The sequence below is a fragment of the Ochotona curzoniae genome, unplaced genomic scaffold, assembly GCF_017591425.1.
Source record: "Ochotona curzoniae isolate NIBS_2020 unplaced genomic scaffold, NIBS_Ocur_1.0 contig_4514, whole genome shotgun sequence".
Classification (NCBI taxonomy): Eukaryota; Metazoa; Chordata; class Mammalia; order Lagomorpha; family Ochotonidae; genus Ochotona; species Ochotona curzoniae.
In genome coordinates this window covers 6,136,142-6,258,752 of record NW_024466312.1, presented here as the reverse complement: position 1 = coordinate 6,258,752, position 122,611 = coordinate 6,136,142, and the positions used below count along the sequence as shown (strand labels likewise).

General features: G+C 55.0%; 4 protein-coding genes across 17 annotated transcripts in view; 1 reads left to right on the top strand and 3 right to left on the bottom strand.

Annotated features, from left to right (window-relative positions):
• Nucleotides 1–4,471: 4,471 nt before the first annotated feature.
• Nucleotides 4,472–11,097, bottom strand: GMPPA (GDP-mannose pyrophosphorylase A). 4 transcript variants are annotated; one of them, XM_040986570.1, is made up of 14 exons: nt 10,666–10,818; nt 10,281–10,337; nt 9,913–10,010; nt 8,611–8,714; nt 8,248–8,434; nt 7,884–7,943; nt 7,046–7,176; nt 6,398–6,412; nt 5,987–6,121; nt 5,771–5,868; nt 5,540–5,586; nt 5,284–5,376; nt 4,985–5,153; nt 4,472–4,766 (listed from the first exon to the last, which is right to left on the bottom strand). In XM_040986570.1, the coding sequence occupies exons 1-14, from the start codon at nt 10,733–10,735 to the stop codon at nt 4,666–4,668; spliced, it is 1,365 nt and encodes a 454-aa protein (XP_040842504.1). In that variant the 5' UTR covers nt 10,736–10,818; the 3' UTR covers nt 4,472–4,665. The 4 variants fall into 4 exon arrangements, with proteins under 4 accessions (XP_040842504.1, XP_040842505.1, XP_040842503.1 ...); XM_040986571.1 differs by lacking the exons at nt 6,398–6,412; nt 10,666–10,818 and adding an exon at nt 10,833–11,097; XM_040986569.1 differs by lacking the exon at nt 6,398–6,412 and having other exon boundaries at nt 10,666–10,817.
• Nucleotides 11,098–16,336: 5,239 nt separating this feature from the next.
• On the bottom strand, nt 16,337–68,795 carry SPEG (striated muscle enriched protein kinase). Of its 2 annotated transcripts, XM_040986427.1 has the most exons (42): nt 62,399–62,431; nt 61,453–61,495; nt 59,902–59,991; nt 59,454–59,790; nt 55,538–56,841; nt 52,303–52,446; nt 51,877–52,059; nt 42,668–42,843; nt 42,474–42,562; nt 41,630–41,805; nt 39,064–39,324; nt 38,044–38,202; nt 37,769–37,958; nt 37,427–37,650; nt 34,437–34,556; nt 34,108–34,212; nt 33,420–33,626; nt 33,000–33,123; nt 32,714–32,889; nt 30,878–30,990; nt 30,449–30,617; nt 30,158–30,254; nt 29,839–30,039; nt 28,463–28,520; nt 27,793–27,870; nt 27,522–27,700; nt 27,112–27,138; nt 26,654–26,806; nt 26,475–26,517; nt 25,611–25,679; nt 23,361–25,368; nt 23,026–23,157; nt 20,525–20,641; nt 20,230–20,397; nt 19,989–20,111; nt 19,664–19,831; nt 18,941–19,529; nt 17,944–18,183; nt 17,619–17,842; nt 17,151–17,226; nt 16,861–17,010; nt 16,337–16,606 (listed from the first exon to the last, which is right to left on the bottom strand). In XM_040986427.1, exons 1-42 carry the CDS (start codon nt 62,429–62,431, stop codon nt 16,414–16,416), a joined length of 9,516 nt encoding a protein of 3,171 aa, XP_040842361.1. In that variant the 3' UTR covers nt 16,337–16,413. The 2 variants fall into 2 exon arrangements, with proteins under 2 accessions (XP_040842361.1, XP_040842360.1); XM_040986426.1 differs by lacking the exons at nt 61,453–61,495; nt 62,399–62,431 and adding an exon at nt 68,423–68,795.
• Nucleotides 68,796–85,473: 16,678 nt separating this feature from the next.
• DES (desmin) lies at nt 85,474–92,046 on the bottom strand. 6 transcript variants are annotated; one of them, XM_040986419.1, is made up of 9 exons: nt 91,378–92,046; nt 90,474–90,534; nt 90,245–90,340; nt 89,937–90,098; nt 89,633–89,758; nt 89,091–89,311; nt 87,864–87,907; nt 86,429–86,511; nt 85,474–86,229 (listed from the first exon to the last, which is right to left on the bottom strand). In XM_040986419.1, exons 1-9 carry the CDS (start codon nt 91,950–91,952, stop codon nt 86,188–86,190), a joined length of 1,410 nt encoding a protein of 469 aa, XP_040842353.1. In that variant the 5' UTR covers nt 91,953–92,046; the 3' UTR covers nt 85,474–86,187. The 6 variants fall into 6 exon arrangements, with proteins under 6 accessions (XP_040842353.1, XP_040842355.1, XP_040842357.1 ...); XM_040986421.1 differs by having other exon boundaries at nt 89,091–89,290; nt 91,378–91,984; XM_040986423.1 differs by having other exon boundaries at nt 89,091–89,242; nt 91,378–91,984.
• A 30,103-nt stretch (nt 92,047–122,149) lies between these two features.
• The window catches only part of LOC121160609 (aspartyl aminopeptidase), an 8,274-nt gene continuing 7,812 nt past the window's right edge, over nt 122,150–122,611 (top strand). For 2 of the 5 annotated variants that reach the window (XM_040986564.1, XM_040986563.1), the window contains exon 1: nt 122,150–122,367. The gene's annotated coding sequence lies outside the window, so the exon portion shown is untranslated. The remainder of the gene's footprint in view (nt 122,368–122,611) is intronic. The other 3 variants (XM_040986568.1, XM_040986567.1, XM_040986566.1) reach the window with 2 other exon arrangements.

Below are 122,611 nucleotides of genomic sequence, written 5' to 3'. Positions count from 1 at the left end.
GCTGGCTTTGAGCAAAGAGAGGTGGGCTGCTAGAGCCCGGGGAGTTGGGGGGAGCGGCTGGTGCACAGAGAGGAGGGGAGTTGTGGTGGTGAGGTCAGGATGCGGAGCTTCGGCTGAGGCATCCTTGTCCTCCAACTGTCCCCATTGCTCGGATTTGTCCCCAATCCAATCCCTCCCCTCAGGATGAGGCACGCTTCTTGATGGTGAGAAAGGATGGGAGATGGACTGAGGGTTAGATGAGAGTAACACCTGCACAGCTGACATGGCAGGGCTAGGAGTGGGGGCCAGCAAAGGTAACATGGCACAGTATCCTAAAAGGAGACCTAGAGCTCACCCAGGCACCCCAAGTTGGGGGATGCCCAGATACCCTCCGTGGAGCAACAGGAACCCCTTCCCATCATGTGGGGGGGCTGAACTGATGCCCAGCTGGTACCACTCACAACCCTCAAACTTCTAGATAGTGTTCTCCACCCAGACAGGCTCCTACCCCAGGAGACACCCGCTTGTCAGCCCTGAAGGACCAATCACCTGACACTGGTGTGGACCAGCAGAAGAGCCAGTGTGGGACAGATGTGGGTGGGAAGGGACAAGGATGGGGGAGAGGAGGGCTGGGGCCAGGCCGGGTCTGGCTGGTGAGCGAGCAGCGGTGACAAACGGGCTGTGCGGGGGCCGAGGGGCGGGGGGCGGACGGCGGCTGATTTATCTGGGTTATTTATGCCGCGGACGAGGCAGCAGAAGCGGTTAATGAGAGTCCTGGTGAAGGGGGGTAGGGAGGCCTGGACGTGATCTGAGGCGATTGAAGAGGGTTAGCATCCCATCACCAAGCCCTGCCCCCACGGTCCATGGGCACTTTTTGTACCCCCCTAAGTCCCAGTCATCCCAGGGCAAGCTCAACCCAGCACTCCCAGTGTTGCCGAGGCAATGGGTCACCCGTGTGGAAAGGGACTGTTCTAGGATGGGTGGAATCTGGAGGGACCAGAAAAGAGAGGGAAGAAGAAAGATGATACCTCTACCTCCTGCTGGCCAGAAACTGACCTGTGGCCTGCCAGGAGGGCTGGGAGGGGAGAGACCCGCATGGAAGCAGGTGGGCACCCCACAAGCTTGGAGCTTAGGCTGAGCACAGGGCATGGGGGTGGGGTGGGTGCCAGATCTGGTGCCAGCCAGGAGCCACGGAGGGGGGACCTGGGTGGCAGTGGTGGGCTGGGAGGGAGAGGCTGGTCAGAGAGCAGAGAGCCTGGAAGGAGGGAGAGAAGATTCAGAGGAGGAGGGGGAGAGGGCTCTGCAGCAGCGAAAGCTGCTGGGAGCAGATAAGGCAGCACAGTAGCCGGAGGGATTAAAGCTCGGAGGGGCATGGGGGGGGGCTGCGTGGGATGGGGTGGGGAGCAGGGAGGACAGGGTTGAGGGCAAGACATCAGGGCCAAGGAAATGAGTGGGAAAAATAAGAGCCATGATGGGGTGGCAGCTAGTCAGGTGGCTGTGGACTGGGAGAGAAGGACCCCTCTTCATCCTCTGTCCTGGGGAAAAGGACCCCTCTGGCCTTGATGGAGAACCCCTCTGAACTCCACGCAGGTCCCGGGTCATAGGGCTAAGGGACAGCCACACTGTGGAGCACAGGGGCTGGCGGGTGGAGTGACCAGGACCAGCTGGCTCTGGGGGTCACAGAGAAGAGGGCACACAGCGCCTCCCTGAGGTGGCCCCCGGGAGCCACCACCCAGGCTTGCAGACCCTGCCAGGCTGTGCGGCAGGACCAGCTTTTCTGCAGGGGTGTCTGTGGGAAGGGGTGTGGGCTTGGAAGCATGGCAGCTGGCTTTTCCAGGGGCTGCATGCCCCTAAACCACCTTTCTGTTCTCCCAGAAGGGTGAGCATGGGACAGGCAGAGTTCCAGCTCCCTCCAGATTTCAGCCCAGGGCAGCTTAGGGGTGGAGGAGAGAAAGTCAGAGGAGGAGGGGAGCGAGGAGGAGGGGCTGGAGGAGGGGAGCGGGGGTGGCAGGCGGGGCTGGGTAATTGCGTGTTTGCCAGTTCTCCCGTCTTTGCGCGCGAGGGAGCGTGTGTTGGTGGGTGTAACTTTGCTTGAAGAGTGTGTGTCTGTTGGCAGAGGTGTCAGTGTGTCTGTCTCAGGGGTCTGGGCTCTTCTTGTCCCCCCCACCTCTCCGCTTTATGTTTTGGGGAGCGCAGCTCTAGGCACACCCAGCTGTGCTCTGCGCTGATGCAGCAGATGTAGCGGGGCCCCAGCTGTGCCTGCTTCCCAGAGAGGGGGAGGGGGCTACAATCTGCTCCCCCATAATGGCTGCTAAGTGTCAGGGGGGTTGGGAATCAAAGCAGAGCTGGGTCCCTGGGCCTGTGGCAGCCCCCATGAAGGGACATCGGGGAGGTGAGGGTCTTACCACCCTCACCTTGCCCCATCCCACCCTGGCTTGGCCACCCTTTCCCACCAACCCCCAATCTATGTTCTTGGCTCAGCCTCTCCTCCTTTCCTGAAGCCCATCCAAATTTCTCTCCACCCTCAGTCCCTGTCCCTGTCCCCAGCTTTCCTCCTGTCGTCCCAGCCAGCATGGTGTCAGGGACCCGCCCCCACACTCCCCCTAAAGCCCCGGCCCCCAGCTAGCTCCCCCTCACTGATCTTACAGAATAATCTTTTTATGGAAACCGAAAAAAGCGCTAATGGCAGGAGCACACCCCTCCCCCGCATTCCTCCCCCTGCACATCCCCCACTTCCCACCCCAGTTCCCTCTTGGTTCTCCCTTCTTACCCTCTCCCTAGGGCCGAGGAAGGTTGGATGCAGGAAGAGCCCAGAGGTGGTTGGGAAGGGGGCTCCCCTGCATCATGGGGCTGACCCCTCAGAGATGGATGGGCAAGAGCTTCTCCCAGCACAGCAGAGGGCTGACGAGGGGAGGGGTAGGCACTGGGTCCTCTATCCTTCGACACTCCCACCCAGCAGAAGCTGCCTCAGCCTAGGTAAGGGGCTGTGAACAAAGATCTCAGGTGCACCCCCTCCAAATACTGACCCTTTCCCCCTTCAGTGCCTCTCCCCAGCCTGTCCCCACCCCCACTAGGTCTAGGAGGGGGTGTCCCGGGGGCCAGGGCCTGACACAGACTTATTGGATTTCACGCTGTTTTGCTGAGAAAATAATTAAATTATCATATTTATGATGGAGCTGCCATGGCCTCTGCCAACCACTTGGAACAGAAGGGTCAGGACTGGGGGAGGGGAGGGGACGGATGGCACTCTGGCCCTGCCCACCCACCCACCACAGCCCCTTCCTCCAGGAGGAGATGTCCCCAGGCCAAGTGGGCACCTGCAGCCTCCTTCTGGCCCCAAGATGGCAGCAGGGCTGGGCTGAAGGCAGGGACCGTGGAACAGGAGAGCGGTTGAACAGAGGCGGGTCAGGGTCAGGACTGTTAAAATCTGGGTCACTTCCCACAGGCTCTGCTGAGCATGCAGGGTCTGAGGGACCTAGGGGTCACGTCCAGCCCAGTGCTGGGCATCTGCCAGCCAAAGACCTCAGCCTGGCACTGGAGAACACATCTTCCTAACTGTCTGCCTGTGAAGTGATGAGATGTGGGGCCCATCCCAGCCCTTGTGCCAAGCACAAGGACCCGGCCCCCTACCGCCTGCCAGCCTAGCCTGCTGCCAGGACCCCCTCCTCCGGTGCACCCACGCCCTGCTCCCCCCATTCTCTTCGGGTAATTAGATTCCTCTCAATTAGCAGATTACGATCATTACCAGCTCATCTGGCAACTCAGCTTTGCACCCACAGCTGGGGAAAGAGGGGACCAAAAGGGACACACAAGGGTCACAGGGCAACAGGAGAGGGTGGGAGCTTGAGCCACAGGGCAACACCACAGTGATGGGAGGGGGCAAGCGTGCCCCCCACTGTGCTTCCAGATAGATTGCAGAGTTCATGCCTACCCTGCCTGCCAGGGGAGTAGAAGAGAGACACACATACACATGAGGCCTTGGGCGGAGGCGAAACCCCCAGCCTGCTGAAAGCCAGGCTGGGAGCAGATGGAGCTGGCAAAGCAGGGACCAGGCCAGGGCTAGGCAGGAACTGACAGCCAACGGCTGCGGGTGATCAGCTCCGGGCCCAAGGCTCCCAGTCGGTCCCTGTGCCCACGGGAGAAGGATGGAAACCCTAAATCCTTCACCCTTCCTTTAGAACCTTGATGCTTAGGAGCTGAGTCAATAAGGAACAACTGGGAGGTGAGCAAGCTGGGGCAAAGGTGGGGGGTCCACAGCGTAGGCCAGGAGGCCTGGGGGTAGGGTGATGGTGGGGGTGAGGGGGTTGCTCAGAGCTGTGCGGGAGGCTGAGGCAGCAGGAGGGGGAGGTTTACCAGGACTCTAGATTCATTATTCATGAGCCTGCAGCAATGACTCCAATTTAAATGCTAATGTGGGGGGGCCTGACTCAGCCATCACCCTCCTCAGGCCCCCACCCCACCAGGCCAGGAACAAACAGGAGTCCGTACTGGCTCCAGGTTCACAGGGGTTTATTAGGGAGTGAGGACAGAGGCCAGGAGCCCTGGCCACCCATACAGCTCCCCTTCTGGGAAGATCCTGCCTAGCTCCCTCACATCAGTCTTCTAGAAGGACACAGGCCAAGCAGGCAGTATCCTCAAAGCAGGGGTCCTCCTGGCAGCCTGCCCCCCCCACCTCCCGCCCGGCACTCAGAGGATGATCTGGTTGGTGAAGCTGCGGCTCAGTTCCTTGTGTGGCAGGACGATGGAGTTCAGGATGAGCACCTCGGCAGGGATCCGGACACGGCAGCCTGCAGTGTGGACAGGGACCAGGAGACTTGGGGAGGCCCTGGGGGGGCAGGGCTTCCTGCCCTAGGGGCCTCCCCCAGGGTCCCACCCACAGGAGGAGCAGGGTCAATGTACCAGATAACACACACCCACCCACCCACAGGAACCTGTGCTCCCAGCAGGCTGTGGGTCCCCATGTGCAGCAGATTCTCCCAGCCCTCAATGTCCCCGGGGGCTGTACCCAGGATGGTGATGGCGGGCAGCAGCTTGCCATCCTTGAAGAGGCTCTCGCTGTCCATTCGGGCTCTGGGGTCATTGGGGTTGGGATCATTGGGGGTTCCCTCCACACGGGCCCAACGCCCCACGGTGCTCCCCCAGCCGACGATGCTGTGCAGCACACATGTGTGCTCCTGCCAACCGGACAGGGGCGAGATGAAGGACAGGAAGGTGATGGCTAGAGCAGAGTGGCCTTCACCCTGCTCTGTTCTGAGGCGGGAGGTGGGATGGCTGGACCCTCCCTCCCAGCTCCAGGGTGCACACCTGCAACGTGGCTCCATGCAAGACGATGCTCTCCCGGAGCCGCACGCCCTCGCCCACGGTCACCCCCTTCCCGATGGAAACATTGGGGCCCAGCTGTGGAGAAGAGTACATGCCAGGAGCCTGGGACATGCCCACATGCAACCCTCCTCCCGGAAGAGATAGGACAGAGGCCCAAGCTGCACAGCCAGCCCTGTGCCACCCACCAGTCTGGACAGCCCCCATTTCTCTCCCCAGGCTGGGCTTGCCTACTGCTTACCACAGCTGATGGGGCCACCTTAGCTGTGGGGTGGATGTAAACATTTCCTAGAAGCAGAAAAGAGGATCTAGTCCAGGGACCCCAAGCTCTGCCTGGATTGGGGGTTGGGTGGGACAGAAATGGACCCCTCCTTTGGACCTCAGCTCAGGGCTGGGGCATCAAGGCTCAGAGGGTGGGGAGTGGGAGCATTTGGCAAGGAGACCAAGGTTAAGAAATGGGACGGGTGGGTACCTCGGATTCGTGGTCCCCCTGGGCTGTGCTTGGCTAGCCTTTCTGGGTGCGTGATTTGGTAGCGGCCCAGATAGAGGCGGGAGGCATACAGAGCTGAGCTGGGGGCCAAGGGGGATAGAGGGCTCAGAGTCATGCACGGAGGACCTGTGCCCTTACCCCAAGGTCTCAGTCCCTCATCCCCAGCTGCCCGCCTCTCTTTACCACTCCCCTACCCACCCTGCAGACTTGATCTGGCTCCAGATGCCCTCCGTGAGGTGCACGTAGATCTGGCCCTGCCCGGCCAGGGCTGAGAATACGTCCTGCTCCAGGCGGATGGTGCCGGCTCCCGGCCACGAGCCTGGGGAGTCCTCCCTGTGGAGCATCAGGGTGCCTGCTATCAGATACCCAGCAGAGCTGCAACTCCCAGGGCCAGGAGGCTGAGGGTAGCCCCCAGCTGTACAAGGGGGTCACTCCAGAGGGCTGCTCACATCCCTGGCACCCCACCCCTCATCCCCAGCTTGGAGAGGTAGGCTTTCCCAGGGATACCCCAAGTTAGACCAACTTCCCATTCTGGCCTCCAATTCCACACATTCCCACCACCTCCAGCCACCCTCCTCTGCTTGGATGGAATGAAACACACAGACTCACCCCAAAGCAAGGCAGCTGGTGAGGGCAGAGACAGTCACAGAAAGAGAGGGTGAGAGAAGGAAAGAGAGAGGGTAGAGATGCCAGCTCAGCAGAAACAGAAAAGCCAGGAGAGATGGAGAGAGCAGAGACGGGTGGAGTGAGATGTGTCTATGAGTGAATGAGGCATGAGATAGGAGGGCGGGGGCTCCAGGGAAGGGACTGAGCAGGGTTCTAGGACTCTGCCTTGCATGGACACCTTAGCCCAAGGTGTGTGTGTGTGTGTGTGTGTGTGTGTGTGTGTGTGTGTGTGTGTGTGTGTGTGTGTCAGCATGCACATGTGTGTGTCTGCACTCGGGAGTGTGTGCATCCAAGTATGTGCAGTCGTCTGCTCTGCAAGACATCTCTGGGCGGCACAGGGCTTGGGAGAAATGGACCAGAAGGGGAGTGGGCAGGCGGTGGCAGAAGAGGAACTGGGCTGGATAAAGAAGAGGGACAGAATGAGGTTAGAAGGGGAGGGGCATTGGAGGCTGGGCTGGAGATGCTGAGGAGAGGGGGAAGGGAGCAGGGTGGGAGAAGGTTGGGATGGAGCCTGCAGGGATGGGGCAGGTGGAGGGGAGATGGTTTGTGCCTGGGGCTTCTGGGGTTACAGGGCCATGCGGCCTGCCTCACAGTTGCCCATCCTGCTGATTACGCTGGAACACATCCCCAAGCGGCTTCAGGGCTTCCGGGGAGAAGAGATAGATGCCACAGTTGATGATGTCACTAATAAATGTGCTGGGTTTCTCCACATAGTGAAGTACCTGAGGACAGAACAGGCCGACCGGCCAGGGTGGACTTCCTAACCTACCACAGCCTGGCTCTGACCCCTCAGCCAACTGCCCTTCACCTTCACCTTCAAGACTAAAACTTCACGCCTTGCCATGCTCCCCACCTCCTGGCATACCCAGGGCTCACCTGCTGCATGCCTGTGTCCATTTCTGTGCCCAGAAAACCCAGCTGACAATGTCAATTCCCTGTGGGTCCTCTCCTGCGCCCCTGGCCTCTGGCCACACCTTGTCCATGGCAACGTCATTTGTAAGGCTGAACTTTGGATGTGGTCTCTCCCACTCAACCGAGGGCTCCTGGGAGACAGGACTTGTTCCTTGGTCCTGTCTACCTCCATAGCTGAGGCTACATTATGTCACTTCCTGCTCTATACCATGGTACATGCTGTCTCCTCTTTCTAACTCAGCTCAGACCTGGCTTTCCTGAGGAAGCCCTCCCCATCCCCACGTGGGCAAGGCTGGTTGGCCCCCCTCCAGTGTCCCTATAGACCCTCCCTGCCATGTATGAGAGCCTCACATCTGCATACATGGTCTCTTCCCCTAGCCCATCTCTTAAAGAGACATGACAAATGGGGGCCAGCTGGGGCCCATCTCTCCTGTATAGTTGCAGTCTGCTCTAGAGGCAGGGGGTGAGGGAGTGACAATACCCAGAGAAGGCCCACCCAGCCCCTCTCTGCCCCTACCTCATGTGTCTGTGGGTTCTCAACGATGCAGCCGTAGTTGAGGGACTGTGTCCTGTTAGCCTGAAAGACAGACACGGTGGAGACTGTGACCCACCCGCTCCAGGGCAGCCAGGTTTTGTCTGTTCTGTCTCTCTCCGCATCTCAGCCACTGACAGGGCTCGGTGGGGCTGAGAACTGACAGCTGCCCTCCCCCTCTTAGCTCCAGAGCTGCCGAGGCACTGGGCTCACCAGCAACACCTTTCTGTCTGCCTGCCAGTGCCACTCTTCCCGCCTCCACGGCCAAGACAACTCCTCCCTGCCTGGCACCTGTATCCCAGAAACCACTCCAGATCGCATTTACTCCTACCTCACCCTGACCCCTCACCGTGGTGCCAAGGAGTAGGAAAGGGGGGCGCTGGCGTCTGTGGGCTTCCAACATAGCATTCAAGGGGAAGTCGGAGCAGACATCGGCATTGAGCACGAAGAACGCCTCAGGGCCTCCAGCCAGGATCTGGTCCCGGAAGTGGTAGAGACCACCCCCGGTGCCCAGGGGTGCAAATTCCTGCAGGTACCTGTCCCCAAAGACCCCAGCTTAGCGAGGTTCCAGCACAAGGTTGCAGGAGTCAGGAGTCAGGCCCACCCTTCCCCCCAAGAACCCAAGGGATCAGTCCATGGAAGAATCCTCCCAGTCCAGCTCTGGCCAGTGTTGGCTCAATCACTTTTGGGAGCTCAGGGCATATTTGCGCACCTGACTGGAAGGTGAAACTCCTGCTGGGCAGCTTCGAGGAACTGGGTCAGGGCCTCATCAGGCTGGTAGAAGCCAATGAGTAGGATCTCTTGCATTCCAGGGACCTGGGGCCAAGGGAAGAAGTGGAGGGGAGGGATCGCTGGGGCGACCCCTGGGGGAGACCACAGTACCAACTGAGGGGTCTCTGGGCACACTTTGGCCCCCTGACCCATTTCCTCCTCTGGACAATGAGGCTGCCTGAGGAAGTTCTGGCCCTGATTTTTCAAGCTTTCATTATTCCCACCACTTACCCCAATCCATTGGGATTCAATGTAGGAAAGACCTTGCCTACTAAACTGCATTCAAAGATGATCCATTTCTTTTTTCCTCCCATTTTCATGACTTGCCAGTCTAGCCTTGAGACGGTGAGCTAAGGGGGCACCCTTTATCAGGGTCACTGAACGTGAGCTGTCGGGGACTAGGGTCCAGGAAGGACTTTGCTAACAGCATCTCTAGCATCGCCTAACCTGCACACACACCCATTTCACAGATAAGCAAACCAAGGCTCGAAGTGGATGTGAAATCTGCCCCAGGGTTCACAGCGGAGATTGGCTTCAAAGCAAAACATGCTTGTCCCAACAGCAATGGGCAATAAATAAATGAGCAAGAGTGTGAATTCTGCACTTTGTTATCACAAATTATCCCCTTTAGGAGGGTTTCATTTATTTTTTTAACTTAATATTTATTATTTTCCATTCCATCTTTAAACAAGGTCACTAACAGCTGGCGGGAGGCAGCTAGGTCATCAGTTGGGAGGCCTGAATCCTGTACTAGAGTGCCTGGTTTGAGTCCTGGCTCTGTTTCTGATCCAGCTTCCTGCTCATGCGTACCCTGGGTGGCAGTAGGTGCTGGTGGCACCCATGTGGGAGGTCTAAGTTCTAGACTTCTGGCTTCATCCTAGGCCAGCCCTGGCTATTGTAGACATGTGATGGTGGTAGGGTGGAGGGGTGTGCGCAGATGAAAGAGCTGTCTCTCTATATTCCTGCCTTTTAAAGGAATATGAAAATAAACAGAATTGTAAAAAATGATCTCTATGATTCTTGTCTGATCTCACATTGCATGCTTTAAGAGTTTAAAAAGGAGGAAGAAGGGGCCAGAGTGCCTGGGTAAGGACAACTGCACCGCACAACTTGAGGGGGTGACACAAGCACCGATGCGGAGCAGCCCTTGGAGTTCCACGCGCTGTTGGCCAAAGGGGAAACACAGCAGGAAGGAGCTGTGAGGGAGGGAAGCCAGGTCAGCAAGGGGCGCTGGCAGTGTTACCTGGGCACAGGCTTCAATGTGGTGCTGAATCATAGGGACCCCAGCCACAGGAAACAGCGGCTTGGGCACCTCAAATGACAAAGGCCGGAAACGAGTCCCTATGGGAGGAGAGAGGAACACAGCTGAGCCTCCTGCAGCCTGCCACCCTAGCCAACCTCCTCCTCCGGGCCCAGGCCCCAGCCCACCTCCTCCTCCAGGCCCAGGGTCCAGCCCACCTCCTCCTCCAGGCCCAGGGTCCAGCCCACCTCCTCCTCCAGGCCCAGGCCCCAGCCCACCTCCTCCTCCAGGCCCAGGCCCCAGCCCACCTCCTTAGGCTCCATCCACAAGTCCCAGCCCACCTCCTCAGCCTCCACCCCCAAGCCCCTCACCCTTCTGCGGGCCTCCAATCAGGATCACGGCTTTGAGCATGGTGTGCTTGCTGCTACCTAAATTTCAAGTCCCAACAGAGAACTCAGCCTCAAATGGCATACCCCGCCCAAACCCTGATCCCCAAAAGCTAAGGCTAGCCCTTCCCTAAGATGTGATCCGGGATAGCCTCCCACACCCTACACCCTTCCCACCAGCTTCCGCTAACCTTTCAGACTTCCTGAAAGCCACACTCTGCAAAGTGGCCTCTAAAAGCTTTCCACAAACTCAGGAACTCAGCAGACTCCCCCAACTGGGACTCCAAACCTTAAACCCACAAATGACCAAATGTTCCACCTTCCTTCTAAGTAGGAACCCCTGAACCCCAGTGAACTGTGAATACTGAACCACAAACGCGGAGTCCCAGACACTTCAACTTCAAAGCGAACCGTAAATCCTGAGGAACGCAGATCAGCATTCGAGGAGCCCCCTATCCTAGCAAAACGTCTCTTCACCCTCCCACGCCGAATCCAAAATCCAGAAGGTGCCCCAGGCATCCCAGACACGGGACCTACCAACCCCTCGCGTGCCAACACTGACGCCCGATGCGCGATCCCTGTGCCCCTCTGAACCCCACAGCTGACTGTCAGTAAACTTGAGTCTGTCGTAGCGAAGTTTTGGGGGGAGGAACACAGGAGCGGAGGCGCAGAGAACCAGGCGGGACCTCCGAGCGAGCCCGTCCTCCTCTTGGGGGGCCGTCGGCTGGTCCCCTCCCCTCCCACTGCCCCTCGGCAGCTGCCTTTACCCGCTAGCACACCCGTAACCAGCTCGCCGCCAGCTACAGCTGGCTCCTTCCGCGCACGTGTCTTCTCGCTCCTCGCGAGACTTCCTCCGCAGGGTCTGCCGGGAATTGTGGTTCTGAAGCTACTTCCCAGCCCCGTCTCACTTTATAAGAGAGCATCTCTTGTAGGAGGAAACCGGGGCCAAGGGATAGAGGGAGTTGAGTCTGAATGAGAAAGGCGGAGCCTGAGAAGTGGAGACTAGAATCCTAAAACTGGGATGCTAGGGATCCAAGAATGGGCCCGGGATGGCAACCGACGGACACTCGATGCAGGACAAATCCGACTACAGGGGGCGTGGCTAGACAAGGAGGGCGGGACCACAGTGGGTGTGGCCAGGCGTAAAGGGCGGGGCTCCAGGGGAGAGGCTTCAGGTGTCGAAGTGGAAACGACAGGAGGCGTGGCCTCTGGGGCGTGGCCTCCGGGGGCGGGGCTTGCGGGCAGCAGGCGGAGTCACAGGTGCCCGGGCCCAGCCCTCTTAGAAAACGCGTGTCCCACAAAGCGAGAAGGATCTGCGAAATGCCGCCCTGGCCTGGGCGGTCTCCAGACGTCCCTCTGATCCAGCATTCAGGGACTTCTGTATGACCCGCAATAAGAGTGCTGGTCGCACCCGCCACTGAGTGTGGGGTCAGGACAAAGCAGGTTCCTTTCAGGCCTCGTCCCTACAGGCAAAATGCTGGTCCGTGGCCAAGCTGTGCTCCATGTGCACCTCGTACTGGCAGGCTAGACCCAGCGGACGCTCAGCGTCCTGGTGCCGCAGCCGACCTCGAAGAGCTCCCCGGAGGGCAGGGGCGCTCGCCGGGCAGCCGCGTCCCCGCGACCCCCAGCGCCCAGCCAACCTTCGTGCAGTTCCTGGGCCCGGGCCTGCGCCCCGCCCCGGCCGCAGAGCCCAACGCTCCGCTGTGGTCCTTCTCCGTGTCCTCCCTGTTCTTGGTCCAGGCCGGGTCCGGCGCCCGCTGCCCCTTGTTCTCCGCATAGTTGTCCCCACCGTGCCTTTGCGTGCCCTAACATTGCCGGGGCTGTTTGCTGGGACTAGAGGAAGAGGAGGGAAACGCGACGCAGGGAGGGATCGGAGGCGAAGTGGAGCAGGACTTTCACCCTACCAGCTGGGGTTCGACCCTGCGGAGGGTGTGGCTCTGGGCAAGTCCTTCGAATCTGGTTTCATCTTACCATTTACGCCGGCTTTGCGCTGGCAGGGAGGGAGGATCCAAGGGGTGGGGCAGCGGACTGGGCCAGAGGCCCCAGCTGATTTCTCCAGCTAAGTGGGGCCGGATGACGTGGTCGGGAGGGAGGAACGCGCCGGGCCAGTGTGCCTGTGTGCCCCAGGCAGCTCTGTGGTTGAGATTGCGGGGGGTCCAGTTCCCACTGGCTGTGCCCAGTAACGATTGCCCGGGACTGACTAGGGCCATCCACACTCAGGGTATTCTGCAGCTGATTTGCGCCCTGCACTAGCGAGGGGAGTCGGTATCCTCTACAAGGGCGGAGGGCTGGCCAAATGGGTTGGTGACATCGATGCTGCCCAGGCCTAGGTTTGCCCTCTCGCCATCCCGTGCCACTTGAGCCTCCACATCAGGGTCCTGGAAGACATTTGCAGTATACTTCTGGGTCCATCGCTACCTTTACTTCAGCCAATGAACTGAGCCAAAAAACCCAGACAGCAGCATGCCAGTGTGGCCGTTCTGCCATGGACCAGCGAGGCATTGGGCCCGACCATCACATCTTGGATGTGGACGTGGTCAGGAACCGTTACCCTAACGAAAGACAAGCATGGCGGTTCCACCCCTGGTCCCGTGGGAGGTCTGGATGCAAGTGGCCACACCCAGTACCTGGGGATGGGTGATGCCCAAGACACATCCTGAAGGTAGAATGGCTGTTTTTGTTTCTTCGTTTTTTTGGCAGGGGCTGCTTTGGACAGCAAACAGGATGGAGGGCACACTGGGGTCAGGTGGGTGGGGTCCGGGCTGTGCCAGGAGCTCCTGCTTTTCCCTGTCAGGACCTCCCAGGGGATATAGACAAGGCCAGAATTTCTTTGAGGATGGTACACACCTTGGACAGGGCGACCAGGGTGGCAGGTGGCACAGGCCCCAGTAACACAGCAGGGGCGTGGCTAGGTGTATGGTTTTAATACATCTCTTTCCCTACAAGCCCCATGAGACCCAGCCACATACCACACTCCCCACCCCCTGACCCAAGTGAACTGATTTATGTAGTCTGAGAATGGTTGGGATGCTGGCTCAGCCTCAGGGGCTGGCTCAGTGAGTGTCCAAACGCTCGTTGGTCAGCTCACATCAGTGCCTGGACAGCTGGCTGAGGCCTGGTCCCCTCCCAGGTCAGGTGGTATCCATAACCCCAGACTTCAAGATCCTTAAGGCCAATACCTCTAGCGTGCACAGCCTAGCCTGGCAAGTTTCCTCCCCACTCCCAGCTTTACTCCACCTAGGATTGCCAGTTCTGCACTGTGCCCCCTGGCGGTCAAACGGAGATAAACCAAGAAGAAAACGAATGGATCACTGGAGCAGCAGCCCTTCCATCCTGACTCGTGTCTTCTCCAGCCATGGAGAGGGGCTGGTCTGCATTGCCCTCAGAGGTGATCAGACCAGGGGATCCCCCAGACAATCCTGGATCTGCTCTGAGCACTTATGGGGACATAAACTGGCACGTAGCAGATACAGACTGCTTGGGGTGAGGGTTGCTTCAGGGCACCCTCTGGTCCATGCTTGGCGTCCCCGGCTCCCTAGCCCAGACACTGGAGGGGACGGGAAAGGAAGAGGTGTCTGCAGTACTGTGCCTCCCCGCCCGCCCGGTGTGAGGCACTGTCACCTTTTGATCGGAGCAATTGTGACACAGCACTGCTGCCATAAATTACCTTTGCTGCTGCAGCTTTGGAACAAGCAGTTCACATGCCATTTCCAATGGAGATGGGAAGGGAGCTCAAGACAGAGCAGGGTGGTGGAGGGGGAGCAGGAGAGGAACTTTACCATTTATCAAGATATGAGTTCAGGCAACTCGTTTTTATACGAAAACACTGGCAGGGTGTAGAGCCTTGGAGATGCATGCAGGCACACTGTAGATCTTCATCACTAAAATGACAGGTGGGCAAGGTGTCTCCCTCATCCCTCCCAGCTGGCTGTAGCATCCTGTTAACTTTATGATGATAGGAAATGCTTCCCCACTGGCATTTGGAGAAGCCAGAGAGGCTGGGCTGGGCTGGGCTGGGCTAAAGGTTGTTTAAGCTGGAGACCAGGGACCCTCTGTCTAAGCTGGCAGCCTTATGGTTTCCGGTCTGAGGTTTTGTTGGCAGGGAGCGTGTCATGTGTGGAGCAGCCAGTGCCCCTGGACTTACCCTGGCCCTTGCCCCAGCCACCCTAGGGCACAATAGTTCAAATCTATGACTTCAGGGACCATTTGGTGGCACTACAGGAGAGTGAGCAAAGTTAGGATGCCTCAGTATACCGCACACTCTGTGGGGACAAGAAGATCCAGGGCCCAGTGTGATGGCTCAATTATCCAACCCTCCACTCGGAAGTGCCAACATCCCATATGGGCACCGGTTCATGTCCTGGCTGTTTCACTTCCAATCCAGCTCCATGCTTATGGCCTGGGAAAGCAGTTGAGGATGGCCCAAAGCCTTGGGAACCTATATCCATGTGTGAGAGCTAGAAGAAGCTCCTGGCTCCTGGCTTCAGATCAGCTCATCTCTGGCCATTATGAGCCATTTGGGGAGTGAAGATTTTTCTTTCTCTTTCTCCTTCTCTCCATAAATATTCCAAATAAATAATTGAATAAATCTTAAGAAAAAGTGGAGCCCAGCATGATAATGTAGCAGTTAAACTCCTCGCCTTGAACATGCCAGGATCCCAAATGGGCGCTGGTTCTAATCTCGGCGGCTCCACTTCCCATCCAGCTCCCTGCTTGTGGCCTGGGAAAGCAGTGGAGGATGGCCCAAAGCTTTGGGACCCTGCACCCATGTGAGGGACCTGGGAGAGGCGCCTGGCTTTGGATTGGCTTAGCTCCAGCCGTTGCGGCCACTTGTGCAGTGAACCATCGGACTGATCTTCCTCTGTGTCTCTCCCCTCTGTACATCTGCCTTTTCAATAAAAATAAATAAATCTTTTTTAAAAAATGTGGCCTTCAGCCCTGTAACACACCAGATGCAATTGGCCTGGGCACACACAGCCCCTTCTCTGGTGGGCTTGGACCAGTGCTGGGGCTCCAAGGGGTTGAGGCTCAGCTCGTCCTGGCTTCTCTCGCAGCTCTCTGCCCCACCAGAGGTCTTTGGCTGCTGTGTCTGACTGTGTGTTCAAAGGCTCTCAGGTTCTTACCAGCTCAGAGAGGACTGAATGATCTTTGGCCGGGGCTCACTGCCAATCACTATTCCCCCACTCCACCACGGTCCCTCCACCCACTCCAGGCCGCCAGAGATCACTCAGGACCTGCTGCTTGCTGTTTTTATTTTCCTGGTGACAGACAGACAGAGAGCTGCACAAACAGCTGGATGGCAGGGGTTGAGGGGGGTGGTGGGGATGGGCAGAACAACATGGGCCACAGGGGCTGGATGGATGGAAAGGAAAACTTCACAAAAGTCAATAAATAAATAAATATGATTGGGAAGATGGGCAAAGGCCATAGACAGATGGTGGGGGCATCCTTGGGCTGGCAGAAGGCCCAGAGCTGTATCCAATGGCCCACAAGGTGGGATCAGCTGGAGGGGTGGGGCTTGACTTCTGGGATGCCTGCCACAGGCCCATCTAGATCCCACTTCGCCGCGAGTCCCCATCTTCTCTCATGTTCTGGTTCTGGCGTCCTGTCGCCATCTTTGTGTCCTGTTCCTACTTTACCCACATTTGCTGCCAGTCTGCTGTGCTGCTACCTAAGCTTCTTCCTCTTACTGCTTCCCCCCCAACCTCACCCACCCTCCTCGACCCTCCCTGAGCTGCACCACCGGCCTCTTCACCCGCAAAAACTATCCTAGAGTCTCCCTCCCTCTTCCTCAGTTGTCTTTCTCTTCACTTGCCCATTTCCTTCTTGTTCTTCTTCCTGATTCTGCCCTTGCCCCACCTGGCCAGTGAGTGGCCTGCGATGGCTCTGGCCAGGGGTGGTGGCATCAGGCCAGAGCCCTGAGGCCTGTGTCTGCTCCCTTCCCTTCCCTCCCCCCCGCAGGCCCGTGAGGTATGACCCTAGCCACAGGTTGTTGCTGGTGGTAACCAGAGCCCCAGACCACCCAGCTCGCCGTGGGCCCTGGAACATCCCACTGCGTGGGTGGAGAAGTCCGGAGAGGAAGCCCCAGGCTGGGCTGTGGTCCGTGCCCACTCACTCGCTAGGGGCTGCCAGGGTAGGAGCGGAGCAGCACCTTGTGGCGGGTGGCAGCCTCGGCCCTGCGGCGCCTCTGCTCGCCCAGGAACTCCTTGAGCCGGTTGGTGGTGAAGGTGAGCGTCTGGCGGCGCAGCTTCATCAGGTAGGCATCCTGAAGCCACGGGTGGGCCAGGCAGTCCTGCAAGGAGGGCCGACTCCTGCCAGAGTACAGCCAGGACAGTGAGCCTGGAGCAGGTGGGCTCCTGTTGCCCAGTCCACCCCTGCAATGTCATCTTGGGCAACATGCTTTCTGTGGCAGGAAGCAGGGCCAACCAAGCAGAAGTGGCAGCAATCTTATGACTAGGGTCAGGGGAGGAGTTGGGGACTACTTGGCACAGATCCAGGCTGTGTCAGCCAGGGGCAAGGTCATGCTGGGAGGTTGGCTGGTGGGGTGTGGGTGGAGGACACTCACCAGGGATGTACTGAGAGGACCTTTCGCAGGAAGAGAGTGGCACTCTGGGATGTATTGGGGTACAACTGGAAGGCATCAAAACGCCCCCCTACAATCCGAGCCTCTGTTTCCTGGGGGTCTAGCTCATAGAATGGCGAGTGTCCACTGAGCCTGTGGTGCACAAGACAGTTCAGGCAGCTGAAACTTCATCTCCAAGCATGGGGGGACATCAGCGTGGGGGGTTCCATGGGATAGTGCTGCCCAGGAAGGGGGTGGAGGCAGGTAGGGAGGCAAGGTCACAGGGTACTCACATGATGTAGGTGAGCACACCTGCTCCCCAGATATCTGTGGCAGAGCCGATGGGGTCTCCCTTCACCATCTCAGGAGCTGATGAGAGACAGGGCTGTGTTGATCCACCGGGGCATGGGGAGAGGCAGGGAATTCCCCAGGAGGTTTTGGGGGCATCAGACCAAGGATAGAGCACACAGTAGGCCCTGGGGGCCAGCAGGCCGGACAGAGAAGGAGGAAGTGCTCAGGAGACATGCAAGGCACCAGAGGGATGAACTATGTAGTGGGGAGTGCCTGGAGCTCCTGAGGGGCTGAGAGCCTGGGGGCACCAGCTCCTATTCACAAAAGCTGCAGCCAACCAAGACAGACTTAGTCCATGCCTTGTATTCAGTAGGCACTCAAAGTGACGTGGACCCTGGGTGCTGATTCTCTGGCTGTGCCTCACCTCCACTCCTCCTTTCCCCACTATGGCTGGCAGCTGGCTATCTCACCCATGAATTCCAGTGTGCCCGTGCGGTGACCGAGGGGCCGTAGAGCCTGCGGATTGTAGGGTTGGGCGCTGCCAAAGTCCACAATCTTGAGGGCGTTGTCAGGGGCCAGCAGCAGGTTGTCCGGCTTGATGTCCAGGTGGAGCACATGACGGCCATGTAGGTAGTCCAGGCCTTGCAGCAGCTGTACCACATAGGTGGCCACATCATCTTCTGAATACCGGAACCTGTTGTGGGATGAGGTGGGGGAACAGGGTAGGTGAAGCCCAGAGCCAGCCCAGCCCTCTCCGCCCTCACTTTCTGCTTGCCCTGGGTTCCCTGCTACTACCTGTCGCTGAGGCCACACAGCAGTTCCCGGTTGCCACAGCTCTCTGCAATGAGCACAAGGTACCGAGGGGTGATGTAGGCCTCGTGCAGGGCCATGAGCCGCTCGTGGTGCAGTGTCCGCAGCACCTCGTACTCCTGCAGGACCCGCCGCTTGCCCTCAGCTGCGTAGGGCACAATCTTGGCCACGAACGTCCGGCCCGTGGCATTCTCTCGGCAGGCTCGCACAACGCCAAAGCGACCCCTGAGCGTGGGTGGGGTAGCGGGGAAGGAACACAGCACAGACTCAGAGGAAATAGGGGGACACTCCCATTGTGAAGGCTAGTGGGGATGTAGAGACCTCTAGGGGCAAAAACATAATGGTTTACTGGGGGCAGTGGTGTGGTGTAGTGAGTAAAGCCTTTGGTGCCAGCCACACCTCCCATAGAGGTACAGGTTTGATTTTTGGCTGCTCCACTTCCAATCCAGCTCCCTGTTAATGTGTCTGGAAAATCAGCAGCAATAGCGCAGGTGCTTGGGCCCCTGTATCCACATGGGACACCCAAAAGTTCCTAGTTTTGAACTGGCTCAGTTCTGGCCATTGTGGCCATTTGGAAAATGTAATAGTGGATGGAATTCTCTCTCCCTTTCCCTCTCTATCCCTCTGTAAGTTTGCTTATACCTTAAAATTCTAGTATGGGCTCCAGAATGCAATACTGGGAGCCAGGGTTCAAGTCTCCCCTCTGCACCTTAGGCCAACCCATTACTTTTACTGTCTTCCCATTTACAAAACGGTGGTGATGATGAAGGGTCCCCCTCTCAGGGTCACTGAGCTGGGATCCTGTGGCTGTCAAGTTCAGGGCAGTGTTGACCATGTCCAAGCTTGTTCTTCCTGAGGCCCACAGCTCAGATCCCTCCCCATAGTCTGGCCATGACAGTGTATGTGAGGGGTTTTCCTTTCATCCTCTGAGTGCCTCCATTCCCCTGCCTCCCCCCCTCCCCCGTTCCCAGTCCCTGCTTGCCTGGCCTTCTCCTCCAGAAAGGTGTAAGGCTTCTGGGGGAGGCCCTGTCGGAGGGTGGTGGTCTCCAGCCTGGGAGAGCTGGGCGGACCTCCCCCTGAGGAGCCCACCACCTCCTTGGCCGGGCTGAGGCTTTGCATGGTCACCTTGGTAGACTCGGGAGGGGGTTCGGGGGCTGGAGGCTGGGGAGCTGGGGGTGCAGACACGAAGGAAGTCACCATATAGAGTGGAGTAGGGGAAGACATTGGCTTAGCCCCTTGAAGAGTGGGGACTGGGGTGGGGGTCCCAGTGGCGGGAACGAAAGACTTGGGCTCACTGGGGGTGACCTGGATGCTGGGTGAGGTGGGCTCTGCTTGCTGTGTGGCCTGCAGGCCTCTGTGCTTGCGTGGAGGGGTTTGGGGAGGTGGACCCACAGCCTTGAGGGAGGACAAGGTCTGGTTGGCAGGGTTGGGGACAAATGAGGGGCTGAGAGGGGCAGATGGGGGTGCTGGGGTAGGGGCCAGTGAGGTAGGAGAGTCAGGAGGTGGGGCCCTGGCTGGCCCTGAGGTAACAGGGGCATCTTGATGGACGGCAGATTGCGGAGCTGAAGAATCTAGGAGGAAATAAAATGGTCATCAAGAAGGCCTGGGGGCAAAGCCACAGCATGCCCGGTACAGGGTGGTCCTGGGCTTGGTCAGGGTCACCTTCCTCCTCCTCCTTCCCCTGCTGCCTTGTTAGCCCACTGACCTTGAGTACCCCTGATGAAGACCTTCTCAGAAGGGTTGCTGAAGGGCCCCTGCCCTGCACGGTTGGCACAGGCCACACGGAACCTCACGGTCATGCCGATGGGCAGGTGAGTCACATTGTAGTAACAGTCAGGGATGCCCGAACTCACGGGGTGCCAGACAGACTCCCCTGCAGGCAGCACAGGGCAAGGGGCTAAAGCCACAGAAGCTAAAGAAGCGGGTGACCCAAGCCCTTAGAAGCTAGCTGGGGCAGGGGCCCTTGCCTTCCCATGTGCCTCTCCTGCCACCTGCTAGTCATGCCTCCCCAATCTTGCCCTGTCTCTCACCATCTACCCGCCGCTCCAATGTGTATGTGCAAGGGGCCCCACTGTCTCCTGGCTTCCACAGCACCAGTGCTGTATCCTCATAGGTCTGGGGTACCTCTGGAGGGGCTAGCTTCCCTGGGATACCTGCCAAGAGAAGAACAGTTCCAACTGAGTACACCCTGCCCCCAGCTCCAGTCAAGGCCTACCACACCCTGTCCCATCTCCACACCGCTAGCTGGGGCCCTTCTCCAGGCTCACTCACGGGCCACAGTGATGGTGCAAGAGCTGGTGATGCTGCCGAGGACGTTGGTGGCCGAGCACTCGTAGAGCCCTGCATGCCACTTGCCCGCCCGAGGGATGCTCAGCAGCTGACGCCCGTCTTTGCAGGACACGATGACCACCGAGGGCTCCGACTTTAGGGACTGCTTGTCTGTGGGTGGTAAAAGTGCCAGAGAGGCTGCTGGACAAGGTGGTGCTCTTGAGGTACCCTCATTGGCCTTCCATCCCAGCAGCCCTTCCCATGCCCTGGGTCTGGGTCTGCTGCCCAGTTGCCTTACCCTTCATCCAGGAGATGCGGGGTGCAGGGCAGGCAGCCGGTAGGCAGAGCAGGGTGGCTGCCTCCCCCTCCAGCAGCACCTGGTCCTTGAGTTTGATGTGGAAGACTGGGGGGAAGTCTGGAAGGAGAGTAATGACTGTCATGTGTCTGTAGGGACCCTGGCTCACCTGCAGGGACTCTTGGCTCCCTGAGGCCCACCCACTGGTGGGGGGTGGGCAGGATGCAGGTGCACACTGGTGCAACTGGTAGGGAGCAGGGGCTGGGCTCCTCCCAGCCACATGCGGGATATGGAACCCCACGGCATGTCTTCGAGAACTTTCTTTGGTGCAAGCATAGCCTTCCTCTAAGCCCTCACCATGGGTAGAAGTTTCTTTCTTTTTCTTTTTTTTTTCCCTTGCACCATCAAGGTTGCCTGGTAACTGTCTCACCTGTTCGTAAACCACCTAGGGCAGAGCGTGGCATTCAGTAAGCGCTCTGTAAGTATTTGCTACATAAACTAGATACTAATCTCCAATGCCAAAAATGGTTAGGATCCTGCAGTGTCTATTCCCACTGGCGCACCATTGGGCAAGGAAAGAGAAGAGCTGGAAGCTTTGAGCTCCCACCCCAGTCTAGGCAGGGTCTCCCAGACCTCCCACATATTCCTTTAGGTCCACTAGGTGGCACAAGTTCTCTACATGGTGGCTGGAGGCAGTACCTGTGTGACCTTGGGCAAGTCATCCACAGTCCTCATTGAGGACAGTAACAATCATCCCAAGCTCAGAGGGTTGTGCTTAGCACCTGTCTGACACCTAGTAGCTGCTCATAAACATAAGCATGTATCGTTTATCTTAATGTTGCTAACATGGTCTGCAGGCAAAGCCAGGAGCGGACCCCAGAGACGCATGCTGTTCAGGAAGGCAGAGAAGGGGTCTCTAGAGCTGGGGACATGGTGGGGCCCAGCATAGGACTCCTCAGCACCATGAACAGTGGAGCTTGTGACCCTGGAGACTGTGCTTCAGGAAAAGCCCAGCAGGAATCTGGCCACTTTAGGGTGGCAGTTGGGGTGGGAAATGATTTTCATCCAGAGAGATCCCACAGAATGGAATGAGAGTGGGGTGAGCCAGCCAGGATAGGAACACTTGGTAGGAGTGGGGAGCCAGGGCAGTAACATGTCCCCTCCCCCCGCCCTCTGTGGTCCATTGCTCCCCAAGGAGGAGTTCCCCACTGAGACTCTGCGCATAGACCACGTGAGCCATGGCTACTTCCAGAAGGAGTGACACTCCAGGTTGGAGGACAGGGAGGGAAGCCAGAGGGAGAGGGGAAGGGTTGGCAGAGCCAGCTCCACCAGCCTTAGCGCTGCTTGTGCAGGGCTGGTCCCAGCTGGTCAAGTGGCCTCCTGGGGTAGGGGCAGGAGGGAAGTCAGGAGCCACTGTTCTGGCAGGGAATCAGCTGCACAAGCAAAATGGAGCTGGGCGGGAGGCCCCAGGTGGGAAGGGAACAGCTGTTCCAGGCCTCTCTGCAGGCTGCCTCCTCTTCCCCGCCCCCATCAGCCGGTCTCCCCTCTCCCCTCTGCTCCCCCCTCCATGACTGGCCACGGACACCCTCAAGTCCAGCTGGGCACAGCTGGAGCCCTTCTGAGGAGTTTCAGCAGCAGACTGTAGAAGATCGGCCAGTGAGGAGGAAGGTGGCATCTGTAGTCTGGCAGGGTGGCCCAATTCACAGCTTTTGCATAGGGTCCTTTCCAGGTTGGAGGGGCAGAGGGTGGTCCAAGACATTTGGATAAGAAGTAGACTAAGGCATATCTCCTCTCCCCACCCAAGCCTTCCTAGCAATTCGTCTTGAAGGCTGTTTTTTTTTTTTTTTTCCATGCTGATGTGCCTCCACAGGGAAAAGGAGCCTGGGAGTGGTGGCTGGTGGTCCGCTCTACAGAGCCATGAAGAACTGAAGCCACAGTCCACACTGGTTACTGCAGGCTGGGAGAGAGAGTGGGGAGGGAAGGGGTTTGGGGTATACACACACACAAGGGGCAGGGATCCCCACCCTAAACCCTTCCAAAACCGAGCCCAGTTGCACAAACCAGCTGGGGCATTCCGCCAAAGAGGAGGTCAGACAAAGACAGGCTCAGGTATGGTGCCCTGAAGCACCCCGGGCCCAGGCTGCAGCGACTCTCACTCGTTCCAGCCCAGCTGTTCTACTTCCTAGCTCTGGAGGCTTGGACAAGTGCCTCAGTATCTTATCACTTCACCTGTTTCCTCACCTGGAAAATAGGAATGATGATAATAATGGGCCCTAAACAAGGCTGCAGAATTGTATGCGGCTGTGATTGGACAGTGCTTAATGGAACCCTTGGCTTTGCTAATGAATGGCAGCGGCTGCTATTATTCGCCACCGTGTTGACTGCCTGACTCCAGGCCCTTTCCAAGGCTGCCCAGGCGCCTCAAGGCGGCCCATCTCCACTCAGCCATGACTGCTCCGTGGTGACTGGAGGGGGAGGCGCTTGCCCAGCCGCAGGCCTCTTACCTGACTCACTGCGCACGTACTGGTGGCCCAAGTCCTCCTGGACACTGTCGGACAGGTTAGGCTGGGAGGAGCCTTTGTCCTTCCGCAGCCGAGAGAGGCCCCAGCGGCGCCTGCTGCGGCTTTCCCCCGGAGCTGCAAAGACCCATTGCCCACCCAAAATCAGCAAAACGGAACTGTCCTGCTCCCAGCCCAGCCTTGGCACCTTCAGAGCCTCTACCCGCATCGTTCTGGTGGGTGTCCCCAGCCTCCACTCTCCCGCCCCGCAACCCCTTCCTGGAAGCTCCCTCCATCACCGCAACCAGTGCCCCCTCCCTATACCTGCCAATTCACGTCACCTGAGGAGCCCGATGTGGCGCTGGCCTCGGAGCCCAGAGACTCTGCTGAAGGTGTGGTGGCCCCAGCCTGGGCGGCGAGTTGGTTGTGCGGCAGACCCAGGCGCCGCAGACTCTCGCCCTCGGACGTGGCCCTACGCAGCCGTCCGAAGAGCGGCGTGCTGCGGCCGGACGTGCCTCCAGAGTCCTCGCTGCTGCCGCTGCGCTGCAGGCGGCTCGATAGCCGCTCCAGCGTGGAGCTCAGCCTCCGGCGCATCGCCAGCACCGGGGAGCCCCGCGCCGAGCTACCACCCTCGGAGCTTTCTCCATCCCCGCCGCGGGCCTCCCAGGCCGGGTGGCGCTGCGCAGGCGGAGTCCGCCGCAACCGCTGCGACAGAGACAGCGACAGGCGACGCACGAGGCCCGGTTCCCCGACAGCCCTGAGGTCCTGCACGGAGCGCGAGCGCTCGGGCCGTCGCACCAGCTCCAGCGGAGTGCCCGCTGGACTGGGCCGGTAGATGCCATCTTCCTCCTCGCCCCCGCGGAAGGGGCCGCGCTCCTCGGAGCGCGAGCGGCTCAGCAACCGCAGCCCCCTTGACAGGGGTGACTCACGGCTGCGCTTGAACTTGGCCTCGAACACAGCCTCTGACTCCAGGTTCTCGATACTGCTGCCGAGGCTGCTGCCCGGTCTTGGGGGCACCTTGGTGACCCGTGCTTTCTCAGCAAGTACCTGGGGAGCCCCGACAGGAGGCACACGCTTCTCGATGGCTCCCGGGGGCGGGGAGGCCACCCTGGCGAACACAGCTGGGTGCGGCTTGGACTCAGCCAATGCCGATGACGGCTGCGGGGCCGGGTCCTGCGGGAGAGCCTTCTCGTGGCCAGACAGTTGGAGCGACTGCATGATCTGGGCATAGGGCGTGAGGGGTGGCGCTGGGATTTGTGGGGCCACCGTGGGCTGTGCTGGTTTGGAAGCCCGGGCTGGTTCAGGCTTGGGTTCTGGGGCCTTCTGTGTAGGGTGGGGTGCTGAGGGCTCTGGCGCATCCTTGGGCAAGGAGGCAGGAAGTTCTGCAGTCTTGGGGACACTGGACTTAGGGGTACTGGGCCGCGCAGGGCTGGACGGCTGAGCCTCGCTGAGGGCAGACAGGGAGGGGGACTCTTGCAGTTTGCGGGCCCCGAGCCTTGCCACGGGGATTTCAAGTGGCGCACCAGCGCGGCGGTGCCGACCTCGGGGCTCTGCCTCTCCCTGCGAGAAGCTGCTACTCTTTTGCAAGCCCCGGGTCTCGGGCGGGGGCTGGTGGTGGGGCGCTGCTTCGCTGGAGGCGGCTCGCGCCATCCGCGGGTCCCGGGCACGGGTCCCCAAGCTCTCCAGCAGGGGCCCACGGAGGCCGCTGACCTTGCCGTCCTCGGGGCCTCCGCGCAGCAGCCGCTGGCGCAGAGCCTGCAGCCTCTGGGCGTACTCGCCCTCGCCCAGGCCGACCCGGGCCAGACGGGTGGCCCCCGGACTGGGGCTGCGGCGCTGGGGCAACTCCACAGACGCTGCCTTGTGCAAGCCCCGGCCCGGCTCCCGCGGCCCGGCCCGGGGCAGGGCGCTCTCAGCCGAGCTGCCCCTGCGGAGCTCTCCCCGCCTGGGGCTGGACCCCGCAGCAGCGGCTGTGGCGGCGACAGGGGGCTCTTGGCCTGGGGAGGGAAGGGCCTCGGGGCTGCAGGCCTCCTGGTCCTGAGAGGGAGCCCTTCCCTGTTCTTGCCAGTCCATGGGGGTGGCAGTCACCCCGGCCTCCGGGGTCCCCAAGACCTCATCCTCAGTAGGAATGTCGGTGAGGGACACCCGTGAGCCCGAGAACTCGGGCTGCAGGGGGCGGGGTACCGAGGGCAGTTCTTCCAGATCCTCCTCTTCCGAGTCGGAGGAGGAGGACAGGCCGCCGCTGGGGGGCGCCCTTCGCGGCATGGCCACCCACACGCGCTCGGGGGGCGCCCGCAGCAGCTCCGGGATGGGGCGCAGCACCAGGTGGCACTTGTAGCTGATCTGCGAGCGCTGGAGACAGAGAACTAGAGTCAGATCCCAGGAGCGCCCAGACCCACAGCAGAACAGCTTGGGGAGGGGAAGAGAAAGAGGCTGGGGGAAGGCCAGGGGTCAGGGCGGAAGCTAGGAATTCAGCGAAACCCCACAGGAAGATGGACGTGCAGCATGGGGTAAAGGCATAGCCTGGGATAGGCGAGGTTAGAGAGAGGGAGAAGGTGGGAAGGTCGGGGCACGGGCGGCCGAGCCCTACTCACCTGCCACCTGCGGCGGGAGAGGAAGAGCTTTAGGTGGTCTGTGCTCACCTCAGCACCCTTTGCCTGGGTCTGCACCCCAGAGTCGGGGAGGGAGGAAGGAAGAAGGAAATAGTCACCCTAGGAAAGCTTGGCAATGGAGAGACAGGGCCCAGAGGACACAGCAGGCAGAGCTGGTTCCTGGTAGCATCTCCTTCCCCTGGACACAGTCCTGGCCAGCATATTGACCCTCTGCAGAGACACCAGAGCTGGTGGCTTCCAAGGGTACCATTGCCTTGGCCCCAGCTCATCCCCTGGCTCCTCTCTGCAGGACAATGCCCCTTTGCACTTTGGTAGTCTGGACTGAGTCAGATGTGGCTCTCAGCCACCTGCCCAGGCTGTCTGGCTTTGAACTTGTTCTGGATGGGGAGGCAGGAGCAGGGCACTTCAAGGACAGACCCCAGAAGGAGCTCAACCTCTGCCAACCCAGCATGGTGGTCAACGGGTACTTCATCTGCAAGCTGTCTTTCTGGGCTTGCTTGCTGACCACCCCTCTCACCTCCATCCTGTGCCTGACATTGTGCTCCTGAGGTGCCCAGGTTAGAATCCTGCCCACAAGGAATGCCTAAGTGAGGGTCTAAGTCAGCCAGCCCACCCCAACCTAGACACCAGTGTGTCAGACTGGGCTGGGCTGCAGGACCGGGACCACCCTGGGAGGGTGCTTGGTGGGATCACGGATTTGAGCTTGGTCTTCTGGGAGTAAGAGGGCTCTCCTCTGTCGAGCCATTGGACAGAGCTGACAGCTCTCCATCTACAAAATGCCCAAGGCATGTAAGTCCTCATTAACGGGGTCCTGTAGCTACGCCTTGCAGGGAGGGTAGGACTCACTTTAAACCAGGGATGGTCCAGGGTTTCCTCTGCAGTAGGTCTCCTGGAAAGGATAAAGAAGCAATTATCGTTCATTCGTTCATTCAGTGCTTCAGGAAATGGGACCTCTTTGGAGTTAGGGCTTGTGTGTCTGAGGGCAGAGGCAGGCTGGGGGGAGGGGAGGCAAGGCTTGCACTCACAGCCGGTCCTGCACCAGCACTTTGATGAGAAAGCCCCGGGCCTCCCGGCTCAGGCTCAAGAACGTGTTCTCCTCGAAGGCCACATTGTAGTTCCGGATATTCATCAGGGTTGTGCGGTCATTTTCGCCCACAAATGGGGAAATTCCTGTCAGACTGCGGGGGCAGATGGGATAGTCAGAGGAGGTGGGCAGCGTCCAGGGGGACTGAGGCAGAGACCATGGGGGATGCTCTTGTGGGGGCCAGGACCAAGACCACAGAGGCTGGGCACACCTGGGCAAGAAGCCAAGGCTTTCTCCCGCCCCTGAGGACCCAGTGATTCCTGCCTCAGTGGGACCAAGCCAGCCCTGGCCTCTCTCCCCATGCAGGGCAGGAAGGGGCAAGGGTGAGTGGTAGTGGCAGAGAAGGGCATGGGCTGCTGAGCCTGCAAAGGTCAGTGGTGGGCCTGCAGGGGTCCTTACCAGAGAAAGGCCACAACACCCACAGGCCTGCAGAGAGAGGAGAAGGGGCAGGTGAGAAAACAGCACACCTCCCATTCCCAGCTTGCTGTGATAGTCCAGGGGCCGTGTGCCCTCCCTGGGGAGAGTGGACCCTCCCAGACTGCCTCCTTCCCTCCTTCGTGGCAGAACCTGCACTTGGGAACCCAGACAGACCTGGAAAAGTGAGAGGGCATGGGAGGACTGGCACATGGGAGTCTGGGGACCAACAGAAGCACCATTGGCCTTGCTGCAGAGGGGAAAGTTCAGAACCCTGGGGAGCCAAGGAGTCAAGGACTGGCAGGTGTGGGTGTGAGTGATGGGGCCAGGCCTGGGTGAGGAGGGAACCCAGGCTCCATCCCCAACACTATAGCACTCAGCCCCCCCGGCATTACCAGATGTCCGTGACTCCAGACACGGGGCTCTGGTTGACAATCTCAGGTGCCACAAACTCTGGGGTGCCATAGTGGCAGTACTGGGGCTCCCCTGGGGTCAGCTCCTGGGCGTTGCCGAAGTCACAGATGCGCACCTGCTCTTCTCCCTCAGCCCCATCCCACACCAACAGGTTCTCAGGCTGCAAGACCCAAGTGGGACAGGGAGGTGATGGGCTGCATCCTGCCGCGGGACCCTGCTCTGGGACCCTGCCCTCCGCCCTCTGTACCTCACCTTGACATCGAGGTGTAACACATGGCTCTGGTGCAGGTAGCAGATTCCCTCCAGCACCTGCCGCATGTAGGCCCGGATCTGTGGAGACAGCGAACCCAGAGTCCTTGGGAATACAAGGTGGTACTAGGTTTGTTCAAGAGGTCAGGCCATGCTTGGAAGTGACCTTCGGGTGGTTGGGGCTGTGGGGGCTGAGGCTGGGACACAGATTTGGAACTGCCAGAAGCCAGGGTACCTTGTACAAATGCAGCTGCATAGGCTGGGCCTAGCAACTTCATAGATGGAAGCTTCTTCACAAAACTTCACAAATGGAGCCATTTCTATTACAATACAATTGTGCAGTGCACAACTCATACAACCCTCCATGGTACGATTGCAGTGAGATCAATGGGGTCTGGGTAGGATGCCTTCCCAAAGGGAGTGCTGACATGAGTTATGGGAGGGGGACTCAGAGGGGGTCTGCTGAGATCTGGAGGGGATTGGCACAAGTCCCCAAGAAATAGGGGTCTGGCCCTAGGCTCTCTGCCACTCTCACAGTGCACCCCCTTCTTCACCCACCAACTCAATGCCCTTGTGGCACAGATGGCATACCCAGGACCCACCTGCTGGTTCTCAGAGGCCAGGTGAAGGAAAGCTGGTGCCCCACCTAGCTCATGCCACCCACGGCCCTCACCTCTGACTCACACACGGTGGGTTTCCTGGCCATTCGCTCCAGTAGCTCCTCTGTGCAGCTACATCCAGGGTCAAGGAGAATGAGGACAATACCAGGGCTCAGGGCTGGGCCCAGCGTCACTCAGCATAGGGCTGTCCGTACCCTGAGAACCATTCTGACACCAGAGAGGGTGCCTTGGCCCACCCCTCAGCAGGTGGCAGCACTGAGGGATGGACCACCCTGCAGGACCTGTCTTGCTGTGAAGTTTGGGCAAATCACATTCTCTCTCTCTGAGCCTAGGCACTCTCACCTGTGCCCTGGGGCTCATCATTCATTGCCCAGTCCCTGCACAGTACAGACAGGGCTAGCAGAGATAGCAGAATGCATTAGCTAGGGCCGGGACTGCCACATTCCACTTGCAAATGACCCAGAAGGTCACACACATGATACAGGGTAATTGGACATTTTGCTGAGAGGCGGTTTCAAACAATGCAGCCTGGGTGGCTGGTATGCAGGTCACGGCTGCCCTGCCACACGGTGGGCGTGCAGCCAAACACCCCATGTCCTTCCCTCCACCTGCCTTTGTGCAGCCACAGCTTTTACAAAAGGGTAAGACCCGTCCTTCGTTCAGCACAGCATCCAGTGTCCTGAACAAAAGCAGGGCCTGCTGCTCCCCACGGATGGGTGGGACAGACACCCTGCATTGCATGTTGTAAGAAAAGGCCTGTGCCACTTACTGGGCCATGACCTCAAAAAGTCATTTGATCTTTGGATGCCCATCCCATCATCTATCAGATGGGGACAGTAGAATCCCCTCAGGTGGGTGAGGATTAAAATAAATTCCTGTCAAACCCTTAGAAGACTGCCAAGCACATGTTAAATCTTATGCATATTTTGGAGCTGGCACCCTGGCAGAGTAGGGTGTTGGCACCCCTTATTGTGGTGTTGGCATCCCTATGGATACTGATTTGAGTCCCAGTTGCCTCACTTCCAATCCAGCTTCCAGCTAATGCACCTGGGAAAGCAGCAGAGGATGGCTCAAGTGCTTGGGCCTCTGTACCCAAGTGGGAGATCTGGAAAAAGTTCTTGGGTCCTGGCTTCAGGCTAGCCCAACTCCAGCTATTGTGGCCATTTGGGGAATAAAACAGGGGATGGAGGATCTCTGTCTCCCTTTGTCTCTCCTCTATCTGTAACTCTGCCTTTCAAATAAAAATTAAAAATGCTATATAGGCTTAAGCTAAAAACATGATGGTTTTCATAGGAGTTTCCAGTCTGATCCTGCCTGTCAATGGCACAACTTTGCACAGCTATACGGTTCCTGATGGCTGACATTCAGGCACGACCCTTGCCCGGCTCCTCCAACACACACACACACTTCCCAGCCAGTCCTAGGATACAGCTCGGTGACAATGACCAGTCCCCGGCGCCTTTCGAAGGCCTCATGGAAGTACAGGACGCAGTCGTGCTGGAGCCGGGCCAGCAGCCGGGCCTCCCGCCGGGCTGACGCCTTGGGTTTGGCCTGGCTGGGGATGAATTTAGCAGCAAACTCCAGGCCAGAGCTGCGTTCCACCACACGCCGCAGGTAGGAGAAGGCGCCCCTGGTGGCACAGGTTGGATTTGGGGCTCAGCACTGAACCTTTCCACTTCTGCCTGACCCTGGGGGATCTCCAACAGCAGCAGCCCTCTGTCTGGTGCCCCCTCGTTCCCACCCCGCACCTGCCGATCTCTTGGTGGATGTCATAGAAGTCGCTGAGTCTCCGCCCCCGATGCTCCTCGTCTTCCCCAACCCCCTCAACCTCCATGGCTGTCTGAGCTGAGGAAGAGATGGTCTGGTGTTAGGTGGAAGGTAAAGAGAGAGCCTAGGGCTGTTGGGTCAGGTCGGGGAGAGGGGGGAAGAGGAACATACAGTGGAGCCCGAGACAGGTGGTCAGAGGAAGGGCTGGCCCATCACATCCATGGGGGAGGCCACTTGGCCCTTTCCACCCACCCCCTGGAACTCCAGCCCACCTGACTGCACAGCCAGCTCCGCTTTGCAGGATACTTCCCCGGCCAGATTCCGGGCCGTGCAGGTGTACACACCTCCGTCCTGAGCCCCTGTGCTGAGCACCACCAAGGAGCACTCATTTTCCTCGTACACAAAGCTCACGTGGCTGCTCTCGGCCAGTAGCACCTCATCCTGCAGAGCCACATGTGGTGCTGTTGCATCACCTCCAACCCAGCCCTAGCCCCATGCCTCTACCAAGGACCAGCTGTACTCCGTGCCAGGTCCCACCCTCACTCCAGACCTCAGAGCAGCCCCTCCATGCCTCCCCACGAGTAGCCCTGCACCCTTCAGTTAGGCCCTGGCCCTCTATTTTCCCCTCCCTTCTGCACCTGTTCCCGCATCCTGAGACATCCCCAGGCCCCCTGGTACAGCCTACAAGGTCATCCTCTGACCTTGTACCACATGATGTCTGGCAGGGGCTTCCCATCAACCACCACTGCGAAGCGTGCTGTTTCCCCGGCTGCCACCTCCACATCCTCCATGATGGACTCAAAGCGAGGCGCCTCTGCAACACACAGGCATGGGGAAACATGGCTGTTTGTCAAAGTTCCCAGGGCCCGCCTCTCCCCAGCTCCTCTCCAAATCCCTCATCTGAAAGCTGGACTCCGCTGCTCCCAGCCCCCTTCAGAACATGCAAGTCCCTGCCTGGACCAAGGCCCTCCTTGTAATCCCAATGTGATGTTCTGTGAATTTCAGAGAAACTGCTGCAAGGTGCAGGCTTGCTGGGTTTGACCCTCATTGTTCGCTTGCCAGCTTTGAAATGAGCAGATTTCTATGCACAAAAGAAATCTGGATTTCCTGCCGCTTCTGAAAAATCAGGACCCGCCATTCTGTGCCGCTTCTATCCCTGCCTGAACCAACTGGCAGATGCAGAGCGACTCGCTGGTGCCACCCTGCCCATAGTCCCAGCCTGCACTTCTGGGGGTTCATGATTGAGTGGCCCCTGCAGGCTGCCCAGGCTGTGACCCTGCACAGTACCTTGGAGTGGGGGGAGACACCTCGATGGGGACACCATGGTGGAGGCGGGGGCACCATGGTCCAGCTTTCCCTGCCTGGGGAGTGAGGGAGCAGGGTCTGGTGGAAGGCCGTGGCCAGCCATGCAAGTGCTCGGCTCATTTTAGCTTGGGCAAGCTGACTGCTTAGGACACAGCCTTCTGTACCCAGCCAGACTGGGCCATAGGACTCTTGGGGGCCAGGGCTGCCCATGTCCCCAAGCTCTTCCTACACCTGGGAAAATGACCATCTTGCAAGTGGCACTGTCAGAGCCAGACATTGACTAGGTAGGAAGTGATAGAGGTGGGACAGGGCCAGGGGCAAGAGGCAGACACATAAAAGGCAGAGCAGGGGCCCAGAGGGACTTGTGGCCCACTCTGCAGCGGCCCTTCCTCCCACTCTCAGCTGCCTCCCCTCTTCCCTCTCCTCTGGGAATCTGGCCTCTATTCTCAAGCTCCAGAAAGCTTCAAGTGCATGAACTTCAACGATTTTTTTTTAAGTCCCAGAAAATGCCCCTTTGCCTGTGCTAACTAAAATGTCACATTCTCTGCTTATCATTGGACTTGTACCGACTCAGCAGGTACTGCTGTTCAGCTCATGTGGATCTTTCGTTCTGAGTGGCAGGTACACGTGTCTAGAGTTAATTAACAAGCAGGCAAACAAAACAATTAGTACTGCCTGCCTGCTACAGGGAGAGCCCTGTGCCAGAGGAGGGGTTCCAAAGAGGGGGCCTGTGTCGAAGTGGCTCGTTCAACAAGGCAGCCAGGATCTTGGAGCCTGGCAACATGATGCCCTCACGAGCTCTCAAGATTTCTACATCAACTTGACCTTCCTCAGCTGGCTGCATTTCAGAGGCTACTTCCTGTTGTGTCTGGCACAGAAGCGGCGAGCACTCAGTGGCTTTGGAGCTAGACATCCAGAATTGAAACTTGCTGCTATGTGACCTAGGGCTGATTACTTGGTATGCTCTAGGAGCCTCACTTTCCCCATTCATAAAATGGGGATAATGATCAACCCCTATCTTGCAAAGTTAATGCAAACCTAAAGGTGCCTAGCCTTGAAGCTGTACCATTCTAGGTACGCGGTGAGTATTTGATTAGCAAGGTTATGTTCGCTAGTATCACCATTGCATCTAACGGGTCGGCTGAGAGACAGCACAGGACTGCCTTCCTAGCAGTGGCAGGTAGCTGTGTGCAGTTAGGGATGGAGGCACCTACTGACCCACTGTCACTCACCTGCCAGCTCTAGGGTGACAGAGCAGGCCTGTGTGCCATGGCGGTTGCGGGCAGTGCAGGTGAGTGGCCCCAGGTCCCGGCGGCTCACACGGCAGATCCGAAGGCAGTACTGGTCGTCATCCGGCTGGCTTAGCTCGTACACACCGGCCCTTGCCTCCAAGAGGGCCCCTCGGCAGCTGGGGATATGTCAAAGGGAGGTCACCCTTCCAGAGAGATGTGGCTAGGATGGGTCATGCATGGCTGGGCTACCCCGCATCAGGGAGCAGGGTGGGCAGGGTGTCCCTACCTCCTCCAGACGACCTGGGCCTCCACATGGTTGAAAGTGACCGTGACCCTAGCTGGCTGGCCTTCTACCACATACACGGTGTCTGGTCTGTCCACCACGGCAGGGGCCTCCTCCAGGGGCGGGCCTACAAAGAGGAAATTGTAGGCTCTGTACTGGGCTTCACACCTACTGCTCCTCCAACATACCCAGCCACCACCTGAAGCTCATTTTTATAGGTGAGGCTGCTGAGGCTCAGAGAGGGTTAGCTGTTGATCAAGGCAACACAGCCAGGAAGCAGCAGCCAGAGTTGCAACCAATCTTGTCTGACTCCAAAGCTTTAACTGGGCGTCTGAGCCTCCACCGCAAGGTCCAGCCCTGGTCCTGGCCCAGCAGCAGCTCCCACTGCCCCACCTCCCTGGAGGGGGTGCGGCCCAGACTCACCTCGCTCAAGTAATTGCACAGGCTCAGAGGGTGGGGATGGTTTGCTACTGCTCTTGCCGGCAGTGCTGAGAACCCGGAAGACGTGCTGCAGTCCTTTCCGCAGCCCTGTGGCTGCCCAGCCTGGCTCCCGCAGACCCGTGGCTAGTGCTATCCACTGGTCAGAGCCCAGCACCTGGTGCTGCACCGTGTACGTCAGGGAGTCCGGGTCTGGCCAGGAGATGGGAAGGAAAGAGGAGAGGCACCTGTTAGAAGCTGATATGTGGAGTAACTCCCCTCGTGCCCCTCACCAACCACATCCAGTTGGCTCAGGATCCCAGGAACTCGCTGGTCTGCCCCTCCCATTGCTCCCTGCATCTGGTCTTGCCAAACCACCATTGGCCAGTCTCAGAGCCCAACTGCGTCCCAGCTACAGGCTGGAGAGAGCCAGAGCACATGTATTACAACTGTTTGCTCCTTGTGGAAGGGAAGCTGAGGCCCAGCACAGGAATAGAGGCTAAACTAGGAACTCCACAGCTTTGACCATAGCTGTTCCTGGCCACACCCTCTCTGCTTCATTCACTCCTACTGCCACCGCCCTCCCCCCATACATACCACATGATTCTGGGATGATGCTCCTTTGGGACCCCTGGCTGCAGCTGCCCTGGTCATATCCTAACCCCACCCCTAGCCCTGCATGGCCCTGACCCACCGATGGCCAGGTCCAGACTCCTGGGCGGGTTCCACGCAAGCGTAATCATCCTCCCGGTCACAGCCACCACCTGAGGGGCACCATCTGGGGGGCCTGGAACCACATCTGAAAGGTGTGGGATGGGATCCATGAGTCCTTCAGGGCCCCACCAGCTCCCCAGGGAACCAGCCAGCTTGGGAGCAGAGTCTGAGGACCATGGGCTCAAATGCGGGGACAAGGGCCAGCATGGTACCCAGGGGATGGAGGGAAAGGAAGTTGGTGTGCAGCCCTCCCTTGCCCAGTCCCTGAGCAGTAGCAGAGGCAGGCTGCCCAGGTAGGTGCCTGCTCACCTGTGACGTAGAGGTGGGCATAGCAGGCAGCTTTGCCCAGCTTGTTGGCAATGACGCTCTTGTAGACACCAGCATGCTGTGGCCCCACAGCAGGGAATACCAAACGATGCACATCCCTGTCTGGGGGTAGAATGGGGGTGACAGTGACAGTGGGGCTAAGCTAAGAAGCTATGAGAGGAGCAGCAGACCCTTGCCACCCCAGGCCTGATGCCTCACCACTCCCTCAGCCAAGGAGGAGGTGAAGAGGAAAGGGTGGGACAGGCAGCAAACTATGAATGGGTCCACTCTGCAGTCACCCCAGGACCAGAGCCATGTGGCAGGCCAGGCCACTTGGCAGCTTCCATCCATACTGCGTCACCTCTGGGGTCCACAGTCCTGTTGAGTGTCCCCTCAGTTCCATATGGGCTCATGGTCTCTGCAGAATGTTCTGGTAAGACTGTTCTTCAGGCACCTCCAACCCCGTCCCCAGATCCCTTACTTCCAGCCCTGCATCCCCAAGACAGCTGCCTGCCCCCCATCCCCTGGTCTCCAGCAGCAGAACCCCTTCATAAAGGCAGCCACAGCCCACAGCCCAGGTGCCCTTCCAGTCATACCTGCTGTACTACCTTTCCAGCCTGACCAGGCTAAACACCAGCTCCCTCAAGCAGCTGCCTGGGTTCTATCTCCAGGGCCTGATCCTAAAAGTCCTCTTTTCTGGAATGTTCTCCTCCCATGGCTTACCCAGTTCATGGGTGGACAGCACTGGGAGACTTCCCCCTTTCCATGCCTCGGGCCTGCTCCACCTTTCCTGAGTCCCTCCATGGCTGGGTACCAGGCTCCTTCTCCTTGGCCAGGTGTGTGTGTATTGTGGGGCAGGATCTTTTCTCTTCATCAGTGGAAATTGTAGCTCCTGACTTGGCCCGAGATATCCTTAAAAACCTAACTGCCTCTGTCCAGGTCTGTCCTCAGCAGCCCCAGAACCCGATGCTAGGATGCATGAAGTGCCGGTACCCTAAGGTCTATGATGAGCTGTCAGCTCTTGGCTCTGCCTGCATGGGCACTGGGCCCACTTGTTCCCACCTCTTGCTCCTTTCAACCACCCTACACAATTACTTCCACATTATCACCAAGGCCAGAGACATTTAGGGACTTGTCCAAGATCACAAAGCTACTAAATAAAGAAAGCAGGCTGCACTGAGCTCCGGGTTGCTCCAAAGCTCCCTTTTCAAAAAGCCTGTTTCCCTACAGACAAGGAAGCCCGTCCTTGGAGTAGACAGGAAGTAGAAGGCATCTGCTCTGTCCTCTCTCCCATCAGGGCTTGTCCCCCAACACCTCTCCCTTCTCCCAGTGGTTATCTGCATGTGTGACAGTCACTCCTACATTTATCTCTGCCAACGTGCTTTATAAGGAAGAGAAGCCAGGAGTGGCTGGCAACCCCAGCCATAGACAGAACACAGGCGCCAGCAGGGACAGATGCCCATCTGGGGCCCCTGGATAGGGGCAGGGGTCAGAGCTCTGCAGGTTGTGCTGGAGCAGGCTAAGGTAGAGGGAGGAAGAATGTGACATGGGTGGCAGGCAGCACCCAGGTCAGGAGCTGGGCACCAAAATCAGATGGACCTGACTCGCCTTTGGGGAAGTCCCTCTATCTCTCTGAGCCTCAGTATGCCTGACCTTCAGGTTTGGCAGTAAGGTAAGAGTGTGCACATCTGGCCTTCAGTACTCTTAGGACACTTATTAAAGATGACTTTGTGGGGCTGGCACTGTGGTATAGTATGCTAAGCCTCTGCCTGAGGCACCAGCTTCCCATGAGGTCACCGGTTCGAGTCCTGGATGCTCCATTTCTGATCCAGCACCCTGCTTGTGGCCTGGAAAAGCAGTAGAGGATGGTCCAAAGCCTTGGACCTAGCACCTATTTGGGAGACCTGGAAAAATCTCCTGGTTTCTAGCTTCAAATTGGATGGATTCAGCTCTAGCCACTGTAGCCTTTTGGGGAGCAAACTGGCAGATAGAAAATCCTTCTCTGTCACTTTTTCTCTCTCTGCAACTCTGCCCTTTTTTTTTTTTTAAAGATTTATTTTTATTATTTTTTTCATTGGAAAGGCAGATATACAGAGAGGAGAGACAGAGAGGAAGATCTTCCATCCGATGATTCACTCCCCAAGTGAGCGCAACGGGCCGATACTATGCCGATCCGAAGCCAGGAGCCTCTTCCGGGTCTCCCACGCTGGTGCAGGTTCCCAAAGCTTTGGGCCGTCCTCGACTGCTTTCCCAGGCCACAGGCAGGGAGCTGGAAGGGAAGTGGGGCTGCTGGGATTAGAACTGGCGCCCATATGGGATCCCGGGCGTGCAAGGCGAGGACTTTTAACCACTTGCGCCACCGTGCCGGGCCCAACTCTGCCTTTTTTAAAAAAAAAAAAGTCTCCTGGGAGGTACCCTGTCCTATCACATCAGACCAGACCCTTTCAGCACAGCTCAGAGATGCTCCCATGAGAATGTCAACCCAAACACAGTCCCTTCTATGGCTGGCTCCTCCTCACACAGCCCTGGGCCAGACATCTTTTCTCTGTGGGACACTGCCATCCCGGCCTCCGCATTATTTCATCAGCATGACAAGGCAACAGCAACAGTAACACGGAGTATGTGTAACCCAACCACTTGCTGTTTGCAAGGGGGCCCTGCTCTAAGCATGTCACATGGGATGCCAACTTTACAACAACCCCATCCTAGAAGCAGACACAGAGGCCCGGGGGGGGGGGTGCTTCTAGAACCTGCTCCCACCCTCAATGCTGCTCAGAAACCAGCGTGCTGTCCAAGTGCTAACAGCCATGATGGAGGGACCCAGCTGACCAATGCCATATAGGCTGAGAAGCCAGGCCACTCTTCTTTTACCCTGGAGATGGGGGGTGGGGCAGCACAGCCCTGACCAGGCCACAGAGGTTGGGGAGTAAGGAGGGCAGAGTGAGCAAGAAGGGCTGCAGGGGATGTCACTGGGGACCCTCAGGGATGCGTACATTGTGTCATGCGCCGGTCGTCGCAGCTCTGGATGCGGTGGCCATTGTGGAACCAGCTGATGGTGGGGTAGGGCAGGCCCGTCACTTGGCACTCCAGGACGGCCTCCTTAGCCAGCCCTACCTCCAGGTCCTGCAGTGGCCGCAGGAAGTCGGGAATGGACAGCCGCTCCAGCTCGCCCTGCTCTGGCTCCTCTGGGATGGAAGGCATCTTTTCCAGCTTTGAACTGCAAGAAGCCCACAGCAGCTCAGAGGTAGCTCCATCGCACCCTCTGCACCTGTACTGCCATTCGCCACCCCTACCCCACTACCTCAGGGTTAGAGCAGGGAGGTTCTGAGCCATACCTGGGGCCTGAGGCAGGGGTCCGAGGCTCCTCCACGTAGAGCTGGGCCGAGCAGTGGGCCTGGCCATGGGTATTGGTGGCACTGACTGCATACAATCCCTCATCCTCCGTGCCCACGTGGGCAATGTGCAGTGAGTGCAGGCCCCCGTCCTGGCGGAGTCGTAGGTTCTCACTCTCTTCTACAGGGCGGCCTGCAATCAGGAATACAGGATGGGTGGGTGGGTGCTGCACCCCTGCTCACCTGGCCCCAGTCTTGGCTCCACTGAGCAGCCTTACCGAAGTGAGTCCAGGTCACGGCAGGTGGCGGGGTGCCGCTAACCTTGCAGTCAAAGCGGGCAGCGCGGCCCTCCAGCACCTCCATGTCTTCCAGCAGCCGTGTGAACAGGGGCGCAAGGGAGGGCCGTACAGTCAGCCGGGCGCTGCAGGTCAGCTCATCTGTGGGGAGGGCAGAGTTTTGGGGCAGAGGGAGCTGTGGAGGCCCTGGCATCCCTACCCCATGGCAGGGAGCAGGAGTCTGGGCACAGCCTTGCCAGGCAATGGGCAAAGCCCCAGGGACGGGACCTTCTTAGGAGGGTGGACATGGGCAGGGTTGAGGCAGGCTCTGATAAAGCCCAGGGTCCTAGCCCAGCTCTCTCCTCACCTCTGCAAGACAATAAAGCCTAGAAGACCCCTTTCCACACCTGATCTTAACCAAAAGGTTGAGAGGTGATCAAGACCCTTTTTCTCACTCTCCCTACTCTGCCCCTGACCCGAGTGGATGCCCCCTTGAGCCCTGTCATCCACCACGGAAGACTCTTCCAGAGAAGCCCACTGATATGTACACTTGCTTGAACCTTCTTGCTGCTCACTAAGTCCAGGCTCAAAACCCACACCACATGGTCAGGCAGATGCTACCCTCTCTTGTTTGTCACACTAGGTTGGAGGTGTCATTCATGAGAACGGCATGGACCACTCCTCAGCAGGTATGGTGCTCCATTGATTCCTTCATCCTACCAGGCACCACGCCATCTCCAACCTAATGCCCTGTGGACAGTCTGCTGCTCTGTGACTTGTCTAGGTAACATGTAGCGGGAAGTCCAACCAACTTTGCTGGCTGCCCTGGGCAGGCTTGATCCCTTCAAAGAACAGCTAACCCATAACTACAGTGCCCTTGAGCCAGGCACTGCATGCTAAACACCCACCATATTGAGGCAGGGGTCCTGCACCGTGCTCTCTCCCCAGCAGATGGAGTCCCCTCCTGTGGTTGGCTGTTCAGTTCTCCCTCTAGCCCCTGCCTCCTGCAGCCCCTGGACTCACCTTTGGCTGTGCTGAGTTTGCAGGTATACACACCGCTGTCATCCTCATGCACGGAGGTGAGCAGCAGCTTGCACTTGCGGCCGTCGAAGTGCATCTTGCATTTGAGGAGTGCGGGCTGCAGCAGGCGGCCCCGGCACAGCCAGTCTACCTCGACGTCGGTGGGACCCGCCACCAGGCACTCAAACAGCGCCATCTCGCCAGCCCCCACGTCCACATCCTGCAGGGGGGCCAGCACGGCCAGGGACCGGCTTTCAGGGTGTGCTGGGGATGGGGTATGGGGGAGGAAGGCAGCCACAGGGTGGGATGGGGAGCACGCAAGGAGCAGAAACACACGGGGCAAGGGAGACACACATACACACACGCACACACAGAGAGACAGACACAGAGAGAGAGATGCATTTGGTTCCTCTGGATGCAGGGAAAGCCCACCCACCCGGCCAGGATGGCAAGGAGCTCTTGAACTTGGCCATGCTGGCCCAGGGAGGGGGAACCCACGCAAGATGGAGAGGGAACTAGGAGAACAGGAAGGGTGTGGACCCTGCAGAGGCCTTGACTGCGGCAGAAAGGAAAACGCAGCACACCAGCTGGGTACAAATTGGACTTTATTGGTGCTAGGAAAACAGGTGCTTCCAAAGGCCCCCACCTCTGCTCCTGTGCCAAGTCTGGCTGACTCCCTCACTCCTATCCAAGGTACCCTCATCCCTGACCTGGGAGGACAGGAGCCCCAAAACTGGGCCCTAAACCCTGCCACGGCTCATGCCAAGGCCTCTGGCTCTTAGTCTCTGTGGAATAGGAAGTATTGTGCCATTTGAAGTTCATTTCCAGACTGGTCCATGTGCCCTGTCCCACCCTGCCAGCCCCTGGCCTGCACCCCTCTGGGTGCCCCGATCCTGCTGATGCCAAGACCCTCTCCCACTCTGTCTTTCACTGCCCCAACTGAGTTCCCTGACTGTCACAGACACACAGACAGACAAACAGATGGACAGACAGTGATCAGCAGCAGAAGCAACAGCAGCAGCCCATGTGTGTGCTCAGCACCTGCCCCACCCTCTGCCCCCACCCAGTGCAAGAAGAAACTGATAGGTGTAGGACCTCTCATGGCCACCCCTTCCAAGCACCCAGTCCATCTGGGCAGGTTTCCGGCCTGCACAGTCACATGTCCACTTGGGGAGCAGGGTCCACGGGGCCCCAGGGGGCTATCCCAGGGTGCTGCCTGGTGGGGGTGGGGAGGCTGGGATGGGTCCGGGCCGGCAGGCCGGCTGGGTCTGTGGGCACGAGGCAGTGAAACACAGCGAGGTCCGAGAAGTGCCTGAGACAGGGGCGCGGCTCGGAGGGCAGCAGGGGGAGCACGGGTGGCCCCCTGAGCTCACTCGCCTGTGTACAGACAAAAACCGCAGTCAGCAAGCGGCAGGTTAGTGCAGCACACGCACGCACACACACACACATGTGCATACGCACACACAGGCATCACCCAGACCTGACTAGGGCCCTTTCTACTTGGAGGGCTAACTACCCAGCAGGGCCGCACTGCCCATTCCAGCTCCCCCAGGTTGCCTAGCAGTCAGGGGAGAGGCCTTTATAGGCATTAGAAACACTCCCGAGCGGGGGGCTGCCGGGAGAAATCCCAAAAACAGAAGCACCAAGACATGGGTTAATACAGAGAAGCAAAGCCGAGCCAGACCCTGGAGGAGAAGGAACAGGCCAGAGGTGGGGATTCAAGTTTAGAGACCCAGGGACAACTACAGGGATGGGAGATGGAGGCCCGTGGGGCTCACAGGGGCAACCATGACTGCTAGGAGCCCAGGCACCAGCAGGTACCTCTGGCGGGGCCTTAGGAAGTCCCCACAGCTGGCCTCTGTGCTGAGGCTCATGTTGATGGCTGATTGGGCAGCAGAGTCCTTGCCAACCCTGGGAAGGCCAGGTCTCCCGGAAAACCTCACCAGCCCTCCCAGGGGTAGCCCCCCAGGTTCTGTCAACCGCGCTGCCCTTCTGCCCCGTACTCCAGGCATCCATCTCCTCCACATGTCAGGCCTCTTTCCGTGCCTGGAATATCTGTCATGCTCCATGCCCAAGTCACCCCGTGGGTCCCTCCGAACGGGTCCAGGCCCCAGACTACCCCCACAGCAATTCTTATCCAACTATTGGATGCGATGGGTTGGGTGTGTGTGTGGATAAGAGGGAAGGAGGGAATGGGTGTGAGTGAGGGGTCTGGGCAGGTCAGAGTGACAAAGGCTTGGAAAAGTGTGGGGGCAAGATGGTTGGGTGGCAGGAAGCAGGATTTCTGGCTGATGTTACCTGAAGCTTGGCGATTAAATACAGGGGAAAGGGAAATGTGTTCTGAGCACAGAACCACCTGCTGTGTAGCCTGAGGTAAGTCGCTTGCCCTCTCTGGTTTATTCAATGACAATAAAAGCAGCCCCTCTAGCTGTGACATCCTGTCTGTGAAGTGTATGAAAACTGTCAGCAGGGCAGGGCAGGGCAGGGCAGGGCAGGGCAGGGCAGGGCAGGGCAGGGAGGGGCGGCCGGAGTGAAGGAGGGTACAGGAAGAGAACTTAGAGTATCTCACCTCGAACCTCCAGGCGGGCTTCACACTGCCGGGCGCCATACTCGTTGACAGCTTTGCAGGTATAGAAGCCGGCGTCTCCGCGCTCAGCGGCCAGGATCCGCAGCCGGCACAGCCCACCTTCGGCCTCCTCAGCAAAGCGCCGCTGGTCTGGGCGCACGGGCTGGCGGTTTCTCAGCCTGTGAGGGACGGCCAAGGATTCAGTGGCCAGGTCCCAGGGTAGAGCTATAGGATCAGTCAGGCCTCTCTTGCCCCCAAATCTGCACCTGCACCCTGCCCAGGTGGAGGCAAGCCGGGGACCCAAGGCCTGCTCCTGCCTCACCCCTGCACACCTGGACTGCACCTTCTCAGGCTGCTAACCATTCTGAAATGTCCCCGTGTGCTGGTTTTATTTCTCACAGACACACAGTTTTGCCTCTTTCCCAAAGGGACATGAGAGCTCACAAAGCTAACAAAAATCTCAGCGGGGACCAGACGAATCATTAAACATGAAAAACGGAACTGAAACCAACAAAAGCATTGCAAGCTGAGCATATCCGGGCATCTGGGACTGAGCAAGACAGACAAATTACCATTGACTGTTGGATACACAGTGGACCTTCCAAGTCTCCCCATCAACAACTGGGGGTCCTCCCAGGGTGACAGTCTCCCTGGCCAGTCACCCCAGGGGGTCCAGCACCAAGTTGTTTATTACCCGGATACCCAGAGTGGGCACAGGGCAAGGGGCAGAAGGTGTGTTCGGCAGGATATAGCCTCCGGGCCAGGTCCACTGCTTTCCTCCTTGGTACCCCGCCCCATTCTGCACGTGCATGTGCAGGGTGGTAGTGGCTAAGTGGCTGCTACTCACCAGGACACCACGGGCTTGGGTTCACCCTGCACACGGATGCTCATGATGACATCCTGGCCTTCTCTCACTGACTGGTCCATGAGTGAGACCTGAAGTAGGGGGGACACCCCAAAGTGTCAGGGCAGCACATCTGTTCCTGTACAAGGTGAGGAGGGTGGACACACATGTGGGGAACAGAGGAGGGAGGGTCTGACCTTGAAGGTGGGCGGTGCCTTGGAGCATGAGTCTGAAGATCGGCGGTTCTGGCTGGGGCTGAGCTTCATGGTAGGGGTATGTGGCCAGGTCTCCCCAGGCTCTGGGAACTCCTCAGGGGGACTCAGGTATTCCTCATCGGAAGTGATGGGGCTGCTGAAAGGGGAGGAGGACCCACCTGGAGGAGAGACAGAGATATACTGGGGAGACGGGGCGGCAAGAGAGGCTCCTCCTGCAGGCAGGCCTCCCTGACTACACTTCCGGGACTGGCATGTTGTGTCCTTGCCCAGGTACCTGAGGTCCCAGATCGCCTGGGTGGAGCCCCCTCTGACACAGCCTCTGTCAACACTGACCCTGCTGGCTGGCCTAGGAATGGAGGCGGGTGGAGGTGGGCGAACTCCCTAAGGAACAGCCTGGGGCTATGCACACAGGCAGCAGGTGGCTGCTTTCACATTCCTACTGAAGTGGGAAACTGAACTGCCAGCCACAGGCTCCCAAAGTGGGGGGTTGCACATCGCGGGGACTCCAGAACAGCAGAGCCAAGACACCTGTTTCTTGAACGAGCAGGGCCTGGTACAGCCGAAAACAAACAGGCACCACAGACAAGTCCCGTCCTGACCTCAATCCAAAGCCAATGAGGCGGCATGTCCAGCCCGCCCTCCCCCTTCTCCCTTCTCAGCTTCCTGGCCCAGAAGCCCAAGGGGCACCTGTTGGCCCCAGCCCTAGGGCAGGGACCCCTAAACTCTCAGGGGCCCAGAAGGCAGTGTTGAACTGCAAAGTAAAGGGCACCTCACCCTGGGGAAGAAGGGGAGGGGTGCCAGAGTCAGCCTCAGGGCTTGGGGCATCCCCAGGGCCCCGTCACCCTCCCTCGCCACTGGCCAGGGGCCCAGCCTTGCTAAGCTGGCTCCTATCCGACTGCCAAATACAGACACGAATCTGCCACAGCCCCCGGCCCCTCCTCCTGGTCTCCTGGTTCCCGCACCCCAAGCCCCCACCCCCCAGGCACAGGGATGCACCCCAACTCACCCCAAGGCTCTCTGCACACGGACCCAAGCCTGCACCTTGCTTTGCCCTGGCCCAGGCTCGCCTGTCACTTGTCCCCACTGCCCACCCACCTTGGTTCCCCAGGGAATGAGAACCCAGCCCGGCCCAGCCCTTCACTGAGCTGACCCAGTGGAGGCCCCGCACTGGGAACCAGGCAGCAGGGGGAGGGTAAGGTGGGGTGGGGAGGCTGGGAATCAAGGGGGGAAGGAGAGAGGGAGGGGGAGGCAGCCAGGGGCTGGGTAGCAGGCAGGAGGACAGGGAGGCAGGCGGGTGGCTGGCTGGGAAGGAGGTGGCTGTGAAACCACGGGAAGCCAGGCCTGGAGTGGAGGGGGAGGAGAGGGGAGGGGCAGAGACCGGCTGAATTTAGCCACCCTGCCCATTCCCAGGCAGCCAGATCTGCTTCTCCTCTCCTCACAGCTTCGGGGCCCTCAAAGGCACACAGGCCCCTCCGTGGCGCCTGCTCTCTGAATGCAAGAGCTTCAGTCCCCAGGGGAATCTGGGGTGGAAGGATACTACACCGTGTGACATTCTCCCCAACCCCATTCCTCGCAGTCGGTGGACCACAACTCCTGTGCCATTTGAGGCCCCGACCCAGTCACCATCATCCCCAGTGCAGGCAACGTGCCAACCAAGTCTCCCAAAGCCGGCCACCCCTGTCTCGCCTAATGTCCAGAAGCAGAGAAGCCCCGAGGCCCACTTTTGCCTTCCCTTGGCAGTCCTAGCGGCCATCCCAGGCAGGGCCTGAGGTCTGCTCCCCACCCACTCAGGAGCTCTGCCAAGGCATCCACCAGCAGCTGGCCTCTAACCTACCCATTGCTCTTAGCAGGGTCAGCACTGAGTCCATCTGAAGCCGCTTTCCCTGGACCACCCCCCACATCACACCCATCTGTACCTGAGTTAGGGCAGGGGCTTGGAAATACGGTGAGAGGAGAGGGGGTGCTGAGCAGGGTCACATGTCTCTCTCTCGGCTCTGGGTCCCTTCACCCCTGCCCAAGGCCACATTCCCAAGCTATGACCTGTGTTTCCCAGCAATGCCAGTGATGAGGGTCCCCCTCCCCCATTCGGGCCAGCTGTCTGGAGGTTAGAGGGTGGACAGGGAGGCAAATGGACACTTGGGGCTGGAAACCTGGCTCCCAGCAAATGCTGGGGTCACAGGCCTGATCTGTGCTCAACCTCCACCCACATCCCTGGAGCCTAGCTAGCCTGTCCTGGCTCCAGGTTCACCTCCAGGTTCAGTGCTCAGCTATGACTAATGTGGGCACGCAGGCAAGCTCAGAGACCCCAAGTGGTGGCTTCCGGGATAGCACCCTAGGGCTTCCAGCCGTTAACTAAGCCCAGGGCCGCAAGCCCTGGAGAAAAGTGAGGTGGTTTCAGGCTCCAGAGGGTGGAATCCCGCCTCTTGCAGTCAAGACATCGCTCCTGCCGCCCCCATAATCTCAAGGCCAAGGTAGTGTGTCAGGGATTGTCAGCACTCCACACCAGGGCCTGGGGCTATCTTTACATTTACTGCATTTATTTCACTGCCCCCCCCCAACACCTTTGCAACCAGTCCTGTTGCACTCACATTCACCAGCAAGACAGAAGGCAATCAATCAGCAAGGGAGACCCTCCCCAGCCCTGAACAAGCCCTGCCCTTACGTCTGCCTGTGTGCACCCACTCAGGCCCAAGGCACTTTATGAGGACTGGCTTTAAGGAGGCCACACTTCCCCCGCATCCAGACTGGCCCAAGGCAAAGGGGTTCTAATGGATCCAAATGTTTGACAAGGCAGGTGCACCTGCAGCCAGCACCATAAGTGTCCACCACACAAGAGGTGTCAGGCCAGCTGCTCAGAATGACCCCTGAGGCACCTGCCCCAGGACTTCAAGGGCACTAACTTCCAAGACATCTTCTGAACCCTGACCCTGACTTTGGCCTGTGAAACCAGAGTTTCTGAAACAGGAGGTCAGGAAACAACCAATTCCAGAAGCCCCCATCATTAACAGTGATTCTTGAGCATATGGTAGTTTGATGGAACCAGTGGACATCCCGGTGGGAGGAGAACCACTTTAAGAGGTGGCACTGTGACTAAGGGCACTGTGAGAGAGCTAATGATCTGAAGGGGTTTGACTCCACTGCCCACATGCTCCCTCCCGCCCCCCGCCACCTCACATACTATCCTGTGGTCCTCACAGCCCAGCCCCCTGCATGTCCAGGAGAGTCTCCACTGACAGAGGTGAGGGTTGACAGTGTTAATGGCCCTGTCCATTAACACTGGATGCAGATGTCTCTAAAAGCCAGCAGGAGTGTTCAGGTAGCAAACAAACAAAACCATGAGCAATGAGGGCCAGCAGCGTACTGAAAGCAGATGACTTTCAGCTTGGGGAACCAGAGAAGGTGTTGCAATTAGAATCATGCCTAAGCAGGATAAAGGGGGGAAGAGTTCCAGGCATGGCTGAAGTTCAGGGGCAAAAAGCAGGTGCACGGGTCAATCCTCTGGGTGCAGGGCTGGGTGAAGACGTGTGTCCACAGCGGCCAGTGAAGGCATGTGGACTTTACTGTAAAGGCATGGGGTCATGTTTGTGTGTGTGTGGGGGGGGGACTCCTGACTACTGAGAAGGGTAGACATATGCTGACAGCTACACAGCACCTCGGCGAGGATGCCCCCCACAACAATCCTCTCTTAGGGGGAGAGAGGATACCCTGCCCCACCCCCCAGAGCTGGAATTTCCACAAGATGCTGACGCAAATTGCTGCCCTCGGACAAGGAGATGTGCTGTGCTGGGAATGTTTTTGGTTTGATTGAAAATGCATGATGCGTCAGAGAGACACTCACGGACAGGGTCAGCTTGACCTAGCCACTCAAGTGCTCAATCTCTTACGGTAGGATTACATTGCAGCACTCCAGGTTAAATAAAGCTGCTTGCACCAAAAGTAAGTTAGGTTTCCATTTTTCTGCTAGGCTGCTAGTGATCTCCGTGCCCCCATCACAGCATCCCCATCACAACCATTCCAGGGAACCACCTGGGGGACCTGACCCACGGGACAGAACTGCTAACTGCAAGCAGTCCCCCAGAAGGCTGATGTTGCCTAGCTGGCCTCCAAGGACCTGATGGTGGCATTCCCAGGTGCCCTCTGGCGGTTGTTCCTGTAACTACACCAGTGGGCCAGACAGCAGGGGCAAGCCAAGAGAGGGCCCACGTGGCTGTCTGTGGTGGCCACAATTTTCTCACATCTCTTTCAAACACAGAACCACCCATTAGTAATCTCTGTTCTGTCGTGACGCTGCTGATCAAGTGAGTGGGACCAGAACTTGCTCACATGAGCCACGACCTTGGGCTCAAATATCTTCCACCAGCTCATACTCTAGAGTCACACAAGTCCTACAGAGTCAGTAGTCCAGAAGTAATGACAACCATCATCCTCCAGACAAGCAAATTATAGACAGCTAAGGTTCAATGAAGTGGCTGGAAAGTGCTAGAATCTTAGAATTCAGGATATGACACTTATGCTTAGTGGGGGAGGCCTGAGACTGAAAGCTCCCCACACTTCCCCGCACCCATCACTGCCTCCTGACCAACATTCAGACTCCAGCAGAACCTGCAGTAGTGGGTGAACCAAGTGTGTGCACAACAGCCAGCCAAGGATGCAAACAGGATTACAGAGGAAGGGGAGACTCCGCCCCTACAAACCTGCCTCAAGGGCATCTGCACAGCCCTTCCCATATGCTCCTGAGCACAGCCACACCTGAGGCTTGCACCTTTTTAGAATAGCCAGAAACAAGCCAGGCAGTGCAGTGGTTAGAGCCCAGGCCAGGGAGATGTGACCCAGGACTTCAGATGCTGCCTCCAGCCAGCCTCAGCCAGGCCTGCCTAACCTCCAGGAGTGGATCCCTGCCAGGGGAGCCCCTCTGCCCTCCTCAGCTGTCTGAAGCAACAGACAGGTGCAGGAATTAGAATGGCACAGAATGCAAAATTCAGTTCCTCAAAGTCACTCTGGCCATATTTCAGGTAGGAGCGATCCTACTGTACCGGGTTCCTCTAGGATATTTCCACTAATTGTAGAAACTTCTAGAGAATAATGCTGCTCTATAGAACCTGGCGGAGGCTTTCCCAGGCTCAGTTTGCTCATCTGTGACACAGACCAACCCCATGTGACCAGGGGCAATGTGATCCCCCACATCAGGCCGAGTTTAGACAAAGCACTTGGTAAACACTAAATTAGTAGCACTGTCTTTATCTGTTATCCATGCTTCATGGGCAAGTTGTGATCTTTGCAGATAACACTCCTAGGCAGAACACACAGGTGGGTAGTAAGGCTGCTGGCCTGGTGCCAGCTCAATGTAACTATTTTCTTGGACTTTATTTATTTACTTATGGAAAGGAAGATTTACAGACAGAAGGAGAGAAAGAAAAATCTTCCAGCTGCTGGTTCACTCCTCAAATGGCTACAAATGCCGGAGATGAGCTGAGCCAATCTGAACTCAGGACCTAGGAGTTTCTTCCAGGTCTCCCACATGGGTGCAGGGTTCCAAGGCTTTGGGCTATTCTCTACTGCTTTGCCAGGCCAAAAGCAGGGAGCTGAATGGGAAGTGGAGCAGCCAGGACGCAAACCGGCACCCATATGGGATCCTGGTGCTTGCAAGGGGAGGATTAGCCAATTGAGCTTGGCCCTTCTTTTCCATTTTTGTGAAGCAGTGTTATGATACAACACTGGGCTCTCATGTTGGAGCACCAGATCGAGTCCTGGTTGCTCTGCTCTGACCCAGCTCCCTGCTGATAAACCTAGGAAAGCAGAGAAAGACAGTCTGTGACCCCGATGTAAGACAGCAGATGGAGTTCTCAGCTCCTCGTTCTGGCCTAAGCCAGTCATCATTGTGGCCCTTTAGGGAGTAAACCAGAGAGGGTAGATCTCTTCCTCTGTGTTTCTGTCCCTCCCTGTTGCTCTGCCTTTAGAAAGAAATAAAAATTAGGCCTGGCACAGTAGCCTAGTGGTTAAAGTCTTGGCCTCATACGTGCAGGTATCCCATATGGGTGCCGGTTCTAATCCTGGTGCCCCTGCTTCCCATCCAGCTCCCTGCTTGTGGCCTTGGAAAGCAGTTGAGGATGGCCCAAAGCCTTGGCATCCTGCACCTGCATGGGAGACCCAGAAGAGGCTCTGGACTCCTGGCTTCAGATCAGCACAGCTCTGGCTGCTGCGGTCACTTGGGAAGTGAACCTGTCTCTCCTCTTCTCTGTATATCTGACTTTCCAATAAAAAACTAAATATATATATATATATTTAATTAAATATATATATTTAGTTTTAATTTAAATATATATTTATTATATATAATATATTTATTATTTTATATATATTTAGTTTTTTATTTAAACATATATATTTATTATATATATATAATAAAAACAAATAAAAATCTTGGAGCTAGCACTGTGGTGTAGTGGGTAAGGCTGTCACCTGCAACGCTGACACCCCTCATGGGCACTGGTTTGAGTCCACTTTTGACCCAGCTCCCTGCTAATGTGCCTGGGAAAACAGAAGATAGCTCAAGTCTTATACTCATGTGGAGATCAGAATGAAGTTGTGGGTTCCTGCTTTCAACCTGGCACAGTCCTGGCCATTGTAGCCATCTGCAGAGTGAGCCAGCAGGCACAAGATCTCTCCCTATCTCTCTTTCTCTCTTTGTTTGACTCTACATACCTCCCTCTGTAGCTCTTTCAAAAAAATAATAGAAAGAAAGATAGTATATCACTCCCTGTCACCAGTCCCTTAGGGGGTTAAACGTAATGTAACTTAGTTCAAGGGCAGAGCTGTGTAAGGGTATGGGAAAGTACATGGCAGCTGCAAGCAGAAGAAAGTGCTTGAGATGTGGCACTTGGCAGCAGGTGTGAGCTTGGTACACCTGTGGGGTGGAGGCAGGCAGCAGCCGGAGAGCTACCCCGGAGAAGGCATGCTTCTCTCACTTTCTGACCAACCCTTTGGGAACAGGTCTGTAGGTTCAGCAGTTACTCAGCAGGGTGGGAGGGACCTGGCCCTAGATGGGGCTACAGGAGCCTGGTTCTGCTAGCATTCCTTGGCAATAGCAGTAACCAACTAGGAAGCAAGATCCACAGCTCTCAAAAGCTGGTCTTGCTGGGGTGGGCACCCAAGAAAACATGGGGCAGCCAGCCCTGGGTCCCATGGCATCAGACACGGGAGAAGGAGGAGCCAGAAATGAAGTGGTGGTGCCATGCAGGCCTCTTCCCGTAAGCCACTACCCACTCCCTCCACCTGCTGCGCACACCCCGACACAGGTACGTCACCAGGTCTTTACTGGAACCCCACCCTTGCCAAAGGTCTGTGTCATGCTCTTGTTCCTGTTCCGCCTACTCAGGCTGCTCTCTGGGTCCACTGGCCCCTGTCCAGCCATTCTGGACCAAACAGTGCCTTGTAGGGTAAGAAAGTCAGCTTATTTCCCAACAGCCAGACAGCCAGCGCCGGGCCTGGGCCTGCCCCCTTGGGGCCCTGGGGTGCTGGAGCCTGTCTGAATCTCTTGCTGTAATGCCTGTGACTGCAGATGGCAGCTCTCAGAAGGGCTGTGGACGGGGGAGCTGGGAAACAAGGAGGGCCTTGGGGGGCTGTGGCCTCGTAAGTGCAAGAGCCGGTGGGGGGGAACCCTTCCTTAGCCCCCTACCAGGCAGTCTGGAGGGAGGCCAAAAGAGGGGAAAGGCAGCCCTTGCCAAGCTGAGCTCCTGTGCACGCACACGCTGCCCCCCTCCGCCACTAACAACTAACATTTGTCTACAGCTTCACAGCCCATAAAGCTCGTTCACACGTCTGTCCGCTCTCATCCTAAGCGTGCGAGAGAAAGCATGTGGTATCATTATCTCTGCTTTACAAATGAGGAAGCCGAGGCACCTACAGGTGTTCCCCAAGGCAGGCAGCCCTCCCAGTCCAGGGTGAACAGTAGCTTTACCCCCAGCCACCCTCGTAGTCTACCCAAAGGCTCTGTGAGCTAGGAGGGACCACAGCACCCCCATTCAGCCCTTGCCAAATCTCGGCACCAGCCAGGTATTGACCAAAGTCCTGGAGGCGGGCTTGGGTCCCTGAAAAGGGAACTGGGAGCTGAGTCAGACCCCAGAGGGTGATGGAAGAGGGCAAACATGCAGCAGAGGGGAGGGGTAGGACCCAGTGGGGATAAATGGGGAGGAAAGGGAGAAGGTATCAAATGTGGGCCCTAGAGTATGGGGAGGGCAGATGCAAAACCCAGGACAGACACTACCAAGATCTCTCTCAGGGCCAGGGGAAGAAAGAGGGCAGGAGAGCTGGCGCCCCTCCCAGATCTGGCCTGGCCCATCCCCTCCTCAGCCTGTCTGGCCCCAGGCTCTTTCAGCTCCCACCCCTACCCCCTCAGCAGGTGCATCCCAGAGCGCTGAGCAGCTGCTTCCAACTCTTCCAGGCTCTGTGCTGCTGTGGCCACTCAGTGGTAAACCTCCTGAAGGGCTGAGGCTGTGTCTTTGCCTTCTGTAAGATGTCCCAGCCCCCAACCCCCACAGCCACCCTGCCCCAGTGGCTGGCAGCAGCACAGCATCAGGGTCTAGCTTTCCTGAATGAGCTGAGCTGGCTGGGCACACTGACCAGAAGGCAGCTGGGCACCAACCCAAGGGAAGGAGCGCGACACCAAGTAAGGGCATGCGCAGAAACACAAGGCAGGGCGGCCCGGGCGCTGCCTGCTTCCAATTCCATCGACCCCATCAGTGCTCTCAGACGGGAGCCTCTGGAGGCCTGGAGTGCAGTAGAAGGCAGGCCAGGATGCTGGGGGCTGGGGTTGGCCTCTGGTGGAAGCAGGAAGGGGCGATGGGCTCCTGGCAGCTCTGAGCCCCCTGGAGCTGGTAGATTCTGTTTCTCCAGAGACTCAGGGACAATTTGCTTGTTCACATTGGAGCTTTCACAGACACGCTGTGGCGGGTGGCATCTACATGATGTCTAAACACAGATTCCACCAACGGTGTGAACTGGCCGGTCAGCCTGCTCTGGGTTCTGGGAACCAGGCCCCTTCTCGGCGGCTAAAGGTGTGTCACATGCTTTCTCCGCTGCAGCAGGAACTTTGGCCCACAGTCTCAGAGCTCCCGGTGGGAGGGGGAGGTCACAGCTCACATTGCTGCCCTCCTCCCCTATGCCCAGGCCCCAGCCCCCAGCAGGGTCCCTACCAGGTCTCACGGCCAGTGCGGCTGCACAGGTGGCCTGGCCCAGCTCGTTGGTGGCGGTGGCCGTGTAGCTCCCGGCATCAGCAGTTTGGGCTTCCCTGAGCAGGAGTGTGTGCCGTTCGCCTTCGGCCCGGATGAGAAAGCGGCCCTCGCTGTGCAGCGCCGACCCATCCTTGTGCCAGGACACTGTTGTGATGGGGGAGACAGCAAGGAATCGACCAGCTGGGAAACTGTACCCCACGCTCTACCCATCCCTCTTGGCCCCAGAGTGTCCTGGGAAATCTCTCACAAGAGTCAAGGTGCCCCCCAACCCAGCCATGTAGTGAGTGACTCTGGGGAACCCCTTCCTGCTGGTTTCCCACACCCGGAACCCAGACTGCAGGCTCAAGTTCTCTGCCCCCCCACCCTGCTCAAACTGCCGCAGCTTACCTTGGGGTGGGGGGTTGGCTGTGACAATGCACTTGAGCAGCACGTCCACCCCCGGGGCCACCACCGCATCCTGCAGGGGGATCTCAAACAGCGGGGCCTCCAGCGGCTCTTCTCCGGCAGACACATAGGAATCATCTGAAGACTCTGCTCACACAACATTGTGAATAGTGGGGGACTCCCATGGGGACAACTCGGCAACTCGGTTTGGGGGCAGGTATAGGGACACTGTTAACCTCACAGCCTATAAAGGGACTCCTGGAAGGAAGGGATGGGGTGCTTCAACAGAACAGAACAGGGCAACCCTGAAGCTGGGCAGCTCCGGCCATGGCCACGGTTAGCGGCCAGAGAGACAGGGACTGTGTGTGTCTTCCCATACAGCAGCATCATCGCTATGCACAGCTCTTGGGAGACCTTGGAAGACCACACAAGTCTCCAAATGGACACAGAACAAGTGAATGGTAACCCAAGCCCAGAGCAATTAACAATGGTGTCATAGTAACCATCGTTACTGTCTGACTCAAAATAGAGAGCAGCAGGTGGGATCTGCAGGGCCTAGGAAGACCAGTATTGATTCTGTCCATTCACTAAACAGTCACACTGTGCTTTCTACCCCCTGGACACTTGTATGGACATCAGGAACACAGCAGGAAATAGGACATGGGCCACACACACAGGAAGCTCCTCTGCATAAAGGGGTAACATGATTCCATTGTGGATCACTCTGGGTATGTTCTAATTTGAGGGGCCAGTGTTGTAGCATAATGATGGTTCAAGTTCTAGCTGCTTCACTTTTGGTCCAACCACCTTCTCATGGTCTGGGAAAGCAGCAGAAGACAGCCCAAGTGCTTGGGCTCCTGCCACCCACAAGAGAGACCAGGATGAGGCCTGGTGGCGTGGCCTAGTGGCTAAAGTCCTCGTCTTGAATGCACCAGGATCCCATATGAGCACCGGTTCTAAGCCCGGCAACTCCACTTCCCATCCAGCTCCCTGCTTGTGGCCTGGGAAAGCAGTTGAGGACGGCCCAAAGCTTTGGGACCTTACACCCATGTGAGAGACCTGGAAGAAGTTCCTGGGTCCCGGCTTTGGATCGGCGCAGCACTGGCTGTTGTGCTCACTTGGGGAGTGAATCATTGGACGGAAGATCTTCCTCTCTGTCTCTCTTCCTCTCTCTGTATATCTGACTTTGTAATAGAAATAAAAAATAAATCTAAAAAAAAAGAGAGAGAGAGAAAGAGAGAGGACCAAGATGGAGTTCCAGGCTCTTGCTTTGGCCTGGCCCAATCCCCACCACTGCAGCCACTTGGGGAGTGAACCAGCTGATGGGGGACTGATCTCCCTCTCTCTCTTGTTTAACTCTCTGTAACTCTGCCCTTTTTTCCTGTACAGATAACTTCTGGGGCAGGAATTTGGTTTGATGGTTAAGATACCACTTAGGACATTTGTATCTTATGTTGGGTTTGGATTCTAATTCCTGATTACAATTCCCAACTAATTCATAACCAGGGAGGTGGTAGGGATTATTTAAGTGACTGGGTGCCTGCCACTCCCATGGGAAACCTGGAATGAGTCCCCAACTCCTGCCTTCAGCCACTGCCCAGCTCTGGCCACTGAGGGCATTTGGAGAGTGAACCAGCAGATGGGAGAACTCTCTCCCAACATCCTGAACAAAGGACTTATTTGAAAAGCTTACATTGGTATCAATTTCTTTTTAAATCAGGAGATTCTTTCATAATATATATCCCTCATGAGTTTATTTATTTATTTTTAAAAGGCAGCATGAAAAAGAGATAGGGAGGAACAAAGAGAATGAGAAAAGAGATCTTCATTCATTCCCCATCATGGCCAGGACTGTCAGGACAAAACCAGGAGCCAGAAACTACACAGTCAGCACCCCCACGTGGGTGGCAGTGGCCTAGTACTTGGGTCATCGTCCTCTGCTGTCCCAGGCACATTAGCAGGGAGCTGGCTTGAAAGCAAATGAGACTCAATCCAGCATTCCTATCAGGGCTTCCAGCATTGCACATGGCAGCTTACCTTGCTATGACCTGCTATGCCACAATACCTGCTCCTGCATGAGCTTTTTGAAGACCCCTCACATTCCTGCTTTTCAAAAACTTTTGTACCCAATAAACTAATTCAGAATGTTGTGTCCAGGAATCTACTTATCTTTCCTTTTCTTTCTTTTTTTTTCTTTTTTTTTCTTTCTCTCTCTCTCTTTTCTAGTATCCTCACATGAGGTAGGCACAGGGCAACATCCAAAGAAACCACAGAAGTCCCAGTTCTGTTGTTTTCTAGCTACATAACCTTGGCAAATCACTTAGCCTCCCAATGTACTGCCTGTAAGATGAAGGAGAGAACAGCCAGCACCTGGCAGAGCAGCATGCAGACGGAAATGAGAGGGTATGGGGACACAGTTGGGGGGATGAAGTAATGGTGGTTAGGAGGGGGATCTGATCTATGCTAAAGACCTTGAGGGAGCAAGACTGAGACACAAACCGACTGTGAGAAGAACATCATAGGGTGGTAAGGGCAATGACAGGGCCTACCAGCAGTACTGGCTTAGAGAGACATCCAGCCCATGGGCGTGGATTCCTCCACCTTCCTAGAAGTGGACTTGCCAGGGACGGTGCATTCTCCTGTTAGGTCAGGAGATGACACAGGCTGGCATGGACAGGCCCATAGGCCCTTTGCTGTGCCAGAATCTGAGGATGGAAAGAGGAGGCTGAGGCAGAGCATTCTGGCCATAGAGGGGTCAGGGTTCCCTGCTGGCATGTAAAGTGCAAGAAGAGTTGGCCAAAGTTTGCCTGTGACAAGGACAAGACTAGCTATTGCCTGTCCCTCCCAGAGGGATGGAGAGGCCAAAGGGCTCCCTGGGCTCCCTGGGCTCCCACCTATCTAACCATCTGCCCCTGCCCCCTGCAGCCCAGTCTCATGATCGCTCTTTGACCTTGTTACTTAGCGGGCCACCAGCTTAGGGATGACCAAAGTCCAGGGGACCTAAGGCATCTGGGTACCAGTCTCTGCTCACACCTTCCATCCAACCATCCTCATCAAAACACTCTGTCTCACCTTCAGCAGTTCTAGACAAGGACCTCCACGGGTCCTGCACCTGCCTGGAGTTGTCTCCTTTAGTAGATTGCAGCCTGAGAGCCATCTAGCAGCCCCAAGCTGCTAGCATTTTGTTCTCCCCAAACTCCTCCCATTGGGGCCCAGGCACCTACCCATTAAGTCTTACCGAGTTCAGGGGACATAGGCCGGGCACGGCGGCCTTTGCCCTGGCTGCGGACCCCTCGGCGGTCCCAGGGTCCCCATGGCCCATCCTCCTCTGGCCCTCGTCGCAGCCTCTTCTCAGCCTCGGGCCCTACCTTGTTCTTTTCTAGAGTCTGGGGCACCGCAGCGTCCTCCTGGCCTGGCGTGGCCCAGGGTAGGAAGCGCACAGCCTGCGCCGGGGGCTCTCGCTTCCGACCCCCAGATGCTTTCGTCCTGATTTCCGGGGTATCAATGGTAGGGGGAGGCACGGGGCTCCTGCACTCCTGGATGGCTCTGCTCCGGGTCAGCGGGAACTGGTCCCGCCGTCTCACTTCCTGTTGCCGGCCTTCCCCCGGCTCCGTCCTGCCCACCGGCCCTCGGCTCCGTGCCTTCCCTGGCTCATCCCCGGGCTTCGCCGCAGCGCTCGGAGGAGGGGGCGACTGTGCAGCTACCGGACTCACGGCCCGTGGGGTCTTGGGGGTGGAGGGCCGGGAGAAGAGTGGGGGCTCGCCGGGTTCTCGAGGGGATGGTGCGCGTTGCAATGTGGCGCGCAAAGACTCATGCGAGCGCACCAGCTCCTCACGCGACGTGGAGCGGCGGATGCGGCCCAGCTCCTGGGCGAAGCGCAGCTCAAGGTCAGTGGCCGGGCTGCGCTGCCGCGTGCGCTCATCCAACGAGGCGGCCTTTTGCTGGAACAAGCGGCGTCGCTCCGCCACGCTGCCCCGGGGCCCACGCAACTCCTCCTGTGAGGCCCCGGGCGTGCCCCACTGTGCTTCACCCTCGGACTTGGGTTGATCCAGAGAGCGGGCCTTGCGTAGAGGCACCCAGGGCCGCAGGGGCGCCGGCGGCGAGTCGCTGCGCTCCAGGCTGCGCCGTCGCTCCTCAAAGAACTGCAGCTTGTCCAGGATGCGGGAGCCAGCGCGCACCAGCCTGGGCGAGCGGCCCAGCGCCGACAGGCGGCCCGAGGCCTCGCTTAGCGGCGTCTGAGGCCTCGATTCTGCCGTCCCCGCCAGGGAGGACCCTGACGATTTATATTTTTTCCCTCGCTTCTCTTCAGAGGCTTCCTCCGGTGGCGCGGGCTCCTGGGTGCGCCGGTGGGGAGATGTAGGAGTGGCCGGGGGCTGGGCACTGGGTCCCGTTGGAGACCGCTTACCCACCCGCGGGGACGGCGGGGGGAGCAGCGCTGATTTGGATGGGGGCGGAGCGGTCGGGCGAGGACGTGGGACTTCGCTGGCCGGCTGCGGCTGAAGGTCAGGTTCGTCCCTGTGTAATCCGCTCTGAGGAACGCTGCTGGGGGACCAAGAGGGGCAGAAGGTTCAGGGGGCCTCCTCTCCAAGGCCTCAGCTTAGTACAACAATTGGGCGGTGGGACATGCTGTGCAGGCTTGGGAGTGACATGGGTCAGACCCTCCTGGCCCCACCCACATCCCCCCAACAGGAGGGCACAGCCAGAACAGGTGCTGGGGAGAGGCTGGCGGCTCAGGCACCAGGAGACTGGGCCAGTGGCTGGGGTCCAAGTACAGACTCGGCCAAAGGGGCTCTGGCCAGCCCCCTCCCCCCAGCCCTCTAGAAGCTGGGAAACAGCAGAACTGAGCATGTGGGAGAGGAAAAGAATAAAGCTTAAAGAACTCAAAGGATAGAATGGTGTGGGCAGACAGGAGGGTAGGATGGGAAGGAGGCCCTCTTGGGACAGTGACCTGCCACTCATTCCTGCTCCAGCTGGCCCCTGTTCATCCTCGGCAGGACACACACCCTTTCCAGTGCCTCCTTGCCAGGCACAAAGTCCCCGCTGTTGGCACCGAAGGTGACAGCTAAGGGGTCCTAGATGGCGGACACCGAGGAGGTTCGCACTCCCTGGCTCCACCTTAGGCTTTGTTCTGCCCCCTGGGAAATGCGATCTGAAGTCCTTGAGAACCCTTAGGAAACGCACAGAACCCCAGCCACCCCCGCACACGCCACCCGAAGGATCTGTTCAGAAATAACTCTGCTCCGAAATAACTCGCAAGTGGGCCTGAACAAGGGGGTGTGCAAGAAGAAGAGAGAGGATGGAGTCAGCCAGTCCCCAGTACCCCAGTCAGTAGCAAAGCTGTGAGTCCCAAGAAGTGGGCCTCAGTTTACCCCTTCTGGACCCTTGTTGGGGTGGATACCAAATATAAAGACCAGTAGGAGGGGGGAATCTGTTAAAAAGGAATTTAATAAAAATGCATGAAAGGGCTCATTAGAGGCAGTGTGCCGGGCGTGTACCCAGCATTTAGAAGGCACTAAGTCACTCAATCCTCAATGCAGTCCCTCCAGATGGGAGCTGAAGCATCCCCATTTACAGACAGAGAAAACAGGTTTTAAGGAGCTTCAGTGTCCTACAGCTAGGAAATAGCTGATGCCAGATACTGCAAGCCAAGCCCTTGTTTCCCAGAGTGTCAAGTGGACACCAAAGTGGGGAGAAGGATGAGGTACTGGTCAGGAACTTAAGTTCCAGGTGTGTCTGGTGAAGATGTCCTAACCTGCCCCAATTGCCTCTGGCAGGGAGACTGGGACCTCCATGGACATCCAGAGTTCCTAGGGGGGTAGAGAGCCTTAGCTCCATCCACCTCCCACTTGGGTAGGTCAGGTGACACAGAGAAATGGCCTGAGGCCTGCCAAGAACCTGGAGACAGCCCTGGAGGCCTCCTGCTGTCCATGCTGCCAGCCTCAGCTCCGGGCCAGCCTCTGTACCATAGCCATCACTAAGGAAATAGGTTCCTCCGAAGTTACCATAGCAACCCCAGGCTCTGGCTGCTGGGGCCTGGTGAGAAACAGAGGCGGGGAAGGAAAGGCGAGTCCAGGGCACAGGAGTGCCCAGTGATGCCAATAAGATCAGTCTGGGAGCCTCTGCCTGCTCCTGTCTGGGACCTAGCCGTCTCCCCATGCCCACCTCTGGTCACTACAAACCATGCTCAAAATAAGTGTCCCATCCCCGCATCAGAGCCCCTTCTCTGTCCTTTCTGATGCTGCCACCCCAGCCTTATCTGTCACCAGCCAGCCCCTCTCTACTCCCCAAATGCCCCCATACCTCCATCAGCAGCCACTCCCCTCTTCTGCTCTCTGTATCTGCTAGCCCCCAAATTTCCAAACATGGCTCCCATGCATCTCAATTGAACACCTCCTCCGCTCTGGGCCACCCCCTCCCAGGACACCCCTGAGCCCCACCCTCAGGGCGTTCCCGCAACATCATCACGAGCCCCCTGTGGCTGTCACTCTCAGCACTCCACCTCAGCCCCTCCCTCTCCCAGCCCCAGCCTCCCCGCACGGCCCACATCCTGCTTCCCAGGCCCATCTGCCCTTGACCACCTCGCTTTCTTCTCTCTGTCTCCGGGTTGCTTGCTCGCTTGCTCGCTCCCCTGGTCTCTCTCTCCCACTCTCCAGGGAGCTGCCGTGTGGAAAGGTTCTGTTCCTCCCAGAAAAAGGCCCACATGGGATCAGGAATGTGCAGGGAGATGAAAAGGCAGCAGCTGCTGAGACAGCAGGCACGGAGGGGGCCCGGGTTGGGGGAGAGGGAGGGAGGAGAATCCTGGGGACAACTGGGACTGGAATGGGCGAGGCAGGAGAGGGCCCCGGAGGAGGAGCTGGAGCTGCTGGAGAAGAAGAGGAAGGGACAGAGGGGTCCACAAGACCATGGAGATGGCACGCTGAGCCAGGCCAGGTGGGCGCAAGAGGATGTGGGCGGTGATGGTGCTGGAGCAGGTGGGAGGAGAGAGAATGGGGAGCCGGGCCAACATTGGAAGCAGTGCTGGGAATGAAGTGCAAAAAACTGAGATGGATGGGACCCGGGGAGGTGACATAGGGGTGGATGGAGCAGTGAGGGAGCAGCATGAAACAGCCACGGTGAGATGGGGCAGGACAGGCCCAGGCGAGGCCGTTACTTACACGTGGATTGAGAGCGCTCGTCCTCTGTACAGGCTGAACGCGCTGCCGTACAGGTCACTGGCCACCGAAAGGCTATCCTCTGACCCCCAGCTTGCGCCCACCAGATTAGCTCGAGACGCCCGCACCAGCGGCTCCACCCCCAGGTGCCGTGGCCCGGCCCCGGTTGCCTGTGCTTGCCTTGGGCTGCCTGGGAGGTGGCAGATGCCACCCCCGCTGCCCGCTTCCTGCTCCACGACCGTCTGCCCGCTGCCCCACCAGCTCACTTGCTCCTCTGAGGTGCCTGTCACGGAGGTCGGAGGTGTGTCCAGGGAGGTTCCCACCAGGGTGTCAGAGCCCCCTAGAGAAAGGAATGCAATGAGATGGAGCCCACTCCTCCAATACCCCCATTGTGATGGGAAGCCCGCCTCTCCCGCCCCCTGCCAGCTCTGGGAGCACCCAAAGGTCTCACCCGTGGGGGTGCTGAGGGCCCCATCATCCTGCAACTCCAGGCGCTGGGTCCCTTGTATATCACTGATGTCATCATCAGCCGTCTCCGAGTCTGCAGAAGGGGTCTGTGTGGGTGGGGCCCGCCTCTCTCTGCCTCCCCGACAGCAGGCTCCACGGGCTTCTAGCACTCAGCCTTCTTCCCTCTTCTGCATCCCATGTCTCCTTCCTTGCCTTGCCTAGCCCATGCCTCTCAGGGTAATTCCTCCCATGCCACCTCTGGACCCCTGGTTACTCCCCCTCTGCTCCATGGGGACCTCAAAACTTCCCTGCCCCTCCCTCTCAGAGGCTCTCATCCCTCCCCTTCCCTTACCAGTGAGAGTTCAGTCCCCGTGCACTGTGCCTCCCCCTAAAGCCAAAAGACCCTAGCTTCTGAGGCTCTCAAGTCAGGATTCTAGAGGCCCCCAGGAACAAAGGGGCATCACCTCTGAGCTGCATTGCAGGGTACTCAGCCCACCGCAGGGCCAGCCTGTCCTCCACCCCAAACCAGCCGGAAAGCCTCGAGAGTCAGCTGAGGCAGGGTGAGGAGAGGCTGGGACCAAATCGAGGGGAAGCCAGGGGTGTGGGGCTAGGGCAGGAGCCAGTTTCCTACCGTAACTTTGCTTTCTGCAGGAGCGGAAAACTTCGCTTCCATAGGAGCAGCAGGAGAGAGACATGGACAGACTGTTATCAGAGCGTTTGTGGGGCAGGGCGTGGAGGGCAGGGGGCACGGAGGGGCGTGAGGGTCCCCGGTGCCCAGCGATGCCCCGTGGGGATGGCCTGGGAGAGACAGCTCAGATGTGCCCAGCTCTGGGCACATCTCTGCCAGCTCTGTTGATTGGTAATCCCACATTCATCCAAGATTCTGGTCCCTTTGGCATTGCTTGGTGCTCCCACAGATCACACACACACACACACACACACACATACACACGCGCACCCCTGCTTGTGCTCAACCCAGCCATACACCTGGTCTCTCGTTATGGGTCTTACCAGCCCTCTGTGACAATATTTGCAATGCATTTGCCCCCTCCTGGCTCCCACACCAACCCTCTCCACTTGTCTACACCCTGATGTGACAGGCACCTTCCTCAGATGGTCTTCTCTTGGTCTAACACCCAGCAGTTAAATGAGGGGAGAAATGAGAGAGAGAAAAAAAAAGGAGTTCCTGGGCTTATTTTCTACATCCCCAGACTCCAGCAGGGTCTGTGCCTCAGTTTTCCTCTGGGTACCACGAAAGGCAGAAGCTATGGATTTAAGAGCCAAAGTATGACATTTGGCTCCATAGGTGAACAGAGTCCCAGGGGATGGTGGCAGTGGGGTACGCTAGGAAGCCCCTCCCTGCTGGCCAGGTCCCCCTCTGAGCTGCAAGGCACAGTGAGGGGCGGGAACCTTCTTGCGTGGACAGAAGTGAGAGTGGGGGTGGAGAGGGGCAGATCACTTGGCTGTCTTCCAGGCCTTGATGCCTCCCAAGGGGACACAGCCAAGTGAGAGCACAGACATGCAGCTAAAGTCAGCACGCCCATAGTCCACGCACCATGGGTGAGGCGGCCAAAGGCCCGGCGGGAATGGCCGGTTTTCTGAAAGACAAAAGCCAGAATGAATTGCTGAGGGGGGCACAGCTGGTTCCTGAAGTCCCTGCACCTCTCAGCTATACCTGCTTGCCCAGGCCCAGCTGATTCCAGGGCCCAGCCAGTGTGTCTTGTGTTTGGGGAGGGGCGGTTGGGGGTGGGCGGAGGAGGTGCTGGAAGTGGAGGAAGGAGTGGGAAGGTAGCAAGGCTGGACTTGGGTACCCTCCTGCTGGGCCAGGACCCAGCAAGGCCTCCAAAACAGGAGGCCCGGGGGCCAGTAGTCGGGATGACCAGGAGGGAGGCTGGTGGGGGAGGGGCGCTGTGGTAACCGGGAGGATGGAGATCCTGGCCACTGGGAAGAGGACAGACACCTGGGCTAGGTGTCAAGTAGGCGGGGAGAGGGGTGGAGAAGCTGATGGAGGACATAGGTCTCTCAAGGGCCAGGGCTTCAGGGACGCAGGCAGGAGGCTCCGGTGCGCAGGCGACAGGGACAGGGTGTGGAAATTTATTCAGCGGAGCTTTCAGGAGCTCCGGAAGATGGAAGGCTCTAGGCGTGGTGGTGGGGACGCCGAGGAAAGCCAGGCGGGGATCCAAAGGGTGGGACAGAGGCTGGCGAAGCAGCAAGGGGGCGCCCCGCACCGCACCGGTGGTCGCGGGCATGTGGGGTTGTGTGTGTGTGTGGTGTGGGGGGGTGGTTCTTGGAGGGAGGTCTGTCCTTCAGCGCAGGGAGGGGCCCGCGCACCCCGCCCGCAGGCCGGGGCGTCCTCCCCCTCCCCGGGATCGCCGAGCCGGGGTGGGGCAGGTGCAGCGCTCGCGCCCCTTCCCCGGGGCCAGCCGCGGCGAGGCGCCCTCCTTCCGGGGCGCCCTGCCCTCCCGGCCCCTCCCGGCGCCGCCCGCCCCCGGAGCCCTCACCTGGAAACGCTTCTTCACCCACAGCTTCTTCATGGCGGGGGAGGGGGCCGGGCCGGCGGCCGGGCGAGGAGGGGACGGCCGGGGGCGGGGCGGAGTCGGAGGCGGGGCCGGGGGCGAGGCGGGGAGCGGGCGGGAGCGGCGCCGGTGGCGGGAGGACGCTCCGGGCCTCGGCAGCCCGGGTGGGGGCAAAGGAGGCGGCGGCGAAGGCGGCGGCGAAGGCGGCGGCGGCGGCGGCGCCCCTCCCCCGCCAGCCTGCACCCCCGCCGGCACCCCTTCCCTCTCTTGCCCCCAGTCGTCCCGGTGTCCTTCACCTGCCTCCCACCCCAAGCACCCGGCCCCTTCCGGAGCACCCCCACTCCGCATTTGCCTCCCGAGCCCTGGGCACGTGGGGAAACTGAGGCACATAAAGGGGTGCGGTGGTCTCTCCTCCAGGCCGCTCTCCTTGTCAGTCCAATGCCATGCGGCCTCTTCGCCACTTCTCCCCACCCCCCTTTTCTCCTCCCGCGAGGCCTCCCTCTCTGGAAGGTCAGCGCACAGGGCCTGTGTGCCAGGCAGGACTGAGAGGCTGCGGGGGAACCGCGCTGGATGGAGGCGCCTAGGTCATAAGCGCAAGGGTAAGCAGGACCCCTAAGGGTTGGGGCTGAGTACTGACATGGAAGCAGCCTACAAAAGCCCTCCCATGATCCCCAGGAAGGCCAGAAGAGGGCTTTTACCTGTTAGCCAGTTTCCAGATGCCACTAGCACTACTCCTGTCTGTTCCTCTCCCCCACCCCCAACCTCCGTGAGCACACACAGGTGCACAAGCTAAGGTGCCCCCAGGTAAAGTGCCCCCAGGTGTCCCTACTGAGCTACGTCCTTGCAACACAGATGGCCGCTGTCATCAGATTTGTGCTCCTCCCCACACCAATCCTCCTACGCCTCTTTCAGTGTCATGCATGCTTTGCATATGCAAGCCCCCTTCCCCCACCAGTCATCATTATTTCTAGGTTTCTTTAACATTTACTCAGTGCCAGGTACCTTACGAACAGAACCTCATTTGCAACAACCCTGAATGCTTGAAATGCATGGCAGCACGCCCATGCCCATTGAACATGACAAACAGCCGAGGCCAGAGGAGTACTTTCCTGGAGCCAGAGCTACACAAGTTCCAAGATTTCACCTGGATCCGAGACCAGAATGCCCATCCCTGCACACACAGGCACTGCCCTCTGGGCTCTGACCACAGTCTGGAACTATGATGAACACTTGTCGTACTTGGGATGTACCATTGGGCTAAGGTTTTTTTTGGGGGGGGGGAGGGAGGTGCTAAGCACTTTGTAAGCATAAACTCTTCTAATCCTCACAGCAAGGTGGGAGACAGGCACAGAGTGTAATTTGCCCAAGGTCACACAGCCAGTAAATTGAGGGAGCCAAATTCTATGATTGGGTTATTGATCGCTCCATCATAAAGCCTCATGTGCTGATTGGTAATGAGTCCCTTAACCTTGTTTCTTGAAAGCCTGTGTCCAAAAAAAAACAAACAAACAGGGACAGACCAATGAGTTGTGTTCAGCTGTATCATGTTTGGGGTGGGGCCAGCAAGCTCAAGTTCAGCCACCCACAACAGCTTCTGCCTCTCTGTCTCACTGGGTTTCTGCTCGGCTCCAAAAGTGATATGACTCTATGATCCCTTTATTGCAGAGTTTAAAGTTGAGTTTCGCACTTTCTGGACACACATGGATGTTCTTGTTTTCCAGATGCCAGAGGCCAAGTTAACACATCCAAACGCATGTGCATTGAGTACATGTGTGTGCCCACCCCCATTCCAGCCAGAGGGACCCAGCCACCTGCAGGCACTCTCCCTGTCCACCCCCAAAGACACCCACTCACAGAGGGGGAGCCATGTGTGGAGAGGAGGAGGGAGTAACTTGAGCCTCTCTTCTCCAGGAGAATCCGAGGGACTGGCACATTCCGTAGCAAAAATAACCAATGGGCAGCAGGCGTGAGTGACGGGACAGCTGGGCCCAGGAGGGGCCAGCAGGATTCTGTGTTCCTGCCCTGGGCCTGTGTTGCTTAGCCCTAGAGGACTGGCCTGGCTGGCACACACTCTCAGGGGGGTCTTTGCAGCTGCCTGCACCCTCCCATCCCCTGGTCATTGCTGTGTTCCCCCATCACTTTCCCAAACCCCAATTTCCAGCTTGCCCTGCTGACATTTCCCCTCAGCCAGATGCGCTCGAATCCCCATCCCTATCTCTTCCTCTTCCCTTAGTCACCTCTCTTTCCTGCCTCAGTTTCTCTCTCATCCTGTTCTGCATATCTGACATCCTGTAGTACTGGCTTCTTTTCTATGCTTGCCTCCCCTCCCCCAGAAAGCCAGAGTAATGGACATGCGAGGACTGAATCGTCCTGGTATAGTTCACTTCACCCTGTCCTCCCCTCTTCTCTGCCCTGACCTACACCCTTCCCCAAGAGGCAGCTGGTGGAACATACCCTGTTCTGCCCAGGATCTGCCCGGGAGGCCCTGCCCTGTGTCTGCAAAGTCTCCTGCAGAACATGGGCCGATTTCTCCGGCCTTTCTGCTCCCACTTGGGCGCTTCCTCTTCTCCCCATGATTGGCACTACACATGAAGGGACAGCTACACTCTCAAGACCTCAACCTTGCTGTAGAGATCCTTCATCGAAACATGCCAGGGTCCAGGTGAGAACTGGTACCTCTGCCACCTTTCCCTCCCTCATCTGCATTTACCTTCTCTTCCAGTATCTCTAACTGCTCCCTTCCATGCTTTCAAATCCCCAGGATGGTTCACTGTTGTCTGTTGGTCTTTGGCCCCTCTGACTGACACCAAACCCTGGCCATCAAGTCCCATCTCACATCCCCTGGGGGCATCTTCAGCTTGCCTGCCCCTCCTGCTGGCTGTGCTCTCTGCTTCTTATTCCCTGTGCACCAGTTTAGGCCTTTTCCCACCGCATATGACCCAAGCTAAGAGTAAAGTGCTTGGCTCTGCTCAGCTGATTTGCACATGGCTCCTTGACTGTGCAGGTAGGGGAACCTGAAGTTTGGAAAGAGGAAAACACCTGCCCATCCTCTCGCAGAGACGAAGCCACAGGTGGACTTGTGGCCATGTATGGGAGAAAAACAGCTGGTGATGAGAAATCCTTCATATTGTCTGAGGAAAGGTAATGTAGACCTAAGCCCGAAGACCCAGACTGCAGACCCAGTCCTGTCACTGCACCAGTCACATGGCCTTGGGCAGAGTTCCCGCTCTGGACCCCAGGATGCTCAAACGCAGTCCTAGTAGTAACCTAACACATGTTAAGGCTTCTATAGGTACCCTGTACCTGTCATCTTCATCTCCTTCATGCCCTAGTCTTTCCTCCATATCCCCAAGCTCCACTACCCTTACTCCAGTGACCCATCCTCCCGCCTATGTGCTCGAGGCCCAGCCCTTCTGGGCCATGCCAACAGCCCTCCATCCTTGAGCTGGCATCTCTGGCTGTAGGTGTGCCAGGAACCTCAGCATTGCTCTGTCTCACTGAGCCAGGGAGCCATTCCAGCCAGGAAATGGCTTGCTTCCCCTCTGGAGCCAGGTCCTTGTTTGGCTTCCTCGAGTACCCTAAAGTCCTGCTGCTGCCTCTTCCAACCAAGCACACGTGCCATGAGTGAGTGTATACCACACTGAGCTGCTCTGGGCCAGGAGCTGCCCCTGGGCAGGGGGTAATAGAAAGGGGAGGAAGGCAGATCCACCTAGTCTATCCCTAATGCTACCAAAGCTGTGCCCTTGTCCCCCAGATCATATGGGAGGAACCTCACAATTCTGGGAGAAGGTTTTGTACTGGGGCGAGTTGTGTGTGGCGAGCCTGTCCCGCCACGTCCGATCTGTGCAGGCAGGACGAGTTGTCAAACAGGGCTGGCTGTAGGACCCAATGCGATGGCTGAATTGGTTAAACCTCTACCTTCAAGCACCAGCATCCCAAATGGGCACCAGTTCATGTCTCAGCTACTCCATTCCCCATCCAGCTCTCTGCTCATGGCCTAGGGAGGCAGTTTTCCTGCTCTAAGACACATGACAAAGGCCCTTCCACCACAACCTAATCCTACACCCCCCAAGCATGCCAGCCCAGGGCAGCCCAGGCTAGACACTGGCTCCTGTTGCTCTTGTCCTGGGTACGCTCAGCTTTACCTACCAGAACAGACCCAGACTACAGAAGGGTGGAGGAGACAGCCCCAATGGAGTGCACTCTTCCTACAGGCATGAGGGCCCGGGCCAGGCCTGGTAGCTCCCAGCTTTAGAGATGCCAGGCTCAGACTCACCCTGCAACAGCCCTTCCCCAAACACTGGGCAGTGCCTTGCTCTCTCTCTCTCTTCTCTAGAAACTCTTGAGTAGTAACAAGCCCCCCTGGAGCCCAAATCAGGAAGACCAGGGTCTGTTCTCAGATGACCATGACTGGCTGCATGTCCAAACCAGCACCACCCACCTCCCTTCTGGTCACAGGGTCCCCTCTTCCCCTCCCTCTGACCCACTGTGCTCCTTCCCGACTGTGAACAGGTATGTCCACCACACTCCTTCATAGGGCTTTCCTTTTCTTCCCTAACATCTCGCCCCTGGTGCTTGCTCATGCTGAGTCTTATATCTTGGTGGTGTAAGATAAACAAGGAGTCTGTTCCTTTCCCATCTTGGCGTTCCCCCTGCCCCTGGCCAGGTGCTGGGGGAACCAGCAGAAACCAATCTTAACCTCCAATGGGTTTCCTATGGCTCCACAGCCAGTAGAGAGCCAGTGGCTGGACAGTGGAGCAGGGTGGACAGGGTAGGGCTGGGCAGAGGGGCCAGCCCTGCTCTGTTGCCAGCCTTTTTGCTGTTGAGGACCAGCATGCTCATGTCCTGCTCCCTAGGTCCTAAAGGTCCACCTTTACCCACCATGCCTCCCCGGAGAACAGGTGCCTTTGGCAGATGCCCGGAACTACTCCTCCCCCAACCCCACCTCCCTGCCAGCATGCCAGCCACAGCGTACTCATTCCGAGGCATGTCTGCCGAACAGGCACACCTTGACCAAGATGAGAACAATTTGACCAAGTCAAGGGCTAGGAAAACCAAAAAGGAAGCTCCAGAACTGACCCCAGGAGAACCTGGCCTTGCCTGGCCTGGCTGGACCACCACCCCGCAGTCCTACAGGACCATGAGTATAGAGCCTGGGTTCTAGAACCTTCCTTCTGCTTCACTCCATCCCCCTCCAGACTCCAGGCTCGGGGCAGGGCCCGAGCTCTGGCTTGGAGCGTCCCCCTTTCCACACCTTCTGACCACACCTGCATCCTCAGGTGCACACTGCTCAGTATCCTGCTTGTGTTTGCACACACACATACACTGAGAATCCAGAGCCCCCACAGTTTGCCTGCATACACACACGTACAGACATATACATGCATGCACAGGCACACATACACACGTGTGTACACAAGCATATGTACACACAATCACACATGTATGTGAATTCTCATGTACATACCTATGTCATGTCCACAGGGCCCTAGTCCTCACTTCAGCTCCTGTCACTCTGGGCCCTCTTCCTGTATGTTCACCCACTGGCCTCTCCTATCCTGCCAGTGCTTAGCCCACACCCACTGTGCTGCTACAATGGCCTGCCAGGGCTCCAGCCATCCTGTCAACTGTGCAGCTTGGACCAAGGTAGCTTCCACCTACTTCAGATTTGCACCACACAGGGGGCCCAGGCTGATTATGGGATCGCTGGCAAACTCCATTGACTTCCCTCCCACCTGGGCAGGAAAGGGACAACAGTTCCCCAAGAGACTCAGGAGGGTCTCAGGTTTGGCTGTTCACCTGCTGACCCTTGACCTCTGTTCTGGCCCTAGGGAGCCTCTTTCCTCACAGTACCCAGTTCCCTGCACTTTTCTGATGTTCAATTGGAGGCCTGAGATGCTGGCCCACCAGGGCAGGAAAGAGGGAAAAGGAAAAGGGTGCTTCCCAGCCTGGTCCTGGCAACCTTTGACCACCCTGGCCAATGGTGGCCCCTCCCCATCCCGGAATTACCTGCTACCTCCAGTACGGTGAGCACAGCCTCGCAGGAGGCCTGGCCGCGCTCGTTCTGGGCCCTGCAGCTGTACACGCCAGCGTCTTGCGCCCCGCAGCTCCGCAGCCACAGGCAGCTGGGCTCGGGGGCCGGCACCGGCAGGAGCTGCCCGTCCCGGAACCAGCTAAGGCTGGGCTGGGGCGTCCCGCTCACCACCACCCGCAGCCGCACGTCGCTTCCCGCACACACGGCCGCGTTCCGAAGGGGCCGCAGGAAGACCGGCGCCCCGGCCCCTCCGCCAGCCCCCACCTTGGCCCTCTTCGGGGGCACCCCGGGACTGGGGGGTGCCCTCGTGCCCGCGTCCTCGCTTCGCGCGCCCCGGGCTCTCTGCATGGCTCTGCTGCTGGTGGTGGTGGTGGGGGATGGGGACGCTAGAAGGGGGCGGCCACGGGCACGCAGGGGCTGGTGCCCAGGGAGACGGTGGTGGGGGGCCGGCGGCTGGCCTTCCTGCTGCCCGCCCGCCTTCGGCCTGTGAGACCAGAAGGTCACCGGGGCGGCTGCCCGTTGCGCCTCGGGGGCTATTTTTAGGCCCCCCGGCTCAGGTTGCGAGGGAGCTGTGCAGGGAGGGGGCAGCCGAGGAGGGGACTTGGCCTTCACTCGGCTCCTTCTTTCGCCCCCATCACCAGTCCGGCTACAGAAGTCCCTGGGGCCTGTTTCCAGGCCCCCCTCCCCGATGGTGTGCCTGTACCCCCAGCCCGCTCCGCCCCCAGTCGCCTTGCGTAGGAGGGAGTCGGGTTACCCTGGCTCAATCCCAAGTGCCTCCTTTGCCCCCTCCCCTTGGGCCCGGGTCCCCAGCCTCCGTGGACTGGGGTAGAGGAAGAGGAGTGAGGTGTGAGCAGGTCCATGTGGAGATGAACAGAGAACCGGCAAGAGAGGCCCGGGACTGGCCGGGCACCTCCATGACAGCGGGTGAGTAGTAATACCAGGAGCCTGGCAGGTGGATTCTAGCTTCCAGCTGGTCCACCCCCACTTGCTCTCTCAACCTCCAACGGTAGCATTAGGCAAGAAAAGAAAGGGGAGGACATTACCAGCAGGACAAAACGAGAACCTGACGCAACTGGAGAAAGTGCTGGGAGCCAGAGGGGGTGTATAGGGAATGAAGGCAGGTGGGTGGATGAGGAAGGAAAGAGAAGTGGGGCTGAGGGAGGAAGCGCTGGTGCTGAAATCTGTATCCTGAGGGCAGGGGGTGCTTTAAGCGGTAATGGAGAGGGACTCTATTTCCCTTCATCACCTGTGAGAGGGGTGGACCAGCGGTGGGAGGTGGGCCAGAGGGGTGCTTCTCAAAGCACAGGGCCTGCCTCTTCAAGTACAGATTTGCAGGCCCCACCCCCAGAGATGCTTGATGGACATGACTGGGGAGGAGCCAGGAATTTGCTTATTTAATAAGTGACCCAGGTGACACTGACGTGTCCAAGGTGGCACTTTGAGAAGCATTGACATTGGATATCTGTATCTATATATCACTGTCACTATATCTCTATCTGTATCTCTCTATCACTACCTAAAATATGGAAAGAAATCTCCTATCTACTAGCTCAGTTCAGACACCCACACCAGTAAAGGCTGGAATGGGCCAAAACCAGAAGGCTGGAACTCTGCATCTCTCACGTGAATGACAAGCACACAGCTCCTTGAGCCATCCCTTGCTGACTGCCCGGGTGTGCATTAACAGCAAGCTGGGATGGAGAGCAGAGCTGGGACTCAAACCCAGGACTTGTGAATGAGATGTGGGCATTCCAAGGAGTGGCTCACTGCTGTATTAAGCACTTGTGCCTACTAGGTTTTAGCTATTTCTTAAGAAAGATTAATTTTGTTTTATTTCATTTGTTTATTTTACTTAAGAGGCAGAGTGGTAAAGAGAAAGGGAGAGACAGAGGTAAAGAGACCTTCCATATCCTGATTAATTCCTCTTGAATGGCCATAATGATGAGGGCTGGGCCAGGCCAAAGCCAGGAACCAGGAATTTCACTCGAGTCTCCCACTTTGATAGCAGGGGTTCAAGGATTTGGGCCACTTTCTGCTATCTTCCCAGGAACACCAGCAGGGAGCTGGGTCAGAAGCCGAGCAGCTGAGACTTCAACTGTTTCTGCAATAGGGAATGCTGTGTTGCTGGCTTAACTCACTGTTGTTACACTATCCCTGGTCCCCAGGACCAGATTTATTTATTTTTATTTGAAAGTCAGATTTACAGAGAGAAGGAGAGACACAGAGAGAGAGAGAGAGAGAGAGAGCTTCCATCCACTGGTTTACTCCCTAAGTGGCTGCAATGGCCAGAGCTGAGCCAATCTGAAGCCAGAAGATAGGAGCTTTTCCAGGTCACCCACGCAGGTACATGGTCCCAAGGCTTTCAGTTGTCCTTTACTGCTTTCTCATGCCACAAGCAGGGAGCTGAAATGGAAATAAAGCTCCTGGGATACGAACCAGAGCCCGGATAGGATCCCAGTGCATGCAAAGCAAGGACTTTAGTCATTAGGCTACTGCACTAGGCCCAAGACCTGTATATATATATGATCTTTATATAGTTTTTTAGGGTGCAAAGGGTCAAGGGCTACAGGAAAGTGGGTCAAACCGTTGTTTCTACATACTCTTTTTTTCTTCCTGTATCTGGGGGAAGGGGAGAGACAAAGGGAGAAACCACACCCACCCTCCCAACCATTCCAGGGTCTCCAATGTGGGGTATGCTCAAGTGGTTTCAATAGTTCAATTGTTCTAAATTGCTGCTGATCTCGCCATTCCAAGAACGATGGAATCTCTTCAAGAATCCACTGGCTGGCATAGTCCACCTTAGCATCTCCACTTGCCCAGATTTTCACTGCCAACCCTTGGCTGGGCTACTTGATCAATTTGTTCTGTCTTCTGTTGTGGTGCCAGGTGTCCTCTGCAGGTTCCGATGTATTACCACATCCTCCATGTGCACCTGGATATGCTGTCCATTGCTCTCTGTCTGAGTCACTGAGAAGGCTCACCTCTGACACAAGCACTCCACGGTCAGACCATGGAACCTGCACTTCTCTTCATGGTTGGGGTTCTGATTCTGGCCATTCGGTGGGGGGATCCCCAAAAAAACTTCGTCTGAAATGATCCCAGACCAGATTCTTGGGTGTGCTTGCCAGTACAGGGTCCCATACAATTCCTATCAGCCTATGCACATTCTGGTTGTTGCAATTGCTGGGCAGTTCTGCCTCCAGCCCCATCTTCTACACAAACCAATGGGTGTTGGAGTCCATCTCAATCCTGCCCACCATATACTTGGCCATGTAAAGCAGTGGGAACTGCAACCTAGATGGGGTGACTCCCAATAACCTCACCAGGCCTGCCCTCTACCCTGGTTCTCATGCTTGCCAGCATGTACAGCAGACTGGTCCAGTCTGTCCCACATCCCATTCAGCTCTCATACTTGTTGATGGGCATTGAAGCCTAATTCATCCCAACCAGCCCCACTATCCTGCCCACACACGTGCCGACAGGTGCCACTCTCTGTCTAGCCGTGCTTGCCTGAGTCCTGGTTCACATGCTCACTAGACAGAGTGGCATCCCAGGAGGGAGGTGCCCACTGTTTCCTTCCTGGACTCACTCCCATTCCCGGATCATGCACTCTCCAGATGGTTCTGTAATTTAACTTGACAGAATTAACTCCCAAGGCCAGCATCTGCTAGCTGACACTGCAGCAGAGCCCAACCAACCCACACCCACTCTGACCTATGATTGCACCAGTATTAATAGTCAGCCCAGCCTGGATTTTCCCTGGTCCAGCTTACATGAGGCCCACAGGTGTTGTAGCCTTGCCTGGTCTGGTCTGTTCCCATCCCAGATTATGTTTTCCAGTGGGAGTGGTGCTAGGACCAGTTTTTGAAAGTGCAAATGAGGACTTAGTAATAAACCAGTTCTATGTCTTGAGTATGGTGGTGATTACAGGCACCAAGCCAAATGGTTAAATTGCACAGGACTAAAAGTGCATACATATACCACCCCTGCCGCATCCCACTGCCCCAGAGTGATTGTAAAACTGGCCAAATGTGAATGGATGCAACACCTGTATTGCTTTCCTGATTGGGGTCAGCTCAGCTCTGGCTGTTGTGGCTACTTGGGGAGTAAACCAGTAGGTAGAAGATGTTTTTCTCCTTAACTCTGCAAATCAACTTTCCAATAAAAATAAATGAATCTTAAAAAAGAGAGAGAACTCCAGTAGTGGCACATCAGGTGCCATTTCTTACAGTGTGGCAAAGAATTTAAGACTGCAGGGGACAACAGTGAACTGCACATGCTCTGAGTTTGGCAAGAACTCACTTAGCTCAGTGCATTGCACTGTCCCACAGGAAAATAATACCAAATATGGCATTGTACAGGTTAAAATAGGTCCGCGTGGCCCTCAGACCTGACAGCCAACAGGTTCCGGCAAGATTAGCACCACCAACAACCTAACTATATAGGATACCTGGTGCCTCCCTAATCCCAAATCATGGGACCTACTCTAACTGGAAGTGGGAGAAAGGTTGTACAGACAATGATGCAGCCTCAGCACGGTATCACAGGAGGTGGAGACTGGTGAGTCAAGATCTAGGGCTATGGAGACCATGGTGGAAATCTTAGATAAGAACCCAGACCTGGAACTCGCTGGAGGGTTTGGCACAAGTGACTGCAAACAAAGAGACCCTTGTACCAACTGTAATAAGTAAAATTGAACAGTAGACCTGTGGGTGACACAGCTTAGAAACCTGCCCCAAGGAGAAGAATCTGATAACCAAAAGTACAATGACCAAGAGCAAAAGAAGAGACAGACACATAATGAATATTACTGAAGACTCCCCTGCAAAGGAGCAAAATGCTATGCCAACTTCAGAGTTAACTGAGGAAGACATTGAGAAAATGGGGGATACAGAGTTCAAAACACTTGTTATCAAAACTTGTTATCAACAAGAAGCATGTAAAGCGGGCATTCAAGGAATTCAAGGAATATGTCACACTGGAAATGAAGAATACAGTGGAGTAAATTAAAAGTACAGTGGAGAGTCTCCAAAACAGAATGAAGGAGGCAGAAGAAAGAATCTCAAAATTAGAAGATATTTTCTGTCACCAGGGGGAAACAAACAAAAAACTGGAAGCAGAGCTGGATCCGACCAAAAAAAAAAAAAAAAATTCAAGAATTGAAAGACACTATTAACTAATTAAGGCCAAATATGAGTTATGGGAGTCTCAAAAGATGCAGAAAGAAAAGCTGGGTTTACAAATGTATTTAATGAAACAGAAAGGGAAAATTCCCCTAATCTAGAGAAAGAATTGGGAAACAGCATCCAGGATGGGGCACAGAACTTCCAACAAGCTTGACCAAAAGCAGTCTTCACCACGACATATGATAATCAAGCTCTCTTCAATTGAACATAAGGAAAAGATCCTTAAATGTGCATGTGAAAAAAATCAACTGACACATAAAGGAATGCCAATTAAACTCACAGGAGACCTCTCCCAGGAAACTCTACAGCAAGAAGAGAATGGAGCAATATATTCCAGATTCTGAAAGAAAAAGATTGTCGGCCCAGGATAACGTACCCAGCAAAACTTTTCTTTGTGTTTGAAAATGAAATGCAATTCTTCCACAGCCAAGAAAAGTTAAAAGAATATGCTCTTCCAAACCTACCTTACAAATGATACTTAAAGGTGTTCTCTTGACAGAGGAAAGGAATAGTGCTCACCAAAACCAAAGGCAAATGTGAAGAACATCCCAGTAAAATAACAACAGAAGACTAAATCAGTGAACAACCCATTGCTAAAATGACAGTTAAATTATCACCTATTTGCATTAACCCTGAATGCAAATGGCTTTAACTCATCAATAAAATGTCTTAGGTTAGTAGACTGGATTAAAAAACAAAACCCATCTATTTGTTGCCTACAGGAGACACATATCACCAACAAAGATCAGCGGAAACTGTAGCTCATGGATTTTGATTTTTTTGTTGTTGTTAGTTTTATCTCTTCAAAACACTTTCTTCTGATCAAATTCTTCAGTGACTCATAGATCCTACAGAAGCATCATTTTCTTCAAGAAGGTTCTTGATTTTCATTTCTTCAGTGACACATTAGTCATTCAGTAGCATGTTATTTAACTTGAAACTGTTGCTAATTTTTTTTTTCTTCCTGTTGCTTATTTTGTTTCATGGCTTTTCATTTAAGGAGATGTATAGTATAGTAACTGTAATGGAGACTATCATATCTAGCAGCATGTTATTTAACTTCATGGCATTGTAAATTTCTATTTTTCTTCCTGTTATTGATTTTGTAGTGTGGCTTTTCATTTAAGGGAATGTATAATAACTGTGTAATGGAGACTATCATATCCAGATGTGAGGATATGATGCAGTATGCATCTCTACTTCCAGACAAAGATAGACTCCCAACGATTCTGTTTACTATATCTTGACATTAGGATATTGGACTCTCTGCCATTGTCCATGCCTGCAATGATGGACATATGACTCTGAATGAAGAACCATACTGTAGTAGTGATATAGGGGAACTCAGTGAGTGGGGAGGGAATAAGGGAAATCCCAGGGCCTATGGAATGGTATCATAGAATGATTTAAAAAAAAAAAGAAAGAAAAAGAAAAAAAGAATACAGTGTGGGGCAGGCTGGACCACAACATCCACCACTCATGCTTATGCAGGATGGAGAGGGTAAGGGCCAATTACCCACTGGCACATGTGAGATCTGAGTCTGGGAGTGGATCTGGGGTGGGGTGGGGGGGAACAGGGGCAACTACCCTGATGGGCAGTTGCTACCACTTGTGAGCGTGTGATTCAGATCTAGGTGTTGGTTAGACAGGCAGAATAGCTCCACCTGTCCACACACATGTGGGGTGGTTTTGGAAGGGGGTGGACCAAACAGGGCCAGGCCAACCTTAGCTCACTGACAAGTGCAAGAGCCAACTGGAATGTGGGGTATGCTCTGCTAGGCTATAACTCCTGCTGGTTTACATGAGTCAGGGATGGGAGCAGACTGGGTAGGGCCAGGCTGTAGCATTCACCAGGGAGAGCTGGGATGTGGGGTGGATCAGGTCAGCCAGGCTACAGCATCTGAGGGCAAAGATCAAGACGGGATGGGCTCAGAGCAACCGCTGGCATGTGCAAGATCTGAGGCTGGGAACAGGCCTGAGTGGGGAACTAAGGGCACACCCCAGCTAGGTTGTGGCTCCCACTGGTGAGCACAAGAGCCCGAATAGGGGTGGGAGTCTGGGCTGGAAATGGCTGCAGGGTTCCTCAGCATGGGCATGACAGGGTCTGTGGTGCAGTGGGTGGTACATATGTATGTACTTTTAGTCCTGTGCAATTTTACCATTTGGGTCAGTGCCTGTGATCACCACCATACTCAGGACACAGAACTGGTTAATCACTGAATGCTCATCTGCACTTTTAAAAACTTAAGACTGGGCTAGACTCCAGCACCCACTGGTGCTCATGAGAGCCAGACTGAGTATAGAACGGGCTGGACCAGGTTTTGGCTCCCATTGGGCCACATGAGAGCTATATCACGGAGTGGACTTGATGTGGCTGGGCTGTAACCCTCAACAGTAAGAACTGGATTAGGTATGGGCCAGTTGGACAAGGCTACTGTTCATGCCAGGACAGGAAATAGACCAAGTCAGTCCAGACCAGGGACCCACTGGTGTGTGCAAGATCTACCACTGAAAGGAGACCCCATAGAGAAGCTTGGGGAACTCCTTTGTCAGGGTACAGTTCCTGCAGGTGAGCACAAGAACCAAGGAAGGAACAGCCCAGAGCAGACCAGGTTACAGTACCTGCCAGTATACATGTGGCTCAGGTATGGATGCAAACCAGGCTGTACCAGTTCATAGCACCCACGGGCAGATCTGAGAATCAGAATTGGCTGCAGGACAGGTTGGGTCTGGCCACATTACCAACCAGTTCATGTTAAAGCCAGGACTAGGGGCCAACTGTGCTGGGTTGCGTTGTAGCTCCAGCCAAGGTGAGCTGCAACCAGGGCAGACTGAGCCCAGATAGGCTACAGCCCCTGCCAGCAAATGTCAAGGTAAGATGGGTCATACCAGACTGAGCCACAGCATACCACCAGCATACACAATGCCAGGAAAGGGGGTGAGCCTACTAGGCCAGTAGTGGGACTCCACTGCTAGGCTACAACTCATGCTGGTGAACATGAGAGCTGGAACTGGGAGCAGACCAGGACGGGCAGGGCTATATCACATGGCCTGCATGTGAACTAGGTTAGAGAGAGAGCCAAACTGGGGATTGTATCCACTGGTATAGACATGAAGCAGAATAAGGGTAGGTAGGTGGGGCTTTACTGGGGATAAGTCCTGCCAAGCTAGGCTGAAGAACCACCTGGAGAGTGCAAGATCTGGGGTGGGAAGTGGGTCCAATGGGGAAGTTGTGGGCTCCTCACTGATGGGCTGCAACTCTCACTGGTGAGCATGAGAACCAGGACTGGGGACGGGCCTGTATGGACAGGCACTGGCATCGGCTGACATGACTGTGTGCTGGAGGGTGGAGTCAATTGGGTTGAGTTAGCTTTCAAAGCCCAATGATGTGTGTAAGATTTCAGTGGGATATGGGGCAGACTGGACCAGTCCACTACACATGCTGACAGGAACAGGAACCAGAGCTGGGGAATCAGTTCAGTGAGGGTTATTGGAGGTCTCTCTGACTGGGCTGCAGTTCCCCCATGGTACGTGGGGGTCAAGTGTGTATTAGGCAGGGCTGGGCTGGGCCGCAGCACCCATTGGTTTGCTGAAGATGGAGGGTAGAACAAATTGATCAACTCCTCCAGTGAAGCTTGATGGCAAATCTCTGGGCCAATGAAACTCAGATGTGGACTAGGACAGCCAATCACCTTGGAAGCATTTCCTCATTCTTGGAGCAGCGCTATTGGTAGCATCTCAGAACTATTGAAAACACATGAGCAGAACTCTCAGAAAATGCTCCATAATGGGGAACTTGGGATGGTATCCCCATCCCCCAGGTAATGCAGAGATTGGGAGACTGGGTATAGCTTCTCCTCTTGTATCCCCCTTTCCCCCATATACAGGAAGAAAAAGAAAATGTGTAAAAAATAAAAGATTTTAATTTATTTTTAGTGGAAAGGCAGATAAGATTTACAGAGACAAAGAGAAAGATCCACTGGCTCACTCCCCAAATGGCCACAACAATCAGAGATGAGTTGATCTGAAGCCAGGAACCAGGAGCTTTTTCCAGATCTCCCACATGGGTGCAGAGAAGCAAGGCTTTGGGCCAGTCTCTGCTGTTTTCCCAGATGATAAACAGGGAGCTGAAAGGGAAGTGGAGCAGCTTGGACATGAATCGGCCCTCCATTTGGGATCGTGGTGTTTGCAAAGTGAGGATTTAGCCATTAAGCCATCACGCTGGGCCCTAGTTATTTATTTACTAAAATGGATTTGGCTTTTAAAGTTTCGTTTCATGGTCTGGCATCTGAGCCAGCCTCTGCCACTTTTCCAGGTCATTAGCAGGGGCTGGACTGGAAGTGGAACTTCAGGGACCTGAACTGGTGCCCATATGGGCTATAGGCACCACAGGCATAGGCTTATTTGGCTATACCACAGCATCAGCCCAAAAGAAGCAATTTACCCCAGCTATAGGCAACTGCCTAAGTTGCCTTGTACCTAGGCAAATGCTACACTATAGGGAGAAAACTAGCTAATACCTGGTGGGTATTCTGGGCCTGGTTAGTGTCAAATTTGTGTTAACTATACCAGTGTGCCAGCAAAGTTGCTTATTCTGTTGTATCCTTTTTTTTTTTCTAAGGTAGGTGGGGAATGTGGGAGGCTGAGCCAGGACACACTGCTGGGGTCCCCAGAATGACTGCACAACTGTTGAGGGCAGGGAGCTGCAGATTGCTCAGGGAAGGGAGTCTGTGGGGTTTGCTAAGGAAATGTTTGACAGGTGAGGAGTGACTTCTGGAGGTTTCCACGAACCGCTGCACTTGCAGCTAGGCAAGGGAGCTGAGACGGGATGGCTTAGAGCGGGGAAACCAGAACACATGCCTAGGTCAGGCTAAGGCATCACTCATTTGGAAGACCTGAATTGAGCTGAATAGGATCACCTGCTGCCTGCAGACATGTGAAAGCTGGGACTAGGGGCATGCCTGGCTGGGCTAGGTTGCAGTACCTGCCCACAAGCATAGGAGAAAGAAGTGGGCTGCATCAGCTAACTGCTAATGCAGCTGGGAAAAAGCAGTGAAAGATGGTCCCCAGGGCCCCTGCCACCTAGATGCAAGCCATGGGTGGAGCTCCACATTCCTGGTTTGGACCAGTAACACCTTTGTAGTCATCTGGGGAATGAATCAAAAATGCAAAACTTCTTTCACTTTCTTATTGTAGCTTTCAACTAAAGTAAATCTTTTTTTTTTTTTTTTTAATCAAATGAGGGTAGCCCAACTCAGTTCCATGTATTCATTCACTCAAAAACAAGTTTAAGTTTCTTCTATGGGTCTTGCCCTGCTTTGGAGAACCAGGCTATGACAGTGAAGAAAAGAGACAAGGATTCCTGCCTCTGTGTGATTTTTACATGAACCTAAAGGAAAGACAAAGTTTATTAGGGGAGATGGATACTGCAGGAAAGCTTCACAGGGGGCGGTGTGAGTGTGGTGGGGAATGGACTAAAAAGAAGAAAAAGAAGAAAAAAACAAAGATTGAGTTGTTTATTTGACAATTTGAAAGACAGAGTCACAGAAAAAGAGAGATCTTCCATGTGCTGCTTCACTTCCTGAACGGACACAACAGCCAGAGTTGGACCGATATGAAGCCTGGAGTCTGGACCTTCCTCTGGATCTCCCATGTGGGTATAGGGGCCCAAGCATTTGAGCCATCCTCTGCTATTTTCCCAGGCATATTAGCAGGGAGCTGGATGGGGAGCAGAGCAGCTGGGACTCAAGCAGGTGTCCATAAGGGATGTGGCAGCTTTGCCAGCCACACCACAGCGCCGGCCCCCAGGACTGGACTTTCTCACTGCAAGATTGGAGGCGGCCTTGGTGGTCCGCATCGGCGCATTGGCGGTGGTCTCAGCCTCTCAAAGGGGTTATGCCAATGTTGAAGGCAGCCTGGTAGAGGTGGAAATGAGCTCCTAGTGTGCTTGGAGAAGAGCCAGAAGCCCAGCACGATGGGAAGAATGAGGGAGAGAGTGGAGGCAAACAGATCTGACAGCTTTGTGGGGCAGGGGCTGGCAGATGGCCTGGCACGGCCCAGGCCCCAGCACTTCTGAGTAGAACAACAAGCCTTCTCTCGATTCTGAGAGGAATAATTACTCCATCTGACTTTGGTTGTTGTGATGGCATTAAATTATGACATTAAATATTAAAGTGAACATGAACTATTTAGAAGGGCCTGGCACGGAGCCTGGAGCTCAGCTTGCCTCTTGCCTGCCTTTGTCACCCATTGATTTCCGTTCAGGGCTCTGCGATGGGGAGGGCGCGCGTTGCTGGAGCCCTCTAGTGGAGGAGCGGGCGCTAGCTGTGGCAGCTAGGAGCTGTCAGGCTTCTGCACCATGTCCGTCTCCCCCTAGGGTACTGGGCTGGCGGGCCCATAGCGCCCTGCAGGCTGGCGCCACACTGCCAGTCTACCTTGCAATTCCATCACAAGCTGTGGTGTCATGGAAAGGGATCCTGACTCCAGAGGCCAAGGAGCTGACAGCCTGATTGTCCTTTGCTATCTATCAGTGTGTGACCTACTAGGTCATCCCAATTCTCTGTGCATTTTCTCTATATCAGAAGGAGGAACCATGGACCTGACCTGGGAAAAAATCTCTGTAAATGTCCGTTGGATAAGTGAATGAATTTGAGCAAAGGGGTATCAGCCTTTCCTGGTGAATAGTTAATACAGAAAAAATTAAGTGGTCGTGCTCAGTAGGTGTTTATTGAACGAACATTTAAGTATCAAGTGAGTGCCTACTGTGCACTAAGCATGCTTCCAAGTGTGCAGTGAATACATGAATGAAACATCTCCCCTTGGGTAGCTGACGTTTTGGGTATTAAATCCAAGATCTTGGTGCATGTGTGTATATCCTGGGCATGTTCATGTTGAGAGGGAGGGAGCAATCACGAAGAACCTGAAGGGTCTCAGGGATCCCAGGTGGGAGGGTAGCCACAGTGGATACATCAGACAAGAAGGAGCCCATTGGGCCCAGTGCTGTGGACTAGGGTTAGGCTGCTGCCTGTGGCACCAGCATATCATTTGGGCACTGGTTTGAGTCCCAGCTGCTTCACTTCTTTATTTTTTATTATTATTTTTGTTAAGATTTATTTATTTTTATTGGAAAGGCAGATATACAGAGAGTAGCTGCTTCGCTTCTGATCCAACTCCCTACTAATGTGCCTGGGAAAGCAGTGGAAGGTGACCCAAGTGCTTGGGCCCCTTTAGCCACATGGGAAATCCAGAAGAAGCCTCTGGCTCCCAGCTTCAGCCTAGCTCTGGCTGTTTCGGCCGTTTGGAGAGTGAACCAGCAAATGGATCTCTCTCTGTCTCTGTCTCTCTGCCTCCCCTGTTCTGTAACTCTACTTTTCAGGTCCACAGCAGGCTTAGGGAGAAGACACTCTTTGTCGGGAAGATTCTAGAAGCTACTCCTGGTTTCACTGCTGTGAGGGTCGCGGGGGCTTCTCTACACTGCAGGTTCACTGATGTAGTTGAGAGGTCTGTTAGCACACCGGGGGAAAGGAAATGACCATAGGCCATGGCGGGGGCAGGGACAGAGGAAGGGTATGTGTGACCCACCTACAGCAAGTGTCAAGAACAGTACCATGGGGAGCCCAGTGCAATGGCTCAATGGCAAACACTGGGATCCTATATGGGCATTGGTTCAATTCCTAGCTGCTCCACTTTCCATATAGCTCCATGTTAATATGGAGGATGGCCTAAGTCTTTGAGACCCCTGGGGAGACCCAAGAAGAAGCTCCTGGCTCCCAGCTTTGGATTGGCCTTACTCCAGCCATTGTGACCATATGGCAAGGGAATCAGTGGATGGAAGCTCTCTCTTTTTCTCAATAACTGCCTTTCAAATAAAAACAAACAAATATTAAAAGAGCACCGTGGAACAGCAGCTTTCTCAGGAGAAGGGGAGACCTGTGAGCCAGGGCTACACTAAGGAGATGGAGAAAGAACAGCCTGAAAGACTTCTGGAAGTTTCTGGAAAAGCCAGTTAAGGGCCTTAAGACTAAAATCTCATTAGATTTTGCCTTCCACTGTATTTTGAATGATTTTTAAATTATTTTTATTGGAAAGGCAGATTTACAGAGAGGAGAGATAAAAATCTTTCATCTGCTGGCCCACTCCCCAATAGCTACAATGACCAGAGCTGAGCAGACCTGAAGCCAGGAGCTTCATCTGGGTCTCCAACGCGAGTACAGGGTCCCAAGGCTCTGGGCCATCCTCTACTGCTTTCCCAGGCTACAAGCAAGGAGATGGATGGGAAGAGGAGCAGTTGGGACATGAACTGGCGCCCATATGGGATCCTGATGGATGCAAGGCGAAACATTAGTCACTAGACTATCGCACTGGGCCCACTGTCTTACTGTTCTTGTGATCAGCATGAAGACTGGGGCGTACACAGACCCCTCAGATCTCCCAAGTCTTGGACCCACCTGAAATCTATTTTTCAGAAGCATTCAAAGTAAAACAGCTTTATGGGGGTAGATTCTGTGGGGGATGTGTGGGCCAAACCCTGTGGAAATACTAGCTCCACTGGTAGCTCAAGAGTTGGGGTGGTGATGGACTAAGCTAGGTGTGACCAAGGAGCCTGCCATCACTCACAGATAAAGGGACCGACAACAGTCTGAACTGGTCGAGGCAGCACCCGAATGTGCATCCTGAATAGGGTGTGGGGTGGGCCAGGCTGCAACATTCATCTGCTCATACAAGGCCAAATGGAAGGCCAGACTATGCTGGGCACTGACCTGAAACCCATTGGCATGTATGAGAACTGGGTCTGGGAGTGAGTCAAGTGGAGGAACTTAGGAAACTCACCTGGAGAGTCATAGCTTCCACTGGTAAATACTTGGTCTAGACCTGGGGGTCGGACAAACTGGGCAAAGTAGCTCCAACGGCTGGCTAATGTGTGATTTGGCAATGGAACAGGGTGTACCGGGCAGGACTGAGCAAACCTTAGCCCACAGGCAAAATTAGAAGTCAGGATGGAGCACAGGTCATGCCGAGCTAGGCTCTTGCACGTACTGGTCTGTGTGAGCCAGGGACGCTAAGCCACAGTGTCTAAAGCAGGGGCTGGGACAGGTGAGGGGCTGTGCCAAGCTGAGTCAGAGCAACCACTGGCATGCACGTGATCTATGGCTGGGAACAGGCCCAGTTGGAGAGCTAAGGGGACACCCTAGCTGGGTTGAGGTTCCCACCAAGGAGAATGGGGCTGGAATGGGGGCTGCGTTCTGATCAGGATATGGTTGTAGTCTCTTTTGGCACAAGTGTGGACTGGGACTGGACACACCAAGCCGGGCCAGACTCCAACATCATTTTGTGTTCTTGAGGATAAATGTAGGATAGACTAGGCTAGGTCTCAACCCTTACTGAACCATGAGTGAGCTATATGTGGGTATGGACAAGCCGTGGCTGGGCTGAAACATTCAACAGTAAGAACCAGATTGGGTTGAAGGCCAGTCAGGAAAAGCCACTGTTCCTGCTAGGACAGGAGGTGGACTGAGTAAGTCTGGCTCATGGACCCCTGGTATGCACGAATTTTGGCATTGGGAGGGGTTCTGATGGAGGAGCCTGGGCAACTCCTCTGGCAGGACACAGACCCTGAGGGTAAGTGCAAGAAGCATGATGGGAAACAGCCCAGAACAGGCCATGGAAAGTTTCCCACTGGCATACATTTGGCATGGATCAGGGGCAGACCAGGCTGAACCAGTTCACATCACCCACTGGCGAATCAGAGCACAAGAACAGAATGTGGGTCGAGCCAGATTCGGTTGCGACAAAAACCAGTGCACATTATGGAATGCCAAGGTGAGGTTACCTGCACCGGATGTGACTGCAGTGCCCAACAGCACACGTGAGAACCTGGAAGGGAGGGGGCAGAGCCGGTAGGGGGAATATGGGGTGCTCCCCTGCTGGACAGCTACTCCACTGGAGAGCATGAGCTGGGAGGGTACAGACCAGACTAAGCAGGGCTATAACACCTGTGGGCCTCATGTGGACCAGACCAGGGAAAAGCCAGGCTGGGCTGATTGTTCCTACTGGTATAAACAAAAATTAGAGTGGGTGAGGGTTGTTTGGGCTTAGCTGCAGCACCAGCTGGCAGAAGCTGGCACTGGGGGCTAATTCTGTCAAGTTAAACTGCAGAACCACCTGGAGAGTGCATAATCTGGGAGTGGGAGTGGCCTAGAAGGGAAATAGTGGGCTCTTCCCTCTTGGGTTACCATTCACACTGGAGGGCACAAAAGCTCGGACAGGGGCTGGGATGTGGGACAGACTGGACTAGTCTGCTGCACATACTGGCAAGCATGGGAACCAGGGTAGGGGGCCTGGTGGGGTCACTCCAACTGGCTGCAGCTCCCACTGGTTTATGTGAGGGCCGAGTGTGTGCTGGGCAAAATCAGGCTGGACTGCAACATCCTTTGGTTCCAGTGGAAGACAGGGTGGAAACAGAACCGACCCAGCAATTGCAACCACCAGCTGATCGGGGCAATGGACTGTGCTGGGCCCTGTACTTGTTAGTACATACAAGAATCTGGACTGGGAGCACTTCAGACAGTTTCTTTTGAGATCTCCCCAATCAAACTGCCAGACTCAGAACCCTAACCATGAAAAGAGAGAGGACAGAACAAGTCAATCAACCACCTCAGCCATATGTTGGCAGTGAAAAACTGGGCAAACGGAGACTCTATGATGGACTATGTCAATCAGTGGATTCTTCAACTACCTCATCGTGCTTGGAGTGGCGAGATTGGCAGCAATTCATGACTGTTGAACTATCAAAAACACTTGAGCAGGACCCTCGGAGCATGCCCCACATTAGGGACCTGGGGTGAGTGGGAGACTGGGTGGGGCTTCTCCCTTAATATTCCCCTTTACCCCAGATACATGAAGGAAACAATGTAGAAATAATAGTCTTCTCCACTTTCCTGTAGCCCTTAAACCTTTTTAACTAGGTAACGATTATCAAAACTGTCATACAAAATGGGAAAAAATAAAATAAAATAAAATAAAATAAAATAAAATAAAATAAAAAGAAAAGCAGCTTTCACTTCCACCCTTCTTCAACACCCCTCTTCTACTTGGGGCTCCCAGCTTCCCCCCACCCCGGCCCTGTGTTGAATTAATCAAGGCATCCCCAGATTGGAAAAATACCCACCAAACTCTCGCTAGAATACTGTGCGTACTTGGGATCATTTCCTAAGCGCTTTGCCTTATTTTGTTAATATTTGTGCACTTGCTGTTCGTATCCAAATCTGCCATACTCACCAGAGCCTCCCCATGCATTATCCTGTTGGGTTCTATGACACCCCAGTCCCTTTCCCATGTCCTCCCTCACCTCCCTGCCACTCCCCTCATCCCCAGCTTCCCCTCAGGTAATGACACTCTGTAATTGTGTTGGAGTCAGCGATGGTGGGGCTGGTTGAGTGTTTGGAGTCAAATACAAGAGCGATCTTAGGCTTTTTTTCTGAACTCTGGCATTTTGATGGACTGGGCTCCTGTGCAGAAGACATGTCTAGCAGGGTTCATGGAAGGAACCCAAGGCTTCTTTGGGGGAGGGATAGAGATGGGTCTTCTTCCGAGGCATCTGTGGGAAGTGCCAAGTATCTCTGCATGGACCCCAGAGGTGAAGAGGGGGCCAAAAGGGACTGTCTGGGGAATCAGGGTCTAGCGGGAAGCATTTGTGGCTTCCCTTGGCCATCCCTCCTTGCCCATGTGGCTGGATAGGAGCAGGACACAGTGCATCTCGGGGTCATGGTAGGGTGACAGGGCCCAGGGGTCCCCATCCCCATCCCCATCCCTCAGAGAGCCAGCAGTCCAAACAGGTGCAGTTTGTGCTTATGTCTTTATTGTTTCTGTCCGTCGCCCTGCAGCGAGAGGGGCGGGCATGGGGGGAGGTGGGCACCCCGGACGCCAGCCTGAGACCACTCTCTGCCTCTCTCCTCTGCAGCATCTCACCCACCCTCTCTCCTTCGGATTCTCCTGCTCCCACATGCGGCACCTGCGGGGGTTCCCTCTTGCAGCCCCTGCTTTCTATGTCCTCCCTGAGCTGGGGAGAGGAAGGGAAGGGGACTGTGTTTGACAGTCCCTCTTGTCTCCAACAGGGGGGCAGTCTCCTTGCCACCTGCCCACGGTGTTCATGAGGCTGTCCTTGTGCTTTCCAGCCCAGGCTCAAGGATGATGAGAGCCCCGGGGCTCCACCCTGACCCTGCTGGGTCTCAACACTTGCACTCTGGGGCTTCTCTCCAAAGCCAGAGACTGGAGCCTGCGCTCTAGGAGGCGGGAGGGGCAGGGTCACGGCCCCAGGTCACGTTCACCCACTTGTAACAGCCAGGACTCGAGGCAGGTGTCTGGGATGCCCCCTGTAGCTGGACAGGGCCATGCCATGTTCCCTGTTGGGGAATCATGAGGGAGGGTTGGTGAGGCAGGGTCAGGGGCTGTGATGGGGGGGCAGGTGGCTTGGGTGCGGTGTCCTGGATAGAAGGAGGCAGGCTTCGGGAGGCAGTGAGGACAGGGGCGAGGACGGTCTCCGGGGCTCTCTGGCTTTACAGCACCTCGTGCTGCTGCTGTGTGGCCTCGCTAACAACCTGGGGAGTAAGAGAAACCCAATCCAATGGGTGCTCACCTGAGAAGGGGGCCTCAGCCCTGTGACACCCCCTAACCCTGGAGACAGCAGGCGTCTTCCTGCCTCGTGCTCAGCCAAAGACCCGAACCAGCCCGCCTAGGGAGAGGCAACTGCAGACACACCCACAGCCCCATGCCAGGGAAGGACATCAGAGGGCTCACCTCTCCATCCCGGGTCTCAATGGTCTTGATCATCACAGTCTTCTTGGTATGGATCTCAGAGCCTCTTTGCTCCGGGCTGGTTTCTGTGACAGATATGTGGCATGTTCAGTGTGACCCAGCCTAGGCAGGCCAGGACTGCAATGGGAGCTGGGACTCCACAGTGAGCACCTCCGGCCTGAGCTTTGGCACGTGCACGCCCCCTTGAGGCAGGCTTGTTAACTTCTTCAAGCCTTCTGCAGCTATCCCTGAGCCCAGTGCCTAGCAAGTGGCTCTGCAGGCTTGTTGTGGGGCGAAGCCTTGGGTCTGAAATGGACTCAGGGAGCCTGCATATCTGCCCCTTAAATGGTCTGTGCAGCACAGCCAGGCTTCCCAGCATTCACTATTACACCCCCATACTTGATTTCCAACCCTGGACCCTGGGAGAGCACTGTGTGCATGTGTTTCTGGGACTCCCCTCCTCCCAGATCATGAGAATCCAAAGTTGAGTGCCACACATGTGCTGAAGGATCTCATAGAACCTGGCCCTCTTTGAGACTTGGATGAACCACCCGATATCTTCATGGGGGTGAGACGGAGCCGGCGTCAGGCCCTAATTCACCTGCCCTGCCATGCCTCAATTCCCTCACTGTGAACCCTATTATGGCCACAGGACTATTGATCTGCAAACACATTAAGCAGTTTTCAACGCAAGGTTCACACGGGGTGTCCTTCTAAACAACTAATGGAAAAGAGCTCTTCGGTTTTAGAGGGAGGGTCAAGTCGAGGTCCCTGGCGTTATGAGCATGGCATTCCTGAATCTCCTTAGCAAGCAGCTAGTCTGTGATGAACGCCGTGGCTTGGCGCAGCACAGCGTGTATTTTCTCCTGATGGAAACGCACATCAACGATGTAAAAGGTTTGATCTAGGAAAGGTGAGGCTGCCAAGAACTCGGACTCGCCTTCCTAATGCATCATTAGAGCGTGTTTTGCTGCAATCCTGGGTTGGAAAGCCACTTGATCTGCATATTATTAATGGCACAATGCCCTAAGAGCTCCTTTCCATTGCTTGGCTTTGCTACTGGAGGTGCTGGAAAAGCAGCCGCTGGGCTGGGGTGCTTGGCTGAACGGCTTGTGAACAGGGGTGGGGGTTGCCATCCAGCTCAGAGAGAAGATGCCCCTGCTGCCAGGCCCCCCACGACATCCCTGGTGCTTTCAGTATTGGGGGTGCAGGCCAGAGGCTATTTCCTGAGTGTCTGGTTCGTCCAGACAGCACAGAGGTATGGGAAATATGAAACGCAAATCTGAAATTCTGGCCTTCAGAACTAGACTCACCTGCTTCTACCTGAACAGGCCCTCACACTCTCAGCAGCCTGCAGACCTCAGGCTCCCCTGTTCCACCCCCTGCTCAAGGGGATCCCTGCCTTCCCCCACCATCCCTACCCCCAGAACACACTCACCTCGGAAGTTGAGAGCAGAATAGGTCTGAATGGGAAGGTTGATCCTGAAAGGGGATAGTGCAAGCCCCAGAAGGTTAGGGACCCTCTCATTTCTCTCTGTGACTCCCCACCCCCGTCATCAAGGCTTGTCTGGTCCTCCTCAAACACCATCCTGAGCTGTCCTGATCTGCTCACCCCAAAACTCCCGCTGCCCTCAACTGCCCAGGCAATGCAGTTCAAGGGCAACTCTAACTGTCCCAGGCATTGTCTCTTCTGGAAGGATCCCTGACCCCGTCGGGTGGTACTAAGATGCCCAACCCCACCAACTCTCCCTTTCACCAGGATGTCCCCTGTGTTCCTGACACTGCCAGAGGTCAGGAACACTGGCAGCCGCAGTGCCACCCATGGTCTGCGTGCCCATCTTCTAGCCAGGCCAGTGTGACCGTGTAGTGTGGATGAAATGCAATGTGACTGCAGCGCCTTTATAAAGCTGGCATGTGTCCTTCTGTACAACTTGAGCTGTGCATGCCTAAGTCCACGTCTAAACACGTCTGCTGCTCTTCCTCAGATATTCACATTTACATGCCATAGATACTGTTGGCAGGGGCAGTGATTGACCTGTTTTAAATCGAGGTTAAATTTACATTTGGTGCAATGCACACATCTTCAGAGTGCAGTTTGGGGTCTTTGATCAATGTCTACTTCCAGGTAACAAACCAGGAAACAGCACACCATCATGGCCCCAGCAGGTGCTCTCTTGTCCACTCCAGTCGCAGGTGGTTTTCTGTGTTTGCAGGTGGGTAGCTTGGCCTTTCTGAGTTTCTCTCTTTAGGTGTGTGTGTGTGCAGGTTTCTTTTCACCTGCTCTCAGCCCTTCCACAGGTGGGGCTCCCCATCACTCCCCGTCTCTGTCCCTCCTTTTCCTTCCTCATCATTGCCCACTCTGCTCCCATGCCTCCCCTAACTGGCAGCTTTCTTTTATGGCTGCTTGTTGCATATTTCATTCTAAAAGTGAATAGGGGAATACTTAATTTTCTCATGTTATAAAAGCTGTTCATTAAGTCATGGTTTTTGTTTGTTTTTTAAGCTAGGTGGCCTTGGTTCATTGTTTGCAAAGAGAACAGAGGTGGCGTCTGCTTTCCAGGTGTTGTTGAGTTGGTCTTGAGCCTGCTGCCCCACCCCTGCCAGAGCAGAAAGGGGCTGCTCAACATCCCCCCTCTCCCCGTCCCAGTTCTGCCTTGCCCCTCACCGGCTCTCCTCGCCCTCCAGCAGCTTCCTGTAGGTTGCGATCTCCACATCCAGGGCCATCTTGACATTGAGCAGGTCCTGGTACTCGCGCAGGTGGCGGGCCATCTCATCCTTGAGGTGCCGGATCTCCTCCTCCAGGCGAGCGATGTTGTCCTGGTAGCCGCTGGCCTCGCTGGCAAAGCGGTCCTCCATCTCCCGCATCTGCCGCATCAGGGAGTCGTTCTGCAAAGAAGAGGGTGGAGGAGCCCAGAAATAAGGACCAGTGTGCTGACAGGGGGCCACTGGGGGGTGGGGGACGGGGAAAGAGAGAGAAACACACAGCCTCAGGTGGGGAAGGTGGTCCAAAGGGCTGCCTAAGACCTCTTAGCCAGGGAAAACTGAACAAAAAGGAAGCCTTCTATGGACAGATATAGACAGCCCCTAGAGTCAGCCTCCCCACACCCTTAGTGAGACCCCCTACTGGAGGCACAGAGACTGATGGACCCAAGGTCACAGGGTGAGGGTGTGGGCAGCAGACAGGAAGGGGCTGGGGTGGGGACTCACAGTGCCCTTAAGGGCATCGATCTCGCAGGTGTAGGACTGGATCTGGTGCCGGTACTCCATCATCTCCTGCTTGGCCTGGCGCAGGGCGTCGTTGTTCTTGTTGGCAGCCTGGGTCAGGTCAGACACCTAAGAGCAGAGAGAGAAGGGGGGATATACCCTGGGCAAAGGGAAGAGCAAAGTACAGGCAGGCAGAGGAGCAGGGAGGCGTCAGGCTCCCCCTTACCCCCAAGCCCCAAAGGCAGTATCTGCAGATCAGGGCTGAGGAAGATAGAGGGGCCACAGTCCCTGGGCTAAGATCACTCACCTTGGACTTGTACCACTCCTCGGCTTCAGAAATGTTCTTAGCCGCGATGCTCTCGTACTGAGCCCGGATGTCTCTGAGGGCAGCTGTGAGGTCCGGCTTGGACATGTCCATCTCCACCTGTACCTGCTGTTCCTGAAGCTGGGCCTGCAACTCGCGGATCTCCTGCGAGGCGTGGCTGGGCTTCAGTTCCCACCCAGACCCAGTCCCTGCCCCTCACAGGACCCTCCCACGCCCATCCCCGGGTCCCACACCTCCCCCTAGTTTCCAGCCGCTTTTCACCACCCTGAGGCTCAGGGACCCAGGCGTACCTCCTCGTGTACTTTCTTAAGGAACGCGATCTCCTCGTTGAGGGATTCGATTCTGCGCTCCAGGTCAATGCGAGCTAGTGTGGCTGCGTCTACATCCTGGCAGAGGTCAAGCAAGAAGTACAGCGTCACTGACCACCCAGGCGAAGGACTGGGGGCCCAGGGGCCATGCAGGGGCATGGGAAACCAGGGGGAAGGAAGGCAGCTGAGACAGCTATGAAGGAAGGCTCACCGCTCGGAAGGCAGCCAGGTTGTTCTCAGCCTCTTCTTTCAGCTGGATCTCCTCCTGCAGCCTGGTTGGGACAGAGAGATGGACAGAGCCTTGTGGGCGGAAGGGATAAAGTGAGCAGCAGGGGAGGAGGCCTGGCTTCCTGTGTGGAGTCAGGAGGCCCAGAGAGGGAGTGGCAGAGGCCCCGCCCAGGCAGGGAGGGGACAGGAAGTGGCCCAATCACTACTCTGAAGCCACCCTCTCCCAAATCTCTGTCCCCACGAGCCTGTGACCTCCACAGGGTCAGGAACCGTGTCTATTTAGTCCACTCCGTGCTCCCAGACCTCAGCCCCAGCCTGGCCCCAGGGTTGCTTGGTTCATGTTTGTGACTTTTGGTGGCAGAAGGGTGGCCTTAGTCTCTTGGGCCGTCCGAAGCAGGGCCTCCCTGCCCTCTCAGGCTGCCGCGGGGCTCTCCAGCTTCCTGAGGTCACAGCCTTTTGTAACACTGTCCCCTTTCCTCCAACTGCCAGATCTGCCTTGTGAAATAGCAGCCTGAGCTCTGTCCAGGGGCCATAATCCCCTTGTGTACCCCCTTCCTGGGGCCTCACCAGCCAGCTGTGGCTTAGCCTGCCGGCCCTGTCCCTCCTGGCCTGCTGCAACCTTTCCTGCGAGTACCTGCTTCTCTGATCTACCTTACCATCACCCCAGCATCTTAGCAAGGGGGTTTCCCATTTCCATCCCCAATGCAGGGCCCCCAAACTGCCGTGTAGGCTGGGGACACAAGGGAGAGACCTTCGTGGATCTCCCTGTGGCCGGAGAGCCCAGTGAACGAGCCTCTCCGGGCCTAAAGGGGCCCTGGGCCTGGAGGAGGAGGGGGTGTTAATAGAAGGAGAACTGGTAAGGAGGGGATCCGGCCCGCACGCCTCACTTGGCCTTGAGCCGCTGCAGGTCGTCGAGGAGGTTGTCACGCTCCACGTCGACGCGTGCCCGCTGATTGGTGAGCACCTCCACCTGGCGCCGCAACTCACGCATCTCCTCCTCGTACAGCTCGGCGACGCGCGTGGGCTCCCTGCCCTTGAGCCGGTTCACCTCGGCAGCGAGCGCCGCGTTCTGCTGCTCCAGGAAGCGCACCTTCTCGATGTAGTTGGCGAAGCGGTCATTGAGCTCCTGTAGTTCTACCTTCTCGTTGGTACGGGTGGCCAGGAACTCCTGGTTCACGGCGTCGGCCAGCGAGAAGTCCAGAAGCTCGCCCGCGCCGTACGAGGGCGCCCTCGTGGTTCCCAGCCGGCTGGCCCGCAGCGACCCCAGGCCCCCAGCCCCGCCCGACGTGCGCGACACTTGGTACACACGCGACGTCACCGAGCTCGAAGAGCCCTTGGAACCGAAGCCCGCGCGCGGGAACACGGGCGAGCTGAGCGGGGAGCCCAGCGAGAAGCCCGGAGCCCCGCCGAAGGTGCGGCGGTAGGAGGACACGCGCTGGCTGGACGAGTAGGCCTGGCTCATGGTGGCGGCGACGGCGACGGGCGACACGGGCGAGGCTGGGTGGGCGCACGGAGGAGGCGGCGGGCGCGCGGGCGGCCGGCTGGAGTGATGGAGACGGCGAAGGAGACTGCCGGGGGCCCCCGGCCGGCGGTACTATTTGTAGGGCTCCTGACATCAGCCCCCGCCGCCCCTCCTCCGACAGCTGCAGGATCCTGCTGTCCTGCCAGGAAAGGACGGCCGGGCCGCGGGGGCGGGGCGGGCCTGCGGGGCGGGTGGGTGGGCGGACAGGGGGCCTGCGACGGGGGCTGACGGCCTCGGAAAGGCCAAACACAGGCCGGCCTGCCAACTGCCAGCGCAGAGCCAGTCAGCACTGTGGTGGGAGCCCCCTCGGGTGGTAGATGTGGGGGGTTCCTTTTAACTTTGGATGTCTGCCTGACTTTCAGGGGGTGGGGATGGGGGCAGCAGTTGGAGAAGGGAGCGGCTAGGGGCTTTAACAATGGCAAGTGTGAGGGATACCTTTTTTTTTTTTTTTGGCCCAAGAAGACATCTGGGCTTCTTTGAAAGCGACAAGGCCTGATCCCAAGAAGGTCCCAAGACACTTCACTTCTAAAATTGTCTGGCAAGTGCCTTGGTTGACTTGGGTGGGATCTCCAGGTAGATGGGGGAGGGGGGAGGACAGCTGGTGGGCAGTGGTGTGGGCTGGAGCCCACCTGCTCATGTATGTCCTCTGACATAAGGGTCTTACTCTCAGCCTCAGTTTCCCTCTGGGTCATGTTGGTGTTCTCCCTCCCACTCCCACTAGCAGTGAAGGGGGGAGGCAGTCCTTTAGTTTATAAACTGTAAGGTGATTTCTGGGATTGATGTACCCTGGGTCCAGTGGCTCTGTGTGGTCACACCCACACACCCACCCACTCTTCTGGCTCCCAACACCCATGCTTACCCCTGCTGCTTCATCCCACCCCCACCTGCCCCCAGCCCCCCACACCCACTCACACCAGGGCTTTGTGTTTTGTCAGGAGCCGAGTGTCAACCCAGCCATCTCCAGGCAGCAGCAGCTGCCAGCCCGAAATACCAGAGCTGGTATTTATAGAGAAGAGTTGGGCCCGGGGAAACAAGGCCCAGGAGAGGTGTGGGGTAGGGAGTGGGGGAGGGAGTACCTGAGGAGGCCCAGGCATGGGATGGTGGTGACAGCCACACACATACTCCCAGTCGCTCTCCAGACCCACAGTGCTCCAGGCCTGCCCCGACAGCCTGGCCCAGAGCTTCACAGAGCGCTGGCCCTTCACAGCTCCCTCCTCAACCCAAGGCACTTAAGGACACTTCTCCATGAGCATCCACTGTGTCAGTGTCACACCACTACCCATCGTGTCACAGGCCTCTCTTAGCGACCCCCCTTTTAAAATTTGAACCCCAGAAATAGAGCACTGGCCCTGCTAGGTCCTGCCATCAGCAACAGTAGTATTTGTTGTCAGGGGCATCCATCACCTCTTAGTTCCAAAGGCCTCAGCTAGCACATGGAGTTGCTCAGCCTTGCACGGGCGCCTCTGTCAGGGCTGAGGCAGCCTTGGCGGCCGTGGCAGCAACAATAGCAATAACAATGTCTTCTGGGCATCGGCCACCTAGTGTCCGTCTGCTGAGTGCCTCATAGGACCCCCGATTCTCCAGCAACTCTAGCAGCAGGGCTTACCATTTTCCCCGTTTTACAGCTCAACAAACTGAGCTTTGGCCCAGGTCAGGAAGGTGTGAATGTGCCAGGTAAACTACAAGGAGCTTCGTTACTACTGTATCATCAAAGCTAATTTTTACTCAGGAGCCAAGCTTCCACAGTGGATTGAGTGTTGCAGATATTCTTATCCAGCCTTTGAGTCAGTGCAAGCTGTTGTGTCATGGTGATTTTGTGTTTCAGCTCCCTAACTGGACCATATGAGCATGCAAGCATTTCAATTTTATTTTGCACCAAAATAAACTTACTTTTAATTGTACCTCCCATGAGCTTTGAGAAGCACCTTGTGTAGTTCAGGGTGGATGTGGGTGGTCATGTGGTATCCCAACACATCCCTGGTGCAGCTGCATGTCACTGTCATTCAAAGCTGCCTAAAAGCGACTTCTGATGATAGATGCAGCACTTCCTCCTTGCCCTCGAACCCCCAGACTACAGGTGAGAGTCCAATCCCAACCAGTCTTACTCTAGCATCCCTTGGCTCCATTTAGTGGCTTAAAGGATGGGCATTGGTGGTAACCACAGACCTTTATGCACACACTGAGAGTTTGTAGACTGAGCTGGGGCTACTGAACTTTGGTGACCCAATAGAAGAGATTCAGGTCAACACACTGAAGATGCAGCGAGGAGAGGGGATACGGGCTGGGGCAGGCAGCCCCCAGCCCAGCCCCAGTCCCAGCCCAGCCCCAGTCCCCAGCCCCTCCAGCTTTGTGAGCTCCCCACTGACCTTCTGGGTTTTGAGCCAATAAGCTTTGGTGTCAGTTGTCACTGAGGCCACTTGGTGTTGGCTCTGGTCACTTACAGCTCAAGCAACCTGACTGATCTATCACAAGAAACTTGAAACCTTTCTTTCTTTCTTCCTTCCCTTCTTTCTTTTTTCTTTCTTCTTTCTTTCTTTCTTCCTTCCTTTCTTTCTTTCTTTCTTTCTTTTCCTTTCTTCCTTTCTTTTTTTTTTCTTTCTCTCTCTGCCTCTTTCTTTTGAATTATTTAAATTTCAAGGAAGGGAATAATAAAGGTAGAGATAGAACTTCCATCTTGTGGTTCACTTCTCTAGTTGATTGCATATCCAGGTCTGGGCCAATCCAGGAGCTGCATCCTGATCTCCCGTGGACCCATGCATTGAGGCCATCACCCACTGCCTTCCTAGGTGCACCAATCGCAAGCTGAATCAGAAAGGAAAGAGCAAGGACTTGAACTGGCACTAGATGTGGGATGATGGCTTCCTAGGTGGCAGCTTAATTGCTGTGCCACAACTCTAGCCCCATGGAGACCCATTGCTAGGATGCTACTTAGGCTACATGGCAGAGGCTCCTCTTGCATGCCACCCTAGGAAATGGACTCCATTCCTTGGGGGATATGAGACAGCAAACAAATACGTAGGTCACACCACCAATTCTATAGTCAGAACCAGCCACTACTAGACTTGGCTCCAAACGGCTTGGGCTTGCTTCCAAAATTCAGTTCCACCCCGAAGGATTTGCTGCCATGGAGGGTGGCAAAACAACAGCCTGTGATTCGGCAGGCAGGTGAAAGAGGAGCTCCAAAGCACACGCCCAGCAAGCAGGGCCCTGGCAGTGCATCAGGGACACAGGAAGCCCGAGAGCAGCCATGAAGGTGAAGGGGATGCAGCTGGATGGCAATGGGATTGTGCCTGAAAAGGGGGCAGCAGGAAGGGAGGCAGCGACAAGGCTGTCTCCCTCCCACTTGGAGACCCACAGGCCCCCAATCCTGCTTCATTGACATCAGTGTTGGGCTGCTGTGTCTGTGGTCTTCTTGCAGAGATACGCCAAGCACACAGGCACGCTCACACACGGAACCCTCCCCTTTTCGAGCACTTTTCCTCGAGTTCTGAATCGAGCTTTTTTCAAGGCATGGCTAACTAAGTCACTTGCTGTTTATATGTTTCTATTAGAAATGGCTGAAATGGCCCAACATGATAGCGTAGTGGCTAAAGTCCTTGCCTTGGACATGCTGGAATCCCATATAGGCACTGGTTCTAATCCTGGCAGCCCCACTTCCCATCCAGCTCCCTGCCTGAGGCCTGGGAATGCAGTCAAGGACGGCCCAAAGCTTTGGAATCCTGCACCTGTGTGGGAGACCCAGAGTAAGCTCCTAGCTCCAGGCTTTGGATTGGCTCAGCTCCAGCAGTTGCGGTCACTTGGGGAGTAAATCATCGGACGGAAGATCTTTCTCTCTGTCTCTCCTCCGCTGTGTGTATCTGCCTTTCCAATAAAAATAAATAATTCTTAAAAAGAGAGAAATGGCTGAAATAGACGCCAGCGTTTATGCTGCAGCCAGTTAAGCTTCTGCCTGCAACATTGGCATTCTTTATGGGTGCCAGTTCAGGGGTCCTGACTACTCCACTTCTGATCCAGCTCCTTGCTGGATATAGATGGGAAAGTGGCCAAAGATGGTCCAAGTGCTTGGGCTCCTGTCATCCGCATGGAAGACCCAATGGAGTTCTTGGATTTGACCTGGCCCCAGTCATTGTGGTTATTTGAGGAGTGAATCAATGGACAAAACATACATAACATAAAATTCACTAATTTAGACACTACTTTAGAAAAGGATTTTCTTATATATTTAAAGGGAGAGAGAGAGAGAGAATCTGCTGCTTCTCTCTTCAAATGACGCACAACAGCTAAGGCTGACTGGGACAAAAGCTAAGAGTCTAGCGCTCCAACTGGGCCTCCCACATAGACAGGAGAAGACCATTCTATATTCCCAGGCACTTTGACAGGAAGTAGATTTGGAAGCAGAATAACTGAAACTGAAACCACCACCACAAAATACAGGATGCCACTGTCCCAAACAGTAGCTTAATATGCTTGCCTCAACACCAGCCCCATTTTAGCTATTTTTTAAATGAAAGATTCAGTAAGTTGGTTTGAAAGAGAGTAAGAAATAGAGATCTTCCATCAACTGGTTCACTCTCCAAATGGCCTCAGTAGCCAGGTCCAGGGCAGGCTGAAGCCAGCAGCCAGGAACTCCGTCTTGTTCTCCCACATGGCTGGCTAGGGCACAAGGCCTTGAGCCATCTTTCACTTGTTTTCAGCGCGTGAACAGGAAGCTGGATAGGAAGCAGAATAGTTGGGACTCCAGCCAGCTTTCTGCTGTGGGATGCCAACATCTCAAGTGGCAGCCTGATTACAGCACCACAGCACCAGTCCCCATTTTAGCCATTGTTAAAGAGATTTATTTATTTGAAAGACAAAATTGCAGAGAAGCAGGCAGAAAAAGAGAGATCTTCCATCCATTGGTTCATGTCCCCCAAATGACCACAGTGACTGGGGCCAGGTCAAATCCAAGAACTCCATTGGGTCTTCCATGTGGGTGACAGGAGCCCAAGCACTTGGACCGTCTTTGGCCACTTTCCCATCTGCATTAACAAGGAGCTGGATCAGAAGTAGAGTAGCCAGGACCCCTGAACTGGCACCCATAAAGAATGCCAATGTTGCAGGCAGAAGTTTAACTATGACACAACTCTGGCCACCATTTCAGCCATTTCTAAGGAGTCAGATAACAGCATTAGATAGCTTGACGTTGTGCAACCATTCTCACCATCTTTCTCTAGAGCATTCTCATTTACTCACAGTGAAACTCTGTTCGCAATAAAAATGACTTCCCAGTCTCAGTACGATGGCTTGATTGGCTAATTCTCCACTTTGCAATCACCAGCATTCCATATGGGCAACCAGCTCATGTCACAGCTTCTCCACTTCCCATCCAGCTCCCTGCCAATGGTCTGGGAAAACAGCAGAGGTTGGCCCAAAACCTTAGGACCCTGCACCCATGTGGAAGATCTAGAAAAGACTCCTGGCTCCTCGCTTTGGATCAGGTCAGCTCTGGCTGTTGTGGCTACTTGGAGAGTGAACCAGTGGGTGGAAGATCTTTCTCTCCTTTACTGTGTAAATCTGACTTTCCAATTAAAAAAAAAATCTTTAAAAAAAAAAGATATTTAGTTGCTCCTGTATTCGTTTGAAAGGGGTAGAGAGAACTCCCGTTTGTTGTTCCTTTCCCCAAATGCCCACAGCAGCTGAGGCAAGAACAGGCCAAGGCCAGAAACTGGGAACTCAACCCTGGACTTCATGTGTTGGCAGAGACCCAGCAACTGGAACCATCATCACCTGCTGGCTCCCAGGCTACCCACTGGCAGCTGTCTGGATTCTGAAGTAGAGCAAGGACTCGAACCCAGCCATTCTGAGATGGGAAATGGTGCCCAATCAATCCTGCCCCTGGGGAAGGCTTTTATAGTGGAGACACAGAAGTACAGCAAAGTGAACGTTTCATTGGTTGCAGTTACACAGTTGCCTTATTTGTTCTAACCGGTTGGAAAGTTCTTTACTGCAGAAGTCAGCTGACTGCTTCTGATTGGTTGAGCTGAAGTTGTTTTTCTTTCATGTCAGCATTTACAAGAAACAGCTCTAGCTGAGTTCACTTATGTTTGTAAATCAAGCAAGATCAGGGTTACGCATGCGGCCTCCCTGGTTATGTGTGCTGCTCTTTAGGCCTGGTCTCTATGTTAATCAGTCTACTTTTCTGTCCCTATGAAGTTCATGACTACAGATGTCTTATGTAAGTGGCATTATACAAGATTTTTCCTTTTGTGTCTGGCTGATTTTACTTTGTGTAATGTCTTCTGACATGTTCAAGCATGTGTCAGAATTTTCTTCCTTTTAAAGGCTGAATACTATTCCACTGCATGGAATATCACACTTTGTTCATCAGTTTATCTGTTGACCATAAATATGGTTAAATAGTTTTCCACCAGAGTGTCCAGGTCACACAACAGTGAAGGGACAGCTTTCAACAAATGCAGTCTGGGAAATAAGATGTCCACATGCAGAAAAATGAGACTGAAGTCTTATGTTACATCAGAAATAGAAATGGGTCAAATGGCTGGACATAAACGTTAAACTACACAACCCTTCAAAGAAAACACAGAGGAGAAACTTCATGATGTTGGTTTTGGCAATGATTCCTTGCATGTAATGGCTTATATGATAAACACTAAGAGAGACATAGGCAAATTAAACTCCATAACAATTTAAAAACTTTTGTATATCAAAAGACACTGTTAGCAGAGTGAAAGGCAAGTCACAGAATGGGAGAATATACTTTCATATACCTGGTAAGAGACTGATAACCACAATATTCAAAGATAACATCTATGTCTCAACAACGATTTGTTTAAATGGCTGGAGGATTTGCATAGACATTTATCCAAGCAAGATCTACAGATGACCCAAAAGCAAATGGAAAGATGTTTGACATCCCTGGTCATTAAGGAAACACAACTCAAAACTACACTGAGGTACCACAACCTATTAGGGTGGCTCTTAAGAAACAAGGAAAAAACACAAAATCACATGTGTGAGTGATGACTGGGAGAAATGGTGACCGTGTACATTGCTGGTGGAAGTAAAAATTGATGGTCACTGGGCAAAATGGCAGCTCCTCCAAAGGTTAGGCAGAATTACCACAGGGCGTATATGAGATATAGTATATGTAACTGCCATATCAAAAGCATATATATAATAATATACCTACTTCTAGATATTCACAAATGGGCATCAAAAGCAGGAATTTAAGCAGGTGTTTGTTCACCATATTCCACAACTGTCCCCTTGTTCCTGGGCCCTCTGTCCCACTATATTGGTCCTGATCACATTGGTTTGATAACCAACCACACTTAGTAAATTTTGAAATCAGGAAATGTGAGTGGCCAACTCCATTCTCCTTTTTCAGGTTTTCATTTTTTTGCTTCTTTGCTGTTTCAAGTCCTCTGAAATTTCATTTGAATTTGAAGATGGAGGTCTCAGGCCCGGCGTGGTGGCCTAGAGGCTAAAGTCTTCTCCGTGAATGCACTGGGGTTCCCATATGGGTACCAGTTCTAATCCCAGCAGCTCCACGTCCCATCCAGCTCCCTGCTTGTGGCCTGGGAAAGCAGTTGAGGACGGCCCAAAGCTTTGGGACCCTGCACCTGTATGGGAGACCTGGAGGAAATTCTTGACCCCTGGCTTCGGATTGGCTCAGCACCAGCCATTGCAGCTGCTTGGGGAGTGAATCATCAGACGGAAGAACTTCCTCTGTCTCTCCTCCTCTCTGTATATCTGACTTTCCAGTAAAAATAAATAAATCTTAAAAAAAAAAAAAAAAAAGATGGAGGTCTCTTGCAAACAGCAACAACAAACACTGGTGGGATTTTGTTAGGGTTTGTGCCGCGTCCACTGGTCGTAAGGTAGCACTGACATTCTGACAGTGTTAGCTCTTCCACCCCACGTGCACACGACATCCTGCCATTCACTTCCTTCTCCTTCGTTGCAGCACTCCTTTTGTGAGTTTCAGCATACAAATCTAATGCCTCCTTGGTTATGTTTGGTAACAAGCATTTTATTCCTTTTTTTTTTCCTTTCGTGAATGCAAAATTTGTCATTAATTTAGAAGACAATGGATGATGTTTCCCCCCTTCATTGGGTTAATGTGGTGTATTAAACTGACTGGTGTTCATATGTTGAATCATCTTGCACTCCAAGAAAAAAATTTGCCACTGCAATCTGTCCACTAGTATTTTGTTGAGAATTTAAGGGATATTGATCTATTGTTTTCTTGTAAGGCCTTGGGCTTTGATATCAGAGTTCTGCTGTCCTCATAGCACAAGTTAGGATGTATTCTTTCTTTTATTCTTTGGAAGCTACTGAGAAATATGGTATTATTTTATTTTATTTTATTTTTATTGGAAAGGTAGACCAGATCTATGGAGAGATACAAGAGAGAAAGATCTTCCTCCCACTGGTTCACTCCCTCAATAGCCACAATGGCCTGAGCTGAGTCAACCTGAAGCCAGGGGCCAGGAATCTCTTCTGGATCTCCCACATGGCTGCAGGGTCCCAAGGATTTGGGCCGTCCTCTATGCTTTCCTAGGCCACAAGCAGAGAGCTGGATGAGAAGGGGAGCAGCTGGGATATGAACCAGTGATGATACGGGATTCCAGTGCTTGCAAGGTGAGGATTTAGCCAATTGAGCCATCCCGCCGGGCCATGGTGTTAGTTCTTTAAATGTTTGGCAGACCTTGCCAATGAAGTCATCTGGACCTATGGTTTCCTCTGTCGTGAGACTTTCAGCTATTCCTTAATATCTTCATTTATATTTTACTATATGGATTAAACATAATTTTGGGCCATTTTCATATTTATGGACATTTCTATTGTTCCTAATATTTTGCTATTGAAGCAATGCCACTGCAAGCATCTTCAGGACACATTTTCCTTTTCAGCCTCCTCCCCTTGTTTTAAAAAATAAAGAATTGGTTTTTAAAGGCAGAGAGACAGAAATAAAGAGAGAGAGAAATCTTCCATCTGCTCACTCACTCTTGAAATGCCTGCAGTACTTGAGGCTAGGTCATGCTGAAGTCAAGAGCTGCGAATTCAGAGTTCTCCACATAGGTGGGAAGGACCCAAGCATTTGACCCAACACCTGCTGTCTCCCTGGATGCTTATGAGCAGGAAGCTGGAATTAGAAATGGAGCTGGACTCAAACCCAGACACTCTGAAGCGGGGTGCCAAGATCCCAAGTACCATCTTCACCATGCCACCAAGCATCCCCATCTTGGGAATATGTTCATCGTGGGTTTTTGTTGTTGTTGTTGTTGTTTAGCATAACAGCCATTATATTTTATCCATGTGTCTCTTCCTTTAGGTAGCTGGCATTACAAGTAGGTAGGTCTACTAAAACAGATCGTTTCATTCAACAGCTGATCAGTTTGTGCACATGGCATCATGCTTTGCACAAGGGAGGCTCTAGCAATAGATTTTGTTGAAGGAAGGAAGGGAGTCCTACCCTCTGTTTAAAATCTTCCCAATTAGAGTCTGGCATGGTAGCCTAGTGGCTAAAGTCCTCACCTTGCATCTGCTGGGATCCCATATTGGTGCTGGTTCATCTCCTGGCTGCTCAAATTCCCATCCAGCTCCCCCCGCCTGTGGCCTGGGAAAGCAGTCAAGGACGGCTCAAAGCCATGGGACCTTTCACCCCTATGGAAGACCTGGAAGAAGCTTCTGGCTCCTGGCTTTGGATCAGCTCAACTCCAGCCATTGTAGCTACTTGGGGAATGAACCAGCAAATGAAGATCTTTCTCTGTGTCTCTCCTTCTCTCTGTAAATAGTACTTTCCAATGAAAATAAATAAATAAATAAATATTTTAAATCTTCCCAAATAACTAAAGCCAGTGTTAGAAACTTAGGTTTGGCCCTCACAGGTGTCAAGTGTTGCCAGTCCTGAGTTCTTCTCATTCAAGGCCTGAGTTTTCTCTTCTGCATTGAAGCAAGCATGGCTCTGCTTCTCCCAGTGCGTGGGGCCCAAAGTCTCCAGGTCACCAAGAGTCACAGCATGCCCGATGTGTGTCCACTGTGGGCCAATAGCAAGCACCACAGCCCTGCAGGTAGCAAACATGTCCTTCTTTGAAGACTGTTGTCTGCCTTCTGTCCAGTGGGGGTTCTAGGAAGGTCCTTGGAATGCCTGGAGTGCTCCCTGTAAGATGAGGGCCCTGGCCACCCTGAAAGTCCACACCCCCACTACCCAGACTCCACATATGCATGGATGGAGACCAGGAGGGTGGCATGAGTGGATGGTCAGGGTGCCCTTGACAAGGCATCTGGATGAGGCCAGCAAGGAAAGAAGTGGCCCTTGTCCTGCCTGGGGGTGCTTCACTTAGCCGCAGGACCTCAGTTGGGATACAGGGCCTTCCCTCTTTCCCTTCTACGTCCCAGAAGGAGCCCTGGTTCCCAATCTCTGGCAGCAGTGAGGCAGATGCGAGCTTTGGGACCCTGACTCTTGGCAATGGCTTTAGCATTTGTCTGGGGGTGGGGGGCCCTGCCTAGGATCAGGAGTGGTCAGCCACCAGCTGCCACATCTAGACAAGCCCTGTATCCTCTCACGGCCCTTCCATGGTCGCCCCCAGAGGTGAGAGAGGGTAGACCAGACCAGCTCCTCTCTTTCTGGGGTACCTCGAAGCTTAGGACAGGCACCCTGCTTCTCTGAGTCCTGGCTAGGGGCAGGCAGTGGGCAATGCCTGTCCAAGCCCCTGGGCTCCGGCAGCTTCTCACATGCAGCCCCCTCTCCTCCTCCTGGTCCTAGCAGCTGCTGAGCCTCCCCAGGCTGCTGAGAGGGGAGCCTGGAGGAGCGGGGCGTGCCTGTAAAAGGGAAGGAATGTCCGAGGTGATTGTTTCTTCCTGATGTCACTGCCATGCCGCCGCCGGCACAATTGGGGGGCCCAGCACCAAGGAGGACTGGCGCCAAGAGTCTCCCAGACACTTGCCCTGCTGCTCTGCCCCTCCCCCACCTGTCACCCTGCCCCTCTGATTGGCTTGAAGCCCCTGGACCACAGACTTCCTGGCCTCCTCTCTCCCCCTTCTCCTCCCTCCACTGCCTCATCCTCATCCCTCCATGCCTCTGACCTTGCTCCTTCTCGGGGGCGGGGCCCGCAGCCCCCCTCCCGTTCCTCCGCCCTCCTTTTACAGACCTCTGGGGTTTTCTGCCAAAGTAGGAGAAGTCCGCAGCTCGCTCACCTTCGGCCCAGCCCCCAGCTTCTACCGAATAGGACATCTCTGTCGGCTGAGGAGGCGAGGAGGAGGCAGCTGGGCCTGCGGGGGCCAGCAGGTCCCGAGATGGCCAAGGTGGAAGCGCCGCCCTCCATGTGTTCTGTTCTCGGGGCCACGTGAACTGTATCGGAAACAGCCTGGGTAGACAGCCAGTGGGAGGCTGGAGGGATGGGAGGCAACCTGGGCAGCATGAGGGGCAGGCAAGGCTTCCTGCTGCACCAAAGGCCCGTGGCTGGGGAGGGCAGAGTGGGGAGGGAGGACAGAGGCCTGGGACCCATGGGGTGATGTCGCCTTGCTGGGTACATTTCTCCTTGCCCCAGTGAGGCATCCTTACCCTGACCCTAAAGAGAGGCAGAAGGGAAGCCAGCTTCTCCCTGGAGTCTGCAAGTAAGTCTCCCAGGGCAGCTTGCCTTGAACCGCCTGAGCTCCCCACAGGTTCACACAAAGCAGGGCCCAGGAGTGACCCAGCCCTGTTCCTTACTGCTGATGGACAGCAACCACTCTGGTTAGCAGAAATGCAATTAATTCCTCTGTAGATACACCAAATATTTTTCCTTCTTTTTTGTTTTGAATTTTTTGCTCTAACAACTGGTTTACCAGCAACCCTTCACTCTGAGCAACTGGTCTACCATCAATCTTTTGCTCTGCGCAACATTTCTACTGTCTGCAGTGTCTTAGGCCCCACCATGTCTTGCACCATCTGCAGACTGAGCAGCCTGAGCAGGATACCCCTGAACCTCTCCCCTCTCCTGCACAGCATGCCTGAAGAGCAGAGCTGAGTGGAGGGGCCCCCTTCCCAACACAGCAACCACCCCAACAAGAGGCAAACTTAAGGGTGGGTGGGGGAAAGGCTGGCAGCAGGGTTGGGGGGAATGTTGGTGAGCAGCAGCCGGACAAGGACTGTCTGGACTCTGCCACGCACCAGAGGCTTCTGCCCCAGCCCCACCTTGGTCTCCTACACCTTAGCCCAGGGAAGAAGGCAGGATGGAGGGGCGGGGGGATCCTTGTGGGGAATGCTCTCAGCATCCCGTGCCTCCACCCAGCTTGATCCTCAGCCTGATTCCTCCCCATTCCTTTCATCTCTCCTCATGGGCTTTTTTGGTATTGGCCCCTCCAGTTTGGTCATCTCCCTGCTCTCCTGGGCCCCGTCCAGGTTTCCTACAAACCTCCTCGGAGGCTGCGGGGTCTGAGCAGGCTGGCAATGACCTCAGAGCGCCACTATGCTCAGCCGCTATTTATAACCCCAGAGGATCATCCTGCGCCTCCGCCTCCGGCCAGCTGAGTCATGGCTTGGGGTCCACTCAGACCCCAGGCCCTTGCTGCCACTGCAGCCCTCCCGTGCACCCTGAACTGTTCTGATTGCTGAGTAGAGCATTTCATTGTCCTAAATAGGATAGGGGGCGGTGACAGGAAATGTGTTTCGGGAGACCAAAGGATATCTCCTCTGGGACCCTCAGCATTGTGTATATACTGTCACCCCCACAACCTCAGCCCCTCCTCCTTCTGCCTTCCCATGCCAGCCAGTCAGCCATGGGAGCCACACTCCCCAGTGGTGTGGGCAAGAAGGGAAGTCTAGGGAGTGACTGGTGGGCTGAGTTCAAATCCTGGACAGCCCCTCCAGGACTAGTCCTGACCCCTCTCAGAGCCCCCACTTCTCACCTGCAGAGGGCTGCTGGGAGCCGAGGAGAGGCAGGGAGGACCACCTGGTGAGTCCCGACTACCACTCGTCATTTCCACAGGGAGGGACCGGCTCACGGAGGGGAGGGGGCTTGCTTGAATCCTCGCTCAGGGTAAGCAGATACAAGGCCAAGGTTCACAGCCAGAACTACTACCTGTCTCCCTGTTCTTTCCTCCTACAAAGTATGCTGCCTCTGAGAATACAACCAACACTCTCCAGTACCTACTGTTTTCCAGGCATGGTACGAGGGACCACTGCCATATCAAATCACCGTGTCGGGATTCTTGTAACACAGTGAGGTAGCTATTATTATCCTCTTTCCAAGCTCAGAGAGGTTGAGGAAGTTACCTAAGACTGCCCAGGGAAAGGGGGGTGAGGAGAAAGCCAGAGGTTAGATTTGAACCCTGGCCAGTGGGGGTCTCCTAGCCACCCTGTTTATTTCTCCATGTGGCCACTCAGGCCTCCCACCCCACAGCCTGAGGCACCCCTGCTTTGAGTTGGCCCTGTCCAGGACTCTCAGCCCCATTTCTAGCACTGGGCAGGCCACTCCCACCACTGGGCACTGTCCTCCCAGGGTCCGAAAATGGAGTAGGCCTGCATCCCTCAGCATGGGGCAGCAGCTCTGGAAGTTTCCTGCCTAGGGAATGAGAGCCCCTCATTTTCTGTCTGCCCTGCCTAGGTGAAGGCTGGGCTCCCCTAATGCACCCTGGCCCCATACTGCCCCCGTTCGGCCTCCATACCACCATGCTTGGGAAGCAGCAGCTCCAGCAACAGAAGTGGAGTGGGGGCCAGGCTGGGTTCCACAGCCTCCAGGTCTCACGAGGGACTCCAGACTGCACCCCGCCCCCCGCCAGTTGCAGTTGCTGGGGATTCCCATGGTCCCAGCAGGGGTGTCTGGGATACGATTTTTTTCCATGAAAGACCCCCAGCAGCCACAGATTGCTGAAAGCTGAGCTGGACCAGGGGCCGGGGGTGGGGTTGCTCTCCCTCCCACAGGCACTGAACCCCAATAGTCTCCAAGAGCTCTGGACGCCCCTCCTTTCCCATCCAGAGGTAGAGAGAGGAAGCAGGCTCCCCTGCCCCCAGCACCAGAGTAGACCACTGCCTACCAGCCTTTGGCCCTGGGCAGGGCTACAACCAGTGCTGCCACTCAAGTTAGGGGAGGGGCTGGGAGCCAGAGGCCCCAGGCTCTCACTAGCTGCTCCCAATCTAACAGCAGTGTCCCCCCTGGCCAGCCTGCAGCTCCAAGCATGGTCTCAGCAGGGGCCTGAACCACACCCAGATTCTGCCCTCTGGGTCTGTGCCCATAAAGCAGCCCCAGCTTTACCTTGCTGTGGCACCCTGTATTCCGACCCTACTGGGGACCTGGGGTCTGGTAGGGGGATCACCCCCTAACACCACTCCCACTCCCCACCATCTCCCCACCACCCTCGGTCAGGTCTGTTCCTGGGTCCTCCTCCTTGGACCTCTGCCCATCCCCTCCTCCAGGCCCAATTTAGCTAGCTCCCTTAATCCCTGTAACCCAACCTGGCCCACTTCCGGAGCACAAGCTGCTCTTCCCAGCAGCCGGCCTTTGGAAAGGAGCCCCAGCGTGGTGGCCTCAGCTCTGCCCAGGAGAGAGGCGCCCTGCCCCCATCCCGCTAGGCCAGCCTCTTCCTCTCCCAGAGGCTCCCAGGGCTGAGGCAGTGCAGGACTCCTGTTTCTTGCTGGCTCCACCTGTATGTGACCTCTCTGGCAGGTCATTTCCTTCTTGGGGTCTCCTGTACACTGTCGCCCTGTGGTCAGGGGGCAATGGTGATGCGTTCCTCAGAAGGTGAAAACTCCTTGAGAACGTCACAGCAAGCATTTAGAACAGTCTTGAGTAAGTGCTACTTGAATGCTGAATGAAAACGTTTTCCTGCCTTGTATCCCTCAGAGTTTATTTCCTCCATGAATTGTGAGACACTTCATTTATTTAATGACATCATTTCAGGGTGCAAAAAAGGGGCCATTACTCTCAGAAATGCGCAAATTGTCTGTAAACCATCTTCTAGTAGGGACCCGTGGGAACTGTAATGTTTGTGTGGGGTCCACAGAGCCCTGCTTCCATCCCGACTACTGGTCAACCTCGGGTGCGTTCACTGTTATATAGTTGGTGTCCAGGGGCCTGGGTTCAAGTCCTTATTCCACATTTTCTTCAGCTGACGGGCCGTAGGGTCAAGTTCTTTGGCTTCTTTGAGCCTGGGTTTTCTTCCTAAATGCCAAACTAGCCCACATAATCATAGTGAACAGGGAACAAGATCAAACGCCATATTGGATATGCGACACACGAGAGCTGTCATTTCTGTGATGATTTTCAAACGTTTCTTGAATTAAATTATAGCTCTCCCAGCACTTCGAGGTGGCGCTCTGGTATATCGTGGTCCAAGTGCCCTCCAGTGGCTATCATGCGGAACTGCAGGCATTTGAGGAACCCTTTGAGCTGGCCCAGGAAAAAACAGCCAGGTTTATCCAACCTCCAAGAATTCATCACAAAAGCTTCACAAGGTCTTCTAAAAGGCATGCCAGGTGTAGAGGACCAGAGGCCAGGGCTTTAGCCCAGAGAAGGCTGCTTCCTGACCCTCTGTCCTCCTGAAATTTGGCGTCCCAGAACTGCTGGGTGGGAGCTCGGATGGTGGAACACAGAAAACTGTCAGTTTTCTTCTGATTTTACTTACTCACACATCCAAAAGCCTAGAGTATGTTTAGCCCAGTCAAGATCCTGCACCTGTGCTTTGCCAGCCACTCTGCCATTTCAGTTCACTGTGTGCTCACTCCTGTCTAGCTTGCTATACTTCTTCATCCATCCATGGATGTTTATTGAACATCGGCTGTGCACCCAGCCTCCCGTCTGATGTACTGGGGGTTAAAGGATCGATTAAACACAGCCACCAATATGGCCGCTGCCGCCAACACTCGCTCACAACGTCCCAGACACCACATGCAGAGTTAATCCTTATAGTCGAGTGTTTACAGCTGCTTCGTGTGGTGCAGGCAAGGGCAAGCCTCCTGTGGGGGCTGCCTGGTTTTCCCATGTCTGTCCTGGAAGCTTTGTCTGGCCCCTGCTGAGTCTTACTGCTCCTCAAACATTGACCAAACCCCCAGCTTCACCTAACCTCTCTCTTTACCTGGGTGGAGGGATGTGTTTCTAATACAACCTTGTAAAAAAGGCTTAATGGTACAGCACTCAAATCCAGCCAGCTGTTCAATCCTGGCTGATTGAACAAAGGAACTGTGCCCCTTTGCTGGTTTCTGAAAAGTCCATTGCCTTAATTGATCTCCCCCATAGTGGCCCAGGATATAAGTAGCCTGCTGACCCTCTCAGTTCCTGGACCCATAGAAATACATCAGAGGCTGCAGCTCCCCATAGGAGTGAGAGAGTCAGGACTATGCACAGACTGGGTTGCACAAGACTGCAGCATGCCTGGGCATGTGTGTGGGCTTGGTTTGGGGGTGGGTCAGACTGGGCTAGGCTGCAGCACCCATTGGTGGTCCTGAGAGTCAGAATGGGTGTGGGACAGGCTGGGCTAGGTCTCACATGAAATCTGGGTTTGGAGGTTAGACCAGGGTGACTAGACTATGAGAGCCAGAATGAGTGCAGGCCAGTCGAACCAGGCTGTAGTATCGCTGGTGAGTGCCAGGACTGGGGGCCAGATCATGTCAGGCTGGGCTGCATTACCCTCCGGTACACATGCGATCCTATGAGTGTGTGTCCACAAGAGCCAGATGGGATGCAGTACAGATCAGGGTAGGCTGCAGCATATACCAACACATGCAAAGACCTGAGGGCAGGCCTGGTGGGGGTTATTGGGTGTCGCCCTGACTAGGCCACAGCACTCAGTGATGTGCATGAAGGCCAGGCCTGTGGTGGACTGTGCTAAGTTCTCAGCAGCCATCAGTTCACGTGAGAGATAGAGCTGGGGATGAAACTGACCAGGCAGCTGCATCTACCCACCAGTATGTGCTTGGCTGGTATAGCTGATAGCTCAAACTTGATCCTGCACTGATTTGGTGCACAGAAAAGTCAAGTCTGAGGTCACCCCAGGCAAGGTTTCTTAGGGGACTTCCCAAAAAGACCACTAGACTCGAATCCTGGCCACAGGGAAAAATCAGAATATGTGTGGTTTAACCTCAGCAGGCACGTATCTGGACCAAGCCTCCTCAGCTGCTGATGCCTATGCAGTGGAGAGCATACCCAGATACACATGGGAGACATGATAGCCAGCTCATCTAGGCCAACAGGGGACACTGAGTGCCTTGTCATAGCATAGAAAGCAGAACAGGTTGGACCACTGTCCTGGCTAAGCTTTGCAACATTTTCCTGGGCCTGTGGATGCACTAAAGTAGACCTGGTCAACCAACAGAGCTTGAAAAGGTTTTCTCAACCCTGGTGCAACAAAGCCGATGATGTCTCAGAACTATCAAAACTACTCAAGTAACACCCTTGAACACTCTTCCCCACACTGGGGTCTCTAAGGTGTCATCAAATGTCTGTCCCCCATCCCCAGGTGCTGATGCCGTTTGACAGCAAGGAATTGCGCCTTCCCTTTCTCCCTGTGAACCCAGGAGGAAAACAATTGTTCTATCCACCCTCCCGCTTGCTTTGACCATCTACACCCTAATTGGACAGCAAGCATCCCTCTCAATTATATAAACAATATTCAAAATAAAATTTATTTTAAAAAAATAACAAATGCAACACAGGGACTAGCTTTGGGTATAGTGGGTTAAGGCACCTAGTGGGACTGTAGCTTTCTGAATGAGCACCAGCTCCTATCTTGGCTGTTTCACTTCCAATCCAGCTCCCTTCCAATGTGCCTGCAAAAGCAGTGGGGAATGACCCATGGGTTTGGGCCCCTGTACCCCACTTGGGAGACCCGGATGAAGCCCCTGGCTCCTGGCTGTGGTCTGGCCTGGCACTGCTGGTTGCCATCATCTGGGGATAAGCCAGGAGACAGATTAACCTGCACCTCTCTGTAGCTCTGACTTCCAAGTAAACAAATACATGTTTTGGTGTTTTTTTCTTAATACAACAAGAATCACACATGCCATTTTAACTGTTCTAGATACCATATTTTAAAGTTTTTTTTTTTTTTGAAAAGCAGAGAGAGATTTCAAATTTTCAACAAATGCCTACCAAATTCAAGAGCTAGGAACTCAATCCAGTTCCCGCTTGTGAATGGCAGGGATTCAAGTACTTGGACTGTCACCTGTGGTCTCTCTGAGTTTGCCTTAGAAGGAAACTATGTGAGAAGCAGGGGTGCAACTGAACTTATCCCAGGCACTTTGCAATGGGATGCCAGTGTCCCTGGTACGCCACAACACCCTCTGGATGCTTCATTTAAAAAATGTAAGCACGCAGTATATTTAACCTAATGTATCTAATAAAAATTATCATTTTGGCATGAAATCAATTTACTTTAAAAAGTTTATTTAAAAATCTGGCTGACAGAGAGCGTGAAAGAACTCTCCCAGCCTTTGGTTCATTCCTCAGACGATTTCCACAGCTAGAGCAGGGTCAGGTCAGAGCCAGGAACCAGGAACTTGCTCTGGGTCCATGTGGGTGCAGGAGCCCAAGTTCTTGGGTCATCCTATGCTGCTTTTTTCAGGATGCATTAGCAGGGCACCTGGATAGGAAGCAGAAGACCTGGGACCCAAACCATCAGCCAAATGGAATGCCAGTGTTGCAGACAGCAGCTTTACCTGCTCCATCACAACATCTGCTCCAAAATCAGTATTTCTTTCTTTCTTTGTTGGAGCTACTTTAAACGTTTTTGTTCAGCACCCAAGCAACACACCCCAAGAAGCACCTGTCCAGAAGGGAGACAAGGAAAGGTGTGGCCATATTTCAAGCTCTAAAGCGCTCAGCATCTGCGGCCACTGTGGCGGCTACGTTGGGACCTTGCATCTCCAAGCCTTCATTTGCGCCTAAGCTGACTCACTGTCCTCTACTTTGTAGACTCGGAGTCCACACCCCGGGGTTTCCACCAAGCCGGCTGGAAACCCTTGGGACCAAGCCTGGCTTTTTATCTATTCCCAGCACCCAAAACCCGTGTCCTTGCCCTGGGAGGCCCTCGGCGCCAGCTCGTTGATGGGGGCAGACGTGGGGATTGATTTCCGAGGCTCAGCTGCGGTGGCGGTGGTAAATGGGGTTTTATAGATCGCCCTGCTACAATCTGAGCAGAAATAAAGCGCGGCCAGGGATGGCAACGGCAGAGGCCTCGGGGCAGATGGGGCTCCCTGAATCAGGCGGGGAGGAAATCCTGCCAGACAAAATAGCATTTCTCTGGCTTAAGAGCCTGTCATGGCCGCGGTCAGATCTGTGCGCCTCACCGGCTCTGTTACAGCAGCTCCAGTCCTTGTCAAGGCGCATTAGGCAAAGGATGTGTCTCTTGCGCACACCCCACAGCTTGCTGCGGGCGGAGGGGATCAGAAGCTAGCTACTCCAGGCAGCGGACAGAATTATTCAGGCCCACAGGACCCTGGCCTTCAACAGATGTGTCCAGCTAGCCTTCCCCGGGGAAACACAGGAGGAGATGGATGGCTGAGCAGGGGATTCCCGCATCCACCAGGCCCTACCCGACACTCAGCACAGCTACACTGCTGGCAGCCCCAGGCCTGCCAGGCATAGGCTGGGAGTCTGTTGCAGAGACAATAAACAAACAAACACATACAGACACACAGACACACACACACACACACACACACACACACACACACACACACACACACACACACGAGATGGAGTGCCTTGTCTGGTCAGAAAGAAGCACAGGATCCAGGAGCAAAATAAGGAAGGAGGTTCTTCAAGCACTCAACCTTCCTGGAGCCAGGCATGTGTCATGGGCAAAGCAGTCTGGGAAAGCAGTCAAGGACAGCCCAAGATTTTGGGACCCTGCACCAGTGTGGGAGGCCCAGAGGAAGCTCCTGGCTCCTGGCTCAGCTCCAGCCATTGCGGCCACTTGGGGAGTCAACCATTGGACAGAAGATCTTCTTCTCTGCATATCCACCTTTCCAATAAAAAAAAATAAAATAAATAAATCAGAAGAAGAAGAAGAAAGCAGCCCAGGCATTCAGTGCAATAGCCTAGTGGTTAAAGTCCTAGCCTTGCATGCACAGGGATCCCATATGGGCACCAGTTTGTGGCCTGTAAAAGCAGTCAAGGACAGTCCAAGCCTTGGGACCCTGCACCTGTGCAGGAGGCCTGGAAGAAGTTCCTGACTCTTGGTTTCAGATCAGTTCAGCTCTGGCTGTTCCTTGGGGAGTAAACAAGTGGATGGAAGATCTTTCTCCCTGTCTCTCTTTCTCTCTGTAAATCACCTTTCCAATGAAAATAAATGCCAATTCCCTCACTCTCAACCATGCTATCTGGTTGGGTCCCCAGTTGCTCTCTGAGCAGCAAATCTCTTGGGCAACAGGGCCCAGAGTGGCCTACCCACCAGCATAGTTTGAGCCAGCATTGTAGTGCAGCTGGTTAAGCCCCTAGCTGCAACAGCAGCATTCCATATGGGTACCAGTTTAAGCTCTGGATCCTCGACTTCCTATCCAGTTCCCTGCTAAGGTACCAGGGATGCAGAGGATGCCCAAGTGCTTGGACCCCTGCCACCCATGTGGGAAAGCTTGATGGAGCTCCTGCCTGCTAGCTTTGGCCAAGGTCCTGGAGTTGCAGCCATTTGGGGGGAGTAAACCAGTGGGTGAAAGATCTTGTCTCTCTGTATCTGCCTTTCTCTGTACCTCTGCCTTCTAAGTCAAAAAAGGAACAAACAAGAAATTCTTTTTTTAAAAAAAGCAGATTCATGAATCTCAGCTTGAATCTTGCAAATAAGAAAGCAGTGGAAAATGGCCAAGTCCTTGGGTCCCTGCACCCACATGGGAGACCCAGAAGAAACTCCTGGCTTCAGATTGGCTCAGCTCTGGCCATTGTGGCCATTTGGGGAGTGAACCAGCATATGGAAAAAAATTCTCTTTCTGTCTCTCCTCTCTCTAAATCTGCCTTTCAAAAACTAATAAATAAATAAATCTTTCTTAAACAATTTTTTTTCAGGTGTAGGGTGTGTGAATCCACATTTTTTTAAAAGATTTATTTTTATTAATTTTTTATTGGAAAGGTGGATATACAGAGAGGAGAGACAGAGAGGAAGATCTTCCGTCCGATGATTCACTCCCCAAGTGAGCGCAACGGCCGATACTATGCTGGTCCGAAGCCAGGAGCCTCTTCCGGGTCTCCCACGCAGGTGCAGGGCCGTCCTTGACTGCTTTCCTGGGCCACAGGCAGGGAGCTGGATGGGAAGCAGGGCTGCCGGGATTAGAACCGGCGCCCATATGGGATCCCAGGCATGCAAGGCGAGGACCTTAACCACTGCGCTACCGCGCCGGGCCCCGCATTTTTTTTTACAAACACTCCAGGGGCTGCATGCCCAGAAGACTGCCCTGGAGTGTAAACCACTACAGCTTCTAAGCCCCAGTGGGCACCTGCTGTACATGGTGGGTTGATTTTGCCGTTGGAGACGGGCTTTGGCTTTTGATATTTTTATTTCTGACTCAGATCTGTGACTCACCGGCTGCTTGAACCCCATGGTCAGCTTGGAAGGAGGCAGAGGCCTGGGAGAACCAAACTCCCTAACTTCCCCCATCTATACAACACTTCCCTGAGCAGACACTGTTTAGAGGCCATTGAAACACCAGACAGAATAAGCCAGTGCCTGGGACTTTATAGACATATTTACTCAAAGCCAAGAGCTTGCGAAGAGTAAATAAAAGCAAAGCAAATGATAAGCACCCCCTAGCAATACAAATGGCAAGTCAACAGCCCCATCACTAAAATAAACAGGACAAATCCAGACAGGATTAAATGACCTGTTGCCAGAAAGCCTCAGAGCCGGAAGGGCACCATCCCGGCTCCTGGAGGCAGGAGGTGAGGGTCTGCGTCTCCTCTGGCCCCTGGAGGGGGCACCACAGGAACACTGGGCGGTCAGGGCCAGACTCGCAAGGGCAGACATAATCCTTGAGTGGTGGGGGTGGTCATAGGCCCTCCTGGCAGCTCGGAAATCCCCAGGATGTTCCAGAAGGCCTCTGAGATGCGTGACTCCCAATTACTATTATTTGCCACGTAGGCATTAATGAGTGAATGTTTAGCTAGCAGCTGCTGCGTGTCAGACCCTGCGCCAGTTACTAAAGATATCAAGATGAAGCAATGAGATTTTGGCATAACAGTCAAGGCACTGCTTGGAACTCCTCTAGCCTGTAAAAGATCACCTGGTTCGAGTCCCACTTTGCCTTTCAAATCCAGCTCCCCGCTGATGGACACCTTGGGGGATGGCAGGTGATTGCTCAAGCAGTTGGCTCCCTACCACCCCATGGGAAATCTGCTTGAATTACCAGCTCCCAACTTTAACCTGGCTCTTGTGGGTGTTTGGGTAATAAATGGGGATGGGAGAGATGCTCCTGTCTCTTTTAACACCCCAGAAAACTTTTTTAAAGTTTCACTTAAGAAATAAAGATATCAAGATGGGCAGGGCATTAAAGAAACCAACTATTTTTTTAAAATGCCTTCTGATTGCTCAGAGTTGAATCGGAGGGATAATGCCACCTAACATGTGTTGCTTGCTCACTATTTAAAAATGTTGGGGATCAGCGATCTCTATCCATATCTACTCTTAAAAGATGTATTTATTTTTATTGGAAAGGAATATTTACAGAGAGACTAAGAGAGAGAAAGATCTTCTATCCCCTGGTTCACTTCCCAAATGACCACAATAGGCAGAGCTAAGCTGATCTGAAGCCAGGAGCCAGGAGCTTCTTGCGGGTCTCCCATGTGGCTGCAGGGACCCAAGGCTTTGGGCCACCCTCTACTGCTTTCCCTAGCAATAATGAGAGAGCTGAATGGGAAGTGGAGCAGCCAGAATATAAAACGGTGCTTACATGGGATGTTGGTGCTTATAGATGGAGATAAGCCAGTTTATGCACCGTACTGCATGCCCCCATTTTTAATATATATAATGTATCATATATTTTAATATATTATATGTCATATATGTATCTTATATCTAATATATTAAATTATAGATATATATCATGTATTATGTATATTATGTATATATTGTATATTATGCATAGTATATTAAATATATATACAATTTAGACCTGACAACATTATGAGGTTAACCCTGACATCATCTTCCACTTTTTAGAAATGAAGACAGAGGTTTCAAATTCGTGGCATGACGGGAGCTGTTTAACGACTAGCTTTCTACGTGGAAACAGGCAAAGAAAACGCACATTCCAGTGTTTGCCAGTCTCTGCAGTGTAAATGCTGCCAGGTCTGAGGTCACTGAGTGTGTAGTAGGAAGACTGGGCTGGCTTGGGCACACCTTGGCAAATCCGGTCTACGGCTCACTCAGACTCTTTGATCTGGTGTTAGTAACGCCTGAGATGGTCACCCTGCATTGACATCAGGGGGAAGCCTCTGAAGCCCTAGGGTGGGGCAGGGAGGGGTGCAGCACCCGTTTTACAGGTTCCTTTATATGGTCACCAGGTGCACTTGGCTTTGTTTTGAGGGCCACTCAAAAGGCCCTCTATGACGCAGCAAGTTAGGCCCCCACCTGCAGAGAACACCATCTGGGTGCTCGTTTAGGTCCCATCCAGATTCCTGCTAATGTGCTTGGGAAAGCAGCAGAAGATGAACAAGTTCTTGGGCCCTGCACCCCTATGGGAGACCTGGAGGAATCTCCTGGCTCCTGGCTTCAGCCTGGCCCAGCCATGGCTATTGCAGCCGCCTGGAGAGTGAACGAGTGGATGGATCTCCCTGTCTCTTCCTCTCTCTGTTTTTCAAATAAATACTTTTTCTTTTTAAAAAAAAAAGGCCCATTTGAAAGAATTATACATCTCCAGGGAGTTGCAAAAATAGTGTGGAGAGATCCTGTGTCCACTCAGTTTTCCCCAGTGATGACAGCAGGATCACAACCAGGAGAGTGACATCGGTGAAAAATGCATGCAGAGCCACTGTGATGGTGCAACCAGCTAAGCCTCCACTGCGGCATCCCATGTGGGAGCTCTGGTTCAAGTCCCAGCTGTACCACTTCCAAATCCACTTCTTACTAATGTGCCCAGGGAAGCAGCATGGGATGGCTAACGTACATGGCCCCTCCCACCCATGTGCTCAATTCGAAATACCAGCACTGTGCGAGGTAGTGCAACGCACTGCACCACCATGCCCAGCCTCAGGGGAGAACTGCGCGTGTGCTGATCAGCAAGACCTGCTGTGGAGAATGACAATGCAACAGGAAGGAGAGAGTGCTTGACACGGTGTCAGAGAGGCAAGAGGAACGGAACCTTGTGTACAGGGCTGAGGTGGCTTCGGCAGCTCACCAACTGTGGAAACAAGGCCAACAGAATGCAGAGCACAGGTGCTCAGAACGTGCACAAGTGTTCTTTAGAAGACTCCTGATTTTGCAGAAAATGGAAACCACAGTCGTTAGCAGAGGCCAAGGCAGGACACAGGACTGCAGTGTCCTCCGGGAGGGTGGAAGAATGAATGGTCCAGGAGAGGCCCCAGTACCACGATACCCAGAGTTCTGGGCAATATCAAGAACTTGTGAAGGTTAGTGGCTGTGGATGGAACGTGAGACCAGTGCGTGTGGCTGCAGGGTCCCCAGAGATGTAGTGAGGGGCAGGCCGCAGTCAGTTCTGGCAAGCAAGCAAATCAGAGCCAAAGGCCCTTCTTCTGAGAAGAAGCTTTAGAAAAAAAAAAAAAAACAAGCTGTGTTTATTTATTTGAAAGGCAAGGGGGAGAAAGAGATCAGTCTATTTTTCGCCCATGGTTCTCTCCCCTAATGGCTGCAATAGTCAGAGCTGGACAAATTCAAAAGCCTGGAACTCTACCTGGATCTTCCACATCAGTGGCAGGGGTCCAAGTACTTGGGCCATCACGCACTGCCTTCCCAGGAGTGTCGGTAGGGAGCTGAACTGGAAGTGGAGCAGGTGGGACTTGAACCGGCACTCTGATATGGAATGCCGGCAACGAAAGTGGCAACTTAACTCATTGTGCCACAGTCCTGGCCCCAGCCCAGGGTTTCCGAAGGTGTGTGCAAGAGAGTGACTGTTTAGCCAATGACACACAGGCTTTACATGAAGTAGAAGGATGTGCAGTCAGGAGCAGTGAGGACCATGGAAAGGGTGGGCTCAATAGTTGCAGTTCTAGTGTAGGTGAAGATGACATGGGGCTGGGTCCCTCCTGTCTGAAGGTCCTGCTATCTCATCCCCAGTTGCTTAGTTGCTTTTTCTCAAACTATCAATATCCCAAAGAAATATTCTATCTGCCTCGTTCTCTAAAGGGGATGGAAATACAGCCTTAGCTCTGCAGTTTCCCAAAAACATTATTTATTTTCACTTCATTTGAAAAGCAGAAAGAGCGTCCAATGCAGTAGCCTAGTGGATAAAGTCCTCGCCTTGTGTGTGCTAGGATTCCATATGGGTACTGCTTCATATCCTGGCTGCTCCACTTCCCTTCCAGCTCCCTGCTTGTGGCCTGGGAAAGCAGGGGAGGATGGCCCAAAGCCTTGAGACCCTGTACCCACGTGGGAGTCCAAAAGAAGCTCCTGCCTTCAGATCAGCTCAGCTCCAGTCGTTGCAGTCACTTGCGGAATCAATCAGCGGATGGAAGATCTTTATTTCTGCCTCTGCCTCTCTCTGTACATCTGCCTTTCCAATAAAAATAAATAAATCTTTAAAAAGAAAAGCAGTAAGAGAGACACAAGGAAATTTTTCATCTGTTGGTTCAATCTTCAAATGCCACAACAACCAGCGCTGGGCCAGGCTGAAGTCAGGAACCAAGAACTTAATTTGGGCCTCTCATGGGGGTAGCAGGGACCCAACTTTAGCCAGTAAGGCTGCCTCCCATATGTGTATCAGAGTCTCCGCCCTCCCTCTCCTTCCGCCTCCCCCCGACAGCACACTGTAACCGCTGCTCTGAACCTGTGTTTTTCGCATTATACACTTTTCTGTACAGGTGCTCAAAAAATGCTTTTGAATCTCCCTCCTAGAACACAGTTGATTGGAATTAATCTCTTCCGGAAAACTACTTACCCCCAAGGCACTCTGGGATTTGTAGTTATCGAGTCCTGTGTAGGAAGCGTGGACTAGCCACAAGACATGTGCTGGAAAATAATGTGCTCCTCCAGCAGCATTGTGAGAGGACAAATTGTACCATGTTATGCAAGTTCCTATCATGAATCCATTATAACAAAGTATTAATTCACTGGAATAACTAAGATTTCTAGCAGCAATGATAGATTCAGAACTGTCTTGGCATCAGGAAATCAAAATTAACCAATGTACCCTCAAATGATCCATTTAAGCAGAAAGAGGCAGAACACACTTTTTTTTTTTCACATAGTACTCTCTAAAACACCATTTTTCCAACCTTAATGTACGGTGAATTCTTCCAAGAGTCTTGCCAACATGCAGATTGTGCTTCTGTGGTTTTGGGGCAAGCTCAGAGAGCTTCTGCAGTTCCACAAAATTTCTGGCATTACCCATGTTGCTGGTGAATAGACCCCATTGGAAGTAGCAAAGATGTGGCATTTGAGTGTAATTTTTTTAAAGTTTAGTTTAATTTTGATGATGTTTACATATTTGACCCATTTGGACCACTGATTAGAGTGAGAAAGGTTGAGGAATGGGGGATTGGGTGTGAGACAACTGCCTCCTAGCTCCATTTTCCTTTATGTATCTGGGAAAAGTCAGGGCAGGGTTACTCCCAACAGCCCAACTGCAGCAGTGCTCAGGAATGGGGGATGGCCACCCAATGTCATCCCAGGGTTCCCAATGTGGAGCATGCTCCGAAGATATTGCTTAAGTGATTTCAATAGTTCTGAAATGTTGTTGATTTCATTGCTCCAAGGTTGAGGAAATCCTTCCAAGGTCCATTGGCTGAGATAGTCCAATTCACTCAGTTTTGATTCTCTCATATACTCACTGTCAAAACTTGACAGGGAGAGCTGTCCAGTTTATTCTACTTTCCATGGTGCTAGTTGCTCTCTGCAGGACTCAATGATCTGTCATGTATCCCCATGTTCCTCTGGGCATGCCATCCACTACACAGGCCTCAGTAGTAACCACATACTTCATGGCCAGACCACAGATCCTGTGATTTTCTCTGTGATTGGAGTTTCAAGACTAGTGGTCTAGTTGGGGGTCCCCAAAGAAACCCCTGCAGAGGTGACCCTAGCCTGGCTCTTGTGTGTGCCAGCCAGTGTCTGGTCCAGCTCAGTCCTTTACCCACTTCAGTCTACACAAACACCAGTGGCTGCAGTGACCTGATTAGTTCTATCCCCAGCCCCATCTCATATGCAAATCAATGGATGCTGCAGCCCAGCCCAACCCTGCTCATCACATGCTAGACTGTCACACACATCAGAGGGAACTGCAGCCTAATCAAGTGAGTCCAATTAACCCCACCAGGCCTGCCCCCAGCCTTGCTTTGTGCGCATATCGGTATGTGCAGCAGACTGGTTCAGTCAATCCTACATCCCATTTGGTTCTGGTACACACCAATGGGTGCTACAGCCTGGCTCAGCCAACCAATCCCACCATCTAGCACATACTCATGCTGGTAGGAGCTACCGCCTGTCCAGCCAGGCCCACCCCCAACCATTTCTTAGGTGGTTCTATGGTCTAGCCTGACAGGACATACCCCTAGTCCCAGCACCTGCTAGCCAATGTTGCAGCAAAGTCCAAGTAATCTGTGCTTACTCTGGCTCCTGCATGCTCAAGTCGATATGGTGACTTAGACGGCATGGCTCTCCCCTAGCCAAGCTCACTTAATGTTTCCTTGGGGACCCCCCTAACTGGACCACTGGTCTCAAAACACCAACCACAGGGAAAATCACAGGATCCGTGGTCTAGCCGTGAAGTCCGTGTGACAGAACTGGGCCTCCATGGTTGCTGAGGCCTGTGTAGTGGATGGCAAGCCCAGAGGTACTGTTAAGGTCCGTTTTTGTCAATTCCCCAGGAACAACAAAGAGCTTCACTGGTAATGCAAAAGCAAGCAGAGTTTATTGTTCCAGCATGCTGGGGTCAGGCTGTTCTTGGAGCACACAAGCCAACCAGGGAGGGGTCCGACCCCGAACCAGAAAAAAGCCAGTGATTATATAGACCCTTTTGGCTGTTACATGCATCATAGCCTGTGCAAATCCAAACACAGCAATCAGCTTAAAGAGTAACATACTTCAAACACATCATCCAATTAGCTTAAAGAGTAACATACTTCAAACACATCGTCTTTATGGGCTCTGGGTATCAGTAGCTCATCCTGCTTGCTGCAACCAGCGATGCCACCGTCCACCTGCACCCAGGTGTATTCTATGGATAGGGCTTGGGACTGGTCACAAGCCACAGAAAAAGACATGTTTATCACTAAGGTGGAATTTTCCAATGGTCCTGACTTAGTAAAGTAGCAGTTTCTTGGCATGAAGCGGCCTAACAGTACATGGGGACATGATAGATTATTGAGTCCTGCAGAGAACATGAGAGTTCTTTTCTATTTTCTAGCTGATTGTTGTGTAAGAAAGTCATTGTTTAGCCAGCAACCCCACCTACCAGTTCCAGTAGCTTGACCACAAAATCTACATATAATGATCACCTTTCCTCCTTCACGTTGTGGATTTTGTGATACTGGCTCTACCTCGGTGACAACGCAGATGCAAGCAGGAACGTGTCTGATTTCCTCCACTGCTTGTGGTATATGTCCTTTATCATGTCTCTTCTGCTTTCTTAGAGGAATTTTTTTTTTCGTAGATCAAGAATGGGGATTCAATTTATTAAGTACTGGCCTCACTTTCTATGTTCTGTATCTTGGTGGTCTGGGAATTTCTCACCTGAGCATCTACTGCTTTTGTGATCAGAGAGAACACTGGAGATCCTTCTCTGAGTCTTCTCCCCTTACCCAGCGTGGCCGGTTGTTCCGCTCTGAGCACTGTCCTCTCCCACGACACTCGCCCAGGAGCCAAGGTTGTCTGCAGCTCCAGCTTGACATTAACCTTTAGACACAATAATAGAATTCCCAGGAGTGGTTAGGAAATTCCATGAATTTTACCAGGATGCAAACATTCCTGAAAGCTCCTCTCATTCACACTGGGACAGCAGGACGTTCCTGAGTTCACTCCCACCTCAGTGCATCCATCCTAGAGGTTCTTTGCACCTCTAGGAGTCCGTCTAGGGGGCCCAAGGAGTAGTAACCAGTAGCTATAGCAAGGCAGATACCTGGGTTTTTTAATCTCTACAACTCCTTTATAATGCAATCTTTACAGGCCTAGATTTAAATTTCTCCCCCCATTTTAAAAATAAGATTTATTTATTTTTATTGGAAAATCAGATGTACAAAGAGGAGGAGAGACAAAGATGGAGATCGTTCCATTTACTGGTTCACTCCCCAAGTGGTTGCAATGACGGGAGTTGAGTCGATCTGAAGTCAGGAGCAGGGAGCTTCTCCCAGGTCTCCCACGTGGGCGCAGGTTCCCGAAGCCTTGGGCCGTCCTCCACTGCTTTCCCAAGTCACAAGGAGGGAGCTGGATGGGAAGCAGGGCTGCCTGGACTGGAACCGGCACCCATAAGGGATCATGGTGTATGAAGGCGAGGACTTGAGCCACTAGGCTACCACGCCACACCCTCTCTTGTGGTTTTAAGAAAAGGAGACAGAAATCAGAGACAAATTCAGATCCACCCAAAATTGTGATCCCTGGGAAGTCCCTCAGGAACTCGTGGGTTATCCATCAAAGCTCAGAAGAGTCCCGAGAGCTGCTCAGGCCTCTGCAGCCACAACTCCGCTCTGCAGAAGTTCTCTGCTTGGGTCTGGTTTACCTATGAGGACAGTGAAAGCACAACGCGCCCAACTGCAGCTGTGAAGGTTCATCACGGGCTAACGCTCATCCAGAGCACCGCGTGAGCACCGGCCACGCTGCTTTTCATATCAAAGGATGCTTAGAGGACAGCGAGGGAGAGTACTTTATACTGCGTGGGTCGGACCAGGTGAACTGGCTGCGCTGGATCTTGGACGATTCGTGGGCTGTGCCAGCACCTCCGCACCGGCAGGGGGCTCTGTTCGCAGCTGCCCGCACCGCGGTGAGGGCGTGACCTGGCGAGGGGCGGGGCGGGGCTCACGGCACTGGGGCGGGGCCTGGCGAGGGGCGGGGCGCAGGGCACTGGGGCGGGGCCTGGCCAGCGGCCAGCCTTGAGCCTGGGCCGGGTGAACCGACGCGGCTGTCCCCGCGGGGCCTTGCAGGTAGCAGGCGGCGTTCGGCCCGGCTTGAATTTCGATCTCAGATTCTCTCGGGCCTGTTTAACGCCGCGTCGGGTTGAGGGAGCGCCTGACCCAAAGCGAAACCGGAAGCCTCGCCGCGGTGATTTGACCCTTCCTGGATTGGCGGGGTAGGTGGAGGGGAGGCGGAGGGTGACCCTGGGGGGACTAGGCCTTTCCCGGGCTAGGGTCGCTTACGTGGGGCAGGCCGGATCCAGGAAGGGGCCCGTCTGGGGTGCTGAAATTTGGGGTGCTGGGAGTTTGAAATTTCCCAGTTGGGCGGGACGTGGGGTGGGACTTCGGGCTTGGATTCAAATCGGATTTGGGGACGGACGCTTCTGAACCCGCTAGACTCGGTGCCGGCTGGGGACCTTG

What these genes read in the sequence shown, in the direction of transcription:
- GMPPA (XM_040986570.1), bottom strand. Translation starts at nt 10,735, where the DNA reads ATGCTGATCTGCGTTCCTCAGGATTTACGGTTCGCTTTGAAGTTGAAG. An exon ending in AGCCAGATCAAGTCTGCAGG is followed by an intron (nt 5,869 to 5,986) that starts GTGGGTAGGGGA and finishes CTTGGCCCCCAG; the next exon opens with CTCAGCTCTGTATGCCTCCC. An exon ending in TGCATGGAGCCACGTTGCAG is followed by an intron (nt 5,154 to 5,283) that starts GTGTGCACCCTG and finishes TCCGGTTGGCAG; the next exon opens with GAGCACACATGTGTGCTGCA.
- SPEG (XM_040986426.1), bottom strand. Translation starts at nt 68,795, where the DNA reads ATGCAGAGAGCCCGGGGCGCGCGAAGCGAGGACGCGGGCACGAGGGCA. An exon ending in AGCCCGCCTGGAGGTTCGAG is followed by an intron (nt 39,325 to 41,629) that starts GTGAGATACTCT and finishes CCCCATCCCCAG; the next exon opens with CACACCCTGAAAGCCGGTCC. An exon ending in TCTGGAGTCACGGACATCTG is followed by an intron (nt 27,139 to 27,521) that starts GTAATGCCGGGG and finishes CTCTCTCTGCAG; the next exon opens with GCCTGTGGGTGTTGTGGCCT.
- DES (XM_040986419.1), bottom strand. Translation starts at nt 91,952, where the DNA reads ATGAGCCAGGCCTACTCGTCCAGCCAGCGCGTGTCCTCCTACCGCCGC. An exon ending in TTAAGAAAGTACACGAGGAG is followed by an intron (nt 90,099 to 90,244) that starts GTACGCCTGGGT and finishes CACGCCTCGCAG; the next exon opens with GAGATCCGCGAGTTGCAGGC. An exon ending in CTGGAGGGCGAGGAGAGCCG is followed by an intron (nt 87,908 to 89,090) that starts GTGAGGGGCAAG and finishes ATCCCCTTTCAG; the next exon opens with GATCAACCTTCCCATTCAGA.